The sequence below is a fragment of the Rhododendron vialii genome, chromosome 9a (assembly GCF_030253575.1).
Source record: "Rhododendron vialii isolate Sample 1 chromosome 9a, ASM3025357v1".
NCBI lineage: Eukaryota > Viridiplantae > Streptophyta > Magnoliopsida > Ericales > Ericaceae > Rhododendron > Rhododendron vialii.
Window position 1 is genome coordinate 23,527,575 of NC_080565.1, and position 135,465 is coordinate 23,663,039.

Genomic DNA, 135,465 nt, shown 5'->3' on the forward strand with positions numbered 1-135,465 from the left:
ACTTTTGTGTCTCCACATGATCATCCATATTACTACATATAATCTCAGAGCTGATCAAGGACTGATCATTTAACGAACTTTCGATGCTGTTGATTGGAAAATCAGCAACGAAATTGTTGCTTCCTAATCTTTTTCTAAGAATCTTACTAGCTACCAACCTTGGCCACATGGCCTGAAAAATCAATCACAAACATATACGCTTCATACCCAATCCTCTTTTTTTTGTTGGAGAAACTGATCGAGGTGAGTGTCTCTGTTTGTATGTCAGAGAGAGAGAGAGAGAGAGAGAGAGAGAGAGAGAGAGAAATTAAGGTGACTAAGATTGGAGAATGGGCACAGGGATAAAAAGAGAGGGACTTGGAAAAATTACAATATGACGTAGATGATGATGCTCTTTACACGTACACACACAGAAGCTAGCTAGGTAGCCAGGGTCTCTCTCAACAACACTTAAAAATTTTGAGTTAGTTGAGCTGATTGGAGTGGAGGATGATTATATCATGTCATGTTATTATTATGGCTGGCTTAGCTTGATCGATCAACACTATTAATTTGAAAACTTTTGAGTACTGTTTTTGGGTCTCCTAACCTCATCATCCCTCAAAAAACTCTTTGTTTGTTGGAGTACTGAAGATTATATATATCATGTTCTTTCTTCTGTTAATTAGTTTATTTACGTTGCAGCTTTGTTTGTTGGAGTACTGAAGATTATATATATCATGTTCTTTCTTCTGTTAATTAGTTTATTTACGTTGCAGCAAGTGGCCGCCGGATGGGACCGTCCCCGGCCGTGACTTGAAAAAACATTCCATTACAATTATAACTAAATAAACTGTATCTCCTTAGATGACTACACTCTAGATATAGCCACACACAAAAGAGGGTTGAGCCAAGGTCGTCATTGGATCTCAGTTGTTCTTAACAGCTAGCTAGCGATAGCTATCTGCTACTAGCAGGTAGGTGCCAGAAGGGGAATTATTGGGCGTGATACAAGAATAAGGCAATAAAGCTGCACCTTCGCTAACATGCCTGCAGATTTTTGTGAGATGGTAAGAGTTTCACGACACTGACCGCATCATTTTTTTTGTGAGGAGAGAAGGTAGAGTCTTGGGTAGGCTTCACGGATAGCTTGATCCCCCAACCAAGTGTGGTTTCAAAACACGACGTCCTGACCGGAATGGACTTGGATCCTGAAGCCCTCCTGGATTAATAGTTCAATACATGAACTGAGATTTCCAATGCAGCAAATGTCCCTCCAAATATTCATTACTTGTCCTGATTCCAATAGTTGTGGCAGCTAGGTTCCATAATCCAATCTGTACTTCCCCTTTATAATTTTCACCCAAAGTGAGTTCTTGTCCTCGTGAAACCTCCACCACCACTCTGCCAGTAAAGCCAAGTTCTGTTGCATCATTTTCTTCACCCCCAGACCCCCATCCTCCTTGCTCTTGGAAATGTGATCCCACTCGACAAGGTGCATCTTCCTTTTATCAGCTGTATCCCTCCAAAAAAACTGCCTCTGAAGTTTCTCTAATTTATTGGCAACTGCTCTAGGCATTTTGAACAGCAACATAAAGTAAACAAAAACATAAAGTAAACAAAAAGATTGCAAGTGTTGGAGTTGATTAACAAGAGTCTACCCCCAGAAGAGATACATCTCCTTCTACATATGCTTAGTGCCCTCTCCAAACTGTCAATAACAGGCTCCCATGTCTTAATTCTCCTCGGGTTAGCCCCAAGAGGCAGTCATAAGTACTTGATAGGCAAAGATTCAATCTTGCAACCCATCACCTAACAAAGAGCTTCCACATCCTGATTCAGAATCTTCACTCCACAAAGCGAGCTCTTAGAAAAATTAATCTTCAACCCTGACATTAGCTGAAAGCACCTGAGAATCCTCTTGATATTAGTCATCTCCTCTACATCATTATTATAGAAAATGATGGTATCATCAGCAAACTGTAGGTGGGTAACAGTCACTCCATTGGCCCCAACCCTACCACCTCTAATGATATTGAGATCTCTAGCTCTTTCCAGCAAGAGATTAAGAGCCTCAACAATTAGGTTGAAAAGAAAAGGAGATAAGGGATCTCCTTGCCTTAGCCCTTTTTGAGTTTGGAACTTCTTAGAAGCTGACCTATTGATTAGAACTGACATTGATATTGTAGAACAACACTCCTTGATCCACCCACACCATTTTCCCCCAAAGCTTACCTTCGCCATCATATCGAGAAGAAATCCCCAATTCACATAGTCATATGCTCTTTCGAAATCTATCTTAAGAATTAAGCCCCTTTGAGTATCATGCTTCCAGCTATGTATGACCTCTTTGGCAAAAAGAACCCCATCCAGAATTTGCTTACCCCCAACAAAAGCAACTTGAGACTCTCTAATAAGGGATGGTAGGTGGCCTTTAAGTCTATTGGCCAGAACTTTAGCCAGTAATTTGTACACCCAATCCACCATACTTATGGGCCTGTATTCTCTAAACGAAGTAGGGCAATCAACCTTGGGGATTAGGGCAACAAAGGTAGAGTTGATACATTTAGCGAGTTTACCATTGGCATGAAAATCATCAAAAAATTGGAGTACCAGATCCTTTAGAAAACCCCATCCTTTCTTGACAAAAGAGAAGTTACATCCATCAGGTCCAGGGGCCTTGAGATTAATACAATTTTTCAGAGTTGCTTCTATTTCCCCACTACAAACCGGCTCTGAATTTGATTAGTTGCATCTAAATTCAGTTTCGATTAAATACTCCCCCCAGTTTTGGCCTGTTGCTCCTTTCCTCCATAAAATTATTGCTGAAGTGGACCACTACTGCTTCCTTAATATCCTTAGGTTCTACCAGCACTCTACCATTAACTTTGACTGATCCCACCATATTCCTCTTAAACCTGTTATTGGCTATAACTTGAAAAAATCTGGTATTTTTATTCCCTAATTTCAGCCAATTAACTCTGGATTTCTATCTCCAAAGAGATTCGCAGAGCCTAGACAGTCTCCAAAATTCTGTCTTGGTCATGCATCTCAAGGCTTTCTCCTCTGTCTTGTGCTGTTATTATTTGCTGACATATATATAATGTGTAAAGGTTAGATAGGTAGGGAATTATCTACAAAGTGTTGACATTCGTTCATGGTACCATTTTGGCTCTAGCATTTTATGCCAAGTATTGACACAGGAGTTGAGGAGCCGTTCGAGGAGATGCTCTGGATTAACGTGCTATTTTGGCCATGACATTTTACTCACGAGAGAAATGCTAAGTACAAAGAAAATGGGCAAAGAATTGACCCTTAAAGTGTACATGAACGGCTCAGATTCACTGCATACTGAATCTGAGCCATTCATGTACACTTTAAGGGTCAATTCTTTGCATATTTTCTTTGTCCCTAGCACTCCTCTAAATTTCAGTACTTTGAACTGGTCTGTATTCAAATTATGTTTCCATTGATTAAGTTGAACAGTCTTTAATTAAGGAAATCATTTATGGGATTTAATTAAAGTACTTTATAAAAGCAAAGATACGGAAGAAATGCATAGCTCGTATAATGTTTGTCCTTCACCACGTGACTCTGAATTTATCATATCGTTGTTGTCTACCATTGTCGTTTTTTTTTTTTGGTAGGATTCGTTTTCCTTGAATTTACCACTTTTGCTCATTTGATGGTCCTCGTCAATTATGGTCAATTCACCACTGTAATTTTACTATACATAGTGGTAAACTTTGGCTAGACAATGTTAGCTGAAAATAATAGTGCATTGATAATTTTTTTTTTTTTTTGAGATTCAGCCAAATGTATCAACTAATTCGGAGAACCAATTCCACTATTCAATAGATGTAGTTCAATTTTACCTGGAGCAAATTCCATATGAACTAGCCCATCACACGAAGAGAAAGTACGCATGTGAGAGTCGTCGAATCACAAATCAAAAGCTTTTTGAGATCCGTAGGTGAGCCTTTTTTTAGTGTTCATCCATTGATAAATTGATCCATTTGATTCCAAACAAATGAATTTGTTCCTAATTAAGTCATGTTTCTTGTAAGTTGAGAAACAAATAGTCAACTCTTTTGCTATCTTGTCACCAGTGCTCATGCATGCAATTTGTCATTGTTTTTGTTCGGTTGTTTTAAATAAGGGAAGGGACAACTTAAACAGATAGTGTACGTGGTTCCAAAGTGGTGCATTATACCGATCGAGTACTAATCTTACTTTCCTGAACTAAACTTACTCGGACACATGATTAATTAATTGCAAATTTATTGCTAAATAGAAATTTAAAAAAAAATATTAATTTGTAGATTTCTCCCTTTTGAAGATAGTAATTTGTAGATTTTCCATATAAATAGAAAATAATATTGATTCTAAAACAAAATGGAGATGAAGAATCAATCGGTCTGGTTGTGTATGGTTTGCAATGGATATATATTATCTGACCTAACCTTGTGGACTTTTCATGAATTCATACGTGGAGACAGTATGTAGAAAAAGTGTATATGGATACATATACCAACTTACACATACAATATTACTAGCTATTAAGAAACAATTTCAATTATATATTACAATAAATTTTTTAATATCTAAGACTATTTTATTGAGTAAAAATTAGCATCCACCACTTTTATACATATATCTTATTTGGGAATGGTCCCCTGCAAATCTTGATAGGCATGGATTGCAACCACAAGAACCGAATCCTCAATAGCACAAATTTATTATTATATATCAAAATAATCAGCGAGATTTTCTATTATTGTTTTGCTTTTGTTTCTCTATTAATTTCAGCCTTTAAGAAAAAAACTAATACAAAGATACATGAGAATGAATTAAATAACTAATGTCTCCAAGTGGGAACATCAAATTGTTGTTTTTAATTGCGTAAATTTTTCCTTTTATAGTAGCAGTTATATATTGTAATACCCCGGATTTGGAGATTTGAGAGCGTTTAGTTCCACATTGGTTAGGAGCTAAAGTCTCATATATATAGTTCCACGTTCTGAACACATTGAGTGGCTCGGATCATCGTAATTCGAACGGTAAATGGAAGAAATTGAGAGGTCCTTATTTTAACTAAAATAAGGACCTTCTCACTTGAAAATGACTGAATATATATATATATATATTCATATTCTAAGCAAAAGAATTTATCAATCTTTATAAAGGATTACAAAGATTAAAAGGAACAAGGGCACATCGGCATAAAGCCACCCAAGACCTAAAGGAAGGCAAGACGCCAACCGAAAAACCGAAAAACCAAAAAATCAGAAAAAAAACCTAAATGAAAATAGCCAAGAACCTCTCGAGCCTCAACTCCAAACAAGCAATTGGAGACTAACACCCACTTAGAGATACATGGTACCTTCTTAGATATACCTTTTTATGCCAAGTAATTTGGACTGAAAGGGTGTCCATGGTCAATCGGGTCGGGTCGTTACATATATGCAAGGTATATGTCTAACATATATATTTTGTTGACTCTATCATGTAACAATTCCAGAATGCGCATCACCATGAGTTATCAAAAATATTACACCTTTATTGTATGGTATAACATAAGTGAAATTTGTGTTGCATAGGGTTTGGGTGGCCAAGAGGTCACAGGTTTGAGTCGTGGTAATGACGCTCTCTCAAACTAGGTTCTCCTGCGAAGTCCGGCTGTGGTCCACTGGCCTTTTGTGGGGCGGCAGTTGTTATGGCTCTTTGGTCCCTTTCGAGACCCGTCGCAGGTTTGAAATTTCTATGGTCACACCTAGGAGAATGTTGCTAAGCCCGATCGCCCCCTCCTCCACCTTTTTTCGCTTAGCAAAGAAAAAAAAAGATTTACAAACAACTGTTATTGTACCTGCCACAAGAAGTCACAAAAGAAATAAAATTTATTAGCAAGTCTGTTGATGTATGCATGATTGTTGTCTCTTTTAGCTACTATTTTGTATTGTAGGAGGGAAAAAAAGAAGAAGAAAAAGAAAAGAAAAGAAGAATAGAATGCCAAGTTGAGGCTAAAATATTTATTTGATGTAATATCATTTTAAGCGGGGTTTGACTTAATGTGCTACTCAATCTCAATCTATGAATTAAAGCTTCTCTCATGAACTGATATATGTCATGAACAGTGGAGTCGAGATTAAACTAATTTGCAAATGTGACTAAACTAATTTGCGGTGTTGGATTAACGTCCTGGACAGTGGAAAGTTCGACAAGTTGTCAAAAGTTTTTAAAAGGTTCGACAAGTTGTCAAATGGTTGTTTCTTTTTGGTTTTGCTTTTCATTGTGGTATTTTGGTTGGCTTCTTATCTTTCTTTAGGTTTAATTCTCGGGTGGCGTTCGTCAGTGTGCAATTGATCCATTAAATCTTTCCAAAGATTTATTAAAAAAATTCCTAATTAAAAAAAAAAAACTTACTGCAATTTTACGAAGAGGAGGTTGATAGAAAATATCAAGCTCCATCGTTGAAAATGTCAAATGTGTTGGGATTTGTCCTACATTGGTTAATTATCTCCTCCAAAACTAGTATATGAGCCTGGGCGGCCTCTCCACTCTTTGCCAATTGATTTGGAGTTGGATGCTTTAACATGGTATCAAAACTAGAGTTTCGGAGGGTTTTCCCCTTTGTTTGTGCCATAGTTGCACTTTATTTCATTGTGATCCGTGTGTTCCGGATCCTTTGTTTACCTCTCCACGTGCGAGTCAGGGGTCGAACGTGCGGGGGAGTGTTGGGATTTGTCCCACATTGGTTAATTATCTCTTCCAAAACTAGTATATGAGCCTGGGCGGCCTCTCCACTCTTTGCCAATTGGTTTGGAGTTGGATGCTTTAACATGGTATCAAAGCTAGAGTTTCGGAGGCTTTTCCCCTTTGTTTGTGCCATAGTTGCACTTTATTTCATTGTGATCCGTGTGTTCTGGATCCTTTGTTTACCTCTCCACGTGCGAGTCAGGGGTCGCACGTGCGGAAGAGTGTTGGGATTTGTCCCATATTGGTTAATTATCTCCTCCAAAACTAGTATACAAAATGAACCGGAGGGTAATTAGCTCCGTCGATTTGCGCACTTCCACAGGACGGTCATGGGTCAATTTTTGCCAAAAACAAATGTTGATAATTTCTTCTCTTGAATAGATCGAGGTTATTGGAGTAAATGTTTGTCTCCTTAACAGTCATTGGTGTGATTGTAGACTTATGTTCCGTTTGATATAATTCAAATATTTATATTTTGTAATAAAAAAAATAAAAATGCTACTTGCACAATCATTGTGTTGGTTGTGTGTGTAATTCTCACCGTCCAGATATATTTGGACGGTCTAGATTTTAAAAAAACTTTTCCATGGATAAGTTTAACTTTTATGAGGAAGAGTTTGAGCGAATCCTGACCATTCATTACAGCCATGGATGGCTAGAGATTGGTTGTGTGTTGTGTTTTACACAACCGTTATGTGTGTATCACTTTTGTAAAAAAAATGTGAAACTTATCATTCTTTTCTGGGTCTGTTTGATTAGCGAGATAATGGTAGAAAATGCAATAGAGAGAATAGAAAATGCAACAGAGAGAAAAAAAAAAAGATATACTTTTTTGTGTTCACTTAGCAATAATATTCTAGAAAGTGGTAGAAAGTAAACTTTTTTGTACAATCCTTTAAAGCTTGAGAGCTTGTTTTACTTTTTCTCACAAAATGTGCAAAAAAATTTTATTTTTTTGAGAAAATTAACAACAATTACTCTAACTTTCTTCTTTATCCTCTTCCCTTCACCTCCTCTCTTTTAATTTCGGCAATTTTATTCTCTCGAAACAATGATATCTTATTCTCTTTATTATTTTCTTACAAAATTTTCATTCTAATCAAACGGATGTGAGAAAAAAAACTTTTTTCTCTTTTCTTTCACTTCACTTTCTATCATTTTCACATTACATTTTATTTTTCTAGCTAATCAAACGGGCCCTCTAAGTTTCTCATTGGAATTAAAACTGTTAATAATATAGGATTGATCTCAACTACGAGTAAAAGCGACTCCATAAAAATAATATTAGAAACTATAAAAATAATATCCTCGAAAACTCACTAATCTGGGGTCATGACTAGCTAATTAAGCTGCCGTCATGGCTAAAATATCCTGTTTTGGCCAAGAAAATGAAAGTGAAAGAAAGTTAATTTCTGACATCTGCAGCCTACTTATATACTAAAATAATACAACTTGGTCAATAAGTAATTAAGACCTCAGTCATGCCAAAAACTAATGTCAACATTTTGCTTAAGCTTAATTCGAATCACATCGATCATCTCTAGTAAGGGGTGTTTGGAAGCCTATTTTTTGACTTTTCATTTTTAATTTTTTGATTTTTTGGATTATGATCAGAATGTATTTTGATTTTAATAGAGTGTTTGGATAATATGTACAGAATACATTTTTCAATTAGAGTAGTGTTTGGGAGATATGTAATGAAAATGAATTATGAGTTAATTTTTTACTATGTTGCTCTTGATTAGTTATTGTAGAATAATGTGTAAATAATGGTTTAAATTTCTTTGTTAGCAACTGGGTTTCCTCGCAGAAACAGAGAACATATCCCAATCTTCCATTTCACCTCCCTCCCATGCACTTCCTGAAAACCATACCATAATTTCATATCTCCCCATTCTTTTTACCCAAATGGGATTCTTTCCGATAACTTCGAAATGAACCCTACCTTTGTTAATGGGTTCGAATGAGACGTGGAGAAACAGTCCAGTCCTTCAAATCAAACCCTTGTCCCCTTCCCAGCTCTGTTTTAATTCATTCCCTTCTTCAACTGGGTTTTGCAACCATTTTCCTCCACGATTTCCATCGACCTGGACTTTGGGTTTTGGAGGATTATCGACGAGTGGAGAGGGTCTTTTGGTGCGGCTGAAAAACGAGAATGGAAAAAACTCCTCTTCCCCTCTTTTTTACTTCTCTTCTCCTTTGTTAAAATCAGAAAACTCATTGTCATAAAATGAGTTCTGCCTTTTGCAGCCAAACAGCAAAAACAGGTAAAGGGGAAAATGAGAATGGAAAAATGAGCCTGCCAAATAGGCTCTAAATGCATCTTTAAAACTAGTTAGGGTAAATTATAGTTAACCCCATTCAACTAAGCAGTGACGGAGCCAGAATTTTTGATAAGTGGAGTCGAATATTTGAACCATGTGTAATTCACGAACGAAACCCTTGATTTTTTTTAGGGAACGAACCAACTAACGCTACATTAGAAAATTTTGTGGATGGAGATTCTATTTTGACTCATTTTTCCTCTAAGTACAAAACTCTTATATGGGTTGGAGCAAAAATAAATTTTAAAGTAGGATCAAATTAGTAAAAAATTATACCTATCTCTATGAAAAGTTGATAGCCAGTGGGGTCGGCTGCCAACTCTTATCTCTATGTCCCTCCACCACTGCAAGTCTGCAACTAAGACCGTTTTCACTTAACCACCTTATTAATGTTCAAAACTAATTAACACTTAACCGCCTCCAACTTTATGAATCTAAATACAATTGAATATGTTATCAGAAAACTATAATTAACTTTAATACCCTCAGAACTGAGAACACTCATATATTTTTTCCTCAAACCTTTTTCTCTCTACCTAAACTTACCACAATTTTTCTTTTTGTCAAACCTTTTTCTCTCTACCTAAACTTACCACAATTTTTCTTTTTGTCTTTATACAAAGAGAATAGAAAAATGAAATAACGTCATTGGCTATTAGCAAGTGGGAGTTGGACTGAAAAATGAGGGGGGGGGGGGGGGGGGGGGGGGGGGCGGGGGGAATGAGTCGTATAGTTGGTTTAATTTTATTTTTTTCAACTTGTGCTAGTTTCAAGCTTGTTTTTTTAATTTGTCTTGACAAGAAGAATTTAAAAAGTAAAAAACTTATGCTCAGAAGTTAAAAAAAAAATCACACAAGTGGCAAAATTCTAGAAATAAATTTTTTTATTTTATCTTTTTAAAATTTTCAACTTTCCTTCACTTTTTTACATTTCTTGTTCCTCTAGTCGAGACGAATCTAAAAAGTTAAATATCGTGACCAAAACTAAAAAAGCTCAATGAAAATAACTCATTATCTTAAATTTATTTGATTAATTTACTCCTAACTCCTCTGTAGTTGAAGAATATAAAACTGAAAGTTTCTTTTCTTTTCTTTTCTTTTTTGATCGGCAAACAAAATTTTACTAATCATTTTGATCGGCAAACAAAATTTTACTAATCATTGAAATAAGTTACAACAATATTTAAAAGGATTCAAAGTCTATGTTTCTGGAGATTTATTTGTAAGGTTATTTAACTAACCAAAGAGTGGGGTGGAGTAAATGGAAGTTCTCTAATAACAAGGGTGGCCTTGGTTGAGTTATTTGATTAAAGGGCAGTGGGTTTACTAATTAAGGGGATGTTTGGATAATAGCAATTACCTTTCGTCTTTACCATTTGTGCTTATCACATGATTTAATAATAATGTTGGTGTTTTATCACATGATTTTTTTCCATCTAAATTTTAACAAAATGCAAACGGAAGGTGGTAAGTGGCAAACCTCAATAAGGCTAAGGTGGTTAAGTCACAGAGTTCATGAATATTAAGGAGTGCTTTTTTTTTTTTTTTTTTTTGTTGGGGGGGTGGGGGGGGGGGGATGGTGGTGGTGGTGTTATTATTTATTTAAATTTAAGTTGTTATCCAAGTATTTTTAATTTTTTATTAATCGATAGAAAAGATCATTACATCATATACGAAGTGGAAAGTACCAACCTGGGACACTACATTGTGATAGTCCACAAGACTTTTAAATCCAACAACTCAAACAATATAAGAAATAAGCCTATTATAGGGTATAAACAAAGAAGGGAATGAAAAACCCTTTTAAGAGAAGAACACCCATACGGAAATGAGAAGATTCAAACTCGACTTACTAGTGAGATACAAGACTCTGACCAACCAAGTTAGTCCCAGATAGTTGTTATTCATGTTACTTTTCGATAATAATGAATTTTTTTTTATTGTATAAATAATGAATGTACATCACATGGGATATTTTGGGATAAAATCCTTGTATAAATAATGAATGTACATCACATGGGATATTTTGGGGAAAAATCGAAACAAAGAAGGTTCATCCCTTCTATAAAATACTATTCCTAATGAAATTTCTAAGGGAGTGTTAGCAATTAGGGTGATTCTTCCATGTCACTAACGCAGCGGAATTTATAAGAGACTAGTTAGCGTACTAGTTCAAATGAGATAACAATTTGTAGCCACAAGCAAACCTTGGGCACAAGAAAGAAAGAGAGAAACTTTGCAATATTATTGATGTAAAAGTTGAGGCAAAACATTAGGTTTACAACCCCTTATATAGAGCGGAATCCAAAATCTTAATTGTCACGCCCTCGATTTTTAACATAAATAAATAATCCTTTTCAATACAAGAACTTTGCATAATATAGATAGCACCCAAAGAGAGTTCCCATGTGATCACTTACAAAATCAAGTCCCCAAGTTTTAAGATTTACAATTAATATTGGCACGAAGGCCCAAAATTTCATAGTTAGCCAATGACGGTAAATTTAAAGGGTACATGATATCTAAAGTTAAAAGAGTTCAAATAAATTTACAATTACATCTTTTCAAGAGATCAAACAAAAGATGATTGAATCACTTCTCAATGAAGGCTTTCGAAAAGATATGAGATCAAGCATGTACACCATGCACTCTGCGTCAAGATTCTTGAGATGTACTTGAAATTGATAATAGGTTGAGCTACACTAGCCCAGTAGAGAATTCTATACTCAAGTTATATGTAAATGCGATGAAACATGCAATCAGAATGAATGATTTTCAATAAACGATCAAGAGATATAAAGGGGCACCATACTGAACCGATGGATAACGACTACGAGATTCAATACGTCTTAAAGATATTCCTAACCATTCGTCGTACATCAACTGGGAGCAGCATTAAGCGCATATCAATATAAATAACCCTTCCTCAAACCATTTCAAGACTCCTCCTCAAATGAATGCCATAATTAATTTCCTCACTTCCTGCTATTCACCATTAAGCCTTTTTTATTTTTTCCATAAAAACATTCCCTTTTAATTACCAAAATTATTTCAGGAAAACTCCCGACCTTTACAGGTCAAGCTCTATTGATTCGAGCTTGAATACTGGAATTCGTTGATTTGTGCCCAAATACCGGATCCGTTGATTTCCTCAAGAATACCGGAGGATTTTTAATAAAAATCTTCTTTCCAAAATTCAAATCATTTCTTTCCAAAACCATGATAGAGCCAATCTTTTATTCTCTTTTTCAACAACCATAATCTCAAGCAACAAACAGTCCAAACATCAACATCAACTTCTAAAATCAATCAAAATTCTCATCATCATGCTAGACATTCAACTGTGTTACCACCCCTTGCGTAACAGTGAATTCTCTCCACCTGAATTTCTGCATTACCACACTATGCTTTGCGGGCCCTCTAGAGTCTCCGCATTACCACACCTTTCGCTGCAGGACCCTGAATTCAAAATTCACAACTTATGTAAACACAAATGCATTATCAATCCGTATATAAGCAGACATCACTTTCCAAGTTCACATTCGTTTTTACATCATTAACAATGTATACAAACTCATAAGCACACTCATTGCACATTGATAAATACTTTAAGTCCATGTTATTCCTCTAAGTCTATCAAGACGCTCTACGTCACGTACCGAACCCACAACGACTCCACAACACATCACCGGCTAGGTTCTAAACGAGAATCTTATAGAACGAATCCCAAGGGAACCTAGGGAGCTCAACAAGACGAGGCACGAGGATACGAGTCATTAGGACACAAGCAATCATACTCAAAAGTGACTTAAATACATTCTAATTTTATAGGGAGTAATAACACGAAACGAAAACAACTTAGGAATAGCCAGCAGACCGACACATCTCCACTTAAATGATCATAACTTTCTGTGTGCTAAGAGTTTTAAGACAATTCTGGTGACAATGGAAAGCTGACTTCAAGACTTTCGAATCGATATAAAGTTTGCATGAAACAAACATTGAACGAAGAAGTTATGACCGTTTGAAATTGGGCTGAGACCTAGAAAATGAGTTAAATTCTCAGATTTGACCGAAACACAAAACCTGACCTCAAGCACGAAACAAATCATGATCCAAGTACGTAAACATCATATAAACATATAACGAGAGTAAGAAATCCCTACCACAAAAGGTTTTGAGCAAAACTCTAAGTACACCAAGTGCTACAAGCTTAAATCTACCAAGAACAAGCTTCTCCCAAGTTTTGCTACAAAATCTAGAGTGTATATAACCTAAAAATAAGATAAATAAACATAGATCAACAAGTGATTGAAAGGAGAGAGAAAAACGTGATTGAGGGCCAAGAAATGAGAACAAGAATACAAAATTTATCATTTGTTCACCAAATGTGAGAATCAAGTGAGCTTGAGATAGAAAACCTTTGGATCTTGAAAATTTGAGGTAGAAATCAAAGGATTTGAGTGAGATTGGAGTGGTGTAGGTGAGAGAAGGTGTTTCTAGGTTTATTTCGTGGGTTTGGATGTGAAATATGGTAAAGAAATGTATTTATAGTGGTCTAAAATGCGTGCTGAAATTTCAAAAAATTTACAGGGTGTACCGATTTTGGGAAATGACAGTACCGGTACAGGTACCCAAAAGATTTAGCATTCGTTTCTGGTCGAGGTGTACCTGTACTGGGAAAAGCTATGCCTGTACACCATGGACAAATTTGAAGTTTTTTGCCAACGTTCATCGAATCAAACCCCGATTGCTACCAACACTTCCAATCATTTCAACACCGAAACTCAAAGTTTAACTATTCTTCAAATGTTCGGTACACAACGGTAGGCATATCCGAATAACCTCATTAATAAACATATAATTTAATGTAAATACGATCTTTTACATATTAAATGATTAAAGAAAATAGAAAAAATTTACGGGTCTCTACACTAATAATAATAAGCTGAAAAATAAAAATTTCCTAAAATTGGGGTTTTCCTAAAATTGAAAACGGGAAAGAAAAACAGGATTTTCCCAAAAAAAATCAACTAAAAAAGAATTACAGTCTAAGAATTATTAACAAAACAAAACATTCCTAAGACGACAAAATAACGCAATTGAAGGCCTAAACGAATATGAATTGGGCCAAAATCCACCATATATCACGACCTCTAAGGTCGTGAGTATTGACCAAAGCGCGAAATAATTCAGCTCACAAAGTTTGGGCCTATTCCGAGCTCGTCCAAATTTTGCCAGATCGGGTAATCTGAAATTAAATATTGTTTGAGCTTCCGAGGCTTGACACAGTCCAACTGATCATGAAATTGAGCTTCCAATTGTTCTACGTCAGTCACTCTCAAGCAAAGAGGTTAGGGGTTCAAATCTTATAAGTATTGTCATAATACACATGGATTGAATTTACCTATTTAAGACTGCAAATAAATCGATCTGCTCGAGGCTCGACACAGTAACGGTTTGAATTCTGCTCGTGGACTAAAAAAAAAAGTTTGACCCAAAATTTTTAGTTTGTTTAACCAACGAGTCAAACTCGAGTTAGCCGTAGCTTAACTCCAGGTACTACTCCCTCCGTCCCTTTTTAAGAGTCCTGCTTCGTAACTCCAACTTATTAAAAAGATATCATCATTATACCTTTCACATCAATTTTTTCATCCACTTTTCTTACTTGTCCATCATCATTATACTTTTACTCACTAATTTTTCAAAATAGAATCTACTTTTAGGGACAAAATAGACATGCACCAACTTTTACCCACTAACTTTACAAAATAGACGCTTATTAAGGGACTGCCCAAAATGAAATAGTACTAAACTCTAAACAAGGGACGGAGGGAGTAAGATCTATAGGTCATAGTGACAACGATGGTCAAAATTTTGCATAAGCTATAAAGTTAAAGTTCTTGATCATGTCACTACTACCACTTTTTACTAGTATTATGAAATGAGGAAACCATTTTCCAATAATTGAAAGGTAGAAGAAAGACGAAGAAAATAATGATGTGAATAACTTCTTGTCTTTCACTCGTGCAAAACATAAAGAGATTAAATTATTTTCACCGGTTGTGAAAATTTTCACTTTTTCACCCCCACATTTTTCGGTCCTATCGTGTGCTTATTATTGATCTGAACCGTTCATCTTGTAGACCTAACATAGTAGTGTATCCATGCAAAAAATAAACTTAATCGGACATCGATAGAAGTATCAAACATTGACTTTTACTTTGTAAAATGAATAGTTTATTTTTATTATTATTGACAGAAATTAGATCATCCATTTTATAAACCAAAATTCAAATTTTGATATATCTATCGACTTCCAATCAAGTTGATTTTTTGTATGGCAATACTATATTACGGGTCTTAAAATATGAACGGTTTATATTACAATAATAGACACTCAGTAGGACCCATAATAGGCGGTAGAAGAAAAATGCAGTGAATAGAATTTATTCTCAAACATAAAGGAGTGAAAATGAGATGTGATTTACTTTCGTATTCAAAAATTTAAAAGTGCCCGACAATTTGAAAACCGCTTTGCTATTGGTTTCTCATGACCAATGGGCGGGCGTCGAGAAATTCGGAACTTGTTTTTAAAAAAAAAAACAATTTTTTTAATCATCTGTATCTGATCTGTCGTTGTCACTACTTTCCAGAGCTGATAGGAAATAGTGTGTGGACCTCACACACACTAGAGTGTGCAGTATGTGTGGAACCCACACACTTGTGTGTGTGGGTGTGTATTTGGGTGTGTGTTTGGGTGTGGTCCTAGAATAATTGTTACGCGTATGGGAGGTTAATTAAATATTGAAATTAAGTTCTACGAAATTACTATTATTAACTAAGTCGATGTAATACTTTGATGATCATGTATTTTTTTCATATCATTTCTTGTCTTTTTCTTTTCTTTTCTTTTTGCAAGATCTCTACAGTGTCCTAATTATTTATTTTTTTGGAGGAAAGCTGCATTAAATGATTGTTAGTCTATTAAGATGGAAGAAATAGATCACTCAAGGTAATATGCTAGTAAATCCGACAGCAGCACGTAGGTTTCTACTCCCACCCATCACACGCGTAATATCAATTACGGAGTATTATTATTTTCTTGAAAATTATCAGGTGTCCAGACTAACTTACGGACACCTCAACTAATTTTGGGAGACCATAAACCCACCATTCACTAGTAGGGGCCTTACTTGAAGTCGGAGCAAATGGTTTGTATGGATTGGCCCCCAAAAGGAGCTGATAACACTTGAGAAGTTTTGAATCTGAGACTTTAGAAGGGAGCAAATTCTTAAGTCTCAAGCCTGGACCACAGTGCCAACCCTTTATGGTTTAAAGGCCAGGAGTCCAAATAAGGCTTTGCCTCGATTTTAATTGAACCTTGCTAGTAAACGATGAGATGGATCATCCAAATCAGTTGGATACTGAGTTATGAAAAAATAGCATGGTCACCAAGTATTAAATTACACGAAAATTCTACTCAATAATTAATGATGCTCTGGTTTTGAATGAATGAAGCAAGGTAATGAGCATAGAAGTTAAATCGAATCTGCAGACCAGTTTTCTCTAATGCCTTCCAACTTTGTTTGAGGGTATGGTTCCTCCTTACGGTGTCCCTTGAGTTCCTTGATTTCCTTGATTTTTGAAGGAAGGCCGCCGTATTAGTGGTAAAACTTATTTAGAGCAGTCACTTTTTGTGCATATATTGACAAAGGCTCTTTCTCTAGTCCTCCCCACGCATACTTGATCTATCGAGTGAAAATTACATGGGCTTTTTATTACTCCCTCCGTCCTTTTTTTTGTGTCCAGTATTCCATTTTGGGCTGTCCCTTAATAAGTGTCCCTTTTGTAGAGTTAGGGGGATAAAAGTTGATGCATTGTCTATTTTGTCCCTAAAAGTAAATTTCATTTTGAAAAGTTAGTGAGTAAAAGTGTAATGATGATGGGTAAGTAGGGAAAGTGGAGAAAAAAGTTGATGTGAAATGTGTAATGAAGTCTTTTTAATAAGTTGGAGTTACGAAGTATGACACTTAAAAAGGGACGGAGGGAGTATAACAAATTACGCACAAAATGTGGAGGGTCTTTCCTTAACAAATATGTTCAAATTTTGCTTTTCTATTTCTTAGATTAATTATGAGGTTCGACTTTAAGCTTTTGGAGCAACGTTATTTAACATAATTCCACACAACCAAGAGAAAAAAAATTCCTCTTTTTTTTGTTTTTGTTTTTTGGTGCAACAGAAATATATCTTTTGCTGTACATTTTTTTGTGAGTCTATGATAAAGAGCTAAATCAATTTCAAAAATAAAACTATTTCAACAAGATAGAATTTTAAATTTATGAGATCAATCTTCTAGCAAAATTTAGCGGTAATAAATAGTGCTATTATATTTGATGGGCTTAGTTTTTGGATCCTCGTTTCAATGAAATTTTTGACGCCAAGACAAAGGACTTGATCAGCTTTGCTCGAGCCTGAGCGGCTGCTGTTTTGTTCATATGAACCTCATTCTGCACCACAAAATGTGATCTCAATCGTCCTTAATTTTTATTTGATTTGTTGAGTAGGTAATGCCTGCCAATTATTAAATTAATCGTATATTGGTAACAATATGAACGAACTATCAGAACATGTTTCGTTCATAACAATACCGATGACTTATTTTTTCCAAGCATTATGTACTCGACAAGATAAATAATATAAAGGTTCAAACCATTTGTTTAGGCCCGAAAAGGGGCTCATGTGAAGGGCACAGAAAGCCTGTGGTGAACCAACTCATGTAGATGCTCACGAGGCACCGTCATACCATTTCTTTAACTTCTCTACAATCATACATTTATGCGGAGCCCAAAACTAAATGTCTCCGGTACAGGCTAGACCATCATATATGGATTGATATATCTATTCTAATTCCGTTTCTTTTTTGGTTAAAATATCTATTCTAATTTCTAAGTATTATTTATTTATTATATATAAAGGGAGAAGCACTTTTGGGGTGAACACTTTTTTGAAGCTATGTCACGAAAGTGTTTTCCACAATTGCCCCTTTCAAAAAAAAAACTAATACTATAACTTACTATCAAGACAAAAAGATAAATTTATCCCATTTATATATACCCAACTCAACCCAACCCAACTACCCCACAACCCTCCCACAACCATACGTTTCCGTCGGAGTTCCATAAGAACAAAACATCTGTTATAGGTTTCAAATGGAAGCACTCATAAACCGCATGTTTCTCAAGCACTTTACGTCTAATAATCAATTTAGTTCCCAATTTCATTTTGTTAAAAAGTTATGCGCCAATTGTATAATGTTGAAATTGCATCCAGCAGCATTACTTCTTGACTCGCACCCGCCCGCATCAAGTGTTCACCTCTTCTAGTGGTTATATATGGAGGGTGTTGGAAGGCACCGACCACTGAGGGATTACTACCCTTTGTTCCGGGCAGTACTGGATATATCATCTGAATCTAACAACGAGGGGAGGTCTTCTTATATGATGGGTGTTAACTATTTTTATTGAACCAGGTGGTTTGAGTAAACTTCCACTAAATTAAACAACAAATTAAGTACTCTAGTAATTAAGGAGCAAATCATAAGAGGGAAGAAATAAAGACATAAAATGCATGCAAAACCAAAAGAATTGGATGAGCGGCGTAGATTCCATATGACGTTTAACACTAAAGTACGAAGTAGTAGTATTAATCAATTGATGGGGAACAAATAAATGCATAATTGAGTCGAGTGCATAAAGATGACACTTGTTCACTTGCTCTTCAAATTTTGTACGAACTTTTTAATGGAGCTAATCACAAAAAGTTGGCCTTCATTGGTTTATTTATGTTACGCTTGTGAGAAATTTGGGTTTATTTTAATGGTTAATTTAAGTTTGATTAGACTCCAAATGACGCATCGTCGGTTAGCTAATCCTTGTTATTAGTATATAATAAATCTTGATTACCCTATTTTAAGAACACTTTACGTTTCCCGCCTGGAGATTCTTAAGAATGTTGGACTTGAATTTCAACCATATCATTCTGAAAAGCGTTATGATTATTAATGTTAATTAAATAGTGATGGAAAGAATCAAAACTTGATTTCGCTACTTATGGAGTAATATTTTATTGTGTTCGCATTTTACAAAATAATGGAAGTGTATTAAACTTGATAGGCTACCTTTGAAAAGAAAAAAAGAAAAAAACACATTTGATAGACTTTATAATAGAAAACAAAGTGAAAAAGAGTTTGTGGGGTTGGCCTAACACTAACCAAACCCCAACCCTGTAGTGGTTGGTTGCAATGGTTTAGATTTCACGTTGGTATTGGACAGTTTAGATTTGTAGAAGCCGAATGAAATTTGAACCATTGATTGCTGAGACTTGTTAACACGATGTTACCCCAACCCAATTTTTTTTTATGAACTCTTGGACCCTCGAATTTGGAGTATCCAACTTCCGCACGATTCATGGAACTCATTAAACTAAAGAATAAAAGAAACCAAAATTCTGCAGATCTACTTATATGTGTATGTATATCGTACATTAAAAAGCTCGAATCTTGCAAGAATGGAGCTTGACATAGTTGGGCAAGCTGTTTAATTGTCTCCATGTGCGTGTTTACTGTTCAATGGTTATGAGTTCTGAGGCAATGGTATGCCTTTGGAGGTCTGAACTACAATAGTACTCCGTAGTTCTTTACTTTAGCCAAAGGGTTAGTCCAAGTGTATGAAGGCTAGGGCAAAGATAATGCGTCTAACAAGCACGATTTTCTAGTTTTCCTTGCTAACCTTTGGGCCACCCAGCAAAATGAATGTGATAGAGGCTCTAGTTTAGAACTCAGTCACTTGACTCACTAGTAAGTTTGGGTCACCCTGCAAAATGAATGTGATATGGGGGCCGATTTAGAACGTAGTCACGAAGAAGGTTGTGGATAAACTAAATCTCATGTGCCTTAAGCATACAACAACTTGTAACTGATAGATTTAAAAGTAATACCCTTTGGTGGGCAATCATGAACATTAAATCCTAGGCCTTTTGTCTCCATTGTAAAATCGGTGTTGGGACATCTTTCTGCTCAGTTTTCATCTGATCATTACAGAAACATTGAACTCCATTATGCAGTCCCTTCTGAATTGGAGCTCTGTATTTGAATCTTGCCACCTTACCTTTTCTATTGATGCTCATTGTAGGAAAGGGAAGCAAAAAAGGAAGGCTTTAGAAAGTACTTGGAATCTAGTGTTCTTTATGCTCTGACAAAAAATTTTGCTTCAACTCTCTTCGGATGTTTTGAATATTGGAAATTCAACTTATAACACAGTAGCTTTTTTTTTTTTTTTTCCTCTTCGAGTTTAGTAATTCTGAATTTCTTTAATTATCTTATGTGTTTGGTTTATGTAATTGTAGGTCTTGTTGCACTATGCGAGCAGAATGACAAACCTTCTTATGCTATCGAGTACGTTCAGTTTACGAACTGTGCATGTTTTTAATGGAGTATATCTCAAATTACTCTAAGTCAATAGAAGTTCTAGATTTGGGCATAGCAGAAACTATATATGACAACCAAGCAAATTATTTCCTATGGATCAAACTAACATCCAGAATAACATAGAGAAGCTAATTCAAAGATTGGCTTTGAAAGCTTTTAGCAGGCATTTTACAAGCTGAAGTTGGAAGGAGAGGCATCATATGTATCGGGACCTCTTAGTGGAGCGTGTTCTGACATGAAAAACAGTAATGAAGAGAACGAATAGGATACTTCAAGAAGGAGAAGCTAAGTTGAGTTTTAAAAGAGAGAAAATTTGAAGACCTCGCAACAGCTGGAAAAAGAAGCTAAACTACCATATGCACAAGTGTTTCTTAAATGTGGTTGGAAGGATGGGCAGCATACGTATTGAGACCTCTTAGTGGAGGCTGTCCTCATATGAAATACTATAATGAAGAGAATGAATAGGATACTTGTGGGCTCCCCGACCGGCGCGCTCGAAGAATCGCCCCCCGGATTTTTGAGATGGATGACCCGAGAAACTGAGAGTTTGTTCGAGAGAAAAAAGACTTTGGTCTAGCAAAAACGTTAAGATTTTGGATCCGGGAGCCACGTTACGAGCGGGAAGGTTTTGTTGAAAAAACACCCTGCTCGCCCGGTAAAAACCGGTCTCTACTAAACATTTTAAATGGGGGATTTAGGGCCCGTTCGGACAAATAAGCCACAGTGGCTTATTTTTTGTCCTTATTCAAATTTTTTTCGTATCACTTGGCTTATTGTCATTTTTTTGGGAATTATTGCATCCTCACGACAAGAAGAATCTAAAAAGTAAAAAATTTTGACCGAAATTCAATTTTTTTTGAATAAAGACGAAAAAATTGGCTTATTGATTTACTTTCGTCTTTATTCAAAAAAAATTGAATTTCGGTCAAATTTTTTTACTTTTTAGATATTCCTCTTGTCGTGAAGATGCAATAATCCCCAAAAAAATGACAATAAACCAAGTGATACGAAAAAAATTTGAATAAGGACAAAAAATAAGCCATTTTGGCTTATTTGTCTGAACACCCCCTTAATATCATTTGAAAAACTTAACTTTAAAACATGTACGGGAAAGGGACACGGGATTAAATATAACACATTGGCGTGCTTGTGGTGCGAACTGTACAGTATGAAATGGATGAGCAATGTACAGAAAATGAAATAACAGCATTACAGCAATCCGCCAATATCATGTGAAACACCGCATGACGACTCGGATAGTCGCACGATATAACTAAAACACCGTGCGGTGCACCTGTCTACACATTCCAACATCAGTTCGCTTTTACATGACAAAATAAACCATAGGTCCGCAAAATAGTTTTTTAGATTTCCTGAATCTCTGAAAAATAATTTACAAGACCCTTTTGTTCATCTCCTCATGTAAAGCAATGTTAAAAGATTTAATAAAATAAAATGACTTTTAACATGAAACTTGACTATGGAATGTACCTGCACTAAAAAGCAATAAACAGACTAAACATAATAACATAAGAAGGAGTATGTACAAGAAACAAAATAATGCACGGCATACACTACGTCGTGCGGTGTTGTAAAACGCTGCACGACATAGCGTATCCAGTGCAGAAAATATTTTTTGTACTTTTTGAATATAAAGCTCGTTTGAGACCAAAACTCAGTATAGAAAGACCGAGAAGGGCCTCGATCGGCTCCCCTCAAAGCTAAACGTGGTTTAGCCCAAAGAATTTGTTTATACCTTTTGATCGAAGCTTGGATGTGCTTGAAGATGGAGGAATGGAAGTTGATTTGGACTTGAAATGCTTGAATGGGGATTGAAGGATGTGAGGTTGTTTGGATGCTTTGAGATGGAGGTCTTTCTAAGTCAGTAGTTTACTGAACTTAATAGGAGAAGAAGAATTGAGGTATTTTTATAGAGAGAGAGTGAGAGTCTAGAAAATGACAAAGTAACTTTATTTGGAGTTAAAAGGGGTACTTCTCAACTAGAGGAGAGATGTATTTATAGGCAAGAGGGATGATCAATACAAAGAGGGGAGGTGGCTTCTAGGCCGAATAAAACTTATTCTCTGCACCTGCAAGCGTGGGCGACAACTTTCTGCAACTGTCAGAACTTTTTCCTGAAACACCGTGCGACATAAACAGAAATGACGTGCTGTATATTGAAATCTCGTGCGGCGGAGTGATTTTTTTGAAATTTTTTGAAATGCCGCGCGGTATGTCGAGACAGCAGCGCACCAAACTTCGCAGGGGCGCCCCGGACACTCCCGAACTCGGATTTGAGCACGGTTCGAAGAGTTAGAAAGCATGTTGAATCCTCTTTCCAACCCAATCAGTTTCACTCAAAGACAGTTTATACATTGAAATGTGTGCCCATTTTACCATCAGTGTGTCATAGAAAAAGTTATTTTTGACTAAACAAACGCATTTTTCTCTTTGCAATTGAACTGGGGGCCACCCTACATGTTTAGAAAAGGGGTTTTCTTGAGGTTTAGAAAATGAGTAACAAAGGAGCAATAATCCAAGCCTTAAAGGTATATTTTTTCCTTATTTCATCATCGGGGGAACTTAAAGATTATTCGGAGGCCCAAATTGGGGTGTCTACAATACTCCAAAAAGAAGCAACTAATTTGAGTTTTAAAAGAGAGAGGATTTGAAGACCCCGTAACTGTAGGAAAAAGAAGCTAAACTACCATAAGCACGAGTGTTTCTTAAATGTGTGGTCCATTTCGTTTGGAACTATCTTTTAGTTTCTTTAACTACAGTTTATCTATTGATTCAGCATTCTAAACCAGTCATATGTTTAATTCTCCGTACTCATGGTTTTTCTTTTACCAGGTTCATCCAACAAAAGTTAGGTGGTCCAACTGTGTCAGAGTATGAAAAGCTGCAAGCTGCAATGTCAGATTTGCAAATTAGATATGATGAACTTCGGGTGCACACCAAGAAAAGTGCAGGAATGTATGGATTTGTGCACTTCTCGTCAATTCCTATACGTTTTTGCTCAAGAGTTAGAGCCAATCTTTGGATTAGCTTCTCTCTGAGTTATATTGGTTTACATAGCCAATATAATCTAACCATCCGCTTTCTTGTTTTGCAGCTCGAGGAATTGAAAAAAATAAATCCAGTGGTATTTTTTAGTGCTTCAAAATGTCATGCAAACACGAAAGAAACCCATTTCTCATAGCCTAATGATTTTCATGTCAAACGCAAAGAAGCTCAGAGAAAAATAGTTCAAAGTACCTGGAAGAGCTAAAGCATTTGAAGGACCAGATCCTTGTTGGGCTAGATCTTGACTACCTGACTTGGCATGAGTTTTGGCTGACTGCTTGTGCTCTTTATCCCTCCATACTCTGCATTAAACTTCACAAACCAAAATGCACTTAATCTTAGACGCCACAATATAATAAAAAGCACCCTAATAACAAGTGAAGAGAATATTAAAAGCCTTTCTCTTCCATTGTTTAGTTCGGGAAGAGAGAGAGAGAGAGAGGAGAAAACAGCAAAATAAGTAGGCATTACAACAAGATGAAAATAAAAGCAATTAGTATTTTGCAAATACATTCCGTAGCATTTAAGGCTCTATAGATTGCACAAAACCATTTGGTACGATGGATTATCCATACGTGCGGGAGGGGGGGATCCCCTGTTCGACCCCAATCCTGACAGGGGCCTGTCCCACTCGTCTCGGCCGTTGATCTCACAAATCAACGGCTGAGATGTGCTGAGCAAAAATGACGTCGTTTTGGAGCAAAAAGTGCTCGGCACATCTCAGCTTTGATTTGAGAGATCAACGGCCGAGAGAAGTGGGACATGCCCCTATCCGAATTGGGGTCGGACAGGGGATCTCGGTCCGGGGGGGGGGGGGGGGGGGGGGGGGGGGGGGGCTTGTTGTAGATTGCATACTTTTAAGAAATCCAAAATCAACAACAATTAAGTAAGATCATTGAAGAATAAGTATTTACAAGATTTCGGTTTCTGGATTTGGTGGTCGTGTGATGACGTTTGCGAGAAGTTCTTCGTTAGAAATGTAAAGATACGATGTAGTGTCGAATTGTCCTCTTTCTTTTTTGTTAAAATTCCATAGAGCTTGTTATCTGACTAAATCAACCCGAAAGGCTCAATGTGTTTTTTTGTGTATGTAAAGGCTCGCTATGTTGTCTGAATTAAAACTGATACCTCGATTAAAGTAAATACAAATTCTTTAAATGCATAATCTTGTAAACCCTAAACTAATTATCTTGAGCTAACGAAGGAAGATTGAAATCGTACCTTTGTATTTGGACTCCCTAAACAATGACTCTTTGTTTCATTCGGTGCAATAGGCCGAAAAATGGTTTTGATTCTTCTTCGATTACGGATCGAGGGAGCAAAAAAACATGAAGGTCAGGCATTCAGTAGGGAACAAAGGTTAAATGGTCAGATATTGGAAGAAATAGAGAACAAGAAACACGCCTGATACTGACGATTGAAACCCTAGAAAATACTAACGATTGAAACCCTAGAAATTAAATCTCACCCCAGTTTGCACAACCTTGAAGAACAGTTGATCCGTACTTTAGCCTTGTCGACAAAGCAATGGCAAACAGGGCTGAAGTCGAGGTACGACATCCAAAAAATACGCCGGAAATTTCGGTAGTGAAATCTGGATAACCAGGCACTCTCCTCATTCTCGTTTGATCGCCGAAGTAAGGACAAGTTATTCCATGAGTAAAGGAACGATGAAATACCTAAACTACCCACAGTTCCAAACATGCAAGGACTAAATAGCAGGCAAAACTTGAAAGGGCAATAACGTAATTTCAGGACATGACTTGGCTTACCAAGGTTGGTTCTTTTATTACAAGTGTATTGATTTTCTGAGTGTGCAATAAAAAAAAATTATATTCCCAAATTGATTTTCTGTAACACAAAATACCGAAAGAGCAAATACTATAATCTGGCATGAAAAAGAACGAATAAGTACTTAAAGAGAAGAAACACTATCATCTAATTACCTAAAATACCATGCTCTTAGAACATTGAAAAACCAACAATCATTCTTACTTCCAATCAATGTCATTTCAAAGTATCAGCCCCGAGAAGCATATAACCACTCGAGTATCCCAAGTCTTGTTATTATCCATACCCCAAAACCCTTCCGGGCTGGGTAAAATAGAGAACTAGAAGGTTAGATTGGTAGGTGGGTGTTGAGAGAGAGAGAGAGACTCTGTGTATGGGTTTCAGATGGAGAAGACAAACATGGGGAGGGAGGGAGAGAGAGGGATGTTTGGTTGTGTGGATGAAATAGGTGAGAGAGAAAAAAAGATAGCGTGTCCATTGGGTAATGAGTGGTCTGAAGCCGGTGAGGGGTTTTGTAGGGTGAGGGGTTTTGTAGGCTCAAGACTTTACACTTTTTGAGGGGGAAGTGTAAAACTGATTTTTCATCCTAGCAATTGCTTCAACATTAAGGTTCAATTTCAGCCCTTAAAACACACAAAATGTGAGAGTATGTGTCTGTGTAATTTGTAAAAACCCCTTGGATTGTCTACACAATTTGAAGGGAAGTATTCGGTTTTTCTCGGTTGCATGTAGGATAACTCTCTATCCCTCTCTCGTCACAAGCGTTGCCTTGATTGACACGAAGGGCGATTTTTTTCACTTCTTTCTCGTTCTCACTTTTTACATTGAGCAAATAAATCTTTTGATATCGTGTTATCATTAGTCCCCCCTAACATATGAGCACAAAAAGTTAGACCTTGTTCCCTAAAAAAGAGAGTGTGTAATCAAGTTGTTTCCACATGCTCGAAGGAGACGTTCTAAGAAAACTCAATAGAAATTAACTACTAAAAGTTGTACACGTCTTAAAACTACTCATTGGCTTAAACAATATTCATTCCGATTTGTTGAGAAAGGTAAAAAATAAAGGCAAGAGAATGGCTAAAGAATCATACCACCGTACATGCATTATCTTTTCCCTTAAACTTTGCCTTCTCCATTTCTTTGTTCTAGTGTTAAAAAAAGTTCTCTCAAAGATGACTGTCGTTATATCTTTGAGGGTGGGAAAGATTGATTGACTAACAAACAGAACTTCTACCCTTGACATACGTGTGAGAAGAACTTTTTGTCCCACAAAAGGAAAATAGAATGTGCTTACCCCCAAAAAGCGGATCACATTCAGATCACATTCCTCTCGAAGCATAACACCTACGTTTTTTAAGACATCGCCCATAGCTTGTGAATTGAATGGAGACTTAGTAGCTGCTTAAGAGGTTTCTGCAATCAGGATGTTCTAGGACAAACAGTTATAACACATCAATACTAAATTGATGTAGAGCTAAGCATATCTCAATTTCTCATCAATGCCCCCATTGTGTTATAACATCCATACTTGATGCCGCAATCAAATTTTCTTTACCTACACTAATTTTGTGCACATGGCACACCAATGTTTAATGTACAAACCACCTATTTGTAATAGTTCACACAAAGTGAGATTCCTGATAGATTAATTCTTCACAACCTCAATTGTATGATTTAAGTTTTTATTATCATCCCATTCAATGAGTTTTCCAACCACATCCACCTATCCACTAAATTGATAACATTTTCTTACCAACCAAACGAAGATAGTTAAAAAAAGATGATCAACTAATAAGGTTCAGCTATACAACCTTTAAGCAATACTCTGAGTCAAATCAAGTTCTGGAAGTGCCGTATTCAAATGTATGCTTGACCATTCTAGGTTTATAAGCCCCAATACTTTTTCAAGTTTCTATTTTCTAAGGTATATAAGCCCCAATATCATATTCGAACCTCTAATTGCAAAATCCAAACCTCTGATTATCTTATTAGAATTCTATGGTATTCGGACCTTCATGCAAGCAATCTTCTTTTTTCACTAAACTTGAAGAGAGTCCAACCAATTTTCAAAACAATAAACAGTGATGTAAAAAGACATAGCAAATGCTAGCAAAAGGGGCAAAAACTAAAATAGAGGGTGTGATTGGTGGACACCTTACGCGCATGAAAGATCAAGAAGCTAGGACCCCGGTGATTTCAAATTTGCAAGTAAAGAAAGGATTAGATACAAGGGAATCAGATGTAGCAAATTCAACTCAGAAACTCCATTCCCCATAGGACTGAAGCACTAAAATCGAAAAAGTTAGGACTACATAAATGCAAAGACAAGACTAAATGCAAGTGAATCCAGAAAAATAGAAACCCTATTTGGAAGACAGGATTGGATAGATTCGTAAGTTCAAAAATTCGATTACCTGCAGATTTAGTGGCAACTTCTGCTGGTGGTGTCCTCTTTAGTTAAGATAGAGAAACAGATGGTTAGATTGGCAAGTGGGTGTTCCAAGAGAGCGATAGAGAGAGACTATAAGTGTGTGGGTTTTAGACGAAGAAGAGAAACATCGGGGAGAGAGAGAGAGACGTTTGGTTGTGTGGATGAAATAGGGGTGAGAGAGAGAAACAGAGGTTGCGTGTCCATTGGGTAAAGAGTGGTCTGAAGCCAGTGAGGGGTTTGGTAACGTTTTTTGAGGGGGAAGTATAAAACACAGCCCTTAAAGTTCCATTCAACATTAAAGTTCAATCTCAGCCCTTAAAATACAGAAAAAGTTAGTATGCATCTACACTATTTGAAAAAAAACCCTTGGATTGTCTACACAATTTGACGGAAAGTATCCGGCTTTTCTCGATCCCTCTCTCATTGCAAGTGTTGCTCTGATTAATACAAAGGGTGATTTTTTTCACTTCTTTCTCGTTCTCACCTATTACGTTGAGCCAATGAAGCTTTTGATATCGTGTTACCATTAGTCCTCTAAAATATGAGCAAAAAAGTTACACCTTGCTCCGTAAAAAGTAGAGTTGTATAATCAAGTTGTTTCAACATGCTCAAAGGAGACATTTTAAGAAAACTCAATAAAAATTAAAAACTAACAATTGTACGCATGTCTTAAAACTACTCATTGGCTTGAACAATATTCATTCCAATTTGGTAAGAAATGGCAAAAATAAAAGACAAAAGAATGGCTAAAGAATCATACCACTTGAAATGCATTTTCTTTTCCCTTACTTGCAAAGATTAATTTCTTTTTTCCCTTGGACTTTGCCTACGCTATGTCAAGGTCTCGCTCCTCTCTGATCACAACACCGACAACATTTTTCTCTCGAAGATGTCCAATCTGTAAGAAATACCATAGATTATATGTGTTTTACTAAGAAGTGGTGGATAAATAAATGGAATGGGTCACCACACCACTAATCATGTTAAATAGTGGATATTACAACAAAAACAAAAGTACAAATGAATGGTTAAAGAATCATACCACCAGACATGCATTATCTTTTCCCTTATTGCATAGATGACTTTCTTTTTTCCCTTGGACTTTGCCTTCTCCATTTCTTTGTCCTAGTGTTAAAAATATATATATACGCGTGAGAATAATTTTTTGTCCCACAAAAAGAAAAATAGAATGTGCTTACCCTAAGAAAGCGGATCAGATTCAGATCGTGTTCCTCTCGAAGCACAACATTGACGTTTCTGAAGATATTGTCCATAGCTTGTGAATTAAATGGAGACTTAGTATCTATTTAAGAGATTTCTGAATTCAGAAAAATCCAGAACTAACAGAAAGAATGTTTCAATACTAAATTGATGTAGATCTAAGCAGATAACAATTTCTCATTGATGCCCCATTGAGTTATAACATCACATACTTGAAGACCAATGAAACTCATACCTAGCTACCAAAACGATCTGTGATCATACACCATGCTCTTAGATAATCACAACTTGACAATGAGAATGTATAAGTGAACACAGATGTTTTTTGTGGCAGCTCGTGGTAATAACCTACATAAAAAGTAATCGATCTCTAACCATACTTAGAACATTGAAAATTTGAAAAATCATTCAATCCTACTTCCTACATAAAAAGTAATCGATCTCTGACCATACTTAGAACATTGAAAATTTGAAAAATCATTCAATCCTACTTCCAATCTATGTCATTTCCAAATATCAGTCCCGACACGCATATAACCTACTCGAGTATCCCAAGTCTTGTTATTATCCACCCCCCAAAACCCTTTCCAATAATTTTTTTCTCACTAAGCTTGAAGAGAGTCCACCAAATTTCAATTATATTTTCCGAGTGTGCATTATTATAAAAATAATATTTCAGGATTGATTTTCTGTAACACTAAATACCTAAAGTGAACAAACACTGTCATCTAGCACGAAAGAAAACAAATAAATACCTAAAGAGAACAAACACTATTATTTAAATACCTAAAGAGAACGAATAGGACGGAGACACCCATTACGAACAACATACCACAAAAGTTTATGAACAAATAAACACTTACATGTTCAATGGCTGAAACAATGGCCGCAATCAAATTTTCTTTACCTACACCAATTTTATGTACATAGCACGCCAATGTCGAGACCACCTATTGATAAATAGCAACACATTCCAAAATCAATAAAATCAAACTATCCTTCTCTACTGACCACATGTGAACGAATTTTCTGGGAAGTCTTTTTGTTATGAATTCTCGTGCCTAAAGGCACATGCGAAAGTAATAGTCATGACACAAGTTAGCTCCCCAAAATTCTCTTTAAAGCTATAAGAAAAAGTTCTACGAATGTGAAATGTTTACCCACGATTTTTACTGCCAAGCTATACGACAAATCAAAGAACACTAAATGCAAATATACATCTTCTTATGATGCATTTTAAATGTCCCAAAAAATTAAAATTAACTTCACAAAATCAGAATTGCCTCTATTTACCTATATATTGCATTTCGGGAATCAATGCACCACATTCAAGTAGTATGTTTTTCCACTCAAATAAGTATACTAAAACCAATATGATACATCTATCACATCAGACGCGCGAACTTGCTTTCTCTTCAATAAACCCACCAAATATAACATTCACATAACTACCACAAACTAAACCCACCCAAACAAAAAAAAGAAGGATCAAAACTCAAACTCCTGCCCTTCTCACATTTACACTCGTTAAGGTAACGTAAAAACATAACACTTGTTCAAGCAGATTAAAGGTTTTCCGCCATTCGCAACCTTATTCTGCATTTGACAAAAAGAAAAAGAGAAGAATCTCTGAATCCACCAACGGATCAGAGCAGTTATATCCACAACATAGGTAGCTAAATCTTCAGCCAACATCAAAACCTATTAAAGGAAAAGATTCAAGAAATTACAACAAATGTAGCTAACTTTCTAGATGATTTCCATGAGAGAGCAATCTAAAACATCATATGGTGGAAGTAATAGTGTTATTGGCCAATAAACTATATGTTGAGGTTTACACAAAAACCTGAAAGTCAGTTTCAATTGATAAAAAAGAACATAAAATGGAAAAGGGAAAAGAAAATTAGGGGATAACTCAACCTATAATGAGACGGAGATTCTGCATACAAGATGGACTTCCTATGAATGGTAAAATGAAAAACTCTGAATATTTTCAAGTGAGAGACAAGGGGAAGAGTGGAGGTGAAAGAACAGAAAATTTGAAGCTGGGATCAACATCCATTGCCCAGAGAAAGAAAATTTGCCAAAAGGGAGTTGTTAAAAATTTGCATACAATACAGGATAATAAGCAAAACATGACTTAATTCAAGCTAATTACACCCATAGACAGAAAATTTCTAGGAAGAAAATAAACAAGCACTCGCAAAAATGTTCACCTTCTCGATTGGAACTTCATGCCGCATGCACCGGTGTAGGGTTACGCTTCAGGGTTGAGGTCCCTTAAGCAGGGACTTCCCTTTCTTTGCTCGAGCCAATCCATTTTAAGCTCGTCTAAAATGCCCTACAGACGATATAACAAAATAAGATTAGGCACCAAACCTTAAAATGCCACATGTCCACCAAAGTTAATAAGGAAGTTCACTGACACAATAAATCCCTCGCAGGCAATGAGCAAATGCGCATTTGAAATAGTTGGGGAAAATATACAAATATAGACACTATGTATAAGCGTGGTCACCATGAAAATATCCAACATTTCAACTAAATTGTAGCTCAAGTTGTTTTAGATGTTAAAAAAAAAAAACCTACCCAATAAAGCTCAAACTATCATTGAAGCGTGTGGACCGTTTTTTTCTCTCATAGGTACAAAATTGCCCCATACCTTTAATTCTTCAATCTTTTCATTCAAATTTGTCATAGGCGCTGAATGGGACTTTGAGACAGTAAATTGATGAATTATTGATAAGAAGGAGCTTTCACTAATGACAGTGAAGATAATGTCAATGTGAGACAAATAGAATGTTCCAATTTATATGTACGTCTAGGGTAGAAACAATGATAGCAAGACAAGAACAAGAACAACATTTAAAGACTCTACCACATTCATAGCAACGCAAAGCTTTGAAATTTAAAGACATGACCACATTCATAAGCTAGCTTTTGGGGTTGAGTTCTACCCAAGACAGTGTAACCTGGTATAAAAGCTCTAGTTGTGAAAGGTCTTGGGTTCAAGTCTTCCCATTCGCTTTTGTTCCCTGTAGTTGTATCTCCCATAGGCATCATATTTTTCTCTATCTCTAAAAATGCTCCATCTGCAAGGCAGAGTTTGCACGAGAGGGAGGGTGTTGAATAGCTTGATATACATTGTTAGGCCCATTTCCTAATGCCTTAGGCTTATGGGATAATTGGTAACTTAATATGGTACCAGAGCTAGGTACCATATATGGTTAGGGTGCATGTCTCTGTCCTGCACGCAATAGGTGCTGCTAAGTGAGCACGTTGCGAGTGAGGGAGGGTGAGAAGCAAAAATCCACATCGCCTAGGTACCAAAGTAATATAAAAGTACAAAAGTGTGAGGGCACCCTCGCTTCATGAGCTAGTTTTTGGGGTTGAGTTCTACCCCAGACCATTGTATATATGCAGGCTATTCTTGCCCATAACTTTTGATTCAGTTTGGAAACTATACGATCAACTTTGCGTGCATATACAAACTCTTAAGCTTTGTAGACCATAGAAATATGCAGAGAAGAGTTTATGTGATCCCATAGGTCTGTAACAAGCACAATGGAGAAATCTATGACAAATACAGTGACATCACAAAGTAAAACACGAATCTTGTCAAGAACAAATTACTTGTAAGCCAAGAGGTGACAGTGTCATATAATAGTGTGGGAGGGTTTAATGTAAAAATTGGGGTGTCTACAAAAATGCTTTAGGTGATGATGTATTTAATCCATAAGCATGGAAGAGCAGCAGGTATATTTAATTTCACCAACTGGATCTATATTTCAACTAACCAACAAATACACAAAGTTAACTATAAATCATGGCCCTGTAGGCTGTGTGCTCTACATTTAAATCTTCCAACAGAGGTCTATTTGTATTTAGTACCTTTTCAAAAAAGATCTCATTACTACCCAAAGAAGATAGAACTGAGTAGAAAGAACACCATGAGAACATTAAATAATGAACTTGTAGGTCAGTAGAGAGAGGTAGTTTACCAGCTTTTATACTCATTTGAAAAGGAAAGTTTTTGAAATAGCGAGAATTCGCAAACTTATGTAGCAACCCCTCCTTCAAAGCAATAAGCCTTTTCTAAAACACCTATGGACTTATTTCTTGTCTATGAAAGATATTGGAAAAAATCCTAAGATTACTTGAACTTTGCCTAGACCAAACTAGCATACCAGTTTCACTCAAAATACTCAAAATCATACTCAAACTTTCGAGGAAAATTTAAACTTTGAGTGGAGACCTCTAACTCTGCCTCTGGCTCAAAGGTAAGGAAGTCATATTGCAATGAATCATATACCTTCCTATCATAGTCATCACACACTGATTTTCACCTCTTCAGGTATGCTATCATTCAAAGCAATGTCCTCAGGATCTTTAGCTACCTGCATCCAAGATGAACCAAGGCCCTAATCATTGCACTTCAAAAAACAATGTTTATAAAAGGCGAGAGTCCAAGTCAAACATTTTGGTTTTGGAAATCAATGAGCAAGACCATGGGATTTACGCGAGTCAAAAGGACTTACCAAACAATAAGTTTCAGTATCCTTTATCTGCTTCTCCAAATTGCTGAATGTGACCTCCTCTTTATTTAGGTCACCTTGATTCCTCAGTTCATCTTTCTCAAAATGTATCATCGAACACAGAATGTTTGGATCCATTAGAGTTAGATTTAATGGTGTCCGACTCCAATTGCAGATGTATCAATTCATGTTCTTCCTTTGAGCCCCTCCATCTTGCCAAAATACTTTATGTCTGAGACACAGCCGCCCAACACCCTAGAATTATAGAACTATATTGTTTTAATACATGGACAGAAAAGATACAAAAACATTTTGCACACACAAGCAGCTATATATAAATCAAGCGCCAACTTCACAATTTCCACTAAACAATAAACACAAATCCAAAATTGTAACACTCAAAGACTACCTACCTAAGCAGCCGTGCAAGAGTTCATGGTGTCCTTGGCAGCGTCGTTACGCCCATCATCGACCTTGAACTCAGCAATATACATATGATATCCCCCTTCATCTGAATCTGAAGTATAAAATGGTTGAAGACGAGCTTGTGGTCTGGTTTTTGAGGGAACCATATGCTTTGCGCCAACACTGTAGCAAACTCTACTTGTATTCTCCCAACAGGTAGCTACAATTCTTTCCTAGAGATCAACTTCTATAGCCAAGGAGAAGATAATGCATGGCAAGCAAGGGTTTAGACCTGACTATTTCTTTAAAAGAGTCATTAGAGCATTTCCCGCCATTACTCAAATTTGAGTAAAAATATGAGTAAAAGATTCATTTGGTATTGTGTGCTCCAATGGGCAAACTCAAATCCAAGCACAAAATTTGAGTAAAAACTTCATTAAGGGCGTGAAATTAGCCTTTAAAATTTGAGTAAGGGTTTGAGTCCAACCTAATTTGAGTTCAAATTTGAGTAAAAATCAAATTTGATATAGGTTTGAGTAAGAAGTGGAGGAGCTTTTTAAGGACTTGCACTCAAATTTTGAGTTTGAGTCGAGGTTTGAGTAAGGAGTGAAGATGTTCTAAGAGAACCTCTTAAAGTGATTGCAAACTGTCACAGAAAGCACCTGTAATCAGGACATAATAAGTAGACAATGTAAGACGAACTTTCTCCAATCAAAAGTTTCTCAATAAGGACACCATATGCAGGCAGAACTCAAGAAACTGTACATCATGCATACAAAATGGACTCATCTTGCATATAAATAGGCTCCAATAATTGTTCAATGTACTCTTTTATTTTCCATTTCAACTCCCCAAACAGCACAAGTGAAAATATTGCGAAAATTACACCACAAACAAGAGGCAGCGGCCGAAAAGGCCATCATAGAAAATAGCATATCTTTGATTAGATATTGAGAAAACCAACGATGACTGAATTTTAGTGGGGGGAAAAAACGTGTACTCATGTAGTCATTTTTCAAAAGAGATCGAATAGAACTCTTCAAAGCACATTCCTTTAGATAGCACACATTCCTCTAAAAGCATATACGTACACATACATAAAATATATATATATATATAGGCATGTGTGTGAGGCATATCTAAAGAATGAATACAGACGAGGGTTGCAGGTGAATGGGTATGGATACATGGTGAATGGTATCAGATGACCATATATAGCAGAATTGATAAAATTTTGAGATCTGACACTAAAACAATGCCCCTTTCTTGTCCTTGGCTTTATTTTTATTACTCTGGCAAATGTCATAGGCAAAGATGCTTTTCTTTTGTCTTTAAAATGAAATCCCAGCTCTAGAAAGCACAAATATAATTTTGATTTTAAATTAATCTCCTAGCATGAACAAAATAGTATTAAATCCCAACAATGACCTCGCCATGATTGAGAACATCAATGACCTGTACCAATCAGAACACATAGAAAAAATAAGCCCCCAATTTCAAGAAGAAACCACACAGCACGCACCGAAAAGAGGAAAAAAATGCAAATAAGAAAATTTTAGAAGATCAATAGAGTAAAACAAAACAGAAGAAGAGCTCACCTGCACATGACTCTGCCGAGGAGAAAAAGCAACCTTGTCTTTTAAAGGAAGCGAAAGATTATATTTACATCTTAAGATCTGCAAATCAAAATGATAACAAAGAAAAACGTACACCTCTAAGTTAGGATTTTGAATCTGAAATAAACAAAGACTCTGATGCCAACATGTTAAGGATTTGATATAAACATATGTCGTTATCTACCCTGTTTCTCATTTTCTGCAGCAATAGAAGGTTATCATTCTCAATGTGTTTGATGAGTTTTTCAACAAACATCTATCGTTCTAGGTCACATCAACTACCCTTTTTCCTTGAACATCAACTTTGCTTTCATCACTTTCATCAAACAAATATGACCTCTCAAATGTAGGCAGTCTATCAATCTTGGCCCAATGTATGGCAAATTCATCATCAACATCACCCTTTACAAAATTCAACTCTGAACTGCTTCTCGGAAAAAGAATTGTACATACAACTATATATACGTATATATACACAATAGAGAACAAGTAGAAAGATCACCTCCCGAGACAGCGTTGCATTTGTTGGCTTTCTGGGCGGTCTCGTCGAGGCCGTAGGTGAGAAACAGAGGACCTAAAGAAACCCCAAAAGTCAAGAAAGAACAGAAGCACAATAAAATTTAACAAAGGGACCTAAAATCCAAGGTAACAACTATCTACTGGAATGAAAATGAAGAGAGAAGAGACGGTTAGTTAGGAATGTGTATGCGTGTGTGTGTGAGAGAGAGAGAGAGAGAGAGAGAGAGAGAGAGAGAGAGAGAGAGACGACTTACCTTAGTTACTTCTATGGGAGTCAATTGAAATGGCTAGCGGATGCCAGGATTGCTGCCGCTGGAAGTACCAAATCTGGGGTTGTAAAAACAGGAAGGAAAAAGAAGTTAGGGTTCAAAATTGAAGAGGATAAACGTCACCAATTATTATTTAGGAGAAATAAGCGTCGACGTTCTTGGTGAGGAGGGAAAACTAGATCTATCAACGGTTGAATTTATACGCCGGTACCGCCGTCAACATCCATATCGTTGGCTATGCGACTAAGTTCGTAGAATCGCCTCCTTTGTTTCCAAAAAAAAAAAACCTAGTAATCGCGAATCTCCTCTAAAGGACAGCAACAGCCACTACAACAGTTGATCTATACTTTTGCCTTGCCGACAAAGGAATAGAAAACAAGGATAAAGACGAGAGAAGACACCAGAAAGTACGCCGAAAATTCAGGAAACAGTGCAACTGTCTCGGACAACTACAAAAGAAACGTACGCAAATAAAAGGGCAAAATTGTCTTTTCAACATGAGGCTATCCCAAACACAATTCACCATTTTGCCCTCCAACAAAATACCAAACTACTGGAAAATTCTACACCAGAAAAAGGACCACCAGCTGAACCCAAGTCAGCGTTAGCAAAGAATGTACAACTAAACAAAGCGGAGAAAGCAGCTAATACTTGTTCTTCCAGTGCCAATCAGTGACTTTATCGAGCACTGGTTGCTCTCTCTCACTCGCGCGCACTACCATGAGAAAGCATCATCAGCTTGTTAGCCGGAGTAACCCAACGCTATAACAGCTGAAAAGCCAGTTAAAGGTGGAATCAGGTACTACTTGAACATCCATGTCCAACATGCGACTTCAACAACAGCATGATACTCAAGCCAATAACCGGCTGGCCACAGATAGATTTTGACAATACTCCCTTGGACAATATTTTAAATGAAACAGAAGATATCACAAGAGGAAACCTTACCTATGGATCTTCCTTCAAGGACAACTGCACCATGGCGATTAAGGACTTGTGAAAGAGGCCTTCCGTATTCTTCATCCTGCGAAACATTAGCATTATCGCAGCCATCGCAATACATCCCGTGATCCTAGACTTAGACAAAAATAATTAGATGTAACAGAGTGACAAACACAATTAGATTGATAAATTCCAATGAAAGGAATATCACAAACTAATAGAGTTTTGTTTCTATTACTGATCATCCTGAACATCTTGGTTGAAGTAATTTGCAATTTATCATCAAGTTAAAACTCATCGAGACAAAGGGAAAATACATATGAAACCGTCCACCATAATTGGAAGATGGTGGATGATTAACATCCTCTTCTTGCGGAGTTTTTCACCAGGTCTTAAAACAAAAACAGTAAAATATAGACGCCAACCAAAGTATCGGAAGATGAATGTAATCATCCCCTTCATCAGCTTCCATGTCTAAAGTTGGTCAACTCCTCTAACTAAACTGCAGAAGAGATACCACATGAATGGGTGAATTTTAATTGCTGAAATAGAGAAAAATAATAATGAAAAACTAAATACCAAAGGGAAAAACTAGGTAGTGAAGCTAAATCCTCTAAATAAACAAATTTTGACCTAAAAGTCCTAAATGAAGGAAAATTCTCATTTCCAAAATAGCGCACCTTGTGCCGAGCTTCACTTGCCCATACATCATCATGTTTCAAGAAAACCGCAAACTCCTCATCTTCAGCAGCTTCTGCCGCAGCTGCAACTGCATTTTTGTACTATGTAGGTATTCCATTCTGAATATTTAGTCCAGAGGTCCTCGCTCATCTAGGATCCAGAAATAAAGTAAAAAAAACATTCCAAAGCTTAAAAGATTCAATCAGCAGATGAGTAGAGGAAACTTGTCTATTGACGATAAGAAATGCCATTATTACCTTTTTGGGATACACAAGTATCGTAGTACTAATTCCCACTGTAGACCAAAAGAAGGATTCCTATAAATTAGTTCCAGAAGTCCCAGGTTCAAGTCTTGGCAAATGCCACTATTCTTCGCTAGCTGCTGGGGTTAGGGTATTGAGGGCCCTAATCCCCAGCACCCAAACAAGTTGGGAAAATAATTTTAGATTCCATAAACAAATAGCTCTTCTGAGGCTTCGCCATTATGATTCGTCATCTCACCAAACACTTCAGTGAAGAAATGATATTTGAGGACGCATATGTAATTTCAATGGAAAGCATGCAATTCAGCGACAGAACTACTTGGCTAAAACCTACACATCACCCTCCATAATGACACAGAAATGACGATAAAACGAGGATCAGACATGGTACATGGAGTAGAAAACATTTGTGTAGGCCATAGGGTGAGTCAAAAGCAATTGGCCAATGAAGGCACATACAAGTATACAACATATGTAAAAGGTAACCCACATGCATAGATGATAGAATGATTAGAATCGTACGATTCCCAATTTGAATCTACAAATCTATACAAAAGAAACCAATTCGGTTGCAATCTTGCTGTTTAAATTATAAATTACGGAAATTTTGCCATTCGATTTGTGGTTCACTACGCTTTACTACGGTTTAGTTTTCACCTCTCTATCGAGACAAAAAAAAGGAAATTGCTTAGTTATATCGACTACTAGCATGATACCTCTATATACATACTGATATCACTTTCCTACAAACAGTATGTATACATTCATAGGTATACACACATCAAACTATATGTCATAATTACCCCGTAAAGTGAATCTTGTACGATTCAAGGTTTATCATTCCATCAAAATTTATAATTTGTTTTGGGAATTAAAAGCAACAACCACATGAATAATGTATACTGGAAGATGAAATTTTCAAGTATACAGTTCAGGATCACGACGAGTAATCTTGCCGGTTGCTTCCTTTCCATGAACCCTTAGAGCTGGTTGTTCTTCCAAGTAACCTGGACGCTAGACCATGGCCCTCTTTCTGTCCCCTCTTCCATCGTAGGGTTGTGCCATACAACCATTATTTAAGGGAGGAGGCGGAGGGCCGGCCGGTGAAAACTCACTTGCCTCAGGAAGATGGTCTCTTTTACCGTCTTATTTATTCTAATATATGAGATTTTGTACATAAATTATTATTGGTGAATAAATCAACTAGTAGAGTTAAAGGTAATTTCTGAACACCCTACCACAAATTCCTGGAGCAACCACTACAGCAAACAACAATTTAGTAATGCAAACAAGCGAGAATTCACATATATTCAAATTTTAGCTTCAAAAAGCTATGACAAAAAATGACTACATAATAATACACTTCGAGAGAAGATGCGACTGAAGTACAAAAAAGCGACCGCATAGACCATTGCGGTTTGTCTCAAGTTGCATAAACTTGAAAGCAACAGTTGAAGTTACTCCTCCAATAATGACATAGTTACTAGTTCAACTTTGAACTTTTCCGCACAACATTTCTTACAGGAGCATAATTATGTAAGAGTGGAATCGACCTAATGAAATTGTGTTTGCGTCGTCCATCATACTTGGCAATTAAATCATGTTGCGATTTTTTTATTTTTTATTTTTGAGTCTTCTACGTTCTAGAATAGGTCAAGAGTAGAACTCTGCAGATCTCCCAAGCTTTCGTTCTTAAAATGGACTACAGTAACATGTAAGCAGGGGTGGGTATAACTAGTAACATGTGTAACTAGAAAGTCCTGCTGCTGGTCTTACGAACTATTTGTTGCATGTCAACGTCATGGGTTCATGCTAACATTCTCTCAACCCTAAACGAAACTGAATTTTTTTTTTTTTTATGTATTTAACATGTCATTTTGGGCACGTACCCAGTTCACATCGTGTTAATTAGTCTCGTCAAAATTCACCCATTTTGGAATGCACAAAAAGGGTGGAAACATTAAGCTCTTTTCTCTGAATTAAACTTCATCAAATTAGTCATGAAATTATACATAAGAGTCTATAATTTCAACTCTATTAGATTGCCAAAATATCAAAAAAATAAATCCTAGTTTGAATGTATTTTTTCTGTTTACGAAATTGACCCCAACATGATAAATAATAAATAATAAACAAAGATTAACCTCCACCGGCATAAAAAAGACAACATTAACCCAAAATTCTATTTTCGCCTAAAATATGTAGCCAAACCTCCATTAAACGTGTTAGACGCATAGCTTAATCGTGTTATCCATGTTCAACCCAAACAAAGCTTGTTAAAACATCCAACTCAAAACCAAATGGCAATGAGTAGAGAGGCAGCCCCGGCTCATATACTAGTTTCGGAGGTTGTAATTGGTTAATGTGAGATGAGCTCAAACACTCCCCCGCACGTGCAACCCTTGAACCGCACGTGGAGAGGTAAACAACGGATTCATAATGTAATGACCACAACGAAACAAGGTGCTCTTAAGGCACAAACAACAGGGCAAACAATCAAGAGTTTTGTCCCAAAGCCTCCGAAAGCCTAGCTCCGATACCAGGTTAAAGCATCCAACCCAAAACAAATTGGCGATGAGTGAAGAGGCCCCCCAGACTCATACTAGTTTTGGAGGTTGTAATTAACCAGTGTGAGACGAGCTCTAATACAACTAATAATCATGTTACCAGATCATGTCATTTTTCAGTGTACGGTTCGAGTCTTCTAAACATGTCATGTCGAAAATTCCCACCTTTCATCTAAGTGGCCTAAAAACCAAACCAAACCCAAAACGAGCCTTAAAACCAAACCGAGCCTAATTGACCAATATAATCTCTCCAAGTCCATTGCTCAATAGATAAATAAGAACTCAGATTTACCTCTGATTCTGCAGATGTCTTTGATCCAACTTTGATGACATTCTCATCCAACATCCGACTCGTCCATCTGTTTCTGACCTTCTTTCGGCTTAAACGTTCCAGCTTGAACAGAAGCAGAGGGCATGGAAGCCTGACCATCTGACCCATTTACTAACAGGACAGGTTTTAGTTTTGCAAGTCCAGAATCAGATTTTAGTGAAGCACTTTCTGTTCTCTCAAGTCTTCCATCTACTGGTTTTGCCCATTCCTGCGTCAACAACTCTTCCCCCAGCAGGTTCACTTTGGACATTAATGCCATAACCATTTTGTACAGAAACTAAATTACGAGCTAAAGATTTTGAAGCGAGTGTAGGGGCCGGCTTTAGTTCAACATAGCCCATGCTAAATTCTTCTTCTGTAACCCATCAAGGCTATCAAGGAAAACAGAGTAAAAAAAGTAAGCAACTAGACAACCAGCATACGATGACGACATATTCCAAAACAGGACAAAAGTATTTTTCACATAGAAAGAGCTTTACACTCCAGGTGTGTCAACTTCCAACAGACAAAACAATGAAAAGTAATTTTCAAAACAAAAAATCTTGGTCATTGAAGTCTATAATACAAAAAGGGTATCTGGGACAATGTTTTGGCATGGATATTTTAGTCCTTTTGTCACATTTTTTATTTCTACATGAACTAAATAACAGAAAATATTTTCGTGCAACAACCAAATACCAGATAAAAAGTCATTTTCGAGCAAATATTTTCTATTTCCCCCCAAAAAAGAAGAGCTTATTTAGATACAAAGTTTAAACAGTTACATTTCATCGTACCTTTCTTGCAGCCAAGGCGGCGGCAACACCTGTAGCCAACACTTTAAGATCCTCCCTTTGGTCACTTTTAATTTTAGCCACCTGTACAGGAGGTGGGGAGAGGAAGAGTCGAGAAATAAAAGTGAATATACAGTTCAAGAAGAACACAGACAAACTAGTAACACTGTCACTTTTTCTTACCCATTTCTCAAGGTTTATCCCACTCTTTCGCGTGACGGGGAAAACACCAGCAAATTTTGTCAAGAGTATAAGAGCGTTCTGGATTTCCATGTACTTAGTGGATTCCAAACATTGAATCAGCAACTTTGTGATCCGCTGACTCCATTTCCAATGTACCTTTTTGGAACAAAAAAAAACTTAAAAATCTTAAACAAATTGCAAGGAATGAGGAAGGAATGATGTGATTGGAATCATCTTTAACAAAGTTAATCATATTTTGATGCAGGTCAAAGGGAACAGCATCACTGGTTGTCAACTTTGAAAGGAACGTGAACTTGTACAACTAAAATCGTCACCACAATCATTCATTGATTTTGCACCACATTTCTAATAGAATCGTACACACATTTTCTCCAACTTCTAGCCTTAAATTATTCAAAGTTCGGGAATACCAAAGACCAAATTTTAATAATTAAAAAAATAGCAAAAAGACAAAATTTGAAGATCATTCAATGCACGTGCAAAAAAACAAAAGTTGAAGATCCTTCAATCAGCACACAAGTACACAATGTGCATGACAGAAGTTCAAAAAATCTAGCAATGAGCATTGTTCTCATTTAACAGAGAAAACATAGTCTTCCAAGATGGATATCCTCTTTTGGCTAAAAAACCATGACCACCTGATGACTAACCTTTTCAAGGTGAGTAGCAAGAGATGCGTCTTCTAATGGTTGCCATGCTTATATAGAATCCACACCCCTGTAGGAAAAAAGGCTCCCTCAAATAGCAAATATTTGGAGAAGCCTCGTAAAGCGGATTTATTGGCAAGGGTTTTTCTCCCTGCAGCTAGAGGACTGAATCAATTGGAAGCTGAGGGTTCAGGCTGGTTATTCGCTGTTTGATGCTCAGTGGGAAAATTTGTACTTGGCCACTATATTTTTGTTCTGGCAATAGCGAAATCTATGACTCCACAGACCAAAAATTTTCGTGCCCAACAAGCTTGATTGCCATTATCTCCTCTCAAGTTAATGAAGTGCCCAACAAACTCTATCAAAGAGCTGTTATCAAGTAGAATCCTCCTCAAGTTGATGTGATTAAAATTCATGCAGCTGGCACTTCAAGAGGTAAGCCGGGTCCGGAGAGGTTGGTGGACAGTGTTTGGATTTTGGATTTTCAAATGAATATTGGATGGGTTTCGTCCTTGGTAGCAGAGCTCTGGGCTATTTGGAAAGCACGATGCGGCCTTGGCTGAGGGGACCAATAGGATAAATCTAGAATAAGGTTGGGAAGAAGCAATGGATCCTATCACAAAAATTCGAAGGTATCAACCCTAGCTCAATCTGATTCGCATAATTAAGGATTTGACTATGCAAATGGAGGAGGGCTCTGTCACTCATATATGGAAGTAAGCTAATTCATGTTCAGATTTTATTGCTCATGAAGCCACATTGCTCGAAAGTAATATCTATATCCTGCATAAAGCACCTCCCCAACTGACTGAATTGATAATGAAGGATGTGAGAGACTGGAAGTATGTTAGGTCTACGCTTGTAGGGTTTTTACACCCCAAAAGGCAAAGATAATATAACAAATGAGACTAGAAAGAAACTGGGTCCTTGACTTCCGAACGATAAACAGTTGATAAAGTAAGAGGCGGAGTATTTACAAAGATGAAATGCAAATAACAAGAGCAGTGATGGATATGTATTTAAATCCCACAAACAGCACAAAAAAGCAGTAGATGTACTTGAAACTCCAAGACAGAAATAACAGACGACGTGGAATATTTTCCATTTGAAACCTTCACAATAACCCAGCAAAATATTTGGCTCTAAATATGTCAATGAACTCACCTTAATGAACTGACTGTAAGTAATGCGCTGGCTGTTCGGATATCGATAATAGACGGCAAACCCTGGCATGTTTACACACTCTCATTCATATACAGATTCATCACTCTGCAAAGCAATGCATCAGACATCGGTCAACATAAGCTGTCCTTCCAAAAAAAACACTCAAGCTGGCAAACACTTACAACCGAAACACCAGTGGAAAAATAATACTGCTTCCATTAATGGTAGTCCAATTTGGGGCATTCATTATTCATAGGAGACAACTAGGTGCATAGCCTCATGCTAGCACGAGAATTTCATGCCCGTTGTTTTGCTTCTTCTTTTTTTGGCAATGATTAAGTGGATATGATAATAATGTGGAGTATGCAATATTTGCTAAGCTATTTGTTTGAAGATAGTGCTAGTACAAATGATGTAAAATGAAATTTGAATTATGTCTTTGATAATATAAAGGCATTTGAATATAATCCGAAGATTATATGTACAATTCCTTGTATGGGCATAGTTGGGAAGAGTAGGAGGGAGGACAAAAGAAAAGATAATTTTGTTCTATTGTTCAAGAGAAATGGGAGAACATGTAGTGGGTTGCGTAGATCTTGTATTTTTCAAACCAAACCTGAATAACCAAATGCTCAGCTTGTTCCGGGGAACTTTCCTGAATTCTTTTGTTAGATTGGTGGCATGTGCGTTCTCATTCTAATCATCCTATTCCAGTACATGATTGCATACAACTCAGTCATCAATTCCAATGTCGTCACATAACCAACTGGCCTAATTTGCATACTTTTCTACATTTCTCATGACGTTGCCACAAAGATAGAAACCCAAAAAAAAACCCCCAAGTCTTCCTCTCACCTTTTTCCCCATATAAGACATTCCTTATCTATTATTATTTCTGTTTAAAACCTATCACCAGTCTCTCCCTTCACGTTTCCTTTGCTTGTTCTTATCAAAGAATTGCAGTTAGAAAACACCAAATATATGAACCAAAGTGCAAATCCCCTATACGCCTTTAACTTCGGCAAGGTGTCCTGTATAAATTTAAGCTCACTGGTGAACTAAGACGTATGATGAGTTCCACCAAGGATCAACTTTCCCACCAAAACTTGAAAATGGCCAAATGCCCTAGGGATTCCTTGTAATAGAATCATCTTTCACTACTAAACAGATAAAATCGGAAGAATTATGAAGGTGTGAAGAATTAAGTGTATGACTGAGTAAAAAATAAGTCAATGTAAACACATGGCAATGAGGATTAGTGTATCCCTAGTATTTCGGTTACCAAAGGGAGGAAAAAAAGTAATGTCAAATAAGTTACTGGATTTCATTACATAGAGTACAACTATTCTAATCAATACCCAAGAGATTTGGGTATTGAAATTGGATTTTGTGCTTTCAATTTTCTCAAATTTGGTTTTAAACTCACTTTGGAGAGGCACGAGTGATTTCTGCCGACATGCAAAAGCAATGCCAAACTGCTTCATCTATTCTTCAAGATGTTTTCTTCTCTGCACTTCAGAGTTCAAATCCTGCCAAATTCTATCCTTTTCTTCACTAACCTGTGCAAGGCTTTTCGATGAACTGGAGACTGTTTGGAGCAAAGTGTTACGTTCTTCATTCAAAAGATGGAATTCCCTTTCCAAGCTATGATATCTTTCCTTGGTCTTCTCCCAAAGTGCAGTCCTAAGCATTTAAAAACCAAATATTAAAATGGGAGAGACATACCAACTACTACTGCAGGAATTTGAGCAGGAAAATAGTTCATATGCTAGGTTCTATAATTTCATGATTTCAAGAACTGTTTTTGTGATAGTATTAGCAGTTGGCAAATTATCTAATGATACAAAGTGGTAAAACATATAAAAAATTAGTACTTTAATTTTTTACTAAATTTATCTTAAAATGAATAACTCATAATTTTTTTTGTGTGCGCTTTACCTTTAGCAGCATGTAGCTCTTGCCAGTATGGACTGACTCCTCCCGACCAATCATACCTCAGCTCAACAAATTTTTCATCACAAATTATAATGTTGAAAATCCACCTACGTTCACACGATAAGATCAACTTGTACCCATTTCCAAGCTCATGAGTTGCACAGAAGTCACACCAACCATAACACATAAGATTATTAACAACACGAATTGGCCATGATTTAGAACCACGCCTTAACAATATCCAAATTGTTATTCCAATACCCTGGAAAAAACAGATGCATCCTTGTGGCCAATCCTACACCATAGACATACAATCATAAAACTTACAAAACAGAAACAGAAGATAATAAAACTACAAAAAACAGCATATATTTTACCTACCAATTGAGTAAAATCTGTCCATCAATATATGCAGAAGAGCAAGTTTTTGTTGAAGGATAAGAACATACAATCCAGAAGATGGACAATTTTTCAAACAGCATATTCTAGGAACGAAACATGACCGAAACCCTATCAAACATAACAAAATCAACAAAATACTGAGGCCTAGAGTTGCTAACACACAAAACAAACTCAAACGAACAAAACCCACACAAAAGGATGCTGAAGCACTTAAAACCTTTAAACAATTTCGTTAAGCAGAAATCATCTACTATAAAATAGAATACAAACCCTAGCAAAGAAGCTATATCATTAAAACCCATACAGAAAAAACCATAAATTACGTAAATTATACAAACGAACAGAATACACTCACTCTCAGTCACAGCAAGAGTCACTTGAAACCAAAAAGACAAACCCTCTATGGCAGCTTCAATCCGAGCATAAACAATTGATAAAACAAAATAAAACCAACAAAACCCACACCAAAAAAAGCAACAGCAACCCAACGACATGGTTCTAACGTTTTTTGGGGTGTCGAGATCTCTGTGTGTGTGAGAGAGAGAGAGAGGGAGAGAGAGAGAGGGAGAGACAGAGAGAGATGTGGCATACACTAATTTCTGTGAGATCTGTAATGGTCTTGGAGAGGAGAGGAGCAGAGCAGATGAACCCTAGGCAGCAGAAGTCTGATTGGTTCCTTTCTGCGGTGGTGAAGAGGCGTACTGTTTCCATCCGGGCGGAAAAAGGCAAATAAAAACACCTCCACACCATGACGTCATCACCACTCCTAACTTGGAAAAGACCTAAATGCCCATCAGCCAACACATGAATCACTCCGTTTGAGGGGTACAATTGGAAAAATCAGACAAAATCCCCACCGATTTGTCTTCTTTTAATAACAGGGAGGAAATGATTGCACATTAAAAGTCACAGCTTTACCCTTCAGTCACCATTGTGAGTTCAAAATTTCAGATTGAAATTCAAACGATCATGGTAAAATGGAGTAACTAATGGCAAAATCTGTCCATTTACTTATCAAAGTGGACAAATATAGTGGGACACCACAAAATGGACTATTAACGAACTATAACATAAAGGACAGAGGGGCAATTTAAAAAAATGGTAATTCACCTTCCAGTAGTAAACAATCTTCAATGTCTCATGTAAAAACTGCCCAAGTCGACCCACTTCATACTCAGTGCAGCAGCATATCATAGGTTGCAAGGTTTTGCAAATCAGAACATCAATGTGGTTGACTGTGTTGAAAAACGGTGTGCCAAGAGAATGAAGAGTATGTACAAACATGGCACAGTAAACAGCATCAGGCATGCTGAACGTACAGCGCGGAAATATACATCGCTGAAGGAACTCCAAGTTAATTTTCAAGATATCGGGACAAGAGCTCAACCATTTATCCTTCTCATGAGTAAGCCACCTGCGAACAGATGCAACATTTTCTTCAGGCTTTTGGAGTTCAAAAGTAAGACAATCCAAAGATTCTTGAATCCTTCCCCAGTCTTTCTTCCTTTTTGCGATTGCTGAGCTCAAATTATCAGAGAGTTCTTCCAGAGCTTTAAGTGCTGCATGCTGCTTAGAAATTTCAGACTCATAACGGCTTCTGGGGACATAAAGACTAAAAAGCGTGAGACCCCAAAAGGTGGCATACAGGTCTGGAGAGAGGGTGTTCCATGCTTTTGACGGCAACATTGTTCTAACAGTATCAAGAAGATCTGACCACCTGCATAGTCGATAAATGTTAAAAGCATTCATGTAATATCAGTTACGTGGCAGCCAACAAGATCACGCAAAGGGTATCCAATTCCACATCCTGATCAACCTTTATGTAACTAAAAAGGGTCCAGATTTAGGTAGAAGATTTGACCCCAAAATTAGGCAAAAACCTAGCCAAGCAATGGAAGGCACGTCTAACTAATCCACAAAAGGAATGGTCATAGAAATAACTAGATACTGGTTGCCAAGATAAAGATTCCTCATCCCGTACTCAAATTTAGGCAGATGCATACTTTCATTTCCACAACTTCTAGTGATTAGCAGTGTAAGCTCAAGGAACTTTCTTAGAAACTTAGGATTACCAAGATGATGTACAACTTACACAGAACGATGTTGGGCAATAAGCAACAGCAGTGGAATAGCTATTTTTGGATCCTCCTTTGGAAGCAACGAGTCCCTTAGTCAGTTAGTGGATTTGATCAATGCCTGTAACGACATAAGTTAACATTTCAAGACCAATTAAGTGTCCCACTCAGATAGCAGTGGATTCAGCTGGAAAAAAAATCTTGAACAAAAAGCAAAGGAGTCAAATAGATAAAAGTTTCAAATATTTGTTTCCTAACGCAGAAAGAAACAACTTTTCAGCATGCAGAAAGCTATCAATGTCGAAAGTGGCAAAAAAGAATATATTAGTGAATAAAATTCCCACCTATGAGCTCTCAGTTTTTAATATCTGCCCTCCCTACAGAATTAGAAGAAAAACCTCTATATATACGAAATGTAAAATGTATCTAAATGGAGTACAAAAAGCATGCAACTTCAGACAAAGTTCATCTATCGCCCTAAAAAGTAGCTAGGTCATAATAAAATTGCATAATCTAGCATAAACTGGCCATAATCTAGCATAAACTGGCCAAGTAAGATTGCTATTATCTGATGACAAGAATGAACAATAGAACAGAACGCTTTCCTTCAAAGATGGTTACTGTGATAAGTCAAAAGTGTTCAAATTAAGCACCAGTATGCATTACACCATTTGAATTGTAAAATTGTAGGAGCTGATTATTTTCTCTAAACATAATAACTTAAATAGCTAGTGAATTGCAAAATTTCTTGAGATTTTAAATCAGAGAGTTGACTCTCAAAACTTTTCAATGCACCTTGTTGTTTCGAGTTATCCCAAAAGAAGTAGCCTGATATCGGAGAGTGTCACTCCCTGCCATGGCATCTAGCTGTTCCTACATCATGTTCTCTGTGTATTGGACATTTGCCGTTTGCTGGATAAGTCCCTATTCCAATCAAGAAGATCAAAGTGTTATGAATGGGACCTGGAAGACACATCACAAAGGCATAACTTAACATGTCTGAAAATACCTGTAGCAAAACTAGCTCAATTCCATTCCCTTCAACTGATTCACGAGATACTGGAAAAGACCTCTCAGTTCCATTGATGGGTATTTCTTGCACCTACAAATAATGGCAACGGCTACAGAAAATTTCAAGAATGTAATCATAGCAGAAAATTATGTCATCAGTCAATGCGGCAACAATCGAAGGGGCCGATTGTTGTTACATCATTCTTCTTACAGTGATTGTTGGTACATTTGGAAAACTAAATTACTGCACCAATCCGAGAGTCAATTAGGAAACTAACTCTCTAATGACAGGGTGCCGAACAAGGACATGCACTTTTGTGCGTGTGTAGGGGTGTGTGCGCGATGTGACTTAATCGACTAGGAAAATAAAAATTTCCACATAGCTATGCAGTAGGATTATAGAAATAAACAGAGGCAATCAACTAATAACCCTAACTTCAAAGTGTAGCATTATAACACATAGCTCAGCAATTAAACGATAGGATTAGAGATATAAATAAAGGCAATCAACTAATAACACATACTTCGAAGTGTAGTATTTACGGAAACAGAACATATGAAGTTCAAAATTAAGTATTATAACTTTTTGTTAGGCTGCAAATTGTGTTCACATATTTTTGACCAGGTGCAAGGCCCATAAGCATTGACTTCAAGCATAAAAGAAAAACAAAACATGCACACATCAATAAACACACAAGAGAATAGGAGAAAAGAAAAGGAACATAAACAAATAAATTTTCTCACTTAATTCATTTGTTTGTTTTCTCTTAGAAACAAATCAAACTTAATATTCAGAAATTTGGTAAAATAAATCTCAGGCAAGTCTTCATGCCTTGCGTGACGTAATTTTTCTCTAATAAAACCATAAACAATAAATTAAAACATATTTATCAAGCCAACCAATTTTTTATCCCAACTTTCACATCCTCACTTTAAATTTTTAAAAAAAAAAAAAACTACAAAAAAAAAAAAAAATGCATATTAGACAGCGTAATCTTACAAGTTACAAGGGAAAACCACTTCAGCGCTAGTAAAATGTTAACATCAATCGCTGATTTGTAAATGTTTCCCCTTTTCACTATGATTTCAAATTAGTGGCTCCATGATTAAGACTGAAAAGCATTAGCGTGAAATATACATGACTAATATTATGGATAATATAATATTGTAGGGACAATAAAACTATGTAATAAAAACCTCCCATTTTTTAACAATTGAGCAGCACTGATATTCTTGAGAGCTTGGTTGATGAATCTCAAGCAACAACACAACTCTCAATTCAACCACCGCCTCGAGAGAAAGTGAATTTTGCTCAAAAGTTCATGAGTTCCATTCTTTGCATACCATTCATTCTAAGGTAAAAAGATGAAGCAACGAGAATGGAATCTACATCTTAATGAACTGCAGTAGTTGTCCGCCAAGACAGACTTCTGGATCTACTAAAGACCCATTAAACAAATAACCCCCGTGAAGCTATTTTCCATAAACAAGTACTCCCTCAACTCTCCCACTTGACAAATAGAATGTCTCCTCGATATAAAGGCATGCCCTTCTGAGCATAATTATCAAAGATCGAATGGCAAATCTGCAGAAAGTTAAAGTGCAAGACACAACTTTGGCGGAAACTCCCACCACATGCCCAAGGAAGTGCAGAATCACAGAATGGTAGGTGCAGCGAGAAGAAAAACAACTTCAACAACAACAAAAACTATCCAGGATGAAGCACATTCTATCTTCAAATTTGCAACTAACTATAAACTTTATAGTTGAGCAAATTGACTTGGAAAGAAATTCCTAATTAGATAGAACTCAGCACAATTAGGACATTCAAATGCACAGCCATACAGTCCAACAAGAATAGTATAAGTACTTGTATGCCAATCACTTTGAGATTCCAACCCCTTCTCCACTTACTAATCAACCCGTCTATACAAACTTATCTTCTGCCTCTTTACAACCCCTCCATCCAAGAAGAAGCTAAAGACCTGTCACACTTATTCCCTCAGCAGTTAAACATATTGGCACTCCACCACCCCTGAATAAGCTGTAATCTATGAAAATGAACCAAGTATTCGTCTTCATACAAACAGAGGAAGAGCAAGCTCCCATGAACCACCCACTTTTGATCTAGAGGAAATCTTCCAACTAGGGAGACGAAGCTCAAACATGTAAATTTAACCCTTTGAAATAAAGGAAATCTCATTTTTGGAACTTCAAATGGGAAAAAGACACAAGCATACGAAGAAAGGTTTCAAGGGGAGTACTTCTCAACTAAGCCCTTGCACCTCCCTTACCCCACAAATCTAAAATCTTGTGTACTACTGTAGACATCCGCTCTTTTCCCTCCTCCATTCCTGCTCTCAAAAGCAATCCGACGATCTATGTAACTGAACCTCATCTACCAAAATAGTGCCAGCCCAAGTTTGATTTGGATACCTAGTTCTATAGGAATAAAGGCTTTGCAGCAAGTTGAATTGTACTAGAATAATTTTTCAGGGCACAAGGGAAAAAGTCCAAGGTGGCAGGGCCAACCCACCCCATTTGTTCCATGGTCCATGGCCCTACTGGAGCTACCCACTTCGATCAATGAGCCAACATTTTCACCGGATATGAAATCATTGGTGCTCGATCTAGTGTCACGTGAAAAGCAAATGCAAGAAAGCTGTAGCTATATCACGCATCAAAGGAGCTCAGGAAAATCTGCAACGTCCACAACATCCCCATCTCCAGCCAACCTGCTTTTTCTTGAGGTTAATCTGCTGCGAATTGGGAGCATCCTGAATACTATATTCAAGAAAAAATGACCAACATTTTCGAAGCAGAGGTCAGTTGAAGTATGTTAAAGTTACCAAGAATGTCATATTGCACTTGCACAAACCCACAACCAGATAATTTCTCGACAAACAGAAGTAGAAGTTACAAGGAAATGGAAAAGACTAAAAATCAAGTGAATAAGTTTTGTTATAAGGTTCCCTTGTAAATAGCAAAAAGTATAATAAGTCTATGATTGAAAACCTTAGATGCAGGGAGCTCCTAAAGTGGTGCCGCTCCCACCTTGGGAACCCGCTTTTGCGCTTCCAACTAAGGAATGGGAGCCCCCTCCCATCGGATGGGAGCTTGCCCCCTATGAAGCTGGGAGCTTTTGTATAATATTTGTTTATATAAACGGGGATTTATCACTTGGCTGTATTAATTGGTCTTTGATGAACTCATATATCTAGCCTAAGTCATGATATCTTGAAAAGAAAATCATATATTGTATCAATTGCCCATTTCTTACACTTATGGAGGACTTGGCCCATATTTTTACTTCCTAAATTATTGTACTTTTAAAGTGAATACTCTATGCTACATTATTTTCATAATATATGTACACGCTCCTCTCACACTCCCAACCTTGGAAGCTTCTATATTCCCTCGCTCCCCTGCACCCGCTCCCACTTCGTGGGACTAAGATTGAAACTACTAACGATTAACATATCGGTATATAAACCTTTAAGCTATGAAGCACGGATACTTCGAAAATGTCGCCGTACCCGTACTGGGTACGGGTACGGGTACGGCGTGGGTACGGCAAAAACGTACCCGGTACGGCAAAATTATGTCGGGTACTTTTGGTAATTTTGGGTACGGCACGGGTACGGCAAGGGTACGGGACGGGTACGGCAAGGGTACGTTTTAGCCCAAAATGAAATTTTTTCAAAATTTCTGGGATTTTTTTGTAAATAATTATAAAATGTGGGTTTATTATGTAATTTATTTGTCATTTATAAACACCTCTCTCTTTGTCCCTCTCTGTCTCCATCTCTCTTCTCTTCGTCTCTCTCTGTATATATTTTTTATCGATCGGAATAATCTCTCTCTTTGTACATATGTACGAATGTATGCATGTGTAATGTATATGTATATATGTATCGGAAATTCTGAATACTAATAGATATGCAGTAGATATGCATATTTTGTACTAATTTTGCTTTTTGTTGATAAAATGGGTTTATATTTCATTTTATGCAATAAAAAATAGAAAAACATTATATATATATATATATATGCCGTACCCCGCCGTACCCGTACCCGTACCCTACTTTTTTGGGGTTTTGCCGTTTCCCGTACCCGTACCGGTATCCGTGCTCCATAGCCTTTAAGTAATTTTCCACATGATCACCAAATAAGAACCAAATGGCATATGACAAACATGCAGTCTTACAGCCAAAGGACAAGTGATGTACATATGCTCAGAATGCAGTACTACTTGCAAGCAATGTTTTAAAACCAAGACCAGTGAGCGAACCAAAAAGGGGACCTGGTGGATGGGTCATTGGTGATGTCATAATTATGTAATAAATATATTAATAGTGTGAAAAAACTAAAAAATTGAATATACAAAATATATTTATGAGAAAAAGTCTGAATGTGGATGTATCTCTGTTTTTTGAAGTGGAAGAGAAGAAACTGGGCCAATGTAAGTGCTTTCGCGAATCCCACATCAGTTAATGCTTTTGAAAGTGTTAGGACCACAGGCCACGGTCTCTTTGTGTTGGCAAATTCCAGGACAAAAACACATTTATTTGTATCCCCATTTATCAAGTTGTATTTTATTTATTTTTATTTCTAGAGTGTCTGTTTAGAAAGTGGAAGAAAATCAATATTATATAATTGAGGGAGTGCATTTTTAGGTGGAAGAAAATCAAGGAAGATCAAGGCAATTAAGGGCTTTATCTTTTAGCAAGTTCGAAAGGAAAGAGAAATCAGGAAAATCTCGTTTCGGTATATGACAACTTCATGCAATATACAAGCTGATTATAAGGAATAATATAGTGGCCTATATATAGACAAATTCGTGACGATTAGTGACGGACGAAAATATACAGCAACTTCATCTCATTTGTGCAAACGAATGGAATATTGAAAAGGGGGTTTATATCTTTGAATCTTGGAGTAAAAAGAAGATCGATGGATCTTTGAGCATCCAATACAACTTCAAGAGGTTTACAACATCAACTTAGTTAATCTCTGAGCAAAGTCCTTCGGTGGATTCCGGGAGGCAAACGGAAGGCTTGTGGATTCAAGGCAGCGGCGGTCAAGCACTGGGTGTGGTGAACGTGGATTCGGCAAGTAAGTCTTAGGGCGATTTGTGAGGATTCAGAATCGTAGGGTAAGATTACTTGTAACCGTACAATGTTTTATAGTGTTTGATTCCTTCCCGCGGTTTTTTCCCGTTTAGGGTTTTCCACGTATATCTTAGTGTTCGTTATTTGTTTGCTTTCCGTTTGTGAGATTGATTTTGTTTATCACATGGTGAATCGTTGATTGAGATTAAAACATATCAAATATTTATAAGCCTAGGCGATCTAGGATTTTTCAGAAAGAACTAGCTAGGCCCACGTGCCAGCTCTTCTTAGTTCTTTTCAGCGCCCAAAGCGGAGTATTAATGAGTTAAAATTTTGAACAAAATGATTCGGTCCGCTTGACCCGCAGCCGGGTTAACTTGTTCACCGGCTGAACCGGTATAATCAAGCGGTTTTAACAATAGAGAACAGTTTGGAATATAGTCGGTTTCGTAGTTGGTCCGGACCGGAGCAAGGGCCGGTCGACGGTTCAACCGCTCGAACCGGCCGGGCCGGTCCAGTGTTTAAAACATTGCTTGCAAGTATCATGAAAGTACAATGTACCCAAAATGAAAGAGTACATACAAGTGAACCCAAAATGAAGCAAGAGATTGGAGCCAGACAAATTAAGGCCATCATCTTTAAGCTTCTCACGTCCAACTTGTGCCAAGCGCTCAATCACAACGTACTCCAAAATATAATACTCAAGCTGTACTGAAAATTCAACTAGCCAAAGAAAAACAACCACCCAAAGCATCTATTCCATTATTGTTGAAATGCATCTAATATCTAGAAAAACATGTCTGAAGGGCTACGCAAACAGCTCAATGTGACTGAATCAACAGAGGAAGATAAAGAAAATTTCACAAGGAGAATCACACCATAGGTGATCCCAAAATAAACGACATCCAAATAGAATGACATATATATGTACTAAAGCTGGAAGGTACACAGCATTACAGAGTGCTAAACAACTACTCTCTCCACCCCATTTTGTTTGCTTTGTATGGAGAATTCCACTTTTTAATACAATTAATGCATGTCTCCTTATGATTAGATTTCCAATATTGTCCTTTATTCTCAACTTTTAAAACTACTTTTAGTCATTTGTGATGGTTAGTATATGGAAATCAACACTTATTACTTGTGACTTTTGCAAAGGAAGCAAACAATTTGGGACATCCTAAAATGGGATAGTGAGCAAACAAAATGGACGGAGCGAGTAAAAAAAAAAATATTTAGAATCACTAGAAGAGCCAATTAAAAAAAAAACTATTTAGAATCACTAGGGGAGTCAATTCAATGTTCTTCACAGAGTAAAACCAAAGCCCATTCGGTGCAGAGCGCAATAAGCTTCACTAGGGAACTAAATACCAGTTCTTAAAATAGTATTTTCAATATTTTAACAGGAAAATCTGCTTCATTAAAGCATGCTACACTAAACAAACCCAATGACTAACGTTTGAACTAGCCTAAGAAACCCATACAATTACAAGAAGGTGATGTATTCATGGCCGACCCGAATAGAGACTCATTGGGCACCCGCTGACATGTGTCGACCTATGTCGCGACTCATCAAAAAGTGTCCACTAGTATCTTGTCTTTTAGAATCAGGCACAATTGGACACTCAAGGACACACGTCTCCATCACTTAAAGACACGTGAAACTCATTGCAATAAGGAAAAAATCTTGGGATCCCATAGCATAATGCCAAAAGGTAGATTTACATCTACTAATCCCTTTCACACATAAACAAAACTATTTTGTTAAAAAGAAGTTAGGCGTTCAAATTTAAAATGTTACATTACCTTTTTAGAATGTAGAAAGTGGGTAATGAATTTTTTACAACTTTGAAAATCTATTTGTACTCTTAAGATGTCATGTATGTGTTGTTTTGTTTCCATATTTATATTCCTAGGTGTATATTGTGACGTCTTCCTGTAGTGTCTTACCGTGTCCATACTGTTTGCAACCGCGACAAAATCATGACAACAAAAATCATGTTAACTTTCAGTAAACTGCAACGATAACACAGAGACAACCATCTAAGTTTAAAGCCTACTATTAGTGGCAACCACACACCTAGTGCCACCAATTTCACTTTGGCCCGAGATAAAAATGACATTTGCCATATTCTAACTGCTTCTGTCAGACCACTCAAGTATATTAAGTTGGACCTCAGCTTTCCAATGATGGGTGCCTTCCACCTAAGGTCACTTAGCATTTGCTAGAAAATCTCAATCAAGCGGACAAATCTTATTCTTTCATGTAGGCAAAAAGGTACACTTGCTTAAGTACTCCTTTCAATTGATCTATTAGCTTGTCAAACAATTAGATGACGGGAATTTTACAGCAATTAGGAGCAAAACACAACGCTTTCACGTACACTTTTTGCCAGTCCTCCATTTACTTTAGCTTATGTGCTTCTTTTCTTAGTTTTTGTCCACCAAAGGATTGCATTCCATATGCAGTTTTATAAATTACCAACGTGTCCACACTCAAATCATGAATTGTTAATGTAACTCTTTCTACTTTTAAGAACATATTCATTGTGGAAAGCAAATCGTTGCAGTGTAGTAAGTTTGCAACATTTTCAAGAGAAATTTATGCACTCTTTCCTGATTTCATGACTTGTGTGATGTTGTAAAGTGCAGTAATTGTAGAGATTCAAATAGGAAACCTAACCACTCAAAGAAATACCACTCAAAACTAGAGTACAGCAAAGAGAGTAAACTGAAACTTGAACAAACTCTGGAAAGAGAAACATTCTCATCCAGTCAGTTGTGCAATATATCTCATTTCACCAACTAAGAAATCCATGAACAAGTTCACAGAATGACCATGTTTAAGGCAAGAATGGATACAAATGAGTTCATTAATGTCCTAAACAGTTGGTCAAGATGCATGCTAAAACTTGTGAGCCTCAGGTCAAAACCCAAATCCAAAACCAACGATAAGCAAGAGTAGTGCCTGCAGACTGCAGAGCCAACCCCTCTCTCAAAAAAATGGAACAGTCCATACCACAGATAAGAACAAAAGGGCGGGTGCATGACCACATTACTTTTTCAAAAGCAACCACATTTTATGCAGGTAAAAAGGGAAGCCTTGAAAGCGCGCACACACACGAGAGAGAGAGAGAGAGAGAGAGAGAGAGAGAGAGACAGAGACAGAGAGAGTATAATAAATCCAACCTGCGTCAAGTACTTGAATGCATCAACAGGAGCAATCATATCCCGGTATGCATCTATCTGTACACATCACAATTAACGAACATGAATGTTCTCACAAAAAAAAAGGAAAGAACACACCATAGGTTCTTCTAGTTTTCTCCTCGTCTAAATTTGGCACCCTTCAATTCTGTACATTTTGTCAATATAGCATCTGTCAAAATCAAAGGCGGGAAATGGCCACACGTATTGCATGGTCCCATATTTTAAGGGCAAATTAGTCCATTCCTCTCTCCCCTTCATCTTCTTCCCCTTTCTGAGTGCAGACAGCTTCAGAATCCCATCACTACAAAACTACCACCACCCAACACCACAAAATCCTCCTCCCACCACCCCAGAAGCAAATCCACCCTCCCATTGGCAAAGTGTGTTCTCTCCCCCATCACCCTCATCTATCCACCACTCTCTTCTCTAATTCTGGGTTTGATTTCAGTTGCTTCAAAGCAAAGTAAAACTGAACACAAAGAAAGCAATTTTAGAGTATCCATCCCACATTAGAGAGCAAATTATGTTGCAGCGCTTTGTGTCTTTGTGGTGGAGGAAGAAAAGAAGGGAATTCGGTGGGTGAAAATAAAAAGGGAGGGGGGGAGGGAGTCGAGAGAGAGAGAGAGAGTTGGCATGTAGTGGTGGAAGAGCGTTGTGGAAGGGGAAGGATATAGTGGGCGGTGGAGGAAGCAAATAATGAGTGGATCATTATGTCCTCTTTAAATGGTTGAATTCTAAAACCCTTTATTCCGTTCAACCGGAACAGCTGCTACGGATTTTCTAAATTGACTCAATGTGCTAAATCTGAGGGCACTATAGCGCAATTTGATATACAGGAAGCAAATTGAAACTAGGAAACAAGTGTAGGGACCATCATTGTACCGTAGCCCGAGAATAAATAGCGATGAGAACAATAGGAGTAAATAACAAGAACAAGAATAACAATACAAAGTATTAGAAATAAAACTCATAGATGCCTGCTAATCAAATGTTGACACAGTACCTGATGGACAATTGTTCGTAGCACTGTCATTGGATTGGCATGAGCTAGTTTAGCAACGATTTGACCCAGCTGCTTTAGGCTCTCCTTTGCAAGCCGTTTCAAGATCCTTCTCGTGTCTAACTGTTGAAAGAGCTGGGCAAAGCAACCAATACTTCTCAACCACAACACCAAAAGAAGTGACCAGACTAACCAATTCCTAAAAACAAATAATTTACCTTTGCAGTTTGCCTTGCAGCCAAAACCATTGGAATACGCTCATCATCTTTTTCCCACTCACCATACAAGCGATAATGCGCCTAAAAAGACAAATGCCACTGAGCAATGTATACCCAATGGAAACTCAAATAGAAGTTTTAGAGCGCGATGACGGAATGTCTACCTCATACGGAAGTAGATTCATAACTTCCCATATCTCCTGCCCAACCGCCGGATTTGCAGGTATAAGAAGGAAGCAGACATGTTCCCAGGGCTTCCTCAATCCTTAACCTAGCTTCCTTTAGATGCAGACGAGGAGTTTCATTTACACCAGAACCACTTTCAGGATCAAAAGATCCATCACTACACCTGACACGCTCAAGTGCAGAGAGGTAATAGCCTTTCAAAACTCTACATACCTGCTTCTCAAAAAATAAAAGAGACACCATTTTTACCACAAAAGGACCTTCTATAAACCATAATACAGCTCATGGAACTACAAAATAATGCACCTTCTGCAGCAGCAATGTATCGCGGTAAAGATAAGGTCCAGCACATGAAAGCAACTCAAGAAGCTCTTTCGGAAGGTCAACGAAAAATCTCTTTACAGATGAATTTGTTTCCATTGAATCACTAACAGCTGCTGAAGGCAACACCAAGTTCTGAAGATGAGTTTGCCGGACAAGTTCATATGCTGAGGAGAGAGACTTTTCAATGAGCCTGGACAAGTGCAACACAAGGTGAAAATGAAATACTCACAGACTTTCAATAAGAAAAATAGACGTGTGAAGACGGAATTTTAATGAAAGAATAAAGTTGGAGACAGATAAATAGAGCAAGTCAAACATCCAATCAGATTGAAAAACAAAGACAGAAACTAATGATATTCAATCCGTCTAACTTGTGATTCAAATGCAACTATAAACTGAGATATACCTGAATAATTCGTTACAAATGGATTAAGTGGTGAAAGACGATCAAAAAGAATATGGGCATGATACCTGAAAAACCCAAAGTCAACATAAGTATGATTTTGCAGACTCAAAAAGTTTAATACTATACAGCCAAACTAAAAGTTGGATTTTACTTGCATACAAATCAGATGGAAAAAACATAATTTTTAACAAAGACAAGCTTAATAATGATCCATTATACAACAAGTATACCACACGTAAATAACAAAGACGGAAAGCCCCATTTGTTGTATGATAAATCACAAAGAGGCGGCCAACCTAATATAGTCTTGACCATTTACCATTTTGGAACTGCCTTGGTGTTAGAATGCCCATTTTTCAAATGAAAAATCACAAAGAGGTGCCCAAACCCATTCGATTTTGGTAATTTCCCCATTTTGAAAGCCACACATAATTTGTGAAGCAATATACCCAGCACGGACAGACCTATATGAGTGCGCACGCGGAGAGAGAGAGAGAGAGAGAGAGAGAGAGAGAGAGAGAGAGAGACTTTTCATTTAAAAGTGAAGTTCAAACAGACTTTACATTTAAAAAACTAATAACAGACTTTTCGTGGTAAACCTGCACTGTATTACCAAAACGACGACATTAAAAGTGAAGTTCAAACACACCCAAGGGAAAGAACATTCCGTAAGGGACAATACATGCGTAGCCTACGTAGAAAATATATCTCACACCCCCAGAAGCGCCAAGTCCAAAAACATTCTTCTCACAACCCAAGAGAATAAAAAGATAAAAGTAATTGTAGTTAAGAAAACCCAAAGACATTTCACACAAACCTAGAAAAACTTTTGACCTGCAAAAAGTAATATGAGAATTGTCAAACATGCAGTTTTCATCATTCTGCTGAAACAGTATCTCGTACAAAACTAATCATGGCATCCAGAAAGATGGGAGTAATTATCAACATAATTGCAAACATAAACCCCAATAAACAAAAACCATCGTCCATGATAACACGGGCAAAAAATTGGTTTAAGTTTCATTTCACCAAACAATGATACATTGAACATACAAAAGCAATGATTCAACAGTTACGAGCTTATAATGGAGATACTCATTACTCCGTCTCAAGTACACAAATCCTAAAAATCATTAACAAAGTTGCATAGCTAAGCCAGTACAAATGCAATCCCAATGAATAGGTTCAAGCCATTACAACTTCCTATATTTTTTCCTTTAGGGAACAGGAAGCTAGTTAATTCTGACACTCATAAGCCAAAAAGGGCAAGCAAACTTTGTAGATATTTAAAAACCAGATTTTAACACATCAAGCTTACCAGTCATTCACGGAAAGAAATCCAGTAAGCAAGCCCAAAGTTTGATTGTACTCAAGCTCTGAAGCTTGTTCAGTGACTGCCTCACTTTCCAAGTCTATAGCAGAAAAAAGATCTATTGTCACATCTCCTTGCTTCTCGTCTTCCATTAGATCCTTTCCAGTAGCAGCAAGGTTTATTTTACCAATTTTATTAGCCTGTAAGCCATGTCACAGAAAAAACTAAATAAGAGGACAACACCAACATATCAAGTAGCCAGATTCAAAATTGCAAACTATCCGAGGAAGAAAACCGGATACAATCTTAAGTGAAGAGTCTCCTAAACACCCAACCCATAGCTTCTGATAGATTATAAAATATTAAGGGATATCTGCACCTCTAACCGACGTAGCACAAACACCAACACAATGATTTTCAAAAAAATGAAGGACACAGCATGCATAAGAAACGTTTAAAAGTGATAAATTATAAGTTTGTAACACGTCATATCGTGGAATATTTAAACAAAGTTAATGATAAAATAAGAAAACGCAAACTAAAAAAAGGAAATCCCATATATTTAGTAAACATCAAGATACTATCCACGAAAAAACTGCAATCTAAACTCTATAGGATGCAAAACTATTGTAAACCAATGGAATACAACTTGGTTTTGTCCCCGACAATGAAGAAAATTGTTTGTAAAAAAAGATTCATCACATCATGTTCGGAGAATTCAAAAAGTAAAGCGGAAGTGTCAGGAAGTTTCTAGCGTCAACATCATGAATGAACTTTTCAATTAGTATACGTTGAAGTGATGTCAGACACGGCGTTATTAATTTTAGAGTAATGGTGTCAGATACGGGCAACCAAAACAACACACCTCCTCCTCATAAGTGTATGTGCCTCTTAGTTGGGTACACATAATAAGCATAATAGGAGGATACCATGTTTTACTCTCATCCTCACTTAAAACTAATAAAGAGATTTTTTCAAATGGGCAGGGCACTAAAGGACTAAGCCAACCCATTATGTAGGGCAAGATTCAATGAAGAGATAAGGAAAAAAGAGGAGGAGAAGAAAGAAACAACAATAATACTATTACTAGTACTAGTACTAAAAATAAAGAAGCTAACCAAGTCGAACAAAGAATACAACCCTATAAATTTATAAAGATTACCTCATCAAGCCGCTTAGAAGAAAAGGAATTATATTAGCTCAAACGCCTCGTCATCCTTGGTAAGTGATGTGGATATCTGAAACAGATACAAAATATAAGATAAGAGAACTAGCAATTAAGTGAAACAAAAAATGCGGAGGCTGGGACTTGGGAATAAACAAATCCAATCCTCCAGCATCGAGTAGTATAGAGGTAGACACGCGACATGACAATAAAATGCAGGCAAATATTTCAAAAAATGCAAGACACATCACACCTTGTGGTATCTAGGGAAAGAGGGGGAAGCAACCCAGCTAAGAGAGAAAGGTAGCAAGATATTTTGGGATCAAGTACAGAAGCTATGAGAGAACTTCTTGGGGAAGAAGGAGACAACTTACGATGAAAGATGGTTCTGGCCATCGGTTTATAGAAGGTAAGTCATGTGGTCCTAGCTGCGGTCTTGGATATTCCAGATTTTGTTTCGACTGTTAAGGTTTTATCCAATGGTGCGAATTCGGAATTCCTTTTTTAGGGTTACTAGCCTAAGGCAGTTGTGTTGTCGGGACACACTGCCAGGTATCACGTCCTCTAGCCTCCAAGCCACAAATCACCAAGATCCCACAGAGTACACCAAGTTTTTGTCTCTAAGGCTAAGCCATGCCTCTAAGCTTAGGTACTTCGCAGTTTAACTAAGGCAACCCTATGATACTTGAAAGGGTCATCATGCATGTGGTATGCTCCCATGTCAAGGGATAGTTAACAAAATCTTTGTGCCTCAGAAGGACTTGGGCATTCGTGCCTAAACACCAGTTTGTTCGGTCAAGGGGCGCGAGCCCTATAAGTGCTCCATTTAGGTTAGCACCGATAGCAAAAGTTATCTGAGATCACCTACATGTGGTGGTGCAAGCCATAAAACCTAGTTAAACCATCCAAGATGCGGTACAACAAAGAGACCCAAGCAGACATCACCCATCCTACACACCAGATATACAACCCAATTGAGAGATTACTTCTTCAAAATGGACATCTATTTTTTCTTATCAGCGTATTCAAGCCTACTAAACAATCACACTTCACAGTGATGTATCATGCCAAACCATACCAAAGAACAATTTTTTCTGAAAAGTAAATATACCAAAAGATAATGAGCTAAACAAAGAAAATAAACACAATCTAACCAAAATGTAACAATAAAACGTCAATAACTACTTCAAAACGGGAATCTAAGTTGAAGATTGATACAATAAAAAGGAAAATAAATTGATAACATCCCATTATGAGACAGATTATGCACAGAACAACTAACATGCTATATAGATCAATGAAGTCTTCCTTCACCAGTAAAGCTCTGCGCTGATAGAGTCCTAATGATACATGGCAATTCACTTCCATACGCTGATAGTATTGGAACTTGAAACCAAGAATCTGGGAAGCATGAGACTGTAACAGAGTGGAAATAATAAGCAAAGCTTAACATATTCAATCATAGGAAGAAAAAAAAAACCTTAATAGTAAGACAGAACAATGGAAATGCACACAAGTATAGTATGACTATACCTTAAGAAATATGGGAATCAGATCCAAGAACACGCAATTATCAGGCTGAAGCTCAAAACACTCCAATACCTAGGGTATCAAACACTAGTAAGCCCGAAGAATGCACTATAAATAGAAGATACTTTCGAGCAAAAACTGCTCATGAGGTGGTTAAGCAATATAATAGAAAAGTTCAACTTACAATATCAAGACGATTTGGATCCAGATCAAAGTGTCCGATGAGCGACGGTAAAAATTATATTGCTTCGAGAGTATGTCCAAGAATTTATCTAACAGAACAAACTAGTCTCAATGTAAACCTTAATTATGCCAACTGTTGCTGCTAATGCATTCTGAGTTGATTCTTCACAACCTTGACAAAGCAGGGCAACCTGCAAATTCAGAACAACAGGTTGGGTTGGGGAAGGTTAAAGAAGATGTGCAAGGAAACAACATGACTTAAGTAAAGAAGTTTACATGCCAAGACAGTTCTAACTGATACAAAAGGGAAATCATGTAAAGATTCTGAAAGTCCTAGAACATATAAAACATCTAGAAGATCCAAAAACTAATCGACATATCACATATCAACTAAAGCCAAGGCAGCCCAGACCTCTTGTGGGCCAACATGCATCAAACATGACGACCATAAATATGCACTTACACTTGTGGTTGCCCAAAATAAATTTAGTACCTACAACAAAATGAAGTACCAGTGGAGACCAAAATTGTCAATTTTCTAGTTATGTAAGAGTCTAAGAGACCACTAGGCATTTAGAACTTCCCAAAAGAACCAAACCTAATTTACAAGCAAACAAAAAACCAACATTATGAGGCAGCTCATTTACATGACTGTCAACAACCCTATTTTCTCTCTCTCAATTTATACAATCCAAAGTCAAGCTGATTCATCCCTGCCAAAAAAGGTTCTCCAGCATTATGTGGCTAAGAAGCACAAACACGTCTACAGGCCTCACAGACAACCAGTCACTTTCATTTACCAAGTTCCCAACACCGTTGTTTGAGCCTAATAGCCAATAACTTGGAATAAAGTGTTGTATCAAAACAAAAGCTCCAATATTCTTTCACCAATGAAAATATAAACACTGAAAAAGTAATAACCCTCTTAAAAGAAAAATCTGCGGGACCGTCTAAATCATTACCTTCTGGGGCGAACTCATCTCGGGTCAAATTTGCAGTAACAACAGGTTTCAATGAATACGGATTAATAAAACCAAGGTTTTGAATTTTGTCCTGACTTGAGTACACCAGTATTTTATAGGTACGCTACGTTCTGGTGAAACGGATACCGTTTTGGATGGATCACAACTTTAAGTAGTGATATTTATAAATATATATATATACACACACACACATTCTTCAAAGAAATAGGAAGTGTACTCTTCCATACAATTGAGTACGTTACATAAATAACAATGGTTCCGTTTGTGTGTAAAGCTGCTGTAAAACCCCCCCCCCCCCCCCCCCCTCTCTCTCTCTCTCTCTCTCTCACAATTGTGTAGGTTACATAAATAACAATGGTTATTCTTCAGAGAATAGCTTGTCCATTTGTGTGTAAAGCTGCTAAAGCTCTCTCTCTCTCTCTCTCTCTCTCTCTCTCTCTCTCTCTCTCTCTCTCTCATTTTCACAGCTTTATAAAGCTCACCAACATCCACAGCTTTATAAAGCTTACCAACAGCCCGGAGATGATGAACGAGTACTCTACCGGAAAGAGGCCGGAATCGGCTGGTAAACCCAAAATCTGCCGATATGGGCCAGAATATTGGCCAAAACAAAATTGAAAGTTTAGTGTACCGGAATATCTACAAAATGGTACATTCCGGCCGTACAGGTCTGGTACAGCGTATTCAGAGCCCCTAATAAAAACCTTAGTATTGGATTTGGGCAAAAACTTAAGGAAAAACCTGGTTAACCCTACTTCGAACAATCATCTTCACTTCAACCAGTGCAATAAGTGAGAATAGGGCATGATTCTTCTGCGAATAGGGAAGGAGGGAGCAGAAAGCGGTTAAGGCACAAGATCATATATGTGATTGGAACTAATAAACCCTGTTACGCCTCGTGAATTTTCACAGATGACTAATCGGAACCAAGAATTAGAGTTCTCTCTCTCTCTCTCTCTCTCTCTCTCTCTCTCTCTCTCTCTCTCTCTCTCTCTCTCTCTCTCTCTCTCTCACATTTTCACAGCTTTATAAAGCTTACCAATAGCCTAGAGATGATGAACGGTACTCTACCAAAAAGAGGCCGGAATCAACTGGTAACCCCAAAATCAGCCGGTATGGGCCAGAATATTGGCCAAAACGAAATTGAAAGTTTAGTGTACCGGAATATCTACAAAACGGTATTCAGAGCCCTGATAAAAATTAGTATTGGATTTGGGCAAAAACTTAAGGAAAAACTTGGTTAACCCTGCTTCGAACAATCATCTTCACTTCAACCAGTGCAATAAGTGAGAATAGGGCATGATTCTACTGCAAATAGGGAAGGAGGGAGCAGAAAGCAATTAAGGCACAAGATCATATATGTGATTGAAACTAATAAACCCTGTTACGCCTCGTGATTTTTCATTGATGACTGATCGGAACCAAGAATTAGAGTTGTTTGTTTGCTCTAGTCACAACCAACAGAAATAGTAGACCCTATCAAATACACTCAAAACCTGATTTCTTAAACCTACGCATACATAAAGCAGGGAAATGTCACTGAAGTGTTCATAACTTTGGAGGAAAGCAAATCAACTTTACCTTCTTTTTTTAACAAGCTCTTCCAAAAGTCCACCCAAAAGTCCTTCCCGTTGCTCCTTCCAAAACCTAATTTCAATTCTAACATCACCTTAGAAATAGAGAGGTCAAGCATTAAAAAAAAAAAACTAGCAGAAGGAAGCTTACCCACAATCAAAACAAAAGTGCAGAGAATTACATTCAGAGTATAAATTTCATTAAGTCATATCACAAGCATAACAACCAATAAGAACCCAAAAAGAAAGAGTCTCTACAAAATGCAATGTCTATTAAAACCAAACCCTATAATGACCTCATGCCAGTAGACATCCTCAAACCACTAAAAGGAAGCCTACCCATAGTCAAAACAAAGTGTAGAGAATGATATTTAGAGATTGTAACTTTTGTTGTGTCATATCACGAGCATAGCGACCAATAAGAAACCAAAAAGATAGAGTCTCTACAAAATGCAACGGTCTATTCAAAGCAAACCCTATAATGACATCATAAGACATCCACAAACCACTAAAGCCTTCATCGAATTCCTCAAAAAACAAAAAACAACATTAACCCAAAATTCTATGTTCACCTATGTTGTAGTTCTAGATGACAACACCTTCAACAAACGTCAGTGAAAGACACCATTAAACGTGTTAGTCGCATATCTTAATCGTGTTAACCATGTTCAACCCAAACAAAGCTTGCCGAAGAATCCAACTCAAACTAATTGGCAATGAGTGGGGAGGCCGCCAAGGCTCATATACTAGTTTTGGAGGTTGTAATTGACTAATATGAGACGAGCTCAAACAAACGTCAGTGAAAGACACACGAAATGTGTAGCCAAACCACCATTAAACGTGTTAGACGCATATCTTAATCGTGTTAACCATGTTCAACCCAAACAAAGCTTGCCGAAGCATCCAACTCAAACTAATTGGCAATGAGTGGGGAGGCCGCCAAGGCTCATATACTAGTTTTGGAGGTTGTAATTGACTAATATGAGATGAGCTCAAACACTCTCCCGCACGTGGAGAGGTAAACAGAGGGAGAGTATTCGTTTCTCCGAACTTCCAATGGAAGATGAGCTGCATAAGGGGCAATAGAAGTCCTACGATAAACACGGCCAAGAATGGCAGTTGGAAGGACACGGAAGTTTAGAAAAGAGGCTTGTTTGATGTGGTTCATTCGAGGGAAGCATGAACAAAGGTCCGTCCATTCAAGGGTAAATGAGAACTTTTTAGACGGAAGAATAGGATGTAGGATATCTTTTTACAGTCAAGTTTTCAAAAGTGTCGAACTTGAACAATTCTACATGTTGTAGACTCAGCTTTTCATATATAGCTGATATATTTTTTAGTCTACTTTTTATGTAGGGATAATGAAAATAAAGTTGTCATTGTTACATATCTAACTCATAGCAAAACCAGTCTCTAAAATCGAATCAAAAATTCCTATCCAAATTTATCTTTGTCAAGACCACACGCCATACATATAGGGCCCTTTGGCTAGCACCTGCGACTATGTTGGAAGCTACACAAAAATACTAAACAGGAAAGTTTTGGAAAACAATCAAGGAAAAAAGAATATTTGTATGCATTGAACACTGCAATATTTCAGCTTTTTCCTTGCCCAATACAGCAAAATTCTCCCCCATAACTGCCTCAGAATGACAAAATGAAAGTTCCTCGTAAGAGGGAAAACACGAAACAAAATGGTGCCAAAGTAATCATTGCATATCATATCCCATCTTACATCTTCTTTAGTGGAAGGTGTGTACAAAAGTAATCTTCCAAGAAAGATACTCACAGCATGTTGCGAATAAATTCTCCTTTTGGAAGGTTGAAATTTTTTACGCAGATGCAAAACAGTTCCTGGAAACAAGAGCAAGAAATTGAGGTAAAAGGAACAAAACTAAATCAAAAAATAAATTGGAAAGCCTCATGAAGAAAACTATTGTATTCATAGGCACATACTCTGTAGGATGTAGAGCCATTGCTCGCACAGACTTTTTATGGTGTGTAAGAGTTTCCATTGTTATACCTACCAGACAAATAATCAATCAACATTACTAAATACATAGTGGAAAAGAAACCAAGGATAAGGAAACAAAATTAAAAAATTGATCACCATATATAAGGTCCCAGAACTTAATCGTCGTGTCATGGGAGCCAGTTATAACTTGTGGACCTTGAAAGCAAACATGTTATGATAAGGATGGAATTACAAGAAAAGGACTTAGGTACAGATTTTTGTGATTTATCTACTACACAAACACCACCTTCTTCAACTTTATCAAAAAATAGACCTCTAATCTCTGTTGGAGACCGAGCCATCTCTTTTGAAACATCATTTCCACTGCAGAAAAGATATCTTACTGTAGGTCGAGTAAAAACTGAGCAAACTGTATTCTCATCCCTAGACAGTGCATGAACTTGCTTCTTGCCAGACCTGAAAACATGATGTAGCATCCAAGTATAAGAATATTATTTCCACTTTAAAAACAAATTTATACGAATTTAAAGGAGAAGTAACATTGTGATCTTTATTTTAACTGTGAAATTGAATCCTTACCCGGCAGACAGAATCCGACCACCTGTGAGTACGTCAAAAGTCGAATGAAGAGCCAGGCAATACACTCCCACTTAGATGACCATGATTAGACATAACCTGGGAAAAACTTAAGTTTAACCATTGTTAATACATGCATTGATTGCCGAGCAAAAAAAAAATACATGCATTGATATAGTAATCGAAGTATGTGCATGTTATATGTACCTCTAATCCAGGCTTATCATGCCCAATCTTATTCTGCTTAAGGTCTCAACATTTAACTTGTTTGTCATCACTAGCAGAGGACATATACGTGCATTTTTTGCTGACGGCAGGGCCTGCAAAGAAACATCCAATTTAACCATTCACAATACATGATTTATGAAGTTAGTGTCTGCAGCTGTAAATGTCAAAAGAAGTAAGGAACAATGAAAGGTGTTGTCACCAAAATAAAGGAAGGCATTTCAAAAACTTTAAAGTTGATCAGGAGCATATCAAACCATTTAGCGAAAGAAGCATGTGGTTTCAATGAACACTTTTTTGGGCAGAAGAAGAAACTATCGATCTACATACTAATTCATTGACCTGAATTATTGAGGTTGATAAACTCATAATGAATTTTAAAAGTGACATTCATAACAGATAATGTATTGTAACTTTGCCTCAACTTGGAGAAAGAAAGTTCAAGAAGAGACGGTACCTTTATCGTGCGATCCGTGGCCACTTATCACCTAAAGAAGTTAATAGTTCAGAATGTTAGAGAATTTAGTAAAAGCAAAAAAAAAAAAAAATTTATTGAAAGTGAAATTAATAGCAAACAAAAGGCTCAATAAGAAAAGTGGAAAGAAAAAGAACATAAATATGATAGCATTGATAGGATATAATGACCGGTAATCATAAGATTTAGAATTTGCCACACCTCCATAGATTTACAGATAGGGTATGAAAAGAACATAGCTAATGCTAACTTGGTATCAAACCACTGTTGCTATGACGCATGTGAAGAAGATTTATTATCCTCATAGGGGCTAGAAAAGCAGAAACGTTGAATGCATGATCCTGAGATTAGAGCAGCTACAAGTCTACAACCAACCACATTAACTGAAAGGGAAGATGGGGGGTGGGGGGAGGGGAGGGTTTGCAACCAGTCATGCAAATTAATGGACTGATTGAGTTCTGCTATGTCGCAAAGCACATTCCTATTCTACTGATAGTTTGGAACACTCCTAGCCTTTCTATTCCCTGCCAAGAAAAGATCTTTCATTCATTTTTTTTCTTTTTCACAAAGATAGTTTTTATGAACTCTTGGACCCTCAAATTTGGAGTATCCAACTTCCACACGATTCATGGGGCTCATTAAACTAAAGAATAAAAGAAACCAAAATTCTGCAGATCTACTTATGTGTGTATGTATATTGTACATTAAAAAGCTCGAATCTTGCAAGAATGGAGCTTAACATAGTCGGGCAAGCTGTTTAGTTGTCTCCGTGTGCGTGTTTACTGTTCAATGGTTATGAGTTCTGGGGCAATGGTATGCCTTTGAAGTTGAACTACAATAGTAGTTCTTTACTTTAGCCAAAGGGTTAGTCCAAGTGTATGAAGGACAGATATAATGCGTCTTACAAGCACAATATTCTAGTTTTCCTTAGTTAATTTGGGCTGCCCAACAAAATGAATGTGATAGAGGCTCTGGTTTAGAACTCAGTCACTTGACTCACTAATTAGTTAGGGTCACCCCTGCAAAATGAATGTGCTATGGGAGCTGATTTAGAACGCAGTCACGAAGAAGGTTGTGGTTAGTGGAGTCGGTCTCAGGTTATCCTTTGACATTGAATTATTTGAATCGTGATACCCTTTAAGCAAAGCATCTAGCGGCGATTTTTCACATAGGTCCAGTGGATGAACAAAACATGAATAAACATGGCACTATGGCACGAAACACAGGATGTACAACTCATCAGAAATAATACAAAAGTATCAGTGTCGAAGACATTATATCACTACCCAAGACCTTATTTTAAATCTGAAAACAAAAATTGAGCCTTAAACTTTTACATTATATCTATCTTACATGCAAGCTAGAAAAGAGATCAAAAAAATCTTTTTCCAAAAATTCCTGTTTAGTTGTGACTTATAGTTCTCCTCAATGGATATTTTATTTCTATTGTTGGTCGATCCTTAAATATTAGGAGTCATAATGCGTGGTTATATACAGAAATAGCCAAATGACATGGAAATTTTGAAGGAGATAGAATCATAAGCCCATAAATCGAAAATGGCATAAAAATTAATTAGGGTAACAAATGCTCAAAAAGAGGCTTAATGGAAATTACTTAATTATCTTCGTCCATTATGTTTACCTCTCTCTTTATAAGTATCAACCAATTCCCTATGCATACATAAACAGATTTTCGTAACACAGGGATCCTAGTATTGTCTTCAAAACGATATTTACTTTGAATTGTCATACGGCCGATCACTCTTGAATATAGTCCAGAGAGGAAGTTGTCAATGAGTTGTGGCCGTTGATGTAGACAAACTAGAAAGAAGAGATGGCACAAACAAGAGTATACAGTGGGAGAAACAAAACAAAAAAGCAGAAGAGAAGGCCATAATACCGTCTTCCTCATCTTCGTCGTTGACGGCGTCACTGACTCTCCATCAACCAGTTCTCTCTCGTCCTCTTCAGCATTGAGTTCATCTGCACAAAACAAGCGAAGAGAAAAAGAAAAAAAAATGAGCGTCACATATTTCGTAGGGAATGTTTCGGAAATCCACATTTTCGTGGAGTGAGAGTGGGGTTTTTACCTTTGCCGTCTGAGATACAGTTGTTTCCGGCCATTTTCTGGAGAGAAAATTAGGGCACCTTAGGATTCGTGGGCAGTTGCGATCCGAGTGAAAACCCTAATCACAGATGCTCCAGAACGAGAAGAATCTGGAATGTAGCGATTTATAGGAGAGAAGAGAGAGAGGGGTTTGTGAAAGGGATTGAGCGAATCGGTTTTGGGCGGTGCAGTCCCACTGCTCTCTCACCACATCCTCCACTCCGTGTTCATAAATGGAGAGCATGTACAAAGACGAATAAACAGCAACACATTGAAATCACTCAAAAATATTTTTAAAAAATAAATACGAACCATTAAAATCACTCATCTTCGTCGACTTTGACGGCGTCACCGTCGACTGGTTCTCTCGTCCTCTTCAGCACCGAGTTCATCTGCACAAACGAATAAACAGCAACACATTGAAATCACTCAAAAATATTTTTAAAAAATAAATACGAACCATTAAATCATCTTGGTCGACTTTGACGGCGTCACCGTCGACGGGTTCTCTCTCGTCCTCTTCAGCATCGAGTTCATCTGCACAAAACGAGCGAAGAGAAAGAAAAAAAAAACCGTGTGCGCAACAGATTTCGTAACGAATGTTTCCATTATCGTGGAGTGAAGAGAAATCGTCGTCCGAGATTCGGTTGTGTCCGGCCATTTTCTGGAGGGAAAATTAGGGCACGAAGAACCCTAGGATTTGTAAGCAGGTGTGATTCGAGCGAAAACCCTAAAAGAGCACAGATGATTCTGATCGAGAAGAATCTGTAATGTCACGATTTAGAGAGAGAGAGAGAGAGAGAGAGAGAGGTTTTTTTGAACGTAGAGAGAGAGAGGGGTTTGTGAAAGGGATTGAGAATCGGTTTTGTGAGAGAGAGAGAGAGAGAGAGAGAGAGAGAGAGAGAGACGTTATCTGTAATCGGTTTAGAGAGAGAGAGAGAGAGAGAGAGAGAGAGAGAGGAGCGTAATCGGTTAGACTTCAGAGAGAGAGACGTTCTGAACGAATTAATCGGTTTACAGAGAGAGAGAGGAGCGTAATCGGTTCAGAGAGAGAGAGAGGAGCGCGCGCGAGAAAGACGATCGTGTGGGGTTGATCAAAAAAAAAAGAGACGTTAGAGAAAGGGTTTGAGAGAATTGCTTTTGGGCCGCTCTCTCATCACGTCTTCCACTCCCGGTACATAAATGGACAGAAAGTCTACACACACACAATCTGTGCACAGATTGTGCACAGATTTTGTTATGAGGTCCACCACAGATCCCACACAAATCATCTAAGTCATTCATTAAATGTAAAACATTTTTTCAAGAGTTTCCGTAAAAAATAATCTCAATCCGATACCTATAGGTGCTCGATCCAATCATATTACTTTTCATTATCCGGAAATCTGAATGAAAAGTTATATAGTTGGATGAAGCACATATGGGTATTGGATTGAGCTTATTTTTTACAGAAACTCTTGAAAAAATGTTTTACATTTAATGAGCGGCTCGGATGATTTGTGTGTGACCCGTAGTGGGCCCCACAAAGAAATCTGTGCACAATCTGTGCACAAATTGCTATGTGTGTAGCACAGTTCATAAATGGAGAACATGTACTGTGATTTTTGTCTCTCCTAGAAATCTGTGTGCACAGATTATATGTATGTGTAGAATTTTTGGACCAATATGGCCTCGTAAAACTTTTCTACTATTTTTCAACTCAGAAAGTCTACACACACGTACAATCTGTGCACAGATTTCATTGTGGGGCCCACCACGAGTCCCACACAAATCATCCGAGCAGTTCATTAAATGTAAAATATTTTTTCAAGGGTCCCCGTAAAAAATAATCTTAATCCGATACCTATTGGTGTTCGATCCAATCATATAACTTTTCATTATCCGAAAATCTAAATAAAAAGTTAGATGGTTGGATGAAGCACTTATAGGTATTGGATTGAGCTTATTTTTTATGGAGACCCTTTAAAAAATATTTTACATTTAATGAACAGCTCGGATGATTTGTGTGGGACCCGCGGTGGGCCCCACAACGAAATCTGTGCACAAATTGCTGTGTGTGTAGCAGAACTCTTTTCAATTGGAATACAGTTTTTTGTGTTTCTTGGCTGAATATATATAATGACAAAATAAAAACTATCTTGTTGGATAATTCTTGTCTTAAATAACAAGAGAGAAAAACACGGTAGTGACTCTTCTGCGGAGTGATTTCTGCACCCCGCTTTTTATTAACCACAATAATTATTCAAATGTCCTTAAACTTTGTACAAAAATTATTTCATTTTGAAAGGTTATTTTGGTAACTTTGCACACTAAAAAACATAAAAGAAGACTGTGATTGGTAAAAATGAGAGTGCAGAAATCACTCCCATTCTTCTATTTCTTTTTTTATGATCACATTTACTGTGCCTAAATTATTGCAAAAATGTAATTTATCGCACAAAACTTGCCAACAAATTAATACCCTCAAAAGCAAAATAAGTGAAAAAGGCATTGAAGCCATCACCCACCTTTGTTATGATGAAAAGTATGTTCAATCAACATCTCCAAAGAAACAGACTATCCAAAAAACAATCAGAAGCAAAATCACAATCTATTATACACGATTTAACCCATCTTCATGTATTTCACGTTTTTATATGCAATTATTCCATGTTTTCAAATTCAATTTGGAAATAAATTTTGTTCTTGTATACTTTTGGGCTAACAGGATAGGCTTGATGGGTCAATTTCATCGTGTTCAACGTAGTGAAACCCAAGCTTCTTGCTATTTTGTTTTTTCCAGAATTTGCCCCACTAGGAAAAATAATTACTTATTTTTTGAATTAAAGATGAATGTATTGTGAGAGAATAACTTGTCTCGTAAAACGAAAAATAACCTTTGCGGAACGGAGCCTAAGGTGCTTCAAAAAAATTTTGCTAAGCGGAAGGGTGGAAAAGGGGGTGACCAGGTATAGCAACTCTTCTTTGGGCGTGAGCATAAAGACTCCAAACCCGTAACGAAAGCTCTAGAGGAGACCTGAAACCCATAGGTGCACACCGTCCCAACCTTGGAGCGATAGGCGAAAACTTAAACTGATGTGAGTACTTGGAGTACTCGAATTTTAGAAGGTTTTTAATCTTGAATTTCTAGAGCTCTAAATGAAACCATGAAGCAAATTTTTTTGTTTTATTTCCTTCTTACCATTTGTTCTTTCTCATTGGAAAACCAGTAGAAGGAGAAGCGATTACCATTTGTTCTCTCTTTGGAAAACCAGTAAAAGGAGAAGCGATTATCTTCACTACATACGTACAACAAACACAAAAGGAACGATTGAAGTGAAAAGCCCGTACCTAAGGTTTTGATCAATATCTAGAAACAGAAAGAACATACAATCCACATCCAATTTCAAATAGAATTTTCAATCTACAGCAACATGACAAATTCAAACACCAAAAAACTGCAGATGTGAGGTCTCCCATAGGGTTTAGACTATTTCCAGGCCCTATCCTCCCAGTTTAGGGCTTTTGTGAGCCCTTCTTTGTGCTTGTATTGATTTACCAAAATATTCTTTTTGACAAGTTCTAAACTGGGCAGTGGAGAGAATCCAAACCTTTCTTATAAGTACCTCAATGTCTACTTTTAACCCTGATCAGTGGAGGAGGAAATCCTGCCATGAACCACACTTTGATCACAAAAACACCAGCACGGATTCTGACTTAAGACTAGCAAGCTAGAGCTCAATATGTCTATAACACGGAGGCATGGAAGAGACCGGATGAGAAACTATAATGGGCATACATTAACCTGCTAATCGACCTAACAGTTTATCTTGAAAATTCGCGGTTTGAAAATCCAAATGTTTAAATTCGAAAGAGTCAAAATGGAATTGATATGTTTAGTTTCAACTCATTTCCCAAGATCAAACGATGGAACAGAAAATATAGATTGATGTGTTTTCCAGTATGGTAAGCTCAGTAGCATTTCTTTAACTAGCTTATTAGAATAAGCTTCCCATGCGGTTACTGCAGCAGATACATGGGCCCAATTGAAGGGCTGTTGACTGCGCTCGTTACCCATTGCACTGCTGAAAAGTTTATCTGGTACTCGTTCATCCTTTAGAAACACATGTTTCAGCCGGTTAACTTCTTCCCTCTGTGAAGGGGATAATGGTACCACATTTATTCTCTTTTCATGTCCAGAAGTTTGCAACTCAGAGGCCTTCCAACAGTAGAATTGAACTGCCTGCTGGAGCACAAGAAACCAAGCAATGAGAAACTACATCACTGAAGTTCAGTTATAAGTCTGATTCGTCGCAGTGCATTTTTCAAAGAGATTACAAGAAATCAACTCGAGGTTACAATAGAAAAAGGGCATACCCAAGTCAAATACAGATCAAGAGAATATGCAAAATCAGATTTCAACACTATTTCCTAGATGGTACAGTACAATCGACACGAACATAGCAGATGAAATTCTCCACTAAATATGCAAAGTACTACTAACATTACTTTAAAAACCTGTTTTTAGGTGCAACAATAAAAATTAATCACCATTACAATGATGATTAATCAAATTGGTACAAGGCTAGAAAATGCTTATCAACGAGTTTTGGGGCATTTTCTAGTGTTTGAGAGAAGTTCAAGAGTTTGGTTCCTGACACCCTGTTAAACGCAACCATTATGCCGGCTGCAACCACTATTTGAAAACACGTCTCTTGCTATTGAAAGTATTTTTGGGTCTTAGAGAAGGTCGGAGAAAAACTCATGCAAGCCCCCTTTCATTGCACGGTGAACAAGCTGAGAAAGGGTTGTCACGTGCTTAAACATTATCCAGTCATACAAATCATGAAACTTAAGATACTTGCAAAAGAGTACCTGGAGAACATGTAATATATTGACAAATTCTTCATCAAATAACTCATGTTCCCTTGCTAGTCTTAATGGTGCCATCGATACTTCTGACAAGTCATTAGATGAATCTGATGCTGAGAAACAACTTATGTCTTGGAGTGAATAAAGATCATATCCATGGGCATGTATTCTAGCAAAGCAGATGTCAAATCCTGACTCATAAGTGGAAGCTGAAACAGAAGGAAACCAGTACATTCTACTTGATGCTGGCTGAGGTAGGAACGAACGAGTCTCGTGAATAGAACGAGGTAATTGTTTTTCGGATAGAAAGTAAATAAGTTTAGCATCCTCGTCGTGGGACCCATCACGACTAAACCATAGTGTTAGTGTAAGTCTCTCTCCACCAGTAATCTGTTCCAAATGAAGAAAAAATAATGTTTCACAAATGGGGCTACTACATTCCATAATTAGAAATTTCAAAATCCCAACTTAGGTGGTTGTTCATGTGATTTGGCAATCAGGAACAAGTTATCCTCCATAATATTCTCATTTTTGCCACTAGAGATGTGATAGTTGGGATAATATTCCTGTTTTTGCCGCTAGAGATGTGATAGTTTCCCAATTTTGTGGGATGCCATTACCAGAAGAAACACAAAGTCCAGTTAAAACAGAGTACTTGAGAGTTACCTCATCAACAGAATGAATGTTTCTGCTGTCGGCTGTGTACATCACAACATCCTGCCAAGATGCAGAATGAATCAGTGAAATGAAGTCAAATAAGTACCTAAAAGGGACCCTTGTCACGGGCCCAGACAAGTTATCCATGGGCCTGCTTGGGGTTTGCTGTTGAACTTCTAAAGAGCTAAGAACTAGTGCTTGCATGTTCATATGATAATAGCCGATCCTGGATGAGCCTAAATGTGGTACTTTCAACACCCACATGGTTTTAATAACCATTCAGTATATGTCCTTACTATTGTGTTCATATGACAATGGTCTTTTTTCTTCTATATTATCTATATCTTTTAACACATCTAAAACACATCGATCCGTCATTCCTTTTTAGGAATTAACTTGCAGTTTGCTTGTGAAAACATGAAGCCTTGTTGAATAAGTAGATTTCCATTACCACTTCTTTGGAACCTAATATTCTGTCATCTTCATGTATATAAGCAAGTACTCCTATATTTGTGAATATAGTTCCCCTTTCTATGGCTTGATAGATAAAAATGCCATGTCAGTCTATGCCGCATCTGTACCCCAGATACCTATGTGGCTATGTCCATCTATCCATGCTTCAGGGTAGTTTAAGATTTACTCTTATTTAATTTCTAAAGCACGCAGACAAGTTTACAGAAAGCATTCAGACATGAGAAACAACTTACTCCGGCCATTGGCACAATAGTAGTAGGTTGCCAGTCCTGGAAGTGAAAAAGCCCGCCTTCGAAATCTTCACCATGGCTATTCAGGTAACAAACTGCCTTTAGCCCACCGAAACCAAAAAAAAAATTCAGGAAATCATCAACATAAACAGATGATCCTGCAACAAAATAAACAATGAAACCACATTTGAATTGTGATTATAGCAATATTTTAGTTACAGTGCAATATTTTAGTTACAGTGCAATATTCTGATTGATACACATCAACCTCCAAATGCTAAATACATGATGTCAAGAACAAACCTCAAGATACACCAATTACTAGTGCATGCGAAGAAAACAAGACCTCAACAATATTTAGACAATCATTTTTATGACATACAAAGAAAATAAGATCTCGATAATCTTCTTCTTTATTTACATTTTCCCTTCTCAGTACCTCAGAATTACAGAGTTTTTTTTGTGTGCCCCAATATTATATACAGAGTTGCAATACATCTTTATTGACAGTTAATTCAGTAAGAGAACTTCAAGTAAGGTGACAATTAATTTATCATTTCCAACTTTTAACACTCATCAAGCATGCCTTGCTACTAACTCAAAAATCAAAAGCACAGATAAAAAGCTGTCGTATAGATGACACAACTGGGAAAAAAAGATAGAATGTCACTGAATATTAAGGTGCAAAATATGTTCAATAGGCCCATAATCACCGCGAAGTCCCGTTGCTTCAGATAAGGTCTGTTATCATCACTGTGCCAGCCAATGCTTGCTCCTGTACTCCAGCTGATTTACAATATAATGTAAGATTAGAATACCAGAGTATAAAAGGGTAGATGTTGTACAAAAAGAGCTCCCCTACCAAGCATGAGCACAAAAATCTATCTTCAATCATTGTAAACATATTCACAAGATGAAAACACAATGAAAGACAACTGAATGGATGCTATCAAGATACAGCATAGGCTTGTTTTGGCTTAACTAGATAAGTGACTTATTGGCTTTTTCAGCCATAAGTCATTTTCCCAAAAAGTTTCCAGGTTTGGCTTACGTAGATACTTATTGCTTTTTATATTTCCCTCCAAAATGTGTATTGGTCAAATTCCGAATATACCCTTTGTCAAAATTACACACTAAGCTCATACATATTACCAAATTCCAACAAGCAAATAAGAAAAATCACGGAGACAATCTACTTTTAATAGCACCAATTTTTCAATAACATCTTAAACCACAACATAATCCCATACAACAAAGAAATACTCATAACTTATATCGTCTTCTCGACAAAGCACACAACACCTGTTTTTCACTCCAAATGCTCCACAAGCCCTGAAATGCAACAAATATGTATCAAAACTCCAACTAACGCATTTAAAGAACACAACAAGCCCAAGTTAGGGAGCATAAATAAGCGTATTTACGCACCTATCACATCCCCCAACTTAAACTTTACTAGTCACTCGCAAAGAAAAGAATTGAACAACTAATGAAAGCGAGAGAAAGGATAGATCTTTTAGCTTCCCGGCTCTGTTCTAAATGGCGGCCGCCGAGGCCGCCTAGGCGCCGCCTAGGCGCTTGGAGGTACCCTGCCGCCACGCCAATACCCCTTGGCGTTTGATTTGGCGCCCAGGGAGGTTTGGCGGTGTTTGGCGGCCGCCTAGGCGGCCTTGGCGGTCTTGGCGATTTGGCGCCCAGGAAGGTTTGGCGGTGTTTGGCGGCCGCCTAGGCAGCCTTGGCGGTCTTGGCGGACCTTGGCGGCATCATCGACGTCTTTGGAGGCCTTTGGCGGCCTTAAATGTATAGTATTAAACTAATGTAGATCAAGTTTTGGAAGGGTATGGAGGAGAAGAGTTAAAGAAAGGAGATGAACTTTTAACTTGGCATTAGGGATCTCCGATCTCGTTTATTTCTACTTATTGTCTTATTCAACTTATTTGCTAGTTGCTACTACTTAATTTCATTTGGGTTTGTACATTAAACTTTGCATTATGGTTATGTAGAACTTTGAACTTGTATTATGGATACATAGAATATAGTTTGATTGGATAATGGTTTGTTAAAAAAAAAAAAAAAAACGCCAAATTGCTTGGCGGCCGCCTAGGCGGCTTGGCGCTTGGAGGTGGGTCTCCGCCCTACTAGCGCCAAGCGCCATTTAGAACATTGCTTCCCGGGAAGACGAATGAAGTCTCGTGAGGGTTGTCAGCAATGAACACCCACAAACACTGTAAATCCTTCCACATGGAACTCACAACCTGCAAGAAACTCATTGGTTTCTCAAGCCGAGACACAGTCATTACGAAGATATAATGGTAATACAAGTGCAAAATAGTCATTACAAAGATATAACGGTAATACCAGTGAAACTGCTATCAAGACATGCACATAAGCCATGGCACCTACTTTAGCGTGTGTGGATACGGGCCTAAGTCACAGTGAAGTGCCATTAAAGAGTTCTCTTCAGACCGAGCCTCAACTTCAATTTCTTATCGTGTCATGAACTAAACAAATGAAATCACTTCAAACAAGGTGCATATTATGAACTCTCGCATGTGCGGTTGGAAGTTATGAAGAAAGATACTCCCCACACAATGACACACAAAGAAAGCTCTTTAAAGTACACACAAGATCCCATGCAGTGTTCTAAAACAAGGAATTAATCGGCGATTAATTGCCGATTAATCACTGGCGGGGACTATAATCGCCGATTACTAATTAATGTGCACCAATTAATCACTCAAATGTGGCCGACCGCCCAACTAGCGCCTAGCGACTTTTAACATTGATCCCATGAACAATACCAAGCATTGGAAATCATCTTCCTTTCCATCAATCCACACCCCATCACCCCTAGGATCAAATAGGTCTTTATTATTGGTTATGACATTAGGTAAGGGAGAAGTGTTTCAAGGCTAGGTTAAAAACAACTAGTGTCCGAGAATGGGCAATCAACAACTTAGGGCTAATGTCGCAATGTATGCCCTCCATTCATTATCACTACCTCATCTCTCTTCCCTAACTTCTCAACACACCCCACATTAAGAACTTTCATCCCTTCTCAACAAGTAACATGGCATCTCCCCTCTTTTATTCAAGTTGCATTCTTTTATCTTTGAATTGTGGTGCAACTTTTCTTCTTCTTTTTTTAGCAATGGGGAAATCACCACTAATAAGCACATCTTTCAATTACATTCTCCATCTCTCTTTGTTCAATACCTCACCCTTGCATTCAATTCACCATTCTCAAGACAATATATAGGACTTAGGAAGTGGAGCTTAATCAAGAAAAAGGCATCATCCAAGAGGCTCAAAAGGGCTTACAAGGGGCAAGTATGTAAACGAAACAAACAAACCCGATCAAAGTATCAAGAGTGGCCTATAATCCTCTCCTAGGGGTGAAACAACCATGTCCCAAACCAAACCCCATGAGATAATAATTCATGCAAGCAATTCCAACACTTGGCAGCAAGAATTACTCTTTCTTTTAATGACAAACAAGAATTCATGTGACACCACTCCAACAAAAGGTAGGACACAAAAGGTCACTAGGGCACAAGTCTTTGCTAATCCAGCCATCAAGAACAACCAAATGAAACCCACATGCAACCTTAGCCCGATTAATCATGAAGTGCAAAATGTGCCCTAGCAGACCGCAAAACATCAAAGCAATGACAACATATCTCAACACAATCAACCACAAACACCTCACAAATCCCAAGTTCCATACAACAAAGACCCCACTATTTTTTCAATTTTTTGAGACTCTAAGTACGAACAAAGTACTCCCTTCCCCCAACTTGAACTATGTCATGTCCTCATTGAATACCAAAGCACAAAAATATAGGACAGAAGAGGAAAACAGAGGGCAATGGAGAACTGTACACGATAAAATATGGCGAGAGATTGATCCCCCATCTTGAATGAAGCAACCTGCAAATTGTTACTCCCCACGACACAAGAATAAAACAAAACAAAAAAGACAAATAAAATGGAAAACAATAAAACAAAAGACACTATACAACAGGACAAGCGACCACGAAGTCACTCATCATCACCATCGCCACGAGGTGGAGGCTGGTAATGTGGGCAAGACGGGGCCTCATAGGGTGCCTGAGGAGGGAGGCCGACCGAAGCGGACCAACGTGTGCAAGAGGCCCCTAAAGTCATAGGCATTGCAGTGTTATTCCAAACAAAAGTCAGTGAATGACCTCTGAAAGAAGTCTTGGTGATCATGCAAATCGGCCAAGTCACACCGAATCCTGCGGTACTCGGCTCAAGTGAAGCATCGATCCTCCTCTTGTGGTGGTGGAAGTGGTGAAAAGTGGGGTAAACTGCCACCAGGCAACCAAGGGATCAGCAGGGGCAAGCAAAGGTAGGTTAGTTTGCAAAGATTTCTCGATACCGCGCACGCTCTTACCCCAAGTGGTTGTAACAAATAAGTCCACCTCCTCGTCCCTGGCCTCGCCACGGGGAAACTTATAAGGCGGGCGTCCACTCACTGCAGGTAGGTGACAAGCATAGTCACCATGTGAGGGAATAGAATCTCAGTATTATCTTTCATATCCCCTTTAAACCGCTCAAACTCCAAAAACATGACCCATGGAGCATTAACCCATGGAGCATTAATGGGAGTACCGATGCGAAGTGCATAAAGGCAACGTAAAAAAATCTTTCGCCGCTCATCCTTATGCCCTTCAGGGCATAAATTTTTCAAAACGTAATAAGAAACCACAATGAGCGAGGCAAGTGAGCCCGATGGATGTTACGATCTCCATGAGAATTACCAACATGTAAAACTTGAACGAGTCGCGTGGGGTGCATGCGCGGAATGGGTTCGGGAAAGGGGGGCGAATTAACAATGTAGTGCCTAAAGCCGGGGCTATCTCTTGTGTCCGTAAGTCATCTCCCGCCCATCAACCGTGGTTGTCAACGTCCCCTCGCGGGGACCCTTATCTAAGTTCTCAAAAAATTCACGAGTGTTGCGCAGATAAATTTGGGGATGGGGACCCAAGACTTCTTTCAGAGGTCATTCACTGATTGGGCCTATGGAGCAACACCGCAATGCCTATGACTTTAGGGGCCTTTTGCACACATTGGTCGGCTTCCTTCCTTAAGCACCCTATGAGGCTCCGTCTTACCCACATTACCAGCCTCCACCTCATAGCAATGGTGACAACGAGTGACTCTGTGGTCGCTTGTCCTGTTGTATAGCGTCTTTTGTTTTATTATTTTCCCTTTTATTTGTCAGTTCGTTTCTTTTATGTTCTGTTTTATTCTTGTTGTGTAGTGGGGAGTAACAATTTTGCAGGTTGCTTCATTCAAGTTGGGGAATCAACCTCCTGCCATATTATATCATGTACAGTTCTCCATTGCGCGGTGATACATGTCCCTTGTTTTCCTCTTCTGTCCTATATTTTTGTTCTTTGGTATTCAATGAGGGCATTGCATAGTTCAAGTTGGGGGAAGGGAGTAATTTGTACTTTGTTCGTACTTAGAGTCTCAAAATTTGAAAAAATATTGGGGTCTTTCTTGTATGGAACTTGGGACGTGTCGAGGCTCGGTCCGGATAGAACTCTTAAATGGCACTTCACTTGTTACTTGGGCCCGTATCCACGCACACTAAAGTAGGTGCCATGGCTTGTGTGCATGTCTCGATAGTATTTTGCACTTGTATTACCATTGTATCTTCGTAATGATTATGTGGAAGGATTCACAAAGTTTGTGGATATTCACAACTGACAACCCTCACAAGACTTCACTCGTCTTCCCGGGCCACCTAGGAAGCTAAAATATCTATATTTTCTCTCACTTTCTGTGAAGTTGTAAAGGAAGAGAGAGACGTGGAATGGGAACCCAAAAATTAGGGTTATTTTCTCATTAACGTGAGATATGTATACAACACAATAAACTAATTGCACTATGGTCCTAGAGAATGAAACTAGTTACACAATAGAACAATAATACACTAATTACAAATACACCCGTAATCTAACACTTTCATTAGTTGTTCAATTCTTTTCTTTGCTAGGGACTAGCAAAGTTTAAGTTGGGGGATGTGATAGGTCATAGGTGCATAAATACGCTTATTTCTGCCCCCTCACTTGGGCTTGTTATGCCCCTTTAATGCGTTAGTTGGAGTTCTCATACATGTTTGTCACATTTCAGGGCTTGCAAAGCATTTGGGAAATATTTGGAGCAAAAATCAAGTGTTGTGCGCTTTGTCGTCATAGAAGACGATATAAGTTTCAAGTATTTGAAGTTGTTGTATGGCATTATGTTGTGGTCGAAGATGTTATTGAGAAATTGGTGCTATTAAAACTTAAAAGTAGATTGTCTATGTGGTTTTCCTTATTTGCTAGTTGGAATTTGGAAATATGTATGGGTGGTGTGTTTCATTTTGACAAAGGGTATTTTCAGAATTTGACCAACACACAATTTGGAGGAAAATGTAAAAAGCAATAAGTATCTAGTTAAGCCAAACCTGGAAACTTTTTGGGAAAATGACTTATGGCTGAAAAAGCCAATAAGTCAGCAAGTCACTTATCTAGTTAAGCCAAAACAAGCCGCAATGTTTTTCAGCCTTTTGGCCGGTTTCACATGCCTTTCGCAATTGGAGAATCAGATTTTGTACCATGCTGACAAGAACTTCCACTTTTAACATTGCATTCTAGTAACATACCCCAGACAACAAGTGCCCATATAACTTAAATGTGGAAATGCAGACGCGTAACCATGAAATCTTTGGTTCACTTCCATACTTCAAAAAGGGCTTTCACTTCCTCCATCCCGCAAAAGAATCTCATTTCATTTAAAATATATATTCTTTGGAAGAAAATCTTTAACAGGTAAAGAAACTTAAAGGCGCAGCAAAAACACCCTGCTCTAAAGGTCTTCCAAGCTAAACAAACAGCAGCAGAAAATGTGGCCTAAACATATCCGTACATGAAAGCATTATTTTCCGTATCAACACAGAAGATAGCTGATGTGGGATGTCAGGACTCCAATGAGTCTCCCTATAAAATCTAGTGTTCTAAGATTGCAAACACCTTAGGCCCCACGTTTGATTTGGCTGGAGTCACTGGACTAATACTGAGGCGATATATGATTTCATAGGATTACTAATCCCACTGGACTAAACTTATGAAATTACCGTACCATACCCAAAGGTACCGGATATTCCGCGTTTTACACAATTGGTTGCCCCACAGATATATACATTTTGCCACCAATCATTGCATTGAAATGATATAAATTAGTCAAATTACCCCATGAGACATGTAATCCAATCCATATCCCTGCCATCCAAACAGACCCTTAGAGAAAAATATGTATAGTGGGTCGAACTGTTGGACCCTTGATGGGCCCAGCCATGTGACCATATGAGGCTCGGCGAACGATAGGCTATGAAACATGCAGCGATTAGGCTTGACCAAACCATTGGTCCGACTCATCGTTCCGAATCCTTCACCTGTGGCTCAAAAGGCACAGATCCAATTCAGAGCAACCAGGTCACCCTATCCAAACCGTATGGTTCGCGTACAGCCAACCCGGGTCCGACCGGTCCAACCCGGGTAATTTACGGAAGGCGGTTCAAATACGTGAGCATATAACCGTCTTCCAGACTACATCATATGTGACATCAGCCCAAGCAGTTACCTCGCATGCCGAACATGAGTATACTTGGAGGACAAGTTTGGAGGTTCTATGTAAGGGTAAAGCCTAAACCATAACAGGTACGCCGCCCATACTAACCCTAGAGCTTCCTTACCCTTCTTCCACCTTCAGCTAATTACTTCACCAAAAAACTGCCTTCCCTGCCAGCTCCAACCAGTTAGCCGCTAAAGGTGGGTGTTCCTTGTGCAGGTCCAATCCTGTGGGGGGCCCTAGTCCAAATCCGAACCAGAGTTCCACCATCACCGTGGTCGATAAACAGCACCCCACAATTTGACATGAATCATCATCTCAAAAGAAGCTCATCAGTGAGAGCTAAAAACTGATTTATTTAGTACAGACCAAGTAAAGTACCGTTCCTCAATTGCTGGTGAGTTTCAATCTTCTGCTCCGGTCCACATTTTCAGATTCCCCAAACTTATCGCACAAGCATTTAATAAGCAGAGTGAAAGAAAGAAGCTAACCTGATCAAGCCAGTGAACTCCACAAAGAGCTCAAACTCGCACCCGAAAAACTCCTCCGCTTTCTCTTTCAGCCTCTCTACAACTCAAACAATCAAAAACCATGAAGATCCAAATACACACTTTTTTCTAATTTTCTCCAACTTTCTCAGCAACCAAAAACTAGGGTTTACGGGACAGAGAATGGGATACAGTACCACGGATGGGCACGAAAGGCATGATTAGGTGACCGCAGTTAGTTGCGATGAGATGTGAGAGAGTCGTCGAGAACACGTTCGGCCTGTACCCCACTGTTCCACAGCTCTTGTGTATGAACTCTAGCTCCTGCAATTATATCACCCAAATACATTTGAAGACGTACACATACGTGCGTATAATTTGCAAATTAAGTATATTTCTCGGGGGGCCGTTTCTACTAACTAACCAATAAGTAATTTGCAAAAATGAAAGGCGTACCCGTATATGTATCGACGTATGTAGATGAGATGAGATCTGTACCTTGCAGAGGTCTAGAGAGAGGAAATCATGAATGATGAGGCGGGGATGCTCTGGATTCGCCATTGTTAACCGAGTACGGAGTACTTGCCAACTTCTTATCGTCACTTCACTTCAAGGTAATTATACCCAATACGGTTCCCTATCTTGGTGCCCGACTTGGTTCCCGATGCTGACGTGGCGGGTGGGCCCCACGTCAGCAAAAGCAAAATTTAAAATAAAATACAAAAAAGGGCCTTCTTCTTTCTTGATGCGAAAAGGGGCTTCTGTTCTGGTGTAACTGTTTGACAGAGAGAGGGAGGAGGAGAGAGAGAGAGAGAGAGAAGGAGGAGGGGGGACGAAGACCACCGGCATCGACTCAACCTGCACCTCCGGCGACCACTGACGCCTCCCTTCGCGAAAATAGCCTCTCCAGACGGCACCCCTTAGCGCACCGACGCCAAGCCACCACCAAGATCTCTCTATCTCTATCTCTATCTCTATCTCTCTCTCTCTCTCTCTCTCTCTCTCTCAGGAAATTAGGATTTCAGTTTCCCCAGAAGAAGTTCATACTAGAACTTGTTCAAACCACAAAAAATTAGGGTTCCATGGTAGTGAAATTGGGGATCTTGATGTACATCTTAGTACATGACATATGGACTTGTTTTCCGCCAATTGAAGTAAATGGGTAGTTCAAAAGTGAGGACCTAAGCCTAAATTGGAAATACCCATCTGGGTTTGTGCGGCTAAGTCGTCATAACCCCACCTCCTCCCCTGTTCAGTTTGGAATGAAGAAAATCCATATCAAAACTGTTATCTAATGGGTTACTGAGAAGTGAAAAACCCCACCATCCTTGTTATTCTTCGTTTTGGACTCTGGTGGTGGTGGTCTTCGTCCCTCCTGGCCTCTTCCTCCTACTCCTCACCTAAGATCGGGAACAGCAGACTTCGGAATAACTTAAATTCAGCACTTCAAACTGAATCAATTAAGTAATAAGTGATTTAGTAAGTTTAATAACGACATTATACATTGCTTGCTATTTAAAATATAGACTCAAAGTTGAAAAAATTAAGTAATTTTGAGCTACTTAATTCTAACTGAATTCTTGTGTACTAACATTTAATCACCGTACAGCCATCACAATCACTCCACCACCACCACCACTCCTACAATCACTCCACCGCCACCATCACTTCGCCACTAACACCACCCCCACCACTCCTCCACCACCACTTCACCATCACTCCTTCACCACCACTCCCTTACAACTCCATCACTGCCACCACCATTACCACATTGTCACCGCTGCCACCACCACAATGCTACCATTGCACAACTATCACTCCACCGACACCGCTCACTGTCATCATTACTCCATCACTTCACCTCCACCGCCACCACCACCATTACACACCACCACTCACTGCCACCGTTACATCACCACCACTCCATGATAAGCACCTAAGATTGCTTGATCGTGGTGCTTAAGTCCGTTAGTTAGAAGTGTTTTTAGTTATTATTTGTCGCTTTTATTCAATATTGCTCATAAGGTAGTTTGTTAAGTGTTTCAGGCAAAACACCCTTAAAAAGCGTATTTTGATTGCAAAGTCAACCCCCAAGTTAGTTCAAGTATCATCGCCCGGTGGAACTTGTGCCAAAGTGACCAAAGAACGAAGGCGAGAAGCGTCGGGCAAGCCAGTGGTTGTCGGGTGTCAAGTTCTGGAGGCTAGCTTTCCTTTCTGAAGATAAGCTCTGCGCATCGATACGGCCATAATCCGTATCGATACGCGTTGGTTAATTGGGCAGGCAGAGAGTTTTGTATCGATACGGCCATAAACCGTATCGATACGGGCACGTTACGGGGAAATTGGTCTCTTCAGTTTAGCGATGTGGTATCGATTCTTTGCATAATCTGTATCGATACGGGGAGCTCTCAGGCAGATATTTTGTTATTTTTTGGACTTTCCATTTATGGAATACTTGCTTTTAATAATATGTTTTTTAGATATTTGATAAGAGAGAAACCCTTTGTGTATAAATAGGGGTTTCATCTCTCTCTCTTGGAGCTAGCTCATTACACCTTTTGTTCCTAGACTCCATTAATGCTTTTGAAGCTTTTCATAGTGTAATCTCTTAGAACCCAAATAAGTAATTTTCGTTTGTTAATTTCTTGTTTATTAAAGTTGTTCGTATCGACTAGATCTTTTATTAAATCAAGTTTATTTCGTTTTTGTCGGTTAAAACTTATGTCTTGTTTTTATACTTTGGTTCATGCTTTAAAAATGTATGAGTAGTCGATTGGCTAAGTCTCGGGATTATCTTTCCCGAGGTCTTAGGTTGTTATTTGGTTCTCGAATTTTAGGGCTTAAAAGCATGATTTACGGAATAGAGCTCAACTTGCATTTTTGGCCTAAGCAAGGGGTGTTAACTACTTGGTAAGGCGTTTGTCAAGCGGTCTTGGCAAGCGGCTCACCGAGGGCTCGTGGTCTCCTATATGTTTGATAAATTTGTCAAACAAGTTGGTTCGCCTCTGTTGAATCACATCTTTCATTAAACGTAGTCATTAAAGTTAAATTCTCCGGGCGTGAGCACGCAATCGTGACTCTCGCCTGAGTTAAATTGAGAACCGGTAACATTCTTTGTCAAAGGTTAGAAAATTCATAGACTTGCCTCTTTTAAGTTAATTAAGCATTTTTCTAGTCTTTTGCCTTGGCAATTTTCACCGTTTCAAAGCATCACCAAGTTGGCCGTCTTGAACGCTGCATTCTACCATTTTAACCTACAATCCGATTAAGCTATCTTGCGAATTTCCTGTGGTACGATCCCGATCTTACCGGTTTATTATGCTACCGACGATCTAGCCCTACGCTTGGGGTTTTCCAACCTTATATTCGAAGGCGAGGTTTGCGGAGGTTAAGCACTCCACCACCACCTTTACACCACTATCGCCAGCACTCCAACACCACCGCTGCCGCCACCACTCCATCACCACCAACTCACCACTACCACCACCACTACCACCACAATCACCATTTCACCATTATTATAAATACATTGTGATCATTAGTAAATTAAGAGAGAATCGGAACTAAAATTAATTTATCATTTTTTTAATTTAGTACTTAATATGTTTAACAAACAGCTTTTTAGCTTAAAAAATTCAGCATTCAACTTTCAGTATTTAATTTTTCAGCATTCAGTTTCAGTTTTATCAAACAGGCTCTAACTGAATTAGACTCGTGAAGCGAAACGATCATTGGCGGGTCGGGCCCGAGAAGATACTCAATACCCGGGGTAAGATTGAACATGAATCTGGACCACACATTGATGTGAGGTTTATCTCAAGTGTGTAGGTCCCAATTGGCACGGTTTAGATTCGTGCTCAACTTTACCCTTATTCGGGACCCTGATTTATATGCTCTCTGTAAGAAATCCTAAATGTGTCAAAATTTCTTGGTCGAGCCCTATCAATGCTAAAAGCTTATTTTTATCCAAATTTAGGTTAAAATTTCATTTGCATGTACCCTTTCCAATGCTAATCCTTATTTTCACTCATATCTATTGTGTTCTTATGTTTTCTCTAAAAAATTTAGGTCAAAATGAACATTTGTAAGTAATATGAGGTTCTCTTGGGATGCAGTTTAGGATTTGTTATTAGTTTTTAGCAGTAGTTTAAGGTTCATGGTGGTGGGTTTCTCGAGAATAAATTCTTTACACTGTTAATGTAAATATTTATTTCCTCCAAATCAACTACATTGCGCCACGTCGCTATATTTTATAAATTGGGAGCACTTTTTTGACACATATCGCAATGCAATTGATTTAGAGGAAACAAATGTTTACACCGGCGGTGTAAAGAACTTAATCTCACCTTTCCGATGTATTATTTTTAGCTTTCGTTTGACCTTGTTTTGGCTACGGGCACATCGCACACACTTACACACTATGTTTCGTTCTTTAGGCCCTTATTGGCCTTCGTTTGTCATCGGCATTTCTAGGCCTCTTGTTGGCCTTTATTTTCTGTCGATAGCATAGTAGCTGTGTCTTTTGTGCTTGGCAGTTTCAGTACACTGTGTTTTATTCCTTAGACCCTAGTTTTGATCTTCCCTCGTCGCCAGCGTGTCTTCATTAATATAACGGCAACAACACAATTGTACTCTCCTTATAATTATTAATGCATTTCTTGCTCTTTCTCAAAAAAAAAAAAAAGTAATATGAAAGTGAAATATACTGTTGAAAAAAAAATTTGATTTGGCTTTTTTCTCATTTGGGTAAAAAAAAAAACTGTAAACCTCAAAAAGATACACCATTGGAGATGGATTTTGTGTTTTAGTAGATAGAAAAAGTATCTGATCTTTCACATAAATCACGCATAGGCATCTGACCTTTTAATATTATCAAAAAAAACACCTGACCTATTTTAAAATCCATCAATTTTCCACCCGTCGTTAACTTTCCATCCAAAAAACATACGGAAATGTTGAAATGGCCTATATCTTGCCATTTGGAGGGAAACCAACATATATTTTGAGGTCATGGAGTTCCAATAACAACTATTTTTACTTTTTCTATAACTTTTAGTTTTGTTTCTTTTCTATTTTTCGCGTTTATTAGTTTTGCGCCAACCTTTTGTGACTTATTGATTCGTCTCGACAAGACGAATCAGAATAGTATTTTTTTTTTACTTTCACCCAAATATTTTAGGAAATAACCACTTTTAGGTCAAAAAAATTGGCTATTTTCCAAAATATTTGGGTAAATATATAATTTTTTTTACTTTTCCGATTCATCTAGACGAGACGAATCAAAAAACAAAATTTGACTATTGTAACTATTTGTTTTTGTTGAACTGGTTATTGTACATTTTAGATATCAAATTTGTGTGCCATTTTTTTTCGGCAAAGCTTGAGATGGTGTGAGCCAAATGAAAGAGAAGAAGGAGATGATTGGGATTTTGGGACATCCCCATTCCACTTAAATTTTTCTATAACTTTCCATTTTGTTCTTATTTGAATTCTTTTCATGTTTCATAGTTTTGTGCCTCACTTTTTTTTGTTTTTTGATTCGTCTCGTTAAGACGAATTGGAAAAGTAAAAAAAAATTACTCCCTCCGTCCCAAATTGGATGTCAATTTTTGATATCTGTGCCAATTTTAATTACTTATATATTTTAATATGGATATCAAAATATATGCAATATGGATCTTGTTTGATAGTTCTGGATTAGTTCTATTATACAAAGTTTTCAAACTCATGAAAAATATTATAGATTGAAAGATATGAGCGATGAAAAATGACACAAGTTTCAAAAATTGCCATCCATTTTGGGACGGAGGGAGTATATATTTACCCAAATATTTTGGAAAATAGTCAGATTTTTTTGACACGAATCAATAAGTCACAAAAAGTTAGCGCAAAACTAACAAACATAAAAAAAAGAAAAGAAAAACAAAACTAAAAGTCATAGAAAAAGTAAAAATAGTTGTTATTGGAACTACATGGCCCCACAGGTGGGTTTTGATGGGATAAATCACTAAATCAATAGAGTAATATGTTTTTCCCCCAAAAATGTATATTGGTTTCCCTCCAAATGGCAAGATGTAGGCCATTTCACCATTTTCTGTTTGTTTTTTGATAAAAAGTTAACGGCAGGTAAAAAATTAATGAGTTTTAAAATAGGTCAAGTGTTTTTTTGATAATATTAAAAGGTCAGGTGCCTATGCGTGATTTATGTGAAAGGTTATGTGCTATTTTAAAATTTTCTCAAAAAAAGGGCAAAGGATTGAAGATGCTCTGAAGTGGGACAGTCATTGGTGGGTTAGACCCTCATTTATATGCTTAGCACTTAAAATAAGTTAGTTTGTCATTATTATTTTTTTTTTGTATTTGTTAGTTTTGGGCCAAACTTTTGTAGATTATTGATTCGTCTCGACAAGAGGAATTAGAAAAGTTAAAAAAAAATACTTTTACCCAAGTATTTTGAGAAATAATCACTTTTTTCTCAAATTATTTCACTTTTTCTGCTAAAAAGTGATTATTTTTCAAAATACTTGGATGAAAGTAATTTTTTTATTTTTCCGATTCCTCTCGTCAAGAAGAATTAATAATGTGCAAAATTAACAAATGCAAAAAAAAAACTCAAATAATGACAAACCAACTTATTTTAAGTTAAATTTGAAAGAACGCAACCATAAATAGTGGTGGTGCTCCGGAGGCATGAATCATCTCTCCAATCAACCATATGCCAGCACAAGAAGTTAATCTCAAATGTTGGTGAAGGTATTCCAAAATTCTTATACAAAATTTATCAATCAATTTCAAGGGTCGTTCCACCTTTTCAAAAAGTTACTTCTTAAAAAAGAAGGTAAATTTCAAGGTCAAAAATCATGTGTTTACGCAAATAATTTTCTTATCAATATGGATCTTATTTGATAGATCTCATTGAAATATTTTAAACGGTGCACAAAAAATTAAAAAAATATTTTTTATTTTCGTTATATTTGAGTTTGAAATTACTTTCTTTTTAAAAAAGAAGGTTATTCATTGACATCACATTTTATGCATCATGCCGTTCCGGTTTCTTAAAAAAAGAATTTTAAGAAAAAGAAAGTAATTTCAAGGTCAAAAATCATGTTTTTACGCAAATAATTTTCCTACCAATATGGATCTTATTTGATAGATCTCATTAAGATCTTTTAAATGTTCCAAAGAAAATTGAAAATTTATTTTTCATTTCCATTATATTTGAGTTTGAAATTACATTCTTTTTGAAAAAGAAGGTTTTAGGAGAAAGCGGAACGGGATTTTATGAATATTTTACGAACTTGCTCAATGAAGAATGAAATAAGAAGCAAGATTGATCACCTGCAGTCATGGGGTGTACCAAGGAAGCTTAACGCAAGTAAATAAAGCTGGGAGACTTTCTTTGCTTAAATATATCCTCACTTCAATGCTAGTTTTTCATATGTCCAGCCTTAAATTCCCTGTCTATGTCACTAAGAAAATCTCCTCCATCCTTTCAAATTTCCTTTGGTCTGGGGCTTCCAATAAAAAATCCTACCACTGGAAAAAATGGGATTCTCTTTGCTTATCCAAATCTCCTCCATCCTTTCAAATTTGAGGAATTATCCCGTTACGCCCCAACCGCGATAGCAACTGAAGACAAGAAGGCCAGAAGGTTTGAGTGGGAGCTGACTACTGCCCGCAAGGCTGTGGCAGCTCAGGCTTTCACCACCTATGCTGGGGTGGTAAAGTGTGCGCTTCGGCTAGAGAGCGAAGAGGCAGACTTTAAAACCCGCTGGAGGAAGGCGACCGGCAGCACCGGTGGACCAATCCGCACCCAAACCCTCAGCAACAATCGTGGACCCTACTCCACCGGATCCTCTAACCCGTCTCAAGGCAACCAACCTTGGAAGACTATTGCCCCAGGACATGGCGATCCACAGAGAGGCGGCCAGAACATAGCGATAGTTAGGTGTTACAACTGTCAGGCTATGGGCCACATTAGGCACAACTGCCCGCAGCCTCAAAGGAGGAGGGATTGGAGCTTTGGAAACCAGAGAACTCAACCACCAGAACAGGCTAGTTTTGGGAAGCAAAACCCTGGAGGCCCATTGCAGCAGCAAAACAAGGGAAAACAACCCATGGGAACACAGCAAGGCGCTGGAGGGCGTATCTTTGCATTGCAGACTGAGGAACAAGAGCAGGATCCCTCTATGATCCAAGGTACGCTATTATTATATAGTACCTGTGTACAAACCTTGTTAGACTCTGGTGCATCGCATTCAATTACATCTACTGCTTGCGTGACTGCTCTAGCACTGGAAACAGGACCCTTAAGTGCGTGTTTATAGATAACATTGTTGTTGGGGGGAGTATAGCTGTTAGTCTAGTGTGTAGAGAGTGCGAACTAGAGGTAGCTAACTCGTGCCTAACTCGCGATCTTAGAGTGATCGACATGGCGGATATCGACGTAATCCTGGGGATGGACTGGCGATCTGCACGTCGAGCGGTCATAGACTGCCATCAGAAGTTAGTAACAGCCTATACCCTAGGAAGGACTCGTTTCCTTTTAAGGGGATAGACAGACGGCGAGTGCGGTGACGAAAAAATCGAAGGGTAGAACCAACTATTTGGATGGCTCGCTAGTCTCCAATTGGAAGAAGCCAATAGAATGGAAGTGAGATTACCACACATCGTTGTGAATACGCCGATGTTTTCCCTGAAGAACTTCCTGGCTTACCACCCCAGAGAGAAATAGACTTCTCTATAGAACTCCAACCGGGGATGGCACCAATCTCTATGGCGCCATACCAAATGGCCCTGCTGAACTCAAGGAGCTCAAGACCCAATTGAAGGAGCTGATGTACAAAGGATTTACTAGGCCGAGTACATCACCATGGGAAGCACCGGCATTGTTCGAAAAGAAGAAAGAAGGCATGCTTCGACTGTGAGAGGTTAGGAAGGTTTATCTTTCCGTGACTGCAAAGGTTCCTTCAGTGCCTTTGCGAATACTGAAAAGTATCGTCGGGCTTACCTGCTGATGTTCGATGGAGAACTTATGCTTTACGATGTTGGAAATGATTTTGTTCAAGTTGATCCATTGTTTGGAAATGGATTTAATATCGTAAAGTAGGAAAGGATCGTGCTAAGGAAACATCTGTAGGATATGAGTCTGCATGATGATTTGGTAGAGATTTTGCATTTGGCATTGGTATTTATGGTGGAGACCTTACCAAAGGCATACAACGAAGCAAGCTGTTCGACGGCAGAAGCAACTTCAACCCCATCTCGTTAAGCAAGTGAAGAGGCTTAATTCGATTGATGGTGACCTACTTCTAATTTTAAGGGGGATAGTCGATGATTCCGAGATCGGTTTAGCGACCTAGTCTAATCTGTAGTTGCGCGCCAATTTCGGGGACGAAATTATTTTAAGGGGGATAGATTGTAACAGCCCTGATTTTTGGAAGGTAAAAATTTCGTTAAATATTTGAATTTTATTTGAATTACTTATTTTTACTTTCTGTAATCCGTTGTAATTAGATTCTAGTCCTTCGGGGCCAATCAAATTAGATTCCAACCGACTACTTGGAGGAACCGAGCAACCAAACTCACCTAGTTACTAGATGAACCTTTTGCCTTTACCCTTTGGTCAATAGAAGTTAGGGTAATCTTTGTCCATTGGACAATAGGCCTCTCATTAAAATATTTTGATAAGTACAAAGATATAGTATTATATATGTTTTAAACACATGTGCAAAGTACATATATGCATTGTTTATTGGGGATTCTCCCACCCTTCTATTATCCTTTGGTTATTAACCACTAGGAAAACTATTACCCATTGGGTAATAGCCCCAATCTTCCAACAAGGTACAAGGTTTTATTTAAATAAGCAAGTATGGATTTTCCATGTGATTTTTTGCACTAAAATATTGGGGTATATCTAAACCCTAGATTTCCAAAGTACTTTATTGAATAAAATAGTACTTGTACTTTATTGTTATTTTAATGGGGAGAATTCTAGCATTTTATTTAATTGGAGTACTTGGTACCACATCTATATTTAAATATTGGGCATTTATACATGTGTATGAAAATCCTAGATTTGCAAAAGTACAATATCTATTAGTTTAAAGGGGCATGTGCCTAATTAGAATTCTTTATTAGGGTATTTGGATTTGAAAATCTTGTACTTTTGTACCTAGCCATTATATATATGTGTATATATATATATATATATATATATATATATTGTACAAGAGAGAGAGAGAGAGAAAGAGAGTGAGCCGAGAGAGAGAGAGGAGGAAGAAAAGAAGGAGATTTGGTTGTACCTTGACTTGATTCACCACGATCTTCTTACATCTTTCAAATCCTTGGGTGAATCTTCTTCCTAGCCAAAATCTATCTCCCCATTGTACTTCTATTATTGTTTAAGACCAAATCTTATACAAACTCTCATTCCATCCACCAAATCTTCCAAAAATCCAATCCTTGGTACAATCTAGCCATGCAAGCCTAGGGTTAGGCCTTGATCTTTCAAAGATTGCTTGACAAGTGTCAAGATTTGAGGTATGGAGAGAGAGAGGGGGGCCGGCCTTGAAGAGAGGCGAGAGAGCCAAGAATTTTCCTATAAATAGGATCCCATTCCAAGCATTTCAATCACACCTTCACTTCTTGCTCCAACTTCTCTCTAGAATTTCTTTGTTCTTTCTTTTGTTCTTCTTGTTCTTAAATTCTTCGTGTGTTCTTCAAGAAACTCATCCAAGACCGCCACCAAACCGCCACCCGACAACCCTCCGATCCAAAAAGCTTAAATAGTTTAGTCAAGGTTAGGTTTCAAGAGAAACCTTTCTCTTTCGAAGCTACCGGAAGCTCCCGTAGGAAGTTACTCCGTTCGATAGCTGACTCACCGTTCGTAAGCCTTTACTACCGCCAAGAAGTGAGGTAGGACCTCCTTATCTTCCATCCCAAGTATAAAGTAGGTTATCTTTATTTACTTTCCATCTCGAGTATAACGTATGTTGTTTTGATCTCTAAGAAAGAACGGTTTCGAAAGTTGAAACGTTACTATGTGAATCGAAGTATTCGTATTTTGATATTTCAAGGAGTATGAGCTTGCATACATGAATCGATTGTGTTACTTGTGGTATATTATAGAATTGGATGATCTTGTTAGAATGTTTCATGCTTACTTTCGTCCTACCGCGGAGTCTTTGCATGTAAATGAGACACAAGAACTGAGAAAGTAGAAACATGGCACCTAGGGTGTGATTAATGAAAGAAAATATTTTTCGAGGAAGAAAATATTTTGAAACTACATTATGACCGGTTTTGGTGGCATAATGTGAGTTGGGTGTGTGTGTTCCAATGGAAATCCGGGAAAAGCGGAACCATTGTGAGGTTGTGTGTGTTCCAATGGGAATCCAAAAAAAGTTGAACCATTGTGAGGTTGTGTGCGTTCCCATGGGAACCCGGACCCGCGAAACCATGGTGAGGTATGGTTTGGTTATCCGCAGAGAGGAGCCAATGCAAGATTTTGTGTGCCAATGGGAACTCGGTGCGGCGGAACCATTGTGAGGATACTCGGGAACCCGGAACGGCGGAACCGAGGTTGGGTGTGTTAAACAAATGATTTTGAAAGATGGATTGGTATGTGAAAATGTTGACACGGTCTACGATGAGTCGCGTAGGAGAAACACAGAAAATCTTAGACACCAACGATAGTTGATTAACAAATGTGGATGTGTGATTGTTATTGTATATGATCTACTGTTTATAAGTTTAAGGTTGGTGGGTAAGATTTCCTATTGAGCGTTGTAGTTCACAGTGTTACCTTTTGGTGACCCTGACATATTATATTGGTGGTGACGCCGGTATAATGTGTCAGACCTCATAGATGAACAAGGTGAGATGAACACATTGGAGGCCTTCGGAGCAGAGGAACTTGCCAGAATGGAGGAGCAAGTGGAGCAGTAGTTAGGAACCCTAGCTATCTCTCTTGTTGAATAAATGTACCCTTTACTTATGATACATTTATGATGTAATAATGAGCCAGACTCTCTTTATTATGTAATAATTGTCTCATTTAACGTACCCGAATTTGGGGGCGTTACAGTAAAGTTGATTGAGGATGTTGGGTGCCGGTAAAGGACCCTGGTACGGTAAAATACATTTAGTTGAGTTGGGGAACGGTAAAGGACCCCGAGTACGGTAAAGTACTCAGAGTGTGTGGAGGACAGCAAAGGATTCAGGGTACAGTATTTGGGATACAGTAAAGGATCCTAAATACGGTACAGTATCCAGTGTGTGTGTGTGGAGGACGGTAAATGACTCCGGGTACAGTATTTTGGAAAACGGTAAAGGATCCTTAAATATGGTATAATACCCAGTGTGTAGATTAGGGGTATGGTAAAGTACCCAATGTGTAGAGTTGGGAGACGGTAAAAGATCCTGACAATAAGATAGTGCGACCTCTAATGCTGAGTTGTCATGGTGAGCTGTTCCTTTATTATGGTTATATGTGAATCCAGATTGAGTACATAATTTAGTAGTATTCGCTTAAAATCCTGGTGCAGGACAAATAAATGGAGAGTTATTCCATGGGACAGTCAAAGTTGGTGGATGTGGGAGGAAAGGACCTTGTGGAGAGGATCCTTAGATTTCATGTAAGATAATGCATAGTAAAGAAAAAGGCGATGTGTTATTATTCTGTACCTCCTGTGAATTGATATATTGTTGATCTGTTAATTGTAGAGTAAAGGGTTGGTAGGATTGGGATTATTCTACTGAGTGAATTATCACTCACGGATACGTTTGTATCCTGGTAAATCGTTTGCTTCGGCGATCAATTTGCCAAAGGGTGCAGGGTTCAATGGTGGAGCTGTTTGACACAGGAGGAATATCAAGGGCGAAGACCGAGGATGCTTGAGATCTGTATCAACACTAGAGTCGCTCTGAAGATGTTTAAATAAAATGTTAGATTTTTTTTTGTATTTTTTTTTTTGTAGATTTTGTATAACGACAAATAGGGGCCTAGTAGTTTATCAAATTCAGTGTATTTTAGGATTAATGCTTCTGAAATTCTTTGAAAAATCGGGGCGTTACAACTTGCTTCTTAATTAGATTAAACTAGAACCTAGATTAATTTTTGGTAATTAAAATTAGTTTAGCTTATACATTATTAATTAGCTTGTAACTATGTATAAGTGTGTCTATCCATCCTCCTAAATAATAAGAACCGGTTTGAGGGATGCCAATTTTTGGCTCAATTTTCCAATCATATCCCTCAATTGCAATTCATTCAGCTTTCTTTGGCTGCCCATAATTGTAATTTCACCCTGAGGACCACATATGGACCACATGTTGCCACGTAACCAGATTAGTTTCCCCTTCCCCTCTCTCACACGACCCACGCGCACTACGACGGATTCGACAGAAAGAGAGAGAGACACAGAGAAAGAGAGGAGGAGGAGGAGGACCGATGCCGACCACCACCGACCCACCCATCGGAGCGACGACCACCACCACTACCAGTAACGCGCAACACCGCCTCCAGCGATCACCGGCGCACCCCTTCCCTTTCGCCCAGTTTTTTGTCCCCACACAGCACAGAAGAACAGAGGCAGCGAAATACGAACAGGTTTGGAGACCGAAAAAGGGAGAGGTAGATGCGAGATCTTGGCGTCTTTCACGCTATATCTGGAGTTTTCTTCCACGTAATATTCTTACTCTCTCAGTCCTTCTTGCTGTCTTCTAGGGTTTTGTTGCGGAGGCGATTGAGATGGAGGTTCCAACGCTGCCGGTGAGTAGCTCTTCGTCTTTTGCAGAATGGTATTGTTGTTCGTATCTTATCTTAATTTTTTACTCCAGGGTTTTGTTAAATCGATTTAGGGTTTGTTGTTTCTCTTTTGCTTATCTCTTCTCTTCTCTCTCTCTTTTTTATCGGCTTATGTCTTCTCTTCTTACTAAAGATTTAGGAGGTCCTGAATCGGCCCACAGCCGCCTTGCCCCAGTCCGAGTTCTTGACCCGGCAAGAGGTCCTAAAGCGCGCGCAAGCGACTGGCCAAGGTGTACGGAGACCATTACTGGTCCATGATGGAGAATGTCAAGATGAAGTTCAGGGAGTACTGCTGGGAGTACGGCTTCCAGGAGAAGTCTCTATTTTACATGCTCACATCGGCTCGACGGTGAAGAACAGAGGTTTTCCTTCTTTTCGTTTCTGCGTGCTTCTTTTCATCGATTATCATTTCCTTTTCCCTTGTAAGTTTGGTTCTGGAGTTGGGGTTTTTTTTTTCAAAAATATTTTGATTGTCATGGAGAGAAAATAAAGGAAATTGGGCCTAGATTACTGAGGAATGGTTTTAATTTCTTCAAAATTTTGAATCTCTAATTGGGTTTAATTTAGGCTCCTGAATTGGCATATTTTCCTTCTTTTCTTGATGTTTTTGGTTCAGGGATGTTTTATTGTTTATTAGGACCGGTAAAAGAATACAAATAAATAACGAATTATATAAATCAACTTAAGCCCACAAATACTAAACCTAACTGATAGCCCATTAGGGGACCAAACAACTGAACAAATAACCGCCGAGGAAAAAAAACCCTTATAAATGACCCCATTCAGGTGGTAATTTTTTAAGTCTTTGCTCTTGGCAAGGATTGACTCCTATGGGAGGACTATAAGGGTGGCTCACTTAGCTTCCAGTTGGTTTGTTCAGGGGTGTTTTTAATAAACCTTTGATGAGTGATTCGTTTACTGAACCACATACACGTAGTTTTTGTATGGTTGTTGGGATAGGTATAAATTAGATCCCATTTTATGAAGGTTACGGTTTTGTGTTCATGAGTGTGACATGCATAACAAGTTTAGATTTTTCCCTTATGAGTTGGCTTTATTTACAAGATTCCAAATTAGTTTACACTTTTTAAAAAAAAAATTGGAAGCGATAAGAAAGACTGCAGGTTGAATTAAATTTTATGGAGGCTATGGATTCGTGTTCATGAGTGTGAGGTGCATAAACTGACAGATCAAATTAGTTACAATTTCAGGACATTGGTTTTGGTAGTTGTTGTGATGTTATTAGGATATTGGGTAGCTGTGAAATCTGGAGATAGTTTAAATGTATTTTGTTTTATGTTTTCAAGGTTCACTTTTATGTTGTTTCGGCAATTGGAACTTTGAAGGAGCAACCAACACAGTGTAGGACTAGGATGTTGAATCAATACTGTAAGAATTTGCATGTCATCAACGATAGTTTGGAGGATGGGTGAGGTGAATTTTATGATGAAATAACAGCGCTTATGGATCCTATTATGGATTGCCTAGGCTGAGGAGGGAAAGATTTTAACTTTGTTGCGCTTATGGATTGGGAGGGAAAGATTTATCCTGTAAAGGAAGTTAGGCCTCCACAAATCCCTGAGGATCCTAATCCTGTTATTAAGAGTGAAAAATTCCAAGCGCCAACTCATATTATTTCTACAATTTTTGATGTCAAAGGTATGATCTGAACCTTTATATTTGTTTCGTCTTCGCTACTTGAAGGAACCAGACCAGAATTTCACTTTTAATTGGAAATAAGTCTATTATATTTGTCATTTTCTCTCTATTTGCAGGTGAAGAGTCATGATACGCTGGTATCCCTATGCCTTCCATTGTTGAACAGGAGTATGGGGTGGGTGATGTTATTTTCCTGTTGTGGTTCAAACGCAGTCTCCCCAATTACTGCACAGAGTTTATTGAGGTCTGATTTTTCTCCTAATAACATGTGCTATAAAAAAATTCCTTCCAATTGCTTTTTTATTTTTTGAATTAGGTCGTGGGCTTGTAAAAGAGATTTTGTAGACTACTATTTCTCAGTCTCACATGTGACCTTGCCAGATTTGCATAATGTTATGTGCCGACCATGGTCCCTGTGTGTTTGGTGCTCATAACACCATAGTAACTACAAGGACAGGAAAAGATTTTCTGTCTAGAGGGCCAACCTAAGAGTTTTTAGTACCCAAAGCCTAATAAAAAAACCTATGCCCTTTAGAGTTAATACCTGACCATTTTTACTACAACAATCACAATACGAGAAGGCCTAACCAATATAAAGTTATACTAATTATTACATACGAATACAAAATACAAAGTCTCCAAATAGGCAAATACATATTATCTCAAGAACGCATGAGTATCACTAAAATTGTTAAAAAGAGTCCTACTCAAACCCAAGTAGTAAAAATATTGGAGTGCCCTTAAAATTTGGGATTTTTTTGGATGCCCAAGGCGCAGGCCTCTTGGACCTTGTGCCAGGCCCGGCTCTGTGTCCAGCCTTGTTGTAGGTATGTAATGAAGATATGTTAGCCAAAAAAGTTTTTCCTGGGGGCTGTTTTCAAAACAGGCACAACTGAAATGCCTTTTCGAAACAAGTTTGCTAGCAATTGGTCCCCGATTTGGTGGGGCTATTGATGATGATGCTCGATCCTTTAATGAAGCTTATGACAAGGTTAGTTCTTATGAGAATTTTACCACGCACAAGAGAAGAATGCACACGCCGTTTGATTTGCTAATGGTTTCTGAATCTATCAGCTTTAACAAAACCCTACAACATAAAAAATTGTCAAATTTTGTGCTACCTAGCTAGCATCACACCAGCTGGAACTAATGAAACCGGCAAATTTTAACCGTAATATTCCAAAAAGTGATATTGTATGTTTGTTTAGATCATCAAGAAATCAGCAGCCTGTGAGTTCTCCGTCACTTGGGTAATCAATCCCATATAGTTGCCAAAACGGCAAAAACTCAACCTTCAGGTCCGTGGTTCTTCAACACCAGAGATATTTTCCCATAGCTTGATAATTATCATTTATCTTCACTCATATCAAATTGATGTAACTTAGATCTCAAAATATGCATTGTGAACATGTCATAAGTGCAACATTATTGTAGGGTACTTTGTGGTTGATGGATTTGCTTTGATTTTGTCTACATTAGATTTATTTTTATTCGTCAAAGTAGCCTTTTACAGAGGCATTGTTGCTTGATTGATATATTCATTGTTCTATTCATGCAGAGTATATTCTTCATGGAGTTGTAGTCATCTAAAACTCAAAACTTGGGGAGAGACTTATTAACTATGTTATTTACAAGGTAAAGCTTGTTAATTTGTCTCAAAGATATGAAATGCATATCCGTATTTATACTTTCGGCTTCTCATTTGTGTCACTAACAACGCTGTCGTGATGATACTTTATTGTTTGCCATTTGAGGTTATCTGTCCATTTTATCATTATTACCAAGTTGTGCTGTGGTAGTTGAGTTCCTTTCAGAATGTGGTATTTTTACCCTTTGATGCTTAAATAGATTTAATATTTTAGAAATCAAGGAGTGGTGTTTGGTGTGTATATTCTGTAATTTTTTTAGGCTACAAGCAATAATTCGGATAAGTTGTTTTTCATTCTTGTCAATCAAAAGTCGGTATTGTTCTCTAATTGTTTGAAGACTGTTGAGCAGCAGGCATTTCTTCCATTGCTCATCCCACCAATGATATTTCAAGCCGTCCGATGGTCCACATGGCTTACAGTCCTTCGTTCATTACACGTTCTTGGATTGCATTTCAAGTTGTAGGTTCGGTGTGTATGGAAGAACTTAAACTAGCTTATATCTTAATCCACATTTGTTAATAATGTACAGATGTTCCAAGCTTTGGCAAGAGATTGACTTGAGAGCTCAAATGCATCTCCTTTTGCAACACCATGGACATATCTTTCTGTATATTCTGTATTATTGTTTGTTATAGCCAACGACTTGCTTTGGTACTACCGAACACTCCAAGCTCGATAAGTACCCTTGTCAAAAAATTTGGGACGTCAACTTCCTTTGATTGTCCAAAATTGTCTTTTCTAGGTTAGAATTTTGAACACGCAATTTTCATAAAATGATTTACAATATTGGGTGAAAGAATTGTAAATCGTTGCTTATGAATTACTGATTGGTTTTTATTTCAGTCAATTGTTCAACTGAGGCCACAAAGGCTTCCATGAACAATATTTTGCCATGAAAAGTTCCCTTTGCAAGTACTTTGGCACTGTTATCTATGATTATTGCAAGCTTTAGTGGTCTTAAGCTCCTTCAGCGTTTGTAAATAGACTACGCACTGTATCGTCCGTATGTAAATCAACTAATGCTTTTGCTATTTTGATCAATCTATCTTCCTACCTATTTCCATACTCTTCTATTACTTTTAGCTCTAAAATTACAAACAAGACATATCTAGCCTATATTAACAATTATTCCCTTCAATGGGCATGCATTCGTGCTGTGCACGAAGGTGCACCTAGTATATCTATAAAATAGATATTAGTAACCATCCCATAATTTATGGGATTTGGATACCTATCCCTCACCTATCTCTCTCTCTATCTCTATCTTTTCACTTATCCACTCCTCTTCAAACTTTTCCTAAACTATATCTCTCTCTCCTCGCGCATTCCACCACCTCCATACTTATCCTCAATACCCTACTCCTCTCTCACAATACAACACTCCTATTCCACTGCAAAAATAGAAACAAGAAAAGAGGGATCACACCATTTCGTTTTTCGTCCATATCACGTACCTTTGTTCATGGCCTTTTATTCCTTATTGATGTCATTTTTAGGCCTGAGTTTCTTCACGAATGTTGTAGAGGGGGTCGAGAGCTTCGATTTCAACCCAAGAATCATCCAAAACGGTCAAGAATTGATGGAGTTATCGCCATTCAAAGTTTGGTAAAATTCTCGGATTCTGATTTCTAGGCAAATTCAGCGACCCTTCTAAACTTTCCTTTTTCTCCTACTTAGAGTAGTTTTCGGGCTTAGACTTCTTCACAAAAGTTGTACAACGTTTCAAGATTTTCACGTTAGACACAAGAATCATTCAAAACGGCAGATGTTTGGTCAAGTTATTCCAGCCCCAAGTTACTGCTAGAATACCGATCTTTCGCCGCCAAACGAAAACCTACCGGACTCCACCAAATCGTTTTGTCTGGATTAAAGGTAGTATAATCACCACTCTACTTCCTCCTAAGTATATTAATGTACTAAGATGCTAATTTTTATGGTTAGAATCGAAATTGAAATCAAATGAACGAAACCCAAGTTTTTTGAAAACTCACTGTTGACTGTTCATAGGCGTGGTTACTATTCACAATTTTGGTACTGTTCATACGAGTTGGCTTTTTAAAAAAATGACACCTAAATTACAGCTTTCCCCTTTGTCTATTTAAGGTACTTCGATAACATATTAAAATTAGCCCCTGAAATTTATTAAGATTATGTTTCAGTCCTAATTGTTAATAATATGTTTTGGACAGTAATATCCTAAATTAGTCAATGTCCTCATTTTAATCTAATGAGTTATGAAAGCTACTAAATTACTATTTTACCTAGTCTGGAAAATAGAACCACGTAAATAGGGTTTGCCAATGTATAAAATTGCACCTTTAGATTTTTATACTGTAAGTTACTGTAATGGATTCAAATTATGTGGCTCAATAATTATACTTGAGACCTCAAAGGGTACCCTAGTACATTATCAAAGCTAAGCCTACAAAATTGCTAATGGCACCTTTGAAATTAATAAAAATTATAACTAATTTACTTGTTCAACAAACCTTAAGGGCATGGCCCAATCATAAAATTCTATGTGTTTTACTTACTCGCACCATATCAATTGTCATGCTTGGTTTTATATTAAAATGTATTTTGTTTATTGATAATGCTGTTATGGATTTCTTATTGTTGTACTTGCTAGATTGGACTTGGATTCCTGGGTGGTTTCGAATAGTGAACTCATAGACGTGGATAAGTAAAGGATAAAACGGTAAAGTTGATTGAGGATGTTGGGTGCCGGTAAAGGACCCTAGTACGGTAAAGTACCTTTAGTTGAGTTGGGGAACGGTAAAGGACCCCGAGTACGGTAAAGTACTCAGAGTGTGTAGAGGACGGTAAAGGACTCCGAGCACAAGATTTGGGATACAGTAAAGGATCCTAAATACAATACAATACCCAATGTGTGTGTGGAGGACGGTAAAGGACTCCGGGTACAGTATTTTGGAAAACGGTAAAGGATCCCTAAATACGATACAGTACCCAGTGTGTAGACTAGGGGTATGGTAAAGTACTCAGTGTGTAGAGTTGGGAGACGGTAAAGGATCCTGACAATGAGATAGTGCGACCCGTAATGCTGAGTTGTCATGGTGAGCTATTCCTTTATTATGGTTGTAGGCGAATCCAAACTGAGTACATAATTTAGTAATATTCGCTTAAAATCCTGGTGCAGGACAAATAAAGTGAGAGTTATTCCATGGGACGGTCAAAGTTGGTGGATGAAGGATGAAAGGACCTTGTGGAGAGGATCCTTAGATTTCATGTAAGTTGATGAATAGTAAAGAAAAAGATGATGTACTATTATTCTGTACCTTCTGTGTATTACCAATTATTATATTGTTGAACTGCTAACTGTAGAGTAAGGGGTTAGTAGGGTTGAGATTGTCTACTGAGTTTCAAAACTCATTATAGTGCCGTTGGGCTGGCGTTTAATGCCAGGTAATCCGGAGACCGAAGAACAAAATCTTTCTTCAAGATGATCAGTATCAGGGTGAAAACCTCCCAACTGAGGAAGGGGAGTTTGTCGAGCCTTGATTACCTTACCCTTAAAAGCTCTATTAATTTAAAGTATTGTTATTTGAATTTTCAAAAGTGTTATCACATTTGTCAAATTCTATTTTATTTCGTTGGGTTGTAAGACAATTAAGTAATTTTGTTTTTGGTATTTGAGATTTCCGCTGTTAAACTATGTTTGATAAAATTTCATTTCTTAAATCAGTTTTATAGATTATTAAATCAATTAAAAATGATTTAATTAACGTGTCCGAAAATCGGGGCGTTACACAACTTGTCTCTTCTCTTCTTTTTCCCTCTCAAAGTACTGTCACTCTACCCCTTTTCTTGAGTCTAAAGCTCCTTCTTCTTGCTCTTGGACTTGGAAAAGCATTTTATATGGTAAAGATGCCCTTATTAAGGGCATCAGATGGCAAGTTGGTAATGGAGACAAAATCTCCATTTGGAATGATTTTTGGTTGCCATCTTCCATTCCCTTTGCTTTGAAGGAATATCTTTCAGACAATGCTCCTCTTAGTTCTTTCCTTTCACTTAGAAATGCCACTGTTGACAAACTGCTCCTTCCAAAGAAAAAAGAGTGGAATGGTCAACTTGTGTCATCCCTCTTTCCCTCTGATATTGCATCTCTTATCTTGTCCATACCTTTATCTCAATTTGGCTTTGAAGACAGATTCATCTGGGGATTTACAAAAAATGAAGACTTCTTTGTTAATTCTGCTTACTCCCTACTCCTAGCAATTAAATCCCACCATAACCACTCCACCTTACCTCATCTGGTTCATAGTTTTTGGCCTAATCTCACCTGGAACTTCATTTGGTCACTTCCTATCCCCCACAAGATCCAATTTTTCCTATGGCAATTAAGTCATGAATGTTTGCCAGTAGGGGGCCTCTTAGTCAGAAGAGGTTGGCAAGGGGCTTCTGTTTGCACTCTTTGCAAACATCACTCAGAGAGCCTTGTCCATCTGTTCCTCCAATGTGACTTTGTAAGACTTATTTGGCTCCAAATCACTCTATATCATTTTGGTTAGGCTGGTTACACCATATGGGCCACATTTTGTCACTTCACTGTAGGAGTTTTTTTTCAAAAATTTCGTGTATTCTTTGGTGTATCTGGTTGGCACGGAACAAGGCTGTTTTTGAGTCTATTTTTCCATCCCCCTCTCAATTCTCACTCATGCAAACCACCTCACTCAATCCATCAACCAAGCTTTTGCATCTCTGAAACCTTCCATATCTCCATCTCCACTCCTCTTCTTTAGAGATCTTTCTCCTAGAACTTCTAATCCTTCACATTCTGAAATGCATGCTTTTCATGTTACTCCATGTTTATGCAATTGTGATGATCCGGTTTTGGATATTTTTTGTGACCATACTTATAATATGCAGCGTAACAAATCTGGTGTGGGTATAACTTTTAAGGTTCAATCCAGGACCGTGGGCTCTATTTTCAGAAGTTCTTCCTCTCCAAAAGATTGCGCCTCTGTTCTCCCTTTAATTGAGGCAGTGAGTTGGGCTTTAAATAGAAATATGTTGCATATTCACATCCATACTAACGATTCATCTCTTTTTTACCAGCTGAGAAGCATTAAGGAGTTTCCAGCCATTGCAGCTCCAATGTTTTTTGATTTTTGCTTCCTTGTGCAGTCTGTTCATTTCTGCAGCTTATCCCTATGTGACCATAGCAGATTACATCAAGCATATTTTTTGGCTAAGTTTGCGGCATCTTCCAGGATTCATTCAGAAGTGGACACTTCTTATCCTTTTGATACCAGATGAGATATCAATCGTTCTTTTGCTTTGAAAGATTGTACCTTTTGATATGCTTGATGTATTCTTTTTTGTCTCTCTTAGCCTTGTGCTTTGGGTTGTAATGAACTATGGGATGTAATGACTCTTTTATCTATAAAGTTCTTCTTTATTGTCAAAAGAAAATATAAGAGGTTCAAATGGGTCTAAAATCCAACTTAAAGCATACCTCATCGAACATATTTCTTCAGGGAGTAACTCAAGGACTTTTTCCCTTGAGAACTTTCTAGGGAACTCTTACCTCAAATCTAATCAATCTTTTTAGCAAAAGTATGAACTCTTGACTTTTTAACTGTCAGCAACACTGGCAAACTCGAAAATTTATCAATCGAAATTTGTAGTTAGAATTAGAGATGTAGTTAGAATTAGAGATACTATCGGCCAACCAATTTACGTGACAAGAATTACAGGATTCGAGAACAGGTTGCACCAGCTTGATACCATCAAGAATTCCTAACTAATGCATGAGAACAGGTTCACGTTCGATGTCTCCCTTCACTATATTGGCTATATTGGAGCTTGTCTCCCTCCTTTTATCAGATCAGACCAGAAGGATGATGAACCCTAATCAGTTAGGCCTATTTGATCTTGAATAAGAGTACCTCTGAATGCCAATGACTTTGACAAAACAACTGGACCCACCAGATCTAGTGCCATGATAGATACGTTTCCAGTATAATCACTTCTCAGAATGTATTTCCAGTGACTCGCCCAAGGAGTTATACTGTGAGGCAGAATGAAGAGCTATAGTTTGACTGAAAATGAGTCCCTCATCTGGTATAATAAGGAGTTCATATCATATAATAAGACAACAAAAAGGGAACAGAAAGCAGAAGGGATTGTAACTGAGAGTTAAGTTACTCCCTTGGCCCACTGGTACTATGCTCAAAAGTTTCAAACTTTCGCCGCTCTTTACATTTTCTTCTAACTCGCTGCAGTTTGCAGCCTCCCCCACTCCCCTCTCCTCTCTCTCTGTACCTCTAAACAGTTCCACCTGGTTTGTTAGCCGCCTTCATGTCAGCACCGCTGGTTCCATCCACACTTCCATTGCACTCCTTCCGTGGCATCTTCCCATCTACTTGACCTTTCGGAGAAACACTACTACTACCATTTGGTTTCCCCAAGCCATTGTCTTTTTCCATAGAAACTGTCGTCTCCCCAGAAAAGCTTGTTTCGGAGGAATTACCCGAACCAGGTGGCGGAAGGAAAACTCCCGTGCCTGGAACTGGTGGGCGTGGCGGCGGAGGATGCCTCGGAGGTGGCACCACCGGCCATCCAGATGAGACCGGTGGCAAAGCAACCGGAGCAGGAAAAGACATGGGCGGGTTAACCGGAGCAGGCACAAAAAGTGGCTGGATGCCATTTGGAGCTGGCAGTACTCCGGTTGTTGGACCTGGCCCATAATGCTTTGGCCCAGGATGGCGGATGTGATTCGGGGACCTACTGGGAAGCGGGCCCCAGTGAGAGTTTGCTGCTACTGAAGCCGAAGGGAGACGGTGTCCATCACCAGCTGTGGTTTTCCTTGGCAGTGACTTCGTGAAGGTAACAAGTATTCGCTGCTTGCGGAGGGAGGGGATTGCGTGTCTGGCAAAATCAGCGGAATTTCCTTGCATAACTAGCAGTGATCTGCATTTTCACAGCTAGCATTAAATCAGGAAAATAAAAAAAGACCAAGATGCAGCAGATTCTAAGGTTGTTGGTTTGATTGTTCTTATAGTTTAAGTAATCATATGTAATCCTACTATAGATTAATTTTGAGGAGATTAAAATACCACATCCCAAGGTACTATATATCCCATGGAATTTAATAATAGTAGAAATTTTATTTTTTTTTGATAGGCAATAGTAGCAAAAGTTCTAACCAAACGTGGGATATATGGTCTCCCTAAATTTATAATCAAACCAATGCTTTAATCCAGGAAAACAAACGGGCCAACCAATGATCCAATCAATATGCTGACCCAAAGTAAGAGTCCCTGATTGACCAGAAATAGAACTGCACTTTGAACAACCTTTAAATCCTGCAACAAATTATTAGTGGAGTACTTCACATCATAGTTTAAATCGAAACATAACTACCGCGGGTTCTAGCACAAAAACCAGTCTTAAGAGGAACTCCTATAACATGTGATTAAACCCGGTTAAACCCAGCTTGTGTCATCTAACGTCACAGAAACTTAAAATGTATGAAGCAATTTTCGAGTAAGATTATGGTCTAGGGACCACCAAAACCTTCCAATGGAGTGGCCAGATTTTCTCACTAAATGTGATGGGAACTTAAAACGTATGAAGCAATTTTCGAGAAACATTTCCCAATAGGGACCTTCCAAACCTTCAAAACGGTGCCACTTTCTAACTTATATGATGCTATGAAGCTTCATTAGCTCCTTGAACTCTTCAGCTCTATAATTGCTTCAAATAAACATTGTAGGGTCTAGAACAACCAGATAAAAGTTTTGTTTGCATAGCATAATTCTCTTTTTTAGACTATAGCGTTTCTGAAACTTGTAGAAATTACTCTGAAGTCTTGTGGAATACCAAAACCTAACAAGACCAAAGAAGAGAGCGCAGAAGGTTACCCGGGTGCAAGAGAAAGCCTAAGAGAGCCTCTATAATCCCCAGGATGGTCCGTCGCCATTACTTTCCCGAAAGTCATGTCACATTCTGTCAAGAGTAGGAGAGAGACAGGCCTCCCAAACCATGATGGCCACATGTGTGGCTGCGAATGATCACCCTACAAACGAGAGCCACACTAATTAGGCCACCTTGCATTATGCATAATAGTTCGAAGCCATAAAGAGTAAAGACATGGCGGGCAAACCTCATTAAAGATATCGATAATACAAGAGTCTGGCTTAGCAGTCATAACTTGCATGCCGACTAAGCGGTCGATAACATCTTGAAGCACGCTAGGGATAGATTCTATTCTTCGATCTGTAAATTTCATCTCAAATAAAAACATTTATGATTAAGACAAAATATATAAGAATTTATTGACACATCCAAATGGGAAAAAGGTTCTTCGGCCCCGTTTGTTTGTCCAGAATAAAGCGTCAGATTGAACAATAAATCCAAGGCCCACAAACCTTGCATTTGGTTTCAATTTTTGCAGTCAAGATTAAGTATCCATCAGATATACATTCACAAGACTTGGTATATGCAATACCATATTCTCTTATTAGTCCTACAGGATATCATATGTAATGTTATCTCCCTTCACTGTTAGTCCGGCCAAACAATGGGTGCCTTCAATAATTTTACAATAAAGAGAGAGATATACAGAGAGATCTGCCAAAAAAAAAAAAATTTGGAACATGCCTTTGGTAGTCCAGACTGCATTTTCGTCTTCAGGAGGGGCATCTGCAATGGGGAGGCCCAACTGAATCATCTCTCTTCCATGACCCTTCATGGGTCTCTTTGAAACCACAAATGTTTGTCCTGCTTCTTGACAAACAAGACACAAGACTTAATGAGCACATGCAGAAACAACAGAAACTTTAGCTAAACACCACTTTACAGAGCTTGATAAACAAATTAAGCTGAATGATAATGTGGCCAAGGATTCAAGTTTCAAATAAGCATACAATTACAAATATCCCACAGTAGATTTGGAAAAGAGAATTACATCTTTCAACTGTGTATTGCATCCCTGTATAGATTATGCAGTTTTAGAACAACTTGGCATCATATGGCACATTAACAAACTATAATTCAAAATAATCTAAAAAATGTTTAAAAATATGTAACAGAAAAACACAGACATTCATTATTAAATAATAGAAAAAGGGAACAGTAACTAATACATGTCCACAAGATTGGTTGTTTGCTAGAACTCGGTCATAGGTCTATACTAAAAAATATAGTTTTGGAGTCGGGCAGAAATATGACAACCACATAATGACCCCAGAAAAGTAAATAATTGATAAATGATACAGAGCCAATTTGTTCATAGAAGAGATTGTCCTGTATTCCTTCGACGTCACTGTATTGTAGGAAATAATCTCTGGAACATAGTTTACATGATCAAACTTTGAGTTGCTCATTCTTGAATTAGGATCAAGAAAAAATATTTCAGCTTACAGGGGACGCCTAAACCAACCAACCAAACCGAGTCTTAAGTCTCCTCGACTGGGGTCCGCAACATGAACCGGTTTTCTCGTTGAGTGTTGTCGGGGGCTTCCTGTTCTGTGATATCCAAAAAACCAATATTATTTTGAACTACCACCTCTAAAGTCAATGTTGGCCTACCCAGCCTCTTAGTGCTACCATCTACTCTAACCATATCAATCCTTTTAAGTCTTTAACTATTGCATCGACTGATCTATGATACACATGTCCAAACAACTTAAATCTATTTTCTCTCATTTATCTTCCATCAGTGCTACCCCTACCCTTCTGTGAAAGTTTTCGTTTCTAATTTCATCTTGCAAAGTCTCATTGCACATCCATCTCAAAATTCTCATTCAGCTACACTCATCTTAGTCCCAAGCTGTTTCATAGTCGCCAACAGTCCATGCCATGTAACATGGCTGGCCTCATAGCTGTGCGGTAGACTCTCTCCTTCAACTTTGCAGGTCTCTTGTCTTACGTGAAAAAAACTAGAGACATCAGGAAAATAGAAATGAAAAACAAAGCTTCTTGTAACAGAAGATGATGTAGAAGCATCGCCAGGATCCTGCCCAAGGGCACACGCCAATCAACAGCATAAAATCAACAAAATGCTCCCTTGATATTTCACATCTTTTAGCATTTTGCTACCAACTCTCGCTCACAATATCATCAAAGTTAGGGAAGTTTTTTTTTTTTTTCCTTCACGTGTTTTACCAATCTTTCAGCTAGGACCTGTCATTATTATTATTATTTTTTGGGTAAATCAGAAATTCTACTGGCATTTATCATCCAGGAAATATACAGCAAATATCGAGATTTATTTGAATACAAATGATATTTTCAATAATTGAAACCTCAGGAGCAAGGAAAAAACGGACTGCCCAATTCCTCAGTTCATTGTGTAGTCTATAGACAGATAGAAATTGGGCTTGCACAAGCACATATCACTTCAGATGATCATTCTCACACAATAAATTGGGAGCAGCGATTAGGTTCTCATCAATCGTTATATATCAAACCATTCAGGTAATATGCACCAAAGAATTTCCTGATGCTGACTTCATAAAGTTGATTGTCATAAGCTAAATGGATCATGCCTCAAATGTTCTTTTTATTAGTACTAGAAGATATTTGGCATGTGATACAAGCAAAGAAAGCATCATTTTCCACCATACCCCAAGAACCTGCCTCTCCACTTGGCAAATCAGTTACCTAATTAAAGGACTTTGAAGTGAAGAGAGAAAAAAGGTTTCCTATGACCATGGGATGAGGTCATAGAAAAAACCAACATATTGTCTTCAAGAACCTTACACGCCCAAACCTTACATTTCCTCAAATTCTATTTTGCAAGACCTTAAAAGTTTGAGAAACAAATGCCCCATCCAGGTTTGCTTCTAGCAAGGTAAAACTATTCATATGTTTGGGTAGTTCATGAACTTCTTTGTCATCCCTGACCAAAGGATGCAAACAAAAGTTTAAAAATGAGACCAGAAAGAGATACTAAGTATCATTGTTTCTGTTATTATCAGCAGGAACTAGTGATGCAATACATAATCTTACAATGACGGTATTGTATTCTTTTGGAGGGAGATTAAGAAGTCAAGCCACACTCTAGGAATAATGACAAAACCAAGAATACCAAATAAAGGATTTGGAGGTCAGTTCTAATTTTCAGGACTATCCTAAAGAATGAAGTCTGGAACAACCATAATTTGTACTATCAGAAGCAACAAATAGCAAAAGGATCACCACAGGTTGCCAGGAAACACTGACTACCAAGCGATTTACGGTTTGGACGCACACTTTGAAACATGGTACACTTCATTCCAAAATAGTGTATTCAATTTGCTGACTAATTTCATATTTAATTCCTCAAAATTTAACCAAGAAAACAATCAACTGTGAAAACTAAAATCCACAGTTAGTGGAGTATTTCCATCACAATGTCAAACAAAATATCCGTACTTATCCTAGAATGTGAATTTACACGAGTTATTTGAATAACATACACTATACTATTGGATATATGATTGTTACAACAAACTGCTCTTCCGTAAGGAAACACCTTAAATCCTGATAGGGTAACCCATACAAGCCTACCCATATCAAACCACATCATCATGGTATGCAGCACACCATGTCCAATTTCCATTCCCATTCATCGTAATGAAATCATCCCTGCTTTAGTTGACTTATCACTTAAGATCAGTCCAATTTGATCCTTACAATCATTTTGGGGCTTTGGAGGGAAAGTAAGAACTAAGAAGTCAACCCACATACCACCATTCGCTCCAGTTTAAATGGTTAATAACTCAATATCATGACTTATTCTAAAAGAAGTAGTATAACAAGAAGCAGCGATATAATTTCAGTAATAGAAATAGTCAACAATGATGGGACACGAGAAAAATGAAATAGTGTCCACGTAAACACCCCTGCTTGCATGAGCATACACATGCGCGTACAGGCTCACAGATTCTTAGTTTCTTGCAAGTTCTATGACTTATGAATCACTTACAGCATACTTATCCCAGCTACAATAGAAAGACTTCATTAAGAGCTTGCCCCACAAAAGTTTAATAATTATTACAAAACTAGTACACAAGTCTTGGGGCAGCCACTAATAGCCAATTAGTATTGAGTTGGATGTTTTGACATGGTATCAGAGCTAGAATTTCAAATGTTTTTGGACAAGACACAAGATCCTCTATTTCATTAGTAATTGAGCCCCATTGTTTGTGCCACAAGTGCACTTTGATTCATTGTGATCCCTATGTTTTGGATCCTGTTTACCTTAGCATGTGAGACAGAGAGTGTGGAGGCTACGCACGCGAAAAGAGTTAAGATCTTGGCCCAGGTCGGTCAAGTAATACCTCAAAACTAGTATAAAAGTCTGGGCGGCCTCTCCACTCCAAGCAAATTGTTTTGAGTTGGATGCTTTACCAGGCTCTAGCTCTACCACATAGAACTTTATGTAAACTAATACAATTAGAATCCATCATAAAAGTCAAACCACAGAAAGCCTTCTAAGCTGAAACATATGCATAATTGCCTCCTGGGGGTGTTTGTTATAAAAAGATGGTTCTTATCACGGAACATAACAGAAACTGAAATTTCCAAAGAATTCATTTTGAACTTGCCTTGAAACTGCCCTTTTTTCCCTGCAGCTCTCAAATCATTGACCAACGAAACAAGTTTCGAAACTTCTGATACATCTACCAGTTCTTCATACAGTTTCATTCCATCAAGCACATTAACCTATACATAAAAGCTGGTACATTAGAAGAAGAAACAAAATGAGGACTTCCACTGTCCCATCAAAGTATAAGACACTGCTACTAAAGAATAAAGGGTTTCCTGTATAATTGAATAAGAGAAATGATTATTACCGCCTTTCCATCAAATATCTCTGTGCCAACAAACGTTCTTGGACTAATGGTGAGGTCCTTCTTCTCGTGTTGAGTTTGAACAGAACAGAAATCATCCTCCACAGGCACATTGCAAGAACCTTTAAGAGAGACAGAGAGTTTCAATGTTAACGAGATGCCATTCCTTGTACAAGCCATATCAAGGAAAGGAGAAAGCAGGAAGTGGCAAAAGAAATAACATTCTCAAGAAAATGGCATAACAAGAGTTCGATGCGGATCAAAACATTGAACAAGTTCAAAATATTAGAAAATAAATTAAAAAAAGAGTAACCTTTAGAGTCTGATGCGCATCCCTCCTCAAGCTCCTCCATCTCTAGTTCTGAATGACCAGATGATGTTCCTTGTGAGTTGCCAGAACTTTTGATGCTGCAATCTTCTTCGGGTTTTTCAACCACATCTGCTCCAGCACAAAAACTCTCAATGTCAATGTTGCAGCGCAATTTCTCTAAAGGACAAGGCATCGTACTAAGGGTTCGTTCCACTAACTAAAACACTACAATGTCTCAAATAAGTACTTATTTTTTGAATTAAAGGTGATGTGTGAAGCGGGAAATAAGTACTTAGAAAATAAGAACCTTAGCGGAACGGAGCCTAATTGTCTATGCCTGCTTTAACAATTTCACATATAAAGAGACCAAAAGCATCAACGGCCTACAATAATGCAAGGCATAGAAGAACATTTGTTTGTTGATGCAAATTAATGAAACTTTATCCTGCATGTATGGGTACAGTGTACACATGCGCCATTTTAGTATCACATTAAGCTATGTTTACACATGCACCACTTTAGTCTCACATTTAAGCCCAATCCAAGGTTTTCAAGGCCAAAATAACTAGTTAATAAGATGTGGCATGTGTTCTTGTTTTCAGGGTTCCATTATCCACGAGTTAATCATAACTCAGAGCTTCACATGCATCTTAATTGACACCCAAAACACTTTTCAAACTAAAAGTTGTGTGGAAAATCAGAACCTCCTTGAACAAATGCAAAGCTTGCAGAACCTTTGTATGCACCTTAACCGAAAACCCAAAAAAAAAAAGAGAGTTCCAAATAAACTTCTACGACATGCAGCACAATGCTATGACATGTGTGAAGATCTGCAAACTTTAATATTTACACATAAATTATCCACATTCTCTTGAACTTACACACAGACATTGTGATTTGTGACCCACATCTAAATTCCGAAGACCACCTATTAGTTAAATTCTTATACAATAGTTGAAGTTTCATATCCTTCCAAACCCACCATTAAAGGAACTTAGCATATATAGCATATATGTCATTATGCTCCATTAGTGAAATGCAATGGGCCTCTTGGCTATAAACGGAATGCAATTCACGAGTCCCAAAAAATTCCAAACGACCACCAATTATAAACTACAAAACTCCCCAGTCATAAACAAACTAATGCCAATGATTAATGAACCCCAAGGAATACCAAAGCATCAATTTCTTTACCTTTCTTAACCTCCGCAATTGCCACAACACCCTTATCACCGAAATCCACTCCTTCTCCCCCCTCCTTCTCACCAACCCTGTCCCCTCTCACCGGACCCCCGAAACTATTCCCAGAAGCATTGGCATCATAACTCTGATACTCCGCTGCGTTCGAATTATTAAACCCTCCCTTAACAAACTCAGCCCTACCAGGCCCTCCTTGCCTGGGCCCAAACCCAGATCTCCTAAACTCCTTCCCCGGCACGGGCACCTTCACCCCCGGTTCCGAAAACCGGTTCTGCTGCCGCCTCCACGCCACCTGTTGCAGCGCGTACATAACCTCGGCAACAGAAAAGTACTGCTGCATATGGAGAACAGGGCTCCAGTTGCACCTTCTCTGCTGCACGCACCCGATGACCCAGTCGTACTCCCCGGGGTCCCCCACCAGCCTCAGGTGGTGGCACAGGGAGTCGATCATCGCGTTGGCGGCCGCGAACTCCCCGCGCAGCCACGAGATGAACCCGTCCCGCTCGTCGGTGTACCACTGTCGGTGGTGGTGGTGGTGGTGGAGGATCTCTCCGCCGCCACCGCCAGCCCCGCCGTTCCCTGGGTACTGCATTTTGTCGGATAAAACCACATTTCCCGATGGCATTGCCATGAGATATTTTAGAATTGTTGTGTATAGCTAAATTACAGTAGAAATAGCTAGCTCATTCCTGGATCTAACCCACAAAGATCAAGAATCAAATCGCTCAAAACCACCAAAATTCAGAAATAAATCACCGGAAAAAGACTGGTACGGTGTGACTATATGTGTATAGATGTGATTTGCAATGTGTGTGTGTGAGAGTATGCCGTGCGGAAGTGAGATGGGAAAGGAGGGGGTTTATGGGGCAAAATTGAGGAGGGGTGCAATTGTTTTCAGATCTGTGAAGTGAGTTGGGAGAGGAGGGTTGTGTTGGTGACGTAAAGATGAGGAATTCAGTGGGATTGTGAAGATCTATGGGTCTAGGGTGAAAATGGGAATGTAGAGAGTGGCGGTGAAAATGGCTTATTGAGCACGCATATCGTATAAGGTCGTAAATGGTGGCTCTCTCTTTCCTCTCATAAAAGGATTTTCTCACTCCCCTCTCTCTCTCTACTAAACTCTCAGCGGACCAGCACCAGCAGAGGAATATTCTACTGCATGCAGGGATATTTGGGTAATTTGGGTGATGGTTTTGGGGGAGATTTATTTTTTATTTTTTATCAGCAAAAAGTGTAGGAGGGGGCGACCAGCGTAGCAACTCCTCTAGGCATGACCATAAGGGCTTCCTACCCGCTGTAAAATATTTTGTTCGAGCCATAGCTAGTGTTCAAGAGGACAAGTCGTCACCACAGCACCCCACTTAGGTACAAGTAGGTATAAGTGTTTACCCCCACACCCCATTGCCACTGGCAAAACTAGAAACTGAGTCTCACCTGGAGATGAAGGGCACTCTACCTACTAGGCTACCACCTTCGGTAGTGGAGAGATTCTATTTGCACCCATTTTATTTTCTTTCGGTCTTACTAACATCCGCTGTTAGGTGATAATAAGTTCGGATACCAATGCAAATTCCTTAGATATCAACACATTTTTTACACATTTTTTTCAAAGATAAAAAAAATGTGTTTCGGATACATTATGTTCATGATAAAAATATTTCGATTTAGCACTTAATGACATCCGATTGAGCTGATTTTTAGCATAATAGTTCTACTTAATGGGCTCTACGAAGTGAACGTTTCCGATAATCGAAGTGAGATCGGAGCAGACCCAGTTATTGTGGAACAACATGTCACGCCCTCAATTTTCAACATAAATAAATAATTCATTTCAATAAATGATCCTCGCACAAAATATATATTATACCCAAAAGAGAATTTTCAAAAGATTATTTACAAACCAAGTTTCTCAAATTTAAACATTTACAACATTGGCACCACGGCCCGAATTCCATAGCTAGTTAAAAGAGTAAAATTTAGAAGTTACATAATATCTGAAATTAAAAAGCTTCAAATAAATTTGCAATTTCATCTTTCCAAGAGATCATACAAAAGACGATGAAATCACTTCTCGGCGGCTTTCAAAAGAGATGAGATCAAGCATGCACACCATGCACTTCGCGTCAAGGTCTTCGAGATATACCTGAAAATAATAGGTTGAGCTACACTAGCCCAGTAGAAATTTCTGTACTCAAGCTATATGTAAATGCGATGAAACATGCAATAAGAGTGAATGATTTTCAATGAATGATCGAAAGTACAAAAGGCACAATAAACCGACGAACAACGACTACAGAATTCAATACGTCTTATAGATATGCCCAGCCATTTATACATCAATCTAAAGGTAGCATTAAACACATATCAATCAAAATGACAACGACAATTTCTCAAACCAATCCAAGTCTCCTCAAATGAATGCCACACTTGACTTTCTCATCCTTTACCATTTACCATCAAGCCTTTTTTCATAAAAGAAAACATTTCTTTTTATTTTCAAAATAATTTTGAGAAATACTCTCAACCTCAACGGGTCAAGCTCCGTTGATTCGAGTTTGAATAGCCGAAGTCCGTTGATTCTGCGAATACCGAAAACCGTTGATTCGCTCAAAAATAGCCGGAGGATTTTAATATAAATCCTTTTCAAAAAAAGACAAGTTCCTTTCTTTTCAAATCCTTAGTAGAGTCAGTTATTTATCTCTTTCTTTAACGGTCATCATCTCAAGCAGCAAACAGTTCAAGTAACAACGTATACTTCTGACATCAACTTCAACATTCTTCATTTTATGAGAAATTCAACTGTGTTACCACTCCATGCGTGACAGTGAACTCTCTTTCTACCCGGGTTTCCGCCTTACCACACCTTGCGTAACGGGCCCTCTAGAGTCTCTGCATTACAACACCTTGCGTTGCAGGACCCTCAATTCAAAATTCACAACTCACATAAACACATAAGCATTAACAATCTGAATACAATGAGACAACACTTCCCAAGGTCACATGCTTTCATTCATCATCATTCAATGTATTATAAACTCATAAACATGTCCTTTTGTACATCATTAAATACCTTAGGTTCACGTTATCCCTCAAAATCTATCACGACGCCTTATGTCACGTACCGAACCTAAAAATGACTCTACAACACATCATCCGCTAGATTCTAAACGAGAATCTTATAGATTAGGTGCCAAAAGAACCTAGGAAGGTCAATAAAACGAAGCACGAGGATACGAGTTACTCTATTCTCATCTGGACCGCTAGGAAAACCCCATCGACCAACGATGTACCCTACGATATACTTTATGGCCTACGGTACTCAATAACGCCTCCATAGTACATTTCTCAATTCACCAATCATCACGTCATTTAACAATGCTTAACAAGTCTATATCGATCATTAAGACGTACCACAACATCTACTTTAATCAACCGAAAGCATAAAATAATGTACGAGTATCCTAACTATTTAATTCTACACCTTTCTAAGCTACGACGAGGGCCCAAAATGATCGATTGGTCAATGAACCTTTCGAGGTACGAACAATCAAGTTTGGAAGTGATTTGAAGCTATTCAAAAGGTGTTTGAAGTGTTCGGGGTTCAAACGGGCACGAGAAGAAACAAATGAACCAAATCTGTCCGGAACAGAAGAGAGGTATTGATACCCCTGATTGAGGTATCAATACCTGGCCAGAGTCTGGTCCAGAGGAGAGTGGGGTATCGATACCCCTTTTGAGGGTATCAATACCACGGAGTTTTTCTGCTGATTTTCAGCTTTTCAACAACGAAACTCCAACAATAAACAACGAACCAAGCACGATCAAAGCACATAATCAGCCCATAAACACATAGAGAGAGTAAGAAATCCCTACCTCAAGTGATTTGAACGAGACCCAAGCGATTGATCGAAGTCCAAGCGATTTCTAGACTTCCAAAGCTCCGAAATTGACCAAGAACTTCCCTCCAAGCTTGACCCACGAAATTTTGAGCTCGAGAACGCGATTGGAGGGCCGAAGGGTGGTTGATCCTTGAGGTTCTTGAGGTCTTGAAGGAGTTTTGAGTGAGAGGAGAGTAGATGGAGAAGTTTCGGATGAAAGAGAGAGAGAGAGGGACGGTAGAGAGAGAGAAATGAGGAGATGAAAATTAATCTCCTACAATACATACACCCCCTATATATACTTCCATATCTTTAAATCACACACTCACTCCCTCAAGTTTCAATTTCCTCATTTCAATCCCTAATTCAAATAACCACCAAATAAACCGTATTCTCCTAATTAGCCAATTAATAAACATTTCAAATGATAATAAATAAAAAAATTACGGGTCTCTACACCCTACCCTCCTTAAAGAAATTTCGTCCTCGAAATTTACTAAACCAAGTCCAACCAAACACGCAACACATCAACATACTCTAATCGTAACACCATCCATCATATAATAATTCAATAACTATCAAAATCTATGTCAAATATTCATATCAATCAACCACAACAAACTCGAATATTAATTTCTTTCTAACTTCGCCTCCCCTTTCTCATGTAAACTCGCGCTAACGGCATTGGTTTGCTTCTCAACACTTGACTACGCAAATTTAGGCTACATATTGGATTCTCACTATGGGACACATCGGCTTTTAACTCAAGGTTGGACCTCTCTAACTCGTGCAATGATTCGGCTAGTACGTACTTAATATCCGTATTTACAACGCATCACAAATACTCAAAAGTTTTCAGTGTCACTTCTAAACGGTACGCTATTTCTAAGCTTCCCTTTATTGCGAAATTTCTATATACGACTATCTATCCATGCATAATGATCTTACCTCTAAATGTAACCCGATAGTCCAATTGACTTCCCGAGACCTCCATCTAGAAGGGGCGGTGATCAAGCGCCTCTTCTAACTAGATTTCATCGGTTGTCGCCTGGGCATCCAAAAGACACACACGGTACCCGACACTTGCCCTATCTTTCTAGCGGTGAACGCTTCCATTTCCGCCCAAAACGAGACTAACTCCAACGCAGTAACACTTTATGAAACACCCAATTTCTCCTCGAATGACTATGGATGACGATGACAGTTGACGTAATCCTTTGGTCGACCTCATGCGGTTAGCAATCTCTGACGAATTTCCTTGATCTGCTTGGTCATTCTCTCTCGAGCTTTCAAATATCATTGGTGAATATATTTCATCGTACCCCTTAATATTAAATCTAGCAAGCCTAGAACACGTGCCAATTCTTCTAAAAGTCTCACCAAATTCTCGCTTCGGGTTGGGTCATTCTAAGTCATAAGAAGAATTAGATTGTTATCTCATATAAAAAGAGCAAGCTTCAAAACTCAAACCACGTCAATCAAGAATTCAAAGAACAACAACGAGGTATCCGGAATTCAAAGAACACAAGGAATTTTTTTTAAAATGATTGGGCAACGAACTCAAAGTACCATTCTATGATAATTCGAGAAATATTGAAATGATCACTCATAACCTTCCTATCGCTTTACAAATCAACGGAGTCAACGAATAACGTTATGTCAAATGAAAGATTTCGATACAGAGGACAAGCACAAAGCAATGAGACAAATCCCTCGTAAACTAATTGATCTAAATCAAAAATTTGTCCAGTACTAGAGATGAGCAAAACTTCCAACAAATTGAGACTGAGCATTACAGAATGAACCATTATATGCCTTCCGAGTTGAGGAACCACAACAGAGTCGAATGGCACTGAGGGCAACTATCATAAGTGATTTCGAATTGAATGGAACCAACAAATAGATATTGAGAAATATGCCACCGCAAGATTTGGTTTAAATTCTGACATGAGCGTTGGTATAGGATTATACATCCCAACGAATATACTGGTGGCTGCAACAGGGAAACTCAAACCAACTAAATAGGTCTAGGCTAACAAACAGATACAAGGTGGGTATGGGCCATAGTAGCAACAAGTCTGAATTTAACGACACCAAAGAATTTGTATGTCATAAAGTATGAGACCACAGATTGGGTTTATTAGATTAAAGTTTGCAACAAGAAAAGAAACTTACATAGGATAACAGCTACAAGCCAACGACGAAACTAGTAGTCACAACAGGAGGATCTAAGTTGACCATGAAAACTTTATCTCAAACAAGGTAATACTAACAATAAGACTTTGAATGGAAAATGAGGAGCATTCATCGTCATTGATAGCAAATGAGGCACGGGACACTTTGCCATAAGAATTCGATTGTTCCCAAGAAATGCTAAGAATGATTTGGTGATAAATAACTCAAATGTCAAGAGCTGTAACAGGTCAACAATACGACAAACTTACGGGAAAACAGATTACGATACAATTCCAACTAGATTTCAGCTAGGCCAACGGAAAAATAAATAAATAAGGAAACGACTCTCACGGAATCACGTTCGAATATCACCAACTAGCATGGACTTAACCAACCTCTTCCCAAATCAGATAAATCATCAATATACGTAAACTAAAGAGGCCCAAGACAACACATCAATTTGGAATGACTAACGAATGAGTCGAGCAATAAAGGAAAGAAGATACCTCAAACAAAACGTTTCTGAGAAATAAAAAGTAGTAGGAGGTGGTAACTTAGCGGGGAAACTGCATCTGTTGTCGTTTGGGTGTACGTTCATGCAGCTGCACTGAGCTTGACTCTCCATGTACTCCGGATCCCCGGGAACAATTTCTCGCAAAGTGGCCAAGCTTGCGGCAGACATAACAAAGCCTATTAAACTGTGAAACTCCCTGATTCTCGGATAAAGTAGGCGGTCCAAGATTAACCTTGTTTTGCGATAGCTGATTTGGTTCCCTCTGCCTTTTCCTCTCTTGCTTTTGAAAATTCCCTGGCGACGTACCCATTCTAACGGTCGGTTGCTTTTGTGTATTCGGAAGTTGTAGCTGGTTAACAATCTGTGGACAGTTTCTCGTGAAATGGTCAAGCTTCCCGCAAGTAAAACAAGATCTTGGGCACCACGGGCATTGAGCTCGAATGTGACCAGTCTGACCACAACGGTGACACACAATCTGACGCTTGAGGAGAGTTCCCAACGTCCCGGTGTGAGAAGGTGGCTTAAGGCCCTGCTGGCTCTAAATAGAGTGACTTGGTCCCCTCGGTTTCTTTCCTCTTGAACTCTGAACACTCCCAGAAGATGAGCTCGCGCTAACGACTCGATATCTAGTTTCCCCCACATTCGCACCCCTCTGCGCGTTCTCTAGAATTTCAACACCCTTTACACACTCAACGATCTCAGGGAACATTGCCTCATCTCTAACACGCTGATTCACCTCATTCTCCTCGTATGCACTACGACCTTGGTGATCATGATTCCCGATCTCACTCCTCCTAACTTCACGACTCGAAGACATCTTACTATAAGGGCATAAGAAAGAAAGTTATCAGCATTAATCGTATCGCTATATGATGCAAGTTTTCGACCTTCCCAACATGGGTTAAAAAATCTCTACTGTATTCTACCGCAATGTAAATGCAATGTCACATCAACGTACTGACCCATTCATGCAAGCACACATATGGTTTTGAAAATCCATGCAACGATTTTTTTTTTGAACCCATGAGACTGAAAGTCTCCCCACGGTCTCAAAGTATTCTAAACCAATTGCTCTGATACCAATTTGTCACGCCCTCAATTTTCAACATAAATAAATAATCTATTTCAATAAATGATCCTCGCACAATATATATATTATACCCAAAAGAGAATTTTCAAAAGATTATTTACAAACCAAGTTTCCCAAATTTAAACATTTACAACATTGGCACCACGGCCCGAATTCCATAGCTAGTTAAAAGAGTAAAATTTAGAGGTTACATAATATCTGAAATTAAAAGACTTCAAATAAATTTACAATTTCATCTTTCCAAGAGATCATACAAAAGACGATGAAATCACTTCTCGGCGGCTTTCAAAAGAGATGAGATCAAGCATGCACACCATGCACTTCGCGTCAAGGTCTTTGAGATATACCTGAAAATGATAGGTTGAGCTACACTAGCCCAGTAGAAATTTCTGTACTCAAGCTATATGTAAATGCGATGAAACATGCAATAAGAGTGAATGATTTTCAATGAATGATCGAAAGTACAAAAGGCACAATAAACCGACGAACAACGACTACGGAATTCAATACGTCTTATAGATATGCCCAGCCATTTATACATCAATCTAGAGGTAGCATTAAACACATATCAATCAAAATGACAACGACAATTTCTCAAACCAATTCAAGTCTTCTCAAATGAATGCCACACTTGACTTTCTCATCCTTTACCATTTACCATCAAGCCTCTTTTCATAAAAGAAAACATTTTTTTTTATTTTCAAAATAATTTTGAGAAATACTCTCGACCTCAACGGGTCAAGCTCCGTTGATTCGAGTTTGAATAGCCGGAGTCCGTTGATTCTGCGCAAGAATATCGAAAACCGTTGATTCGCTCAAGAATAGCCGGAGGATTTTTTAATATAAATCCTTTTTCAAAAAAAGACAAGTTCCTTTCTTTTCAAATCCTTAGTAGAGTCAGTTGTTTATCTCTTTCTTTAACGGTCATCATCTCAAGCAGCAAACAGTTCAAGTAACAACGTATACTTCTGACATCAACTTCAACATTCTTCATTTTATGAGAAATTCAACTGTGTTACCACCCCATGCGTGACAGTGAACTCTCTTTCTACCCGGGTTTCCGCCTTACCACACCTTGCGTAACGGGCCCTCTAAAGTCTCTGCATTACAACACCTTGCGTTGCAGGACCCTCAATTCAAAATTCACAACTCACATAAACACATAAGCATTAACAATCTGAATACAATGAGACAACACTTCCCAAGGTCACATGCTTTCATTCATCATCATTCAATGTATTATAAACTCATAAACATGTCCTTTTGTACATCATTAAATACCTTAGGTTCACGTTATCCCTCAAAGTCTATCACGACGCCTTATGTCACGTACCGAACCCAAAAATGACTCTACAACACATCATCCGCTAGATTCTAAATGAGAATCTTATAGATTAGGTGCCAAAAGAACCTAGGAAGGTCAACAAAACGAAGCACGAGGATACGAGTTACTCTATTCTCATCTGGACCGCTAGGAAAACCCCCATCAACCAACGATGTACCCTACGATATACTTTATGGCCTACGGTACTCAATAACGCCTCCATAGTACATTTCTCAATTCACCAATCATCACGTCATTTAACAATGCTTAACAAGTCTATATCGATCATTAAGACGTACCACAACATCTACTTTAATCAACCGAAAGTATAAAATAATGTACGAGTATCCTAACTATTTAATTCTACACCTTTCTAAGCTACGACGAGGGCCCAAAATGATCGATTGGTCAATGAACCTTTCAAGGTACGAACAATCAAGTTTGGAAGTGATTTGAAGCTATTCAAAAGGTGTTTGAAGTGTTCGGGGTTCAAACGAGCACGAGAAGAAACAAATGAACCAAATCTGTCCGGAACAGAAGAGAGGTATTGATACCCTTGATCGAGGTATCAATACCTGGCCAGAGTCTGGTCCAGAGGAGAGTGGGGTATCGATACCCCTTTTGAGGGTATCAATACCACAGAGTTTTTCTGTTGATTTTCAGCTTTTCAACAACGAAACTCCAACAACAAACAACGAACCAAGCACGATCAAAGCACATAATCAGCCCATAAACACATAGAGAGAGTAAGAAATCCCTACCTCAAGTGATTTGAACGAGACCCAAGCGATTGATCGAAGTCCAAGCGATTTCTAGACTTCCAAAGCTCCGAAATTGACCAAGAACTTCCCTCCAAGCTTGACCCACGAAATTTTGAGCCCGAGAACGCGATTGGAGGGCCGAAAGGTGGTTGATCCTTGAAGTTCTTGAGGTCTTGGAGGAGTTTTGAGTGAGAGGAGAGGAGAGGGAGAAGTTTCGGATGAGAGAGAGAGAGGGACGGTAGAGAGAGAGATGAGGAGATGAAAATTAATCTCCTACATTACATACACCCCCTATATATACGCCCATATCTTTAAATCACACACTCACTCCCTCAAGTTTCAATTTCCTCATTTCAATCCCTAATTCAAATAACCACCAAATAAACCGTATTCTCCTAATTAGCCAATTAATAAACATTTCAAATGATAATAAATAAAAAAATATGGATCTCTACACAACACGGTGTTGTCCTTTTGAGGGACAACACCAACCCCCAGTTCCTTTAAAACACAACTCCATACATATGAGTTCATGTGTTTCGAGCGATTTCGAGAACAATTTTGTTCAAAATTGTGTTTGGAAATCGTGTTTGTAGATTTTCTGTTTTTCTGTATGCGCACACACCAAAAACAAGACTATTTTGTTCAACCTTGTAATTCGAGGAATAGTTACTCGTTTTTGTGCCGGTTGTTTGAACAAAAGACAAGAGAAGATGGATGATGAGATAGCACAAGGATTCGTAAGGGGGTGTGGTGACAGAGAAGGGACTTAAGAGTATGAGCAATGCTACGAAAACAAACGTCCGTGCACCGATTCATGCACAAACGTGTCTGGAACCGCCCAATGCGTGTGGATCCCATGCGATAAACATGAGGCTCACAAACATAGAACGGATCCATATGTTTTTGGGTCTGGATATGTGCACGAACGTTTGTGTCTGTAGCATTTGGTTAGTCTATTTAGTTTCAATCGGCAAGGATTAGGGATAGTCGAAGAAGCCGAGAAGATGGAAGAACCAATAACGGGTGAAGAAAAGCTATTGGCAAGAGGAAAAAGGAGGAGGGGGCATAGTAAAAGAATATGACAATAGGTTGAATACCATGTGCAAATATTAGTTCCAAACACACCAAAATCAACTTTGTTAAAAACCAAGATTTGCAAGTGCAGTGCAGTCGGTGTCTCCCTTATACTCTCATGCACATGGGTATGGTTCGATCTCTATAAGCATCCGTCCCCCTCCCCAAGTCCCCTAGGATAGAGTATATTATGTTTAACGAATGACAAAAAAAAAAACACCAAGATTTCTTGAACAAAATTACCAAAAAGGACAAGAACTCTAAACTTGCACACACCCCCTATTGGAGGCGAGGGAGCTGTCGTCCCTTTAAGGGGCATCAGCCTGCTGTCCCAGTCTTGCTTCAATGATCGGACTTGCTCCGGTCTTGCTTCAATGATCGAAAACGTTCATTTCATAGAGTTCGTCAAGTAGAACAAGTGTACCCAAAATTAACTAAATCGGTTATCATTAAGTGCCTTATCGGAATAATTTTATCTTGAAAAGAATGGATCCAAAACACTAGATCAAATTCACTGGAACCCATTATTGGCAAGTTATATGTGTTCAGATCAGACACTTAATGATATTCGATCGAGCTAATTTTTAGTATACTTGTTCTACTTGACGAACTCTACGAAGTAAACGTTACCGATTATCGGAGCGAGACTAGAGCGAGCCCCGCTCGACCAAGATGCTGCCTCTTAAAGGGACAGCAGCTCCCCCGCCTCCCCCTATCCAGCCCTAGCCCTACAAAAACTTTGTAACCTCCTCCCCATTCTCACACCAACCCTCCGGCACGTTAGACACCCTTAAGATTGACAAAATTAGAGTTTTGTGATCCACACACTCACTAGTCACTATATAACATGCATGTTGTCGTATTCTTTTGGGGTTAGAAGAAAATGAAACGTAATTACTTGTTATCCTAACTTTTTGCTTAAAAGAAACCTAATATTTTGGGGTGAGTTCAAACTAATATGATAAGAGTTTAGTTCCGGTTAGGGCTGTCCACACACCCGACCCACCCGACCATCCGACCCGACCCGACCCGAAAATAGACCCAACGGACGGTTCAGATCGGATGGATCGGTCGGATTCGGGTCCAAAATCGAAGATTTTTCCAGATGTCGGTCGGGTCTCGGATACACCTGATTATTTTCTAAACCGACCGACCCGACCGACAATTTAGTATAAAAAGGTAAAAAAAAAGAACTACAGCTGGGCCTCAGCTGTAACAGCTGTTCTCCTCCGTCCCTTCTCCTCCTATTCTCCTGCACCTAAACTTGAAAGGCGAAAGCACAACCAGTGCCTCCCGTCTCTCACGCTCCTGTCTCTCTCCCGCCCGTCTCTCTCTCCCTCCCATCTCTCTCTCTCCCTCTCTCTCTCCATCTCTCTTTGCATCGCCGACGGTTGCAGCTCGATCTCCATCATCACCGGCTTCAGTCTTCACGATCTTCGACCTCTGAAACCGACGAAGCCAGGAAAGTGGAAACCCATTTCTTTGTACTTTCGTAGGTAATTTCGTAGATTTTCGAATATTATGTAACCAATTTCGTTTGTAATCAGTGAAGAATTTCTGTTTTATCTCTGTAATCTGTAATAAAATGTTCAAATCCCATCTCTTTCTCTCTGTAATCGATTGTAATGGACAAGGTCTCTCTCTCCCTGCTTCGATCTGTTTGTGTTTGATTCTTTGCAGCGATCTGTTTGGGTTCCAACCAAACCCGACCAACCCGACCGAACCCGACAAATTCAATCCGAGTGAATTTCGGTCGGAGCCCGATGAGAATTTCGGTCGGGCTCGGGTGGCCATTTACCCAATCCGACTAAAGTCGGGTCGGGTCCAACCCGACCCGAATCCGACCAAAACCGACCGATGGACAGCCCTAGTTCCGGTGAGGATAGTAAACCTAAATCTTTGTTGCTTACAATAAAAAGTAGAGGGGAGGGAGAAAAAGAGTTGAGGTGGTTTTGGATTAAAAAGTTAAGAGCGACTTTTTTTTTTGTTCTTTATTCAAATTGTTTTAGCATTTGTTAGTTTTGCGTCAAATTTTTGCACAAACCCTTGCGCAAAGGGTCAACATCGGGGATTTGACTTATTGATTCGCCTGGACAAGAGGAATTGAAAAGGTAAAAAAAATAAAAATAGTTGATCGAAATTGATAATCTTTTTTAAAGAGACAAAAAAAATAAGTCAACTTTTGTCTTTTTTAAAATTTATGAGTTTTGATTAAAAAAATCACTTTTTCGATTCCTCTTGTCGAGACGAATCAATAAGTCACAAAAGTTTGATGTTAAACTAACAAATACGAAAACAATTTGAATAAAGACAAAAAAAAAAAGTCACTCTTAACTTTTTGAGCCAAAACCACCCTTTTCACCACATATTTTATTTCTAAGAAACAAATTTTAAGATAGAAAGTTCCTAAATAAAGGGAAAATGGGTATGCAGATACAGAATTGCTCCCCCGTTTTATTTTCACAAATGAATATCCAGAAAGAAATAAATTATCGTCACATTTTTACCATATAATGTTTAATTAATTTGCTTCCTTTCACTTTTTGATTGTATTTTAATGAAGAAGAAAGGAATGGAAGAGCATCCTAGCTAGTCCTATGGGACATCAGAAAGTCTAGGATCACGGACCACCCCCACTCGGTCCACCACATAGGCCACCGTATACCGTGTGGGGTCCATTTTAAATTATATAAAAATATAAATAAATTATAAATAAATTATTTATGGGGCCCTGTAAAAAATCAACTCCAACATGTAACGATAGGTTTGTTTTCTAAATTTGTAGAGGCAAAACTGCTCATTCACCCCTACGAATTCAGAAAACATATCTATCGATATCCGTTGGAGCTGATTTTTTTCAAGGCCCCACAATAAATATTTTAAAATTTATGAATATTTTTTTGTATTTTTTCACATTTCCTCTGTAGTTACCCGTGAATCGTCTCAGCCTGCCAATAAATCATTTGAATCAGGGACGGATCCAAGAATATAGTCTAGTAGAGGCACCAATTAATCATAATGGCGAAAATTAACTTATTTAGTCAACCACAGTAAATCATACAAAATTAAGGCATGCATTACTAACTACACAAATTTATAACGCGTACTTCAAGTTAAATTAGGTAAAAATGAGCACGAAATCTCAGAAAAAATTTTTAAAGTATGTTTTAAATGAATATCAAACAAGTTTTAAAATGATCGAGCTAGTTTTGTGTTAATGACTTTATTTTAAAATATTTCTTCCAGACGGTTAAAAATAAAGAGAATTAAGAAAGAATAGGCCCAAATAGACAAACAGCTCGTAAAGCAATAAGTATAAATACATCATATGATGAAATTCAGACATAAAACTAATTCTATATGTGTTTTTTCGAAATATATACAAGTGTGTATGTTTATATATTATCACACTTTCATAATTATGCTAATTTATACCAAAATTATTTTTCAAAATATTTTAATTTCGAGTGGGGTTATACCAAAATTATTTTTGAAGTACTTTAATTTCGAGTGGAAGCACGTGTTCGAGTGGGGGCGCGTGCCCCCGCATGCCCCCACTTCGGTCCGTTCCTAATTTGAATACCATAATTGGGAACTAGAGTAGGTCCCATACGGTGTGCGGTGGATAAGTGCGCTGGTCCTAGCATGGTATATAGAGGATTGGTAATTAGTTGACCGATGTTACTCCTCATAAATTATTGGAAACAACAAGAAAAGCCGGTCGACGTTAGGTTACGAATTTATGAAATGTCCAAAAGGGAAATGACTAAGGCTTCATTCCAGAAACCTTCTTAAAAAATAAGCAGCTTATTTCACTTTTTCAAACTCAAAAATAATGTAAATGAAAAATAAGCAGCTTAATTTTTTTTGCACTGCATAAAGGATCTTGATGGGATCTATCAAACAAGATCCATATTGGTAGGAAAATTATTTGTGTAAACACATTATTTTTGAGCTTGAAATTGCCTTCTTAAAAAATAAGTACTTATTTTGAGAGCCTAAGAGCATCCGCAATGTAATAATCAAAAGTGAATAATCAAAACTTGACACGTCAGCTTTTGATTATTCATTTAGAGGGTTGCCTATGTTAGCAATGTGAAGTCTCACATTGTTACTTTTGATTATTCAAATGCCTAAATTTGATTTTTGGTTAGGAGGTTGCTAACTTTGATTATTACAATATGAGCACTTTTTTAAGCACACTTTTTTAACTTTAGCAATCTTTTGATTTTGATTATTACATTATGGATGCTCTAAAAAGGTTTATATTTTTGATAATCGGGTAGCTTACTGACAAATCGACTTATATTAAAAAAAATTAAAATAATAATCAAACAAACCTTTAGTAATCCCAAAAAAATATCAAAGGTGTCTTGAATTTGAACTGCAGAGGGATATCGTGCTCAGAGTAATTTCAACTCATCTCCAAAACTTAAAAATGGAGAATAGATGTGACATATTGAGATAAGTTTATATAATTTATTCCTTTTTGTCTTCACTTTTTGTACTTGTTGGGAGTATCTTGGCGGGATCCATCGTCCTTTTGGGTCTCCAAATATGGAGACACTTTTTATTTTGGAGACCAAATCTCTAAAAAATACCATCGGGCCCTCCAAAATATTCTCAAAAAGTGAAAAAAAATTAGGAATAAATTACAAAAAATTTCTTCAATATGTCACATCTATTTTCTATATTAAAGTTTTGGAGATGGGTTGGAGTTGCTTTGAGTAACGGATACATATGGAGAGTCTGACTCCTTTTTCAATTCCTATGGAAATTGAGACCAATTTATCTTAGATTGTGACAAGTGGCACCTAACTCATCCCAAGGTCAGAATTAAATTATTAATTAAAATGTTTTCCCACCTCTAATTTTAATAAAAAATTGGTTTTAGGTTCATTGTGTGAATTTTATAAACCCATAAGTCCACCTATTAGTTTTGTAATTTATCAAATCCAATTTAAAAAGTTCATAGTAGAATACCCTAGGCTTTAGGCACTTTCATAGGGTTTTAAGGTGTATTTTTCTATTATAGGGTAGGGTAGGGTACCCTAGGATTTAGACATTTTTTTATTATAGGATTTTAGGGTGCTCTTTCCTATTATAATGTTTTAGTGGTTTAGGCATTTTTATAGAGTTTAAAGTTTTAGGCACTTTCATAGGATATTATAGGATGACACTTCCATAGGGTAACCTAACGTGTAGACTTGTAGGCTTATGAAATCTCTATAGTGGACCTATCATTAAATCTCCCTTAAATTTACCTCAAGTGATGTTTTAGGCTTTGTTCCGCAACCTTAAATAAGCCCTTATTTTTTAAGAAGGTAATTTCAAGCTAAAAAATAATGTGTTTACGCAAATAATTTTCCTATCAATATGAATTTTGTTTGATAGATCCCATCAAGATCTTTTATACGGTGCAAAAAAAAATTTAAAAAATTAATTTTCATTTATATTATTTTTTAGTTTAAAAATGTGAAATAAGTTGCTTATTTTTTAAGAAGGTTTCTGGAACGGGGAGTGGTACCCAATTACCTAAGGACATCCATAGTGATATAATCAAATGCCAATTGTTTTTAAAGTTAACAATGTTGGTGCAAAAGATTACTCACAATGGTATAATCAAACTTAGCAACATCCTTAGAAATAATCAAATTTTGGGCTTTGGATAACCAAAACTAACAACCTTTTTCAATAATCAAAATTTGTGGATCCTACACCACATAAGTTAACTAGTTCCAAAATTTGTATACACACGTGTTTCAACTAGTATTTTCTTCTTTCCTTCTTCGCCCCCTCTTTTTTTTTTGGTTAAAAAAATAAAATTGAAGAATAAAAATTTTATGTAGCCAAGCTTTTTTGCTACTCTATATCTTTTTCACTTCGCCAACAAACTATTTCTCTTTCTTTTCTTCCAAAAGTGAAACTCATATCTCTCGATCATCTACAACTCAATTCATCGTCGCCGGATTAAAGTGTTTCACTCTTCTTTTCTGTTTCTACTACCCACCCAAAAAAAAAAGAGAAAAAAATCATAATAGGAGGGAAGGAAATCACCGATTTTTTTTTCAAAATTAAAAGAGGGAATCGACATATTTTAACTCATAAAAAACGTAAATGGAGGGAAGTGAATGACGGGAAATAGGGGGGGAGAGAGAATGAAATTGTAGTGGACCCCATATTTTGATTATGGACTAGAAGTGACCATAGTGAAGCTTAACATTATTAAGCTTAGCAACCTCTTAAGTGAATAATCAAAAGCTGATGTGTCAACTTTTGATTATCATTTTTTGATTATACCACTGTGGGTGGCCTAACGGTGTCTTCCCTCCTTTAAGAGCAAGTTTATCAAATGAGCTAAAAAAACTTTTTAACCATTTTACCTAAGCAAAACTCCAAAATGAGTATTGTAGCAGCTTAGGTAAATGTCTAGGTAAAATTCATTCATGAATAGTAATTAGGTAAATATGACTAAGCACTATTCACCATGTACTCCATTATTTTATCAATTGTTTCCCCCTCTCTCTCTCCACACAAATTGAAGCTGTAGATCATCCCTCTTCTTCTCACTCCCAACCTCATCGATTTCACGTACAGCAAGTTTAACTTCTAGGTTTAATGGCTTCGTCCCACTTTTGGGTTTAACCTCCATCTTCGTTTAACTTGGTTTTGGATTTAATGGCTTCTGGGTTTTGGATTTCACGGCGTTCGGGTTTAATGGCTTCACAATGATGGAGATTTGGGGCTTCGGCAGTCGTCGGCATCAACAATGGGTTGTTCTCCTCTGACTTTGAGTTTCGAAGTGTATATACATGTATATACATATATATATATATATATATATATATATATATATTGTAATGTTTAACAGTGATAAAAAAGAAGAAAAGAAAAAGGAGAAATAAAAATAATA

The 135,465-nt window shown here is 37.9% G+C and overlaps 3 protein-coding genes, 6 long non-coding RNA genes, 1 other non-coding gene and 1 pseudogene across 17 annotated transcripts in view; 2 read left to right on the forward strand and 9 right to left on the reverse strand.

The window, feature by feature from the left end:
- Positions 1–196, reverse strand: part of LOC131301297 (type IV inositol polyphosphate 5-phosphatase 9) — a 4,305-nt gene extending 4,109 nt beyond the window's left edge. Inside the window, exon 1 of the mRNA XM_058327498.1 lies at positions 1–196. This exon is cut by the window's left edge and continues 4 nt beyond it. Within this exon, the coding sequence (XP_058183481.1) occupies positions 1–169 (169 nt within the window). The 5' untranslated portion in view covers positions 170–196.
- A 16,371-nt stretch (positions 197–16,567) lies between these two features.
- On the forward strand, positions 16,568–16,674 carry LOC131302178 (small nucleolar RNA snoR100). The gene has a single exon (XR_009191649.1). It is a non-coding gene; the product is annotated as a small nucleolar RNA snoR100 (small nucleolar RNA).
- Positions 16,675–19,356: 2,682 nt separating this feature from the next.
- Positions 19,357–27,552, reverse strand: LOC131300785 (uncharacterized). Its single transcript, XR_009191066.1, has 3 exons — positions 26,699–27,552; positions 23,806–23,925; positions 19,357–19,933 (listed from the first exon to the last, which is right to left on the reverse strand). It is a non-coding gene; the product is annotated as an uncharacterized LOC131300785 (long non-coding RNA).
- Positions 27,553–28,471: 919 nt separating this feature from the next.
- On the reverse strand, positions 28,472–36,188 carry LOC131300784 (uncharacterized). Of its 2 annotated transcripts, XR_009191065.1 has the most exons (9): positions 36,115–36,188; positions 35,595–35,672; positions 34,005–34,658; positions 33,595–33,846; positions 33,369–33,453; positions 31,273–31,397; positions 29,035–29,153; positions 28,878–28,960; positions 28,472–28,733 (listed from the first exon to the last, which is right to left on the reverse strand). It is a non-coding gene; the product is annotated as an uncharacterized LOC131300784 (long non-coding RNA). The 2 variants fall into 2 exon arrangements; XR_009191064.1 differs by lacking the exons at positions 35,595–35,672; positions 36,115–36,188 and having other exon boundaries at positions 34,005–35,374.
- A 1,941-nt stretch (positions 36,189–38,129) lies between these two features.
- LOC131299721 (THO complex subunit 2-like) lies at positions 38,130–65,873 on the reverse strand (annotated as a pseudogene).
- A 393-nt stretch (positions 65,874–66,266) lies between these two features.
- Positions 66,267–69,247, reverse strand: LOC131300786 (uncharacterized). The gene is made up of 4 exons (XR_009191067.1): positions 69,152–69,247; positions 68,708–69,028; positions 68,387–68,620; positions 66,267–66,670 (listed from the first exon to the last, which is right to left on the reverse strand). It is a non-coding gene; the product is annotated as an uncharacterized LOC131300786 (long non-coding RNA).
- Positions 69,248–71,115: 1,868 nt separating this feature from the next.
- On the reverse strand, positions 71,116–72,324 carry LOC131300788 (uncharacterized). Its single transcript, XR_009191068.1, has 3 exons — positions 72,268–72,324; positions 71,939–72,065; positions 71,116–71,831 (listed from the first exon to the last, which is right to left on the reverse strand). It is a non-coding gene; the product is annotated as an uncharacterized LOC131300788 (long non-coding RNA).
- A 3,454-nt stretch (positions 72,325–75,778) lies between these two features.
- LOC131300789 (uncharacterized) lies at positions 75,779–87,666 on the reverse strand. Of its 7 annotated transcripts, XM_058326770.1 has the most exons (9): positions 86,798–87,666; positions 86,497–86,623; positions 86,303–86,378; positions 79,470–79,499; positions 78,881–78,953; positions 78,171–78,266; positions 77,473–77,523; positions 76,810–77,196; positions 75,779–76,177 (listed from the first exon to the last, which is right to left on the reverse strand). In XM_058326770.1, exons 1-9 carry the CDS (start codon positions 86,858–86,860, stop codon positions 75,842–75,844), a joined length of 1,239 nt encoding a protein of 412 aa, XP_058182753.1. In that variant the 5' UTR covers positions 86,861–87,666; the 3' UTR covers positions 75,779–75,841. The 7 variants fall into 7 exon arrangements, with proteins under 7 accessions (XP_058182753.1, XP_058182754.1, XP_058182755.1 ...); XM_058326771.1 differs by lacking the exon at positions 79,470–79,499; XM_058326772.1 differs by lacking the exon at positions 78,171–78,266.
- Positions 81,230–86,296, reverse strand: LOC131300790 (uncharacterized). The gene is made up of 2 exons (XR_009191070.1): positions 84,147–86,296; positions 81,230–83,960 (listed from the first exon to the last, which is right to left on the reverse strand). It is a non-coding gene; the product is annotated as an uncharacterized LOC131300790 (long non-coding RNA).
- Positions 87,667–99,711: 12,045 nt separating the features above from the next.
- Positions 99,712–102,843, forward strand: LOC131300792 (uncharacterized). The gene is made up of 5 exons (XR_009191071.1): positions 99,712–100,076; positions 100,246–100,474; positions 101,420–101,771; positions 101,888–102,015; positions 102,153–102,843. It is a non-coding gene; the product is annotated as an uncharacterized LOC131300792 (long non-coding RNA).
- Positions 102,844–109,454: 6,611 nt separating this feature from the next.
- Positions 109,455–118,844, reverse strand: LOC131300793 (RNA demethylase ALKBH10B). Its single transcript, XM_058326777.1, has 8 exons — positions 117,728–118,844; positions 116,537–116,662; positions 116,227–116,345; positions 115,978–116,095; positions 112,046–112,165; positions 111,549–111,661; positions 111,307–111,461; positions 109,455–110,353 (listed from the first exon to the last, which is right to left on the reverse strand). The coding sequence occupies exons 1-8, from the start codon at positions 118,362–118,364 to the stop codon at positions 109,708–109,710; spliced, it is 2,034 nt and encodes a 677-aa protein (XP_058182760.1). The 5' UTR covers positions 118,365–118,844; the 3' UTR covers positions 109,455–109,707.
- Between the last annotated feature and the right edge of the window lie 16,621 nt (positions 118,845–135,465).

Bases quoted from the DNA above. Each gene is read 5' to 3' on its own strand.
- LOC131300793 (XM_058326777.1), bottom strand. From the start codon at position 118,364: ATGGCAATGCCATCGGGAAATGTGGTTTTATCCGACAAAATGCAGTAC. The intron at 111,662-112,045 runs GCATGTTCCAAA...TGAAATTTACAG, and splicing joins TGCAGTCTGGACTACCAAAG to ATCGAAGAATAGAATCTATC. The intron at 110,354-111,306 runs GTAACCTTCTGC...GTGAAAATGCAG, and splicing joins AGGCTTTCTCTTGCACCCGG to ATCACTGCTAGTTATGCAAG.
- LOC131300789 (XM_058326770.1), bottom strand. From the start codon at position 86,860: ATGGCGAATCCAGAGCATCCCCGCCTCATCATTCATGATTTCCTCTCT. The intron at 78,954-79,469 runs GTGTTGTGTGCT...ATTGTAAATCAG, and splicing joins GCATTTGGAGTGAAAAACAG to CTGGAGTACAGGAGCAAGCA. The intron at 76,178-76,809 runs GTACTCTTTTGC...GTGCTCCAGCAG, and splicing joins ATATATTACATGTTCTCCAG to GCAGTTCAATTCTACTGTTG.